The following is a 144,179-nucleotide window of genomic DNA, read 5'->3' as shown; positions in this document are numbered from 1 at the left end:
TATTTGATGCAGCTGTGAGACAAATTCTGTATATTGTATATTGTTCTGGATATTGTAGCTCAGAAAATTTGTAACCACTACAATAACTGATGATAGAAATGCTACAAAAAGCTTTCTCCAGGTAAAAAGCTATATAGACTGAGGAGATATTATATGTATATATATATATATTTTTTTTTTTGTACAGTCCCATGCAAACATCCTTAAATTCTAATATTTCACCTCTATTCAGCGGTTTTGGCCAGACAATGAGCACTAAGAGATTGTTTTCGGTCAGTCAGCATTTACTGGGGACAGTTCGTCTGATGATGACATTGACAAGCCTGTGTGCAGCTTTACAGCTTAGGCTCTGTCAAGAAGACACATTGGTGTCACGTTACTCTGCATCAGCAGCAGCCAACTGCTTGCAGGTATTGTTTATGACTGAACTGAACGTTCTTCAGCAGAGTGTCTTACAAAAAAGAAAAAAAAAAAGTTCGAAATGATTTAAACCAGTTTTTTTATATGGAAATGCTGCCAACTGGGGCAAGATTATGCTTGCCCCCAGTTGGCATAATTTCCACCGTACTTTTTTTTTAAGTGTACTTGATTATCAAGGAGACAATCATGTCATTTTGCATAATTTCCAATAAAGCTGTGATTTTGTCAAATAATTTAAAACGTGAAAACATTTAATTGTGTGTATTTAGGATACATAAAATGTTCTACACACATAATTACATAACAATTAGGCTTGTTATAAATTGGAAAAAAAAAAAAAAAAAAAAAACTTACAGATTTCCATATTAACACATATTGTATTACTAACTCCAGCTTGCAACTAAAATAAATGAATTCAGCTTTATCCACATACATACACTACTCTAACATAAAGTTGTTATGAAAAATTAGCTATATAGCCCAAAACCACAATTTGTACCAGGCTGTAAACATGTTTTTTTCTGCTGTAAAGTTGGACATTTTAACATGAGACTCGATGAGATTCTGCTCTCTTTTGGAGCCTGTCCCTAGTGGCCAGTCGATGTTGCTGCTTGGTCATTTCCAACGTAGATGTGGTGGAAATGACATTGTGAAGGATATTTTTTTTTAAAAATTCCACCACTAAATAAAAAATAAAAAGGTAAAAAGGTATTGCGACTTTTTAACTCACAATTGTGAGATATAAACTCAAGATTCTGAGAAAAAGTAAAAAAAAGGAAAAACTTTTTTCCTCAGAAATGGACATTATAACTTGCAATTGCGAGTTTATATCTCACAATTCTGAGAAAAGAAGTCAGAAATGCAAGAACAAGCAATTGACCATTCGCGAAGACCCGCCCCCTTTAGTTACTGTTGCTACGTCAGACAAGCCATGCCGCTCTCACGCCACACATCATGTTCTCACGCAGTGAAAAATACATTGCGGAGCAAAGAGGACACTGACGACGAGCAGGTTACTTTTGATATGAAACAAAGTCTCAAATTACAAATTTTGTAATTTTTAAAGAAATGTAAACAATAATACCGTTTTGTGGCTCTTTAATGTGTCGTGACAGATCACCGTAGCACCTCAGTTCAATCAGCTCGTGCACAGATCACCTCTTCCGACTATCAAATAAACATGAATGAACATCAGAAGAAATGTTGTTTTAACCATGGAAAGGCGTAAGTACACACCATTTTTCAAGTTCATGTCCATGACGATAATCAACTAACTCCTCTGACTGCTTTGTCAGACATTACGGCAGATTCTGCGTTATGATTGGTTAGATCGCCTGTCAGTCAAACTCCCGACGAAGGGTCAGTTGCAAGTTTAAATATCAGAATTGCAATATGTAAACTCGTAATTGTGAGGGGGGAAAAGTCAGAATTGAACAGACAAAAAGCTGCAATTATCTTTTCATTTTTTTTTTTTTATTCCGTGGCGGAAACAAGCTTCCATACTATACAGCAGTTGAAGAAAATGTTATGACTGAAAATGTTTATTAAACCAGAAACCTATTTTTTATTATTAAAATTTGAATTTTTCTTAGATTAGTAGATATGCTTAGATGTTTAACTGGATTTGATCCCCCTCAACTCATGGATGGAACTGTCCTGTTTGTAGAAAGGAAAAATCAGTTACAAAGACATCTAATCTATTTGTTTACAAATGGATAAAGAACCGAGACACACTTAAGGTCTCTTCCAACACAGTGTTCATTACAGACTGTTTATGTGCCGTGTTAAGACAAGCACCATGAAGTCTTGCGTGATGGTTTAGTAAGCAAACGTCTCGAATCTTGTCTTGTATAGCCTAGCACTCCTAAAGCTCTTTAATCGGCATCTAACTTTAACCTTGTTTGTCAGTCACCATTAAATTTTGATACTTTTCCATGTTTCGCCACAGCACTGCCTCATTTAGGTCTGTGCTGTGCTTTCTTCAGATAAGCTAAATAGAGCCTTTCCAGAACAGGCCTCAAACACTTTCCTATTGCCCGTCAGCCATGCGTAAATAAGTCAATGCGTAAACAACAATGGAACCGCAAGTTCTTGAGGTGGAAACAGTCCTTTATGGGCTTATTTCAGACCACAAGTGTAATTTTAAAAAGACCCATTTAGTTGTAATCACATTTTGTGTAAATTTTGTTTATACTGCTTACCTCAATGTAAATTGTGTGTTTATGTAGCCCTGGTGCCGTTATTGGAACAAAGCTTGAAAATCAAAGATATGGCAAAATGATTAATACTGTGGTCATCTCAGAGCCGTAATTAAGTCAATTGTCTGTGATGAAAGCGATGGACTCTTATGTAATTGGGAGGGGCCCTCTTGTTTGGAGTCTATCAGTAATGTGGATCCGGAGACGCAACCACAGAGGGACAGGCAGTGCCCACGAGTTTTCAGGAAAAGGAAAGTCTTTTAGACTGCAACATGGTAGTAAAGAGACCTGAGTTCAAAGATACATGTGTAAATCTCACAAAAACATGTCAAGGTCATAGTTTAGAAAAAATACATGCATAAAAAAAAAAATGATGCTTGTTTTTAGGTCCATGCTGAAAGTTACGCACATGGCTGACATTATTTGACGTTTATCTCTCAAGGACCATCTAATAAGATATAATAAGTGTAGATTTTCTTCTCAGAATGAGAATTCAAGCAATCATTCCTAATTATATCTCATTATATCTATCAACACTGTGACAGCAATGTGTACACCTAGATCAAATATCAAATGGAAGGACTCCAAGATGTCAATCTCATCTGTGTCGTAAAAGAAGGGATCTGCCAAACCCACTGCCAGCGGAGCAGTCTCATTCACCATTCGCCATCCAAACGTCTCTCATTAGAATCGCTCATTATTCCCGAAGTCATAACTGCTCTTCTCAATTTCAAACGGACCAGTTTTGTCCTTTTGTGTGGCTGTCACCTAACCTCATTGCCCGTCTCCATTAGGGATCTCTTTTACGGCAATGGAGGGACTTTAAATTCAAGACTGCTATTATTTTCATTGTATTTCGCTCCAGCCTGAGGAAACACCTGATCGTGTAAATAGTTCTCAAGCACATCATCGTAGGGTCAGCTATATGGTGTGCTGACAGGCCTACTTATGAGCCTTCAATCCTTTGAAAGGGGAGGGCCTTTTAAATCCTTTGAAAATAGATTTTTTTGACCTTCAATGACTTGCCTTAATCTGTGCTCTTCATATCCTGGCAGATGCCCCATATCGTTTGAAATGTACATTGTACGATCACAAATGAGCTTAAGATAGAGTATGTTGAGTTTAAATACCCGTATACAAATAAATGGGCTTTTAAAAGCTGTTGGTTAATCCTACAGAATTTGTATGGTTGGGATTTCATCCCAGCTTCTATAGAGAAAATGGTTGCGTGTGTACTCAAAGTTTGAAAATAGCTCCCTCTAGTGCGGGAACATAGCACCATTCAACAAAGAACAGAACAGCTTTAGGGAGTTTATCTTCAGAAGAATTCTCCTGTTATTATGGGTGTTTGCTAAGGCAATCATCACTGTTAATATTACTCATACTTCAATTTCTCGTCCCACATCGCTTGTGATTCATGCTATCATTGTCTTCAGACTTGATGCCTGACAGATGATAAAACAGAAGAGACCCGAGGCATATCTATGAGTGGATGTTGCCCCCGGGGAGACGCAATAGTGTCCCAGTACTCCAGTACAATAAACATGACAGACGTCACTACATGCTAGGGTTGGGTATCATTTGAATTTTAGTGATTGCGATTCCAATTCTGATTCTGCTTATCGATTCCGATTCTTATCGTTTCCTAGTTTCAATTCCAATATGGTAAAAAAATAAATAAAACATTTAGATATCAAACATATTTATCCTGTGTCTTTTTGCAAAACATTCTGTTGCAGCTGAAAACCATGAACAAAAATCAGCAGCTTAAAGAGCAACTAACTAATAAACTAGACTAATATAAATTTTAAACATTATTAAAGATAAGTATACAGTCAGTAATACAATAAGAACAAATTAGCAAATTAGCAATAACACAAATAAATACTCAAAGAACTGAAACAAAGTTCAGAAATTGAAATCGAATGTAAAATAACAATGCATAGTTTTCTTTTTCATAAATAAAATATAGATTAATCCTTATTAAAGTTATAAAAGTTTTTCAGTTTTTCAAGACCAGTGAGTGATTTTCTTTTTCTTTTGTTCTTTGACACAGACGTCAGCAGGTTTATTAGGCTGCTGTCACTTTGAGACCTAATGCATGGATCCAATATACTGTTTCCGTTTTCTTTCTCAACTGTTTACGTTCACATATCAAGACATAACCAACTGTGCAATTTTGTATGTATTTGTCCATTCAAGTGCAAGAAGATGCGACAGGGAACTCAAATCAGTATTCGTGCACTATAGAGGATATGCACGTGACGTCACCGCCGGCCGTTATGACTTGCGGTTATGCCCATTGAGTGGCAAAAAGGCTGAGTGGCAGCATTGGTTTTCAGTGTGAAAAACACACAAAACACATCCGAAACGGGAAAGAGCTTTGCGATTGACTGTACAAATAGCTTTGACACAAAATCTGAGGTATATTTTTACAGACTGCCGAAAGCTACAAAAAAAAAAAAGCAAATGTATTGCTGCAATTCACAGAAACAACTGGACTCCAGGCAGATAAACATGGATTTGCAGTTATCATTTTGTGTCAAAACGTTGGATTTTGGGGTAAAATCATACCCTACATATTGAATTGTTATATATTGTGTTGACAACTCGTCAATTAAATATTTACTATCTTATATTCTGCATAATGGGGTGTTTTTAAATAAACACTGACAAAAACTATACAAGTTTTAGGGCTGGATGATATGACGATATAACATTTATACAAGTGATCACTCCGATTTAGACCCACCTATATTTTAGTTATATATAAAGTGTTCACAGGCAGATTTGCTTTATGTATTTCCCTGGCGTCGAAATCAGGTACATATAAAATGTCAGGAAACACAATTCCTGGCTGCATGTCAATATCCATGGATTAGGTTTCTTTGACATGTTATAAGGAATACTTTCGAGGCCAACTTTTAGTGTAATCTTTTGATTTACTTGCATTTTCGCAGTTTCCCCTATTAAATCCAGTCATGCAACAGGTTATTTTGCCACTCAGTCCAGCTGAGGGAGCGTGTTCCAGCGGGAAAGTGATGTCAAAGCATACCCTCTATATGAGAGGCGTTTTTTTTTTTTTTTTTTTGTGAATTGTGAAACAAATTTGAGTTCTCTTTCAAGGCTTGAATGAATATGCACACTCTGGAGTTTTGAGTGTGTGGAGGCGAAAAAGTTCCCCACACAGATTTAGCTCATGTTTAAAAAAAAAAAAAAAAAAAAAAGGTTGTGTTCAAGTTGGTCACGCATATTTACAGCATTGGTAGCTGTGTGCTTCATACATCGCTACCACTGTTTCCAACTACATTTGATGAAAATTATCTAAAGCATATCCGTGATGTAATTGTGTCATATTAGCATTCTGTCTACTGTCAGAACTTTACTGTACATTTGTTTTCTTTCTCCTACAGACTATGCTAATACAGCTGAATGAACTGTTCACATTTATATATTTTTGTGTTTCTGTTGTCAGTAAACAGAATGAATATGAAAAATGTATCAATAAATCTTCATATCTATATATTTTTGTTTCTGTTGTCAGTAAACTTAACAAATATGAAATAGTAAACTGAAACATGGCCCACTGAATTAACCAGCTGTCACTACCTAGCTGCTGTGCTGTAATAAAATCCTTTCAATCGAGGGCTCGTTTACACGACACCGTTTTCAGCAAAAAATTGGAAACTTTTTTTAAGCGTTTTGGCCGTTCACTGTTCTGGGGTCCTGGAAACGCAAACTTTTGAAAATGGGTTTCAGAGTGCAAGGTTTTGAAAACAATACAGTTATCTCCGTGTAAACTACAATAACGTGGATTTGTGAAAACGGTGACGTGATGCGCATGCTTTACAAAGGGACATCGCTAACTACTGGCATGGCAGCATAATACAGCGTTTCTAATTATTTTCTCAGTTCCGTAGTGAACAGGGATCGTTTTGACAATGTTGTCATCTATACATGAAAGCGAATCTATCAACAAAGATTCTAAGTTGGAAAGACTGATCACTTTTGACAATGAATCTTTTTTTTCTTCTAATGTCAGGCTACTATCACACACTGTAAAATATTTTCATGATTTGTTATCACAACATTTTTTTTTTTTTTTGTCAAATCAACTTAGATAATTAATGTGGTTCAGATAACATAACATTTTGAGTTTCTCTTGATTAAATCAATCGCCTTCATTGTATTAACTCAAATTTTTTATTTCAATGAACTCAATTTTAAGGCAACCAGGTAACTTACTTTTTTAAGTTAAACCAACAATTCTTTTTTCACAGTGCAAAGAGCAAATATCCTGAAATTGCAATACACATTTACCCTTAAAACAGGAGAATACTGAATAAAAAAAAAGAATTTCAAATACTTTTTTCTCTTAATACAAATGTTATGTTCTTATTTTCTTTTCTTTCTTTTTTTTTATTAAAATTATCTAAAGTACCTTAAAATCAAAATTCATTTACTAAAAAAACAAAACTGCCTAAAATATTAATACTTTTTATTAGAGAATATATTTTGAATTTCATTTTAAAGAAGGATATCATTGGTTGCAATTTATCTTCAACCTCTAACTTTGTATGATTCAATCAATTGCAAGGACGAAATCAAATTTTCTTTTCTCATTCCAAAAGCCATTAAACTCCGATATAAATCACAATACGGAAGAAAAGACTATCGCAACTTCCGTTTCATGCTGACTTTAACTGAGATATTTTACAATGACCGATTTAAAATGATTGATCACCAAAAAATTCCTTTGTTAATGCAGAACACAAAAGAATATATTTTAAAGAACATTAAGGTTAAAAAAAAATTAGACATCACTGACTTCAATAGCATGGTGGAAGAACACTTCCGAAAGATTTTTTTTTTTTTTTTGGATTATCCCTTTAACATATGACGTTTATTCATTATATGAACCCTTACACAAAGCATAGGACTGTGTTTCTGTTCATTCTTAGTTTGTCATTCATTGCAGTTCCCATCATATCCAGCAGATGTTGCTCTCCTTTTGCTTTTCATTTGGTCTTTGTCATAACATCCTATCTTTTATTCACATCAGATGACACTGCATTCAGAAGCAGAACAATACCATGAAGGCAGCCAGTAAGGTATCAGTGCACCTATGTATGTCATAGCAAATATGTTTACTGCTAAATTCTCTAACCCTAAACAAAATGAACCAGGTTTTTTGTCACATTTCCAAACCATTTTCTATTACTGAATAAGCAATATACCATATGACAAACTCTCTCCAAATGGATGAATTTCTATGTTAAAACAACCAAACAAACACACATTCATGCAGAAAACATCTCTGTAAAGTCCAGTCATTAATCTTTGCTTCAATCTTGCCGGTGTCCCCTTCACCCCACAAGCTATCCAGCCATGTACACACAGCTATCATACGCAATAAACCGCTTTTAAAACACATTGTTTAAGAACCAAGATCCACATTAGTATTCAAAGGCTATTGATCTCGACATCCTCAGGCTTTCATGGTTGTTGTGGAACCTATTAAGTACTTTTCAGCAAAGGCAACTTATAATTGTACCCAACACCTCGCCCCACAATACAATGAAACGGTTGTGTATATAAGGGGTTAAATTACAGATTTCATATTAATATTTATCTTGGTACTCTTGCATGAAATGATATCAACTATATTGTTCCATCCGTTTGAATAGCGCAATGTTTTTTCCAACACAAACACATTATGCCTAAGCCTTCTTCCTGATCAGCCAGACCATGCAGAAACAAAGACCCATTTGCATTTTAATTGAATAAATCCTTTTATTATGATACAGTTCTGATTAAATTTTGGCTAGGATTAATGGGATTCTTTGCTGTGGAAAATAATGTTAGTTGCTAGACAATATGGGACACACTGGTCAGGTAGCATTTTGTCCGACCGAAACAAAGCAGATACCTAATCAATTAACAGTTGTTGATTAATCAATACTTTCAACCATTAATATGCAGGTACAAAAATATACAAACAACACTGTGAACCACAGTAGCTGCTAAATGTAGCTCTGGCTACAAAGATGCATGTAGTTTTGTTAATTAACCATTAGAGTTCCAAAAGTTACATAGTGTAACTTTAAGACAAACCATGTGCAAATTCATTGGGCCCAATTAGCCATTTTCTCTCCCTGGTGTCATGTGACTCATTAGTGTTACAAGGTCTCGGGCGTGAATGGGGAGCAGGTGTGTTAAATTTGGTGTTATCGCTCTCACTTTCTCATGCTGGTCACTGGAAGTTCAACATGGCACCTCATGGCAAAGAACTCTCTGAGGATCTGAAAAAAAGAATTGTTGCTCTACATAAAGATGGCGTAGGCTATAAGAAGATTGCCAAGAACCTGAAACTGAGCTGCAGCACGGTGGCCAAGACCATACAGCGGTTTAACAGGACAGGTTCCACTCAGAACAGGCCTCGCCATAGGTCGACCAAAGAAGTTGAGTGCACGTGCTCAGCGTCATATCCAGAGGTTGTGTTTGGGAAATAGACGTATGAGTGCTGCCAGCATTGCTGCAGAGATTGAAGGGGTGGGGGGTCAGGGCAGTATTCCAACATAACGACCCCAAACACACCTCCAAGATGACCACTGCCTTGCTAAAGAATGTCTCCAGACCTAAACCCTATTAAGCATCTGTGGGGCATCCTCAAACGGAAGGTGGAGGAGCGCAAGGTCTCTAACATCCACCAGCTCCATGATGTCGTGGAAGAGGACTCCAGTGGCAACCTGTGAACCTCTGGTGAACTCCATGCCCAAGAGGGTTAAGGCAGTGCTGCAAAATAATGGTGGCCACACAAAATATTGACACTTTGGGCCCAATTTTATACTTAGGGGTGTACTCACTTTTGTGGCCAGCGGTTTAGACATCAATGGCTGTGTGTTGAGCAAATTTACACTGTTATTTACACTGTTATTTACTTTTTACAATGTAGATTGTGTCAAAGCAGCTTTACATTGAAAGCACATGAGTCATGAACGCACACAGCAGAGTCTGCAAAGCGACGGCATTAAATTACCTCATGTCTCAAAGCACATAACATTACAGTAATAATGAATGTAAACAACTTACAGAGGTCTTACTTGTACCACCTGACTGCTGCAGATTCATTTCAGCATTTATAGTGTTGACATAAAAACGCATAAATCCAAGTCTGAGAACGTGAACAGCTCCGGGTAGAAAGTCAGAGGTTGCCATCTCGTAATTATGGATACAACATGGCATGAACGCAGCATAAGCTCATTGTTTTGATTCAGGAGGAAGTGTAAAAGATGGCTGCTGTTTGTTTGTGGCACTCGGTGACTGACGTCTGTCTACAACTCTGCATAGCCTTATAGGTCCCATAGGTGCACGGAGGTATATGGAAATACATATGTTGACATTGTATCATTGTATTCAGACCGAATGCAATGACTGGATGAACATTTTTTGGTCATGACACTTCCACAGAAGATGTACACTATATTGCCAAAAGTATTGGGACACCGCTCCAAATGATTGAATTCAGGTGTTCCAATCACTTCCATGGCCACAGGCATATAAAATCAAGCACCTAGGCATGCAGGTGCACAAATGTGCATCTTCTACAAACATTTGTGAAAGAATGGGTCGCTCTCAGGAGCTCAGTGAATTCAAGCATGGTACCGTGATAGGTTGCCACCTGTGCAATTCATCCATTTGTGAAATTTCCTCACTACTAAATATTCCACGGTCAACTGTTAGTGGTATCATAACAAAGTGGAAGCAATTGGGAACAACAGCAACTCAGCCACAAAGTGGTAAGCCACGTAAAATTACAGAGTGGGGTCAGCGCATGCTGAGGCGCACAGTGCACAGAAGTCGCCAACTTTCTGCAGAGTCAATAGCTACAGACCTCCAAACTTCCTGTGGCCTTTATTAGCTCAAGAACAGTGCGTACAGAGCTTCATGGAATGGGTTTCCATGGCCGAGCAGCTGCATCCAAGCCTTACATCACCAAGTGCAATGCAAAGCGTGGGATGGAGTGATGTAAGCATGCCGCCACTGGGCTCTAGATCAGTGGAGACGTGTTCTCTGGAGTGATTAATCACGCTTCTCTGTCTGGCAATCCGATGGACAAGTCTGGGTTTGGCGGTTGCAAGGAGAATAGTACTTGCCTGACTGCATTGTGCCAAGTGTAATGTTTGGTGAAGGGGGAATTATGGTGTGGGGTTGTTTTTCAGGGGTTGGGCTTGGCCCCTTAGTTCCAGTGAAAGGAACTCTTAATGCTTCAGCATACCAAGACATTTTGGACAATTTCATGCTCCCAACTTTGTGGGAACAGTTTGGGGATGGCCCCTTCCTGTTCCAACATAACTGCGCACCAGTGCACAAAGCAAGGTCCATAAAGACATGGATGAGCAAGTTTGGTGTGGAGCAACTTGACTGGCCTGCACAGAGTCCTGACCTCAACCCAACAGAACACCTTTGGGATGAATTAGAGCGTAAAGGCGGGCGTCCCAAAACTTTTGGCAATATGGTGTATGTGCGTTTTAATATTTAGATCACTTCTATTATTGATTGCTATCAGGATGTGAAGAGAATTTCAACCAGTATAACAAATAGTGTTTATAAAAATAAAAAATAAAAATCCTACCCTACATGTAAGGCATGAAGACGCTATTTTCACAAGGGGGGGTGTTTAAATATGTCATTTTGATTATCAAAGATGAGTTTTAAGGGATACAATTATGGACTGCTGGGGGACTTTAATGCTACACCTTTAAAATTTTAGGGCATAATAATGTAATCTTAGCTGATCTTCTGTGAAGTATAATGTGCTAACTTAAAGCATTCTTAAAGGAATAACGTATTTCAGACATAGCACAAAATGTCTAAATACTTTAATTAGCAGTGTAACATATATTTAGGGTTAGGGATTTGAAAACAACCATTCAAAATGTTCTAGCAAGTACCCAGAACCTCATAGAAACATACTAAATACACTCATCAACACCTTAGAAACCCCATAGTGCCACCCTGGCAACCACCCACATCGTCTTAGCATTGTGGCGGCTGGTTTGTAGTTTATCAAAATACATGTACTAGGAAATAGTCTAGTAAATTAAATCCAGATAGACATGAACTGAGGGGCCTTCCATGGCTGTGGTAAACATTAACATCAGACCTAAATTATTAATCACAGCAAAGCTCTTTCAAGAAGACAAGCAAATTGTTTCTGTCAGACTCTGCCACTCAAGAGTCCTCAGTCTGCTGTTTCCAGCCCCATCTTCTCATCTCGCTTTCATGTTGAGAACCTGACTGCTGCTCTCCTAGAGGGTCCATTACAAGTTCCATCAAACACTGACCTGAATTACAAGAATTCATTATACACTACCTTCATTAAATGTATATGAAGTCAGGTGAGCATGCATTTTCATTTTCAAATATTTGATTTTTATGTTCTTTTTTTTTTTTTGCTGAAATATTAAGAGGTTGGTTCACCAAAGGCAGATGATTCATCATTTAGATAGTTGGGAGAGACAGAATTTTTATGAGTAAGCTCACTCAATCATAAAAAAATGATTAGGTTTTCTCAGTAAACAGGTCTCTATGGAACAGTTTGGGAGCGGTTTTCTGGGAAGCACCATTATTAGTTTTGTGAGAAAGAGAGATGTCTTCAGATATAAATCTGCTATAAATTATCCTCCACCCTGTTTCTGTGACAAAGAGTTTCTTTTTGCAGCATCAGGGCATTGTGGGAACAAATAAATATGCATTACCTGACATTTTAAAATGATTATTGACATGGCATTATAAACTCGTAACATCATAAAATCAATGTAACCATTTTTGCAATTTCTGATGATTTTTTCAATGGGGTCTAATTCATTCAAAATTGAGGTTCTCGTGAACGGCTGCACAAGCTCTGATGACGACACAGCTGTTTCACAATTAACCGGATTCACAGATGTTGAAGGTGTTTATCCTCACAACTAAAGCTCCGCTAATGCTCACAAAATCTGTTTTTATAACAGTAAAAACTTTTTTCATGTAATCTTAATATTATATTGTGACATGTTTATCAAAATAAAACTGGCCAATGGGAGACGGGGGAGTGTTTGGGAAACCTGTTTAATAACAGGTTCCCATAGTGATGGAAGTGGTGCAGAAATTACATGCTTCACACTTAAAGGCCCACTGAATTGTCTTGGAACTCGCAGCATTATTCATTGTGTTGACATAATAATAACCTGGTCTCATAGATGTACCAGTGGGAATGTTTTCACGAGTCGCAAAAATACATACCAATACGTATATATCACTGCAGTTTCCAACAGAAATGAACACTAGGGGCGCTTTTAATCGTTTTCATACACAGTTACGATTACAGGGTCAGATTATGGATTAATAAAGACTTGTTTTCACATCTCCTTGCACAATATTATGTTATGACTTCAAAGCGCTTTTTAACGCTTTTGTAAACGAATATATATTGGACTTTGCATTGGTTAACCAGCTTCATATGTTTCGCTTTTCTGACATAACAAGCTTGCTCGGTAGCTCAGCTGATACGGAGTTGTACTTAGGACAAGGATATGAATCCTTGGGTACGAATCCGGGGAAAAATGGGCCACGGTAAAATAGCTCAAAGATGAGAGATCAAAACAAGCTAAAATGGCACGATTATGGATGCTTTTCATGTCACATTTGCTTTTGTTAACACTATCGGGTAGGTTTAGGTGTAGTGTTGGTGGTACGTTATTTTAAAACGTAATGGAGCATTACACTTTTAGCGCCATTCTCTGGACAAATTTCAAATCAGAACTGTGATGATTCGTATAAAACTGTCATAAAAACGTACCATATTCACGTTTCTCTGTTCCGACAAAAAATAAATAAATAAATAAATGAACACGCTTTTAGCGCCACTCAGTGGACATTTCACATTGAAACTGCAGTGATATGTACGTATTGGTACGTATTTTTGCGACTCGCGAAAATGTTCCCACAGGTGCGTTTTTCTAATAAGACCAGGTTGCTATATAGTGCACTATGTGCCATTCACTATGTAGAAACTAGTAAATGTGTGAACAAATGACCGATTTCAGCCACAGCTTCAGTGTCTGTTTGTAGTGTAGGAGGGGGCGGGACTTCAGACTCTAGAAAGCATTTAATTGGACAGAAGATGATCCATGATCCATTTTAGCGGAAGTGATTTCAGGGGGACATTAATGATAGCAGACAGAGATATTTAGATTATGCAGTAGCATACAAATAAAAACCTTACAGTTATAACATGCCATATAGCATTGGTTCTCAACTGGTTTGGCCATGGGACATACATTTCTCCATGGTCATTAAGCCGTGACCCACATTTTTTGGAATTTAAATCAAGCAAATTTATTTCTCAAAAACGGTCAACACACACAAATACGACCCCACTTTTCTTAATATACACATAAGTTGTAAGAATATCACTAACATGGATGAATAAAACATAAGGTAAGGCTATTATAGCAGTCCCGAACTTGTCTTTGTTATTACAATAAAGTTAGTTGGTATGAGCCACCACAGTCATCAGTATATAGAAATGCGCACAATCATATAACATCTGGAAGGACAGGAATGTTCATTTTCTGAGGTGTGAGACTTAACGTTCGAACACTGACATATAGCCTGACAATGTCACCTCATCTGACATCAGGACAATGCGTACTTCACAGGTACTTTTAAACTGCGACTGACAGAAGAGTCAACAGCGTTCACTCACATCTTTTAAAATAAAAGTCTCACATCAGAAAAACATTTAAAATTAAGTTTTTTGTTGTTGTTGTTTCTTTGACTACACACTCCAATCCGGTCCTGCGACTCACCGGTTGAGAAACACTGCCATATAGTATCTAAAAGCATTAATGTTTTTCCTATTCTTGTGTAGATGGATCCATTCTGTGATAAAAGCGCTTACTGAAAACATGTCAATCCAGTCTGCAGAGATTATCAAGAATTTGTTTTCTTTGCCCGGCGTCCATGAGAGGAATCTTGTCAGCCTTTATAACAATAGACGAGAGGGCTGACCTTAATCTAAGCTTTGCTCAGGGCCTTAAATATCTATCCACCTATTCAGATGAGAGTAGACTGACATCTTTCTCAAGATCAGCAGCATAGATTCCTCTTTTTACACTGTCTCTCACTACACGTGAGTGTGCGCATGTGTTGCATGCAGGAGAAGATAAGGACAGCAGCTTTCCATTATTCAATGTAGAGAGTCTTGCTGGATGGTACAGGTACACCAAAAATTCATAGCCATTATGTCCTTTTGAATAATAATTGTAGTCGACGGGGGAAAATTAATATATGACTAAAGATTTATCCATTAAAATAAGTGCTCATTTGTATGAACAGCATGCTAGAAAAACATTTAATCAGTTTACAATCTGCAAAAATGTTCACAATATATTAAACAGAGTTCGTATGCTGGATCTTACATTTTCTTGATTTGTAGCTGGTTTTGACTCAGAGCTGAGCAATAACAGGTTAGAGGTCACCATGGCAACCTGTGCCAAATGGGCGAGATGTTGGGGTGAGAACTCTGACTCCAGCACAAAACAAACTTGTTATCAAGGGAAGCAGTGAAACCCATGTGAGTGGAATAAAGAAGAACTGATACATCCATTAGGCAAAAGATGCTAAACAGCTAATGGATAGATTTGCAAAATTAATATAAACAAGATTGTTATTTATCCGTGAGAGATTAGAGAGTCCACAATTATGGATAAAAAGAACTGCACTGGCACCATGGTTCACTGATCAGATGGTAATAACATGATATTTTGATATATAGTACTGTTTGTTTACCATATTCATATGGAACATTAGATATTGATAAGTAACGACCCAACACAGTACTAAGCTTGTTTACCATACAAAAGTAAACATTAATATTTATTGAAATTACCATAATGTGCATACAGTAGGTCCAACAATATGCAAAATTATTCACACGACATAGGATGAATATGAAAACTGATGCCGTAGAAGTGTAATTTACCCATCAAACACATGGAACAAACCCTAGGCTAAATATTGTATTAGTATTAGCAATATTATCAAGAATTGGCTCCATTACCAATACCATAGAGGTTGAGCATTTTTTTCCTCTCTTTTAAAGGGGGCATATCATAAAAATCTGTAAGTTTAAGTACTATAATTGGGTCCCCGGTGCATCTACCAACCCAGAAAATGTTGTTTTGGCAAGCCTGTGAAAAAAAATTAGCCACTCAGATTTTGCTCCCCTTGTGACGTAGGAAGGGGATCTTATTATAATATTACTGCCCCTTAATCTGCATGTTTCCACCCACGGCACCGCCATTTTGTTTTCACAAGCAAAAACGGGCAAAAGTTCAGGCAAAGCATGCTAACTGTTCTGTCATTGGCTGCACAGATGAACACAGAACACTATTTAGAGTCTTGTTAGCTTGGATAGCCTGCAAGTTGACCCTGGCAAGCTCATTTTCTAAAAAAGGAGCATTTCTGTCCGAGCGATATTTTGGAAAAAAATATTAGACCATCCACAGCATTTGATAGCAATCATAGACGTTAGTCTGGTGTGCCATTCTGTTTGGCAAGCAGGTGCGCTATGTATAGTGGGCGTCCATACGGGTTTTGCACAAAAGATTAACATGACGGCACATGCTAGTCGATGAGTTGAATCAACTCCACAGCAACTACATAAATTTATGCACTAACCATTCAGAAACGTTCTAAAAGTTGTAACTTCTTCCTGAGTCTCTCCATCAGTGTTTGACTCCGGTTTGAACAATGTAAGGCTGAACACCGTTACTGACAATCCTCATTTTGGCTGCGTGAGATTCTCCAGCTTTGTTGTTGTTGAGCAACTGAAGCGCAAGCTGTTAAAGCTCCGCCCTCTTCTGGAAAGGGGGTGGGAGCAGCAGCTCATTTGCATTTAAATGGACACACACAAAAACAGCATGTTTTTCCTCACACCCAAATAGGGGCAAATTTGACAAGCTTTAATATATTATCTGCGGGGTATTTTGAGCTGAAACTTCACAGACAAATTCTGGGGACACCAGAGGCTTATATTACATCTTGTGAAAAGGGGCATAATAGGTCCCCTTTAAATGTCAATAAGCCTATTTATTTTTCTTTGAATGAGTATATGGCTAGATGCATTTTATTATTTGCATTGGCACTCCCCACCCTCCTGCTTTCCACAACCCCATCAGAACAGATCTGTGTTGTTGTTGTTGTTGTTGTTATTTATGGTAATACAAATATTTGTAAGGGTGCTCCACTTACAAAACATAATATTATTGATAATTTTTTAAGAGCAAAATTTTATTATAGTAAAATAAATATATAATGTTGTAGTTGGCAGGGCAAATTGAGGCATGGATCCAGATACCAGCAGTCATTTTATTTACAACCAAACAAACCAAAAACACTAGAGAACTGTGGAGGGTAAATTACACTTCTATGACATCAGTTTTCCTATTCATCCTATGTCGTGTAACTTTTACCTTCTGGAAGGCGTTACAGTCTGGTTACTTGATTTTACATGCAGTTTACGTCTGTTCTTCTCTCTTGTGTATTATCGTAACTAAGTGTACAATTATGATGTAATAGTCATGGTCTTTGGTGTTGTAATGTTGTTGTTGTGTAAAGCATTGTATTTGGTACTTACAATTATTATAATACATTGCATATAAGTGTGGGACGCCTTATACCGGTGAAAATTCCTTGTATGCTAAGCATACTTGGCCAATAAAAATAAAAATAAAATAAATAAATAAAACACTACAACCAAAACAGCTAAAATACACAATGCATAGACAATCACCAACAAACTAGAATGAAACCGAGAGAAATATATACACGGGATAACAAGGAACTAAACAAGAAACAGGTGAACATAATCATGATTCAGGAACTATGGAAACATAATTAGTAACTACGGAAACAAATAAAAATGTTGAAAATGAATGAAGAAAAAAACAAGCAATGGAGCAGAACTATATTTAAAAATGAGGGTCTTTCGACAAACAGAATGTGATATATATGTGTATATATATATATATATATATATGTGTATATATATATATATATATATATATATATATATATATATATATATATAATATAAATAAAGATTCCAAATGCAAAAATAATCAAACCAGTTTTGTGAACACTCCCCCATTTGCCAACGGTCAGTCAAACAGATATCCCAATGCTAAAAATAACAACAACAACAACAAACATTCGATTAGTTGAGTCAGTTTTGCTGTGTAGCACTGCTTGGGTTGCTCAAATAAACAGAGCAATGTTTTGTTTCTTCTGTGGAACAGTATTTGAAGGGATAGTTTACCCATTACCCTCTTGCCATTTCAATTTCTTTCGTGGAACATAAGGAAGATATTTTGAGAAATTTCTCTTTTTATTTCCCATACAATGGAAGTAAATGGTCTACATTGTTATTTGGTTGCCAACTTTCTTCAAAATATCTTATTTTGTGTCCCACAGAAAGAAATGCATACAGCTTTGAAACCACATGAGGTTGAGTAAATGACAGAATTTTCATTTTTGGGTGGATTAAAACTTTTCTGTTCAATCAAGCTACCAAAAAATAGTTGTCTATGAATATCAACACAGACAAAAATGACACACTACCCCCTGCAGTGTGTAAATTTTAGTGACATCTAGTGGTGAAGTTGCAAACTGCAACCAACGGAGCTCAACCCTCCCTTTCGCGTGATTTGAGAAGCTACGGTGTCCGTCTGTCAAAGTCAAAGATGTTGTCGTCTGAGACAGCAGAGAGTACTTTAGCCAGTCAAGCAATGAGGTTTCTTCTTACTTCTAACAAAGAACGGTCTCTGCTTCTAATAAACCAGGGCCCGTATGTATAAAACTTCTCAGAAATGCTCTTAAGAATAGTCTTAAGTTTTGACTTAAGTGTCAAAAAAATCTTAGTAAAGAGTAGGACTTTTCTAAGAGTAGGAGACTTTTATAAAGAAGCTAAAAACAACTTTTAGTAAAGTATAAGACTGATTCTTAAGTGCTGACTGAAGTCGCACTTAAGTGTTGTGAAGTAAAGACTACAATGATGTCAACTCAAAATGGCCGCCCTCAACCTCTGAATCAGCCAATAGCGAGTCTGCAAGGGTGAAGTCACAGCAGCACAACACCGATGATTTAATGTTATTATAAAAAAAAATCATTGAAATGTACTTTGATATTTTTTTACAGTCTATGTTGTCAACATGTCAAGAAGATGCTGTTGCTTTGCATGCACTTCCAAAGGATGAGGACTCAGGCTCGAACTGATACAGTAAAACCGACGCCATTATTACTTTTTGTATGTGAATCAAGTGCTAAGAAAGATCCAGAGCTGAAATTCAGATATGGTAATGGACGTTTTGTTTTTGACACTCGCTGTAAGTAGTAGATTAATCACAACAGACTGGGCCATCTGACCAATCAGAGCAGAGCAGCCTCTCAGAAAGGAGGAGTTTAGAGAGACCGAACCCTTGAATGAACCTTTTCAGACACTGTGAGAAAAGAGGTGATGCTGCAATGTATATTATGAGAAAATTAAAGTGTTTTCCACCTTGAATGCATGTAAACATATTGTAGGGAACCACCAAAACAAAATTAGGAACCTTTACTATTATGATATTCAGTGATTTTAGAAATCAGAATGACAAAGTGACTGTGGGAATCTGATTTTTATCAGATGCTCTTGCATGTTTATGTTCCTCTTCAATATGTCAGATATATTTTGGGGAGTGAACAGATTCTTTGAGGAGAACTTGACAAGCGCATCTATACTGTCATGCTAGCTGTCAAGTGTTTGTTAAAAAAACAGGGTGTACCTGTTCACAAGCCAGGAGCCGAAAGATGTGTGCACATATCTGTATTTGTGTGTGTGTGCGAACAACATCTCAAATCTTACTTACCCGTGTTTACCTCCTAGGGAGAAGGTGTCACAAGATGCAAAACCGCATATGAAATGAACTAGTGCTGCAGCAAGGGAAAAGATGACACAGCATTAGTTAAATGTCAGATATCATAAGTCACCTATCTGCACACCCGCCGCAAATTACTTTGGGGAATACATGGAACTTGATTCTCTTAAGCATGACAAGTGTAAATTAGGGGAATTGTAGTTGGTTGGCCTCCACTCTCAGTTGCCTAGCAGCGTACTCTGATGCAAATTCAAAGTCACTTTGTTTCCTATTGTTGAGAGGCTCAGGGAAAAAATCCCTTCTGCATCAAAGCTTCACATGAATACAAACAGAGGAGAGCAATACTCTGTCCTCCTACACAAATTGGGCTTTTAGATTTACATTTACATTGTATTGTAATCACAGTCGTGTAGCTGAAATGGAGCGTACTGTAAGTGCCGTGTTTGTAAGTCGGTGCGCACACACATGTGAAAGAGTGGGTGGATTAACATCACCATAGTGATCACATCATGCCTGGCTTTTGCAGACCACACATCTTCAAAACAGGTGCTCACTGCTTTAAGAGTATCATAAAAGTGTTTGCTTCTGCTATTTTGTATCTGTTGGACCGCATAGCTTTATCATTTGTGCATCATAACGCATCACTGAATAATATGACAGATTCTTACCATAATGTCGGCAAAGTTAAGTCTATTCAAGAGCCAGAGTTCAAATTCAGAGCATGTGTTTAACATACATTTGTTCACTGGGTCCTTTTTCACTTAGCAAGTTCTTATTATTTATATATATTATATATTATTTATAGAACAATTTTCTGGTTCTTTTTTTAAGTTTAAAGTGGTAGTTCACTAAAATATGAACATTTTGTCATTTATTCACCCTCATGTAGTTCAAAAATGACTTTCTTTGTTCTGTGGAACACAAAAGATATTTTGAAGAATGTTGGTAACTAAACAGTTTTAGTGACCATTGACTTCCATTGTATTGACGACAAAAAAAGACATTTCTCAAAATATTTTTATGTTCTACAGAAAAAAGGAAGTCATACTGGTTTAGAACAACATGAGGGTGAGTAAATGAAGGCCATTTCCAATTTTGGGTGATTTGTCCTTTCAACAGCTGAAAAATCAATGTCATGAACATGCTTAAAACATCTTCTTTGGGTTTAGAAGAACATGGTAAGTAAATGATGATAGCATTTTCAAATTTGAGTGAATTGTCCTTTTTTGCATCATTTTGTATTTGCAGGAATTACCTCTCTGTGTCATCAAATATACAGTACGCTGGAATATAACAAAAAGAAGTATGCTACTCAAGGCATTCATTTTCCAAAAGCCATAAGGGAAGCCTGCCTTTTGCAATGATGTTGTTCGGCAATCTCCGGCTAAAGCTCAACGGCATTTCTGTCTCTACGTTCCCACAGCTCCATCTGTCCCAGCAGGGGGCTCGGATCTGTCAAAGTGACGGGAATCAATGACAGCACTTATTCATCATGGATTATGCCATGCTAATAATGATAGTCTCTGTTCTTTCTCAATTCAGATCTGGTAGCATTATACATAACTGTCTTGAAGAAAGTCCTCATGATTGGCAGGCTAATTACTAGTATAAGACAGAGAGGGGTCAGCACACAGAGGCATTAAATTAATGTGGATTATGAGTTTGCCATGCAGATGAAGTGAAAGTTTTTTTTACTCTGACAACTAAGGGCATTATTTTTGAAGAGACAGGACACTTAATATCACACATTGCTATTATCTTCTCTCTTCACTTTCTTCTCTGCTAAGATGCAAAAGCCTTGGTCCATTAATGTGGTATTGAATGGGTTTTTCGAGATTCTTCTCGCTTTGTGTGTGTAGTTACACTTTTCTGCTTGGGACGATTGGGTGATTCTGAAATTAGACCATGAAATGTGGCATATGTACAGAGTAGACACGTGTATCACATGTTACACAGCCAATAGAAAACAAAAAGAGTAATTGCAAGTTAAGGGTTAGGATATTAGATTAGCATACTGTTAGCCGTTTAGCTAGCTAATCTAACATACCGCTAACTGATTAGCCTATTATATTACATACTCAAGTTACTACACTTCAATGTTTTGCGTAAATATGTCAGCATTAAACATGGTAATAACTTTTTATTTCCTTTTTTTAGTAATAACAAAAAAATTGAGTCAATTACACATTCATTATTATGCTTACACTCTAAAAAATCAATTTTTCTCTAAGTTCCGTCAAATTGGTGCAAGTCTTCGGTAAAATACAGGTTTGTGTACGTTTTATTTGATCTAAAAATTCGTTATTGTTCTGTATATTGTTTCATTTTATGCAAAGCAGACTCACGATGTGAGTCATCTAAACGAGTCGGTCTTTTCTCGTGATGGAAACGCCTGATGCCTTGCATAAAATTTTATGATTTTATTCAAAAACACACATATAAATACTTAGGATGTTAAAATATGTTGTCAGAATTGTATACTGATTATTTATGGACCGGTTATGGAGTCAGTCTCAGCATTTTTCGGCTACGAGTGAAACACAGGCGGCAGTCTGAAATTATCAGTTTTCCCGCCAAACGCGAGCCATCTCCGGCACAAGATCCAGCGCCATTACGGTGGAAACAGGACAACAGAGCCTGCAGTTACACTTGAATTACTTGTAAACTTGTAAAACGATGTAAAATATGCTATACTATAAAATATGATCGAAAATAAAGGAATTATCATGCAAACCAGTGGTTGTGTGGAGTATTTTAAAAAAGTTTAGAGGATTTAATGTCCCTAAACATTAATTCATGTATGAAGTAAAAGAAAAAATAAGCTAGTAGTAAAAAATTAATCACCCCATTATGCTGGGTTAAATAAACAACCCAATTTGCTAGGTAAAATTTACCCAAGATGTGTTGGGTTGTTTTTAACAACCCAAAGTGTTTTTTAAACTAGTGTTTTTTTAGAGTGTAGCTAGAACAAGATATTTTCAGCAATGCAATACATTTTGAACAGACATTATAAACAGCTACCCCTTTGGTCCCAAGTAATATACGTTGTATAAGTGCCTGTGTAAATACATTTATTCCACCTCGGCATTACAAAAAACTGAATGCATCACTAAATATATTGTAACATCCTCATCTGAGACGCTCCCTCCTAATCACCAGATGGCACCCTTTCCAGAATATTGAACTTCTGCCTCTGTTTCTATCACATGTCCCTGTTTAGGCCACTCCATTCCTTCTGTACATTTCAAAGTATTATTCGTCCTGGCTACAATTTCTGAGTGTTTTCCCTTTGCTTGTTTTTGCCTTGCATTCTTGATTACTCTCATGGATTTGTGTTTTGGATTTGGTTGCCTGTTTGGACAGCCCATCTGGTATTTGATTGGCTCAAATCTGATTGGCTGAGAGGCCTTCCAGGAGTGCTGATATTTCCAACTATAGGTCTTGGGAAAAGGTATTTCCCAGTTACTGGGTGTTTTTTTACGGGGATAGGTGATTTTCAACCTTCTGATTTGCTAAAAGTGAGTGGGCAGTTCTCAATAGCCTATCTTTCCCCCCATTAACCTCAAGATCTGATGGAAAGTGGGGAAACTAGAGAGCGTTTGATTTTAATATTGCATTAGTAAATGTTGAAATGAACATTAACTAAGAAATGGTTTTTAAATAAATGTATTTTAAATTGTTTTACTGTTTATATAAAGGTTAACTATATAGTATAGTGCGGTGCTCATTCAGTGAGACTGAAACTGTTGGGTGGGTGGTCATTTTACAAATCACTGATGGAGGTATGACAGACGGGGGTGAAGAGGCTGGCAGATTTGTAATGAGTCTGGAAGACAGACTGACATCTGGAAAATAGAGGTCAATTTGTCTATGTGGCAAAAGCTGAAAGTCTTCTTATATCTCACAGACGTTTAAACTGTTAAAGATGAATGTAATATCCTTTCAGAGAGATCAGAGAGATTTTATTTGACTCAGTATAAGGGAAGCAGTGGGTGTCTCCAGGAGTAGCATAAAATAACTCATTCACTAAGTGTGCATATAATTTGATGTGGGCCTGCTAAACTGTAATAAGTGATGATCCGTCATGAGGGGGAAAAATGTTTTAATGTTAGTTTGATAGAACTGCTGGACTGGCAGGTGAAAAATGCTGAAAGACTTGCATTTCACTTTTGTTAAAAGAGTATTTCACCCAAAAATGAAAATTCTGTCATTACTCACTCACTCTCATCTCATTGCTAACCTGTAAGCTGTTATTTTCCGTCATTATGAACGGTCATTGTGTGGAAAGATGCATAAAGGTTCATCAAAGTGTCTCCATTTGTGTTCCATGAAAAAAAAAAAAAAAAAAAAACTACATATTTGGAAAGATACAAGGGTGAATAAATAATGACATTTTTTTTTTTTTTTTTTTTTTTAATTTTCAGCTATTCCTTTACAGACAAGGACAATTGTTGTACCTGAGATATAATTTTGATGTGTTGTTATCTCCAAACCAGGGTTCTGACTTCTGAAACTTCTTTCTTTCTTTCTTTCTTTCTTTCTTGGCTGAAATGTGATGCTATGGCTTTCTGGATTTCAAAAAAACCTGTTAAGAAATATCAATGAAGAATGATGGCCTGCTCTATGCTGTTCAATCTCTTGCGATTTCATGGTTGTGGCCTTCTGGTTCTTAAGAGCTGAGAGGTTGACAAACGATACTTTCACAAATCTTTGTCTCAGAGGCTTATAATGACTTATAAAGTCAAAACTGAGATCAGCTGAAAGATTCGTGCTTCAAATTTTGAGTATACATGCTTCAAAATTTGGGTACCTTGAGTTTGAATTTAAAGGTCTATTCCGGGTCCAACACAAATTAATTTGAATTAACAGAATCTGTGGCATAATGTTGAATACCACAGGGAAGAAGAAGAAGAAGAAGATTTGTCTCTCAGTTTGTTTGGTTTTCAAGTAATTGTTTACTGATCTTGTCTGTTAAAAATTATATACAAAACTTAAATGTCTTCTATAAATTCCCAACTAATGAGGAGTAGCTATGTCAATCAAGTAGGGTAATTCTACAAGACATCTTGAGTCCTTTCCCAGAAAACTCTAAGGCTGCTGTCATTTTTGCAACACCCAAATGATTTAATTGGACTAAATGTGCCTTTAAATCAGGTTTCAAGCACAGGTTGGGGGGTTGAATAAGCATGCGACTGGCTCAGCACCTCTCAATGTTTATAGACATTGCTGATTGGATCACAGAGTGAAGGAGAACAATCTCAACCATAGACTCTGATGCCCAACAACTTCAAACGCTCACACTCCACAGTTCACAGTCATTATACAAAATAATGCATGGACACTGATACTTCAGCTGCTGATTTCAGGCCAAAACTACAACCCGAATTCTGGAAATGTTGGGACATTTTTTACATTTGAATAAAATGAAAACTAAAAGACTTTCAAATCACATGAGCCAATATTTTATTCACAATAGAACATAGATAACATAAATGTTTAAACTGAGAAATTTTACAATTTTTTGCACAAAATGAGCAAACCTGCTACAGGTCTCAAAATAGTTGGGATGGGGGCATGTTTACCATGGTGTAGCATCTCCTCTTCTTTTCAAAACAGTTTGAAGATGTCTGGGCATTGAAGTTATGAGTTTCTGGAGTTTTGGTGTTGGAATTTGGTCCCATTCTTGCCTGATATAGATTTCCTGCTGCTGAAGAGTTTTTGGTCGTCTTTGACGTATTTTTAGTTTAATGATGCGCCAAATGTTCTCTATAGGTGAAAGATCTGGAGTGCAGGCAGGCCAATTCAGCGCCCCCATACCATCAGAGATGCTGGCTTTTGAACTGAACACTGATAACACGCTGGAAGGTCTCCCTCCTCTTTAGCCCGGAGGACACGGCGTCCGTGATTTCCAACAAGAATGTCAAATTTGGACTCGTCTGACCATAGAACACTTTTCCACTTTGAAACAGTCCATTTTAAATGAGCCTTGGCCCACAGGACATGACACTTTTCGACCATGTTCACATATGGCTTTGCATGATAGAGCTTTAGTTGGCATCTGCAGATGGCACGGCAAATTGTGTTTTCCGACAGTGGTTTCTGGAAGTATTCCTGGGCCCATTTAGTAATGTCATTGACACAATCATGCCGATGAGTGATGCAGTGTCGTCTGAGGGCCCGAAGACCACGGGCATCCAATAAAGGTCTTCGGCCTTGTCCCTTACGCACAGAGATTTTTCCGGTTTCTCTGAATCTTTTGATGATGTTATGCACTGTAGATGATGAGATTTGCAAAGCCTTTGCAATATGACATTGAGGAACATTGTTTTTAAAGTATTCCACAATCTTTTTACGCACTCTTTCACAGATTGCCCATCTTTACTTCTGAGAGACTTTGCCTCTCTAAGACATCCCTTTTATAGCTAATCATGTTACAGACCTGATATCAATTAACTTAATTAGTTGCTTAATGTTCTCCCAGCTGAATCTTTTCAAAATTTCTTGCTTTTTCAGCCATGTGTTGCCCCCGTGCCGACTTTTTTGAGACCTGTAGCAGGCATCAAATTTGAAATGAGCTCATTTAGTGGATAAAGGTGTAAAATTTCTCCCTTTAGACATTTGTTATGTTATCTATGTTCTATTGTGAATAAAATATTGTCTTATGTGATTTGAAAGTCTTTTAGTTTTCATTTTATTCAAATTTTAAAAAACGTTCCAACATTTCCGGATTGTTTCCGGTTGTAAGTCGGTACCTGTCATCACTGTGAGAAATAGAAAGAGTACACTTTTATGTCCCAGAGGTTGATTTCTATTAAAACAACCAAACAATTTTTTTTTTCTTTGTTGTAATATAAAGGTCACAGTGACTTGGAAACTTTTACAATGCCCTCATCATTTATTGTTGCTACAGAACTTTTCAAATAACTGTTATGTTATATGTTTGTCATGTCTGATCTGGGTTTGAGTTTTTGCTGTGTTCTTGTTTGATTTGCACGTTTCCTGTTCAGTTTTTTGTGTTAGTTCATGTTTCCTTTGTCCCTGTTCATTAGTTGCCATTGTTTTTGGTTTGCCCTCACGTGTTACACCTGTGTCTTGTTCATTTTCTTGTTTAGTTCTTAGTGTTTCTTTGTGTGTTTATGTAGCTCTCATTTTCAGTTGTTCTTTTATCTGTTATTGTCAATGTATTATGGTTGTTCTGTTCATGATTTCTGAGGCTGAAAAGCCTGAGTATATTTGTTATTTTGATTTTGCTGTTAAAGAAATACTGCTGCGCCAAGATCCAGCTCCCTGTTTTTCATCTTTGCCTCAACCACGCTCTGACAATGTTATAGGTCATAGGTTGCTTATATAATAACTAAATAAAGAGAAATAAAGCATTTCAAACTTTGTGTCAATTATTTTACTTTAACCACAGTGAATAACTTTGCCTAGAATAAAATTTAATCAAAAGTTAGTGAGCCTTTTTTGTTTACCAAGGAGACAACCGTCTTGTATGCTTGAAATAAAATAAGACATGTGACTCAGAAATAGAAAAAGACAGTGTAGAAAATGATGTAATTCTAATTACACTAAAGCATAATTATTCTGTGTATATGTCTAATGTCTTAAATTAAAATAAACATCCCCAAATCAGAATATTTTTGTGATATTTTTATAATTAGCTATAATTATTGAAGACACATCGGGGCAGGTTGTCACATTTTTATTGGGGCTAGTTATTACAAAATCGGTTGGCCAAAGCAATGGTTAATTAATACTTAAGGACAACAATACTGCATTTTTCCCCCAATGATTTGTGGGTTATATTCCTTGCATTAATAAATAGTTTTTAACCGTGGCTGCTGATAAATTCCTTTGGGCCATTTTAGTGTACAGGAGTTTAATCATTTTACCATTCAAATCATGATAGATGACAGGCTATTTACCTCGCTTCAAAGACACAACAGCTTGTAAATGAAGCAATAGCAGTTTTGAGACTCGTCATTCCCTGCAGTTACAATCTCTGTGTAAATCTAATCACCAAGCAGAACCTTGTCAATGCTCATTCATCAAAAAGCATGGAAAAAACAACCCTTTGGAGAAGAGCAAAAGTCACAGCTGGAGAGGAAAGAAAAATCGAGACAAACGTATTTTTTTATTATTATTATTTTTTATGACTGGAAGAGAAAATCTCATCACTGACAGATCAGCACACATACAGTACTCTTTGACTTCCACACATAAAGAATGCCTTTGTGATGGGGAAGAAAAACATGGGGAAGAATATGTGACAAACTGTTTAATCACCATTTGAATTATAGTGATTCATGTTATGAATTTGCACATTAGCACTGATAAAAAAAAAAGGAGGAAATGGCTGTTTCATTGATTGATTGATTGATTGATTTCAACTAAAATGTGATGCAATGGTGTTTATTATCAAATACACCATAAATAAACTTGATCTAAACCTATGGTGTCCCAACTGTCATTGTAATATATTTGCGATATGCAGCACCTGCAGAAGTCGCGCTGATTTGGCTGGAAAGTCTATTTCTTCCTCTTTTTAAAATGTCTTCACTCTGCCAAAATGGTTCACATTAGCCCTTCCAGGGGAAAATGGGGGTTTTAATAACAAACTCCAGAGCTTCACAGATTAAACATTTTCAATGTGCTTAATTGGAAAAGGGATCAAATGGCCTGGGCCAGATCTTTGGCTCACAAAACTGCTGCTAAATGAACACCAAATTGGACTTAAAAATGTATTTCTGCTCTGGAAACATGGAGAGAGGATTACAGCTGAATTAGAGCAAACTAATGAAGTGTAACAATTAAATCTTTTGAAACAAGTATGTGTATTCTTCATTCTGGTGACGTTTCTTCTATAGATCAGTCAAATACACTCATTTCATAGTCATGGAAGTTTCATACCACCAGTGGAGGTCCACATGGAATCTCTACCCACAGAAGTGCCAAGACTTCAGCAGAAATTCAATATACATGCATGCATATTAAACATTTTGACTTAATTGGTTATGGTTACCGCAACCAATATAAGTGTAGTGTGCTATACGTTCAGCTCACACTTAACACATTACCATGTTTAAATTCATTCTGAATAAGTTTGTGGTTTTCCCTCAAAAATCAGTGTGGAAAGTTCAAACTCTGTCTTGGCCTGCTAAGTGAATCAATACAGGTCAATGGAGAAATATTAATATCCAAATTATACTGTGACAGGTCGGTGTACTCCAGAGGTAATCGATAAAACAGTCAACATGCTGCATTGACAATAAGATAACTGTCACTCTTTCTTTTCAATAAATGTGCCTTGAAAAGAGTTTGTTTGTTTGTTTTTTCTGTCTGCTGAGTGAAGGTTTAGAAGGACGAAGACAGAAAATCTATGTGTGACAGTTTTCTGTGTGAGTGTCTTATATTGCCTTGGTCTACAAAGATTTTTTTTCTTATTTTTTTTCATGAAAGGAGTACCTTTCCCATTATAAACAAACTTTTTAACAAATTAAACCATTATAAACAAATTTTTAATCATCATAGCTGATGTTAACTCCATTATGAGCTTAGAAATCAGCAGATTTTTCCAAATATGATCATTAAAATTGAGGGGAAAAAAATGTATTACCGTAATACTTTGCTGTAATTAAGAAATTCTATATCAATTAATAGAAAGTGTAATAAGCAAAAATATAATATTCAGTCAATTACATTTTAGACTCAATATTTCCAATTACTTTGTCTATTTTTGCTCTGCCAAGGAAAATGCACTGGGAAGAAGTGGTGTAGTATTTACTTTTTAAACATTTTTCTCTCAGAAATAATCTGACATCTTTATCAAGGTCATGTTTTGTTTCTCAATCTTGTTCTAGTCATTCATTAGTTGTCATGGTTTCTCATTAGTTCTCACCTGTTCCCTGTTGTATTAATTGCCTTCCACCAGTGTATTTAAGCCTTCAGTTCTCCACTGTTTATGGTTTTGTGTTAACGTTATGTGGATTGTAGTGCCTGAGTTATTTTCGTGTTTATCAAAAGTCTTTGTTATTTGTTCATCCTGCATCACACATCTTCCTTTGGATTTATAATACAAGCAACCCCCTGACAATATTATATAATTTCAGACTGAAGTGGTATTTTCTTGTAAAACATACTCAAGTAATCTTTGCTTTATTTATAACTTCAAATCAGATGAGGAAATGATTCAATGACTCACTCATAAAGACATTCACTTGTTGCCACCTACTGGTGTTTCTATGTAACCTGCATAAAGAGTCACCACCACTGGACAGACTGGTAGTCTGTTTGGAATGCACTAACATTCCTGGAACGCTACTCAGCCAATCAAATTTGAGGGCTAGAACTAACTGTATGTATATAACTAACTTATAAATTACATTATGACGGATGAGTGATCCTGTCAAGCCAAGAAAAGAGCACTACATGCTCATGGGACATTTGTAGTTCAACAGATGGTCCATGCAAGCAACTCCCTTCACTTATAACTGAAACCCATTGTTATAAACTATATCAGCCTGGTCTCATTGTTAATACGTAGGTATTAATACGTAACTTTCAAAGACACAAAACGTACATTTTTGTACGTTTAGAAAGGTGCTAAAACGTACACTATTGACGTAATTATGGCACTAAAACGTAAAAATACTTACGTTTTTTACAGCGAAAAAACATAAAATATTTACGAATCTTATCATGTCTTAAAGATACATGTATAATTTCCCTTTTATCGTTTTGTAGATAAATGTAAGATCCCTAAACCCCATCCCGAACCTAAACCTACCCATTTTATACAGAATGTTAAAAGAATAAAACATAATGGGCAGAAATGTGTAGGAAAATGACAATTTTAGTAAAAATATAACATTAAAACGATATTTTGAGCCACTAATCCTACACCTACCCCTAAACCTACCCATAACCATTTCTTTAAACTACCTACTAATATAAATAAAAGAATGACAGACAAACAAGCGTAATCACAATAATTTATTTTTTTTTTGCGAAAATGTCAAAAGTGGTACCAAAAGTAGTTCAAATGATGATGAGTTCCAGTCACAGTCCTCTCTGGCGGTAATAGTTTTTATAGGGTACAGAGCAGAATTTAATTTATTAATCCATGAAAATATGATAAATCCGGCTTCTCTCCGTGATGGCGCGCACTCATTTCAAATGTCAATCCACTGAAATACTGCATGTCGTAATCTGTGACGAAGGTGAGAACCAATGAGCGTTTGATATCAGTGCCGTAAACCATGTCGTAACGCTTCTCGAGGGTGGCGCTACTTTCAAATTTGAATCATAACGAGCGCGAGCTTTGACTGTGACGGTCGCTGTTGCTGAGAATCAAAATGAAGATCGATGGATAAAGGGTTGAATTTGGATCTGTTCCTTACAAACATATGGATTCTAAAGATTGGGAGTACAGCGAACAAATAAAATTGATGTAATTTGTGAATTTATGTTGTGTTTTGGTGTATCTTATGGTTGTATTGTCAGTCGCTGAATAAAAACGCCTTCTGTGTCTCACAGCAAACAAACTAAATATTACAAAATGGTTAAACAATTACAGAAAATTTATTCATAAGGTTTTAAATTGTAGTCTTGTTTAACATTATGCAATCCTCCGAAACGAGCAGCACAAGTCACGAACAGAATTAAAGGTTATTTCATATTAAGTAGATGAGTAAACTGCTTTCAATAAATTCGACTAAAAACAACATTAAATCATTAAAGCCACGATTTTAATATTAATACATGGGAATTCATATACATTCACACTTTACGTTACATGATTTACGTTTTTATTGCTGTTAATACGTAAGTATTTTTACGTTTTAGTCCTCTAAATACGTCAATGTTGTACGTTTTTGTGTGTATGAAAACGTAAGTAAATGTACGTGTGGTAGAACCACAATTTACGTAAAAATACACACGTATTCTCATGAGATCACGTTGCTATATTCACCAAAAGGTTACATTCACAAATTTACAGGGGTTGAGAACATGAGTAAAAAAGGAGAGCTGTTCTTTTGTTCCACAGAGAGGCTTAATGCAAGCTTTATGAGTCAAACCCATTACGAGAGACTCACTGAGGCTCTGAGGTAATTATGGCCACCTCTCCTTCTTATTTTCACTTTGTCTTTCTTTTTGTCGGTAAATGGCGCTGCTAGCATGTTTGCCGCTGTGTATGTCATTTACAGCTTTGAAAGCAGCTTCCTGCTGAAATCTCTTGCTGACCAATCTTTGGAGACAAATACTTACAGAGCTTGCATTCATTGCAAAGCATAGTAATTCGCATGCATTTTCTGCTAAACAATAGACACAATTCCCATTCAATATATCCCATATCCAAAACCTGAGGCACCCATCCTGCCAGCATTTCAATCTTTTCTCTATTATCAAAGAGCTGCCATTCATCCCACATCAGTAGTTATAGAGGCTATAACATACTGACAGCAGAAGGGACGGCATGAGTCCTACTCCAGATATGCTGGGCTGCTCCTGATGGGAACTCATTATAAATAATGTGGAACTTTTTGTAGAAGGTCATGTTCCTTGTGATGGAGATGATGCAGTCATCTATATACTGATTCATACCCTTTTTTGTAGGGCCCCCCTCAATAATAATAACATTTTACATTTTGGGTGAACTATTACTTTAATATTGCTCTTTGCAAACAGTTATTTTTGGATATCTTAAAAGCCATTTGCTATATATTTGCATTTGGTGTGTTAAAAATGAGAAATACTGTATTGTAAATGTAGATTTTAATCCAATATTGGAGAATTTGTTTAAAATGCATATATAATTCAGCTTGAATTAGAGAAATGCATTCAGTGAAAATCTAGTTGTGACAAATGGTACTTCAAATATTTGCAAATGACAATTCCTGCTTGCAAACTAAGAGATGTCAAGTTGAATGGCATTCAAGATACAGGCTGAAACTTGATTGCACACTTAAAATGACATTGTCTCCATATAAAACAAGTATTATTCAAATGGGCCTTAAAGGGCCAGTTCACCAAAAAATAAATAAATAAATAAATAATCACCCCCATGTCATTTCAAACCCAGTTTCCAACTCAGGCTCATCAGGAAAAAAAAAAAAATGCATGTGGCAACATTTGTGCAAAATGATATTACGTTGTTTCTTGCACTTTTCATATTACTTTCAAAGTGAAATATCCAGTGAGAGACGCTAAAAATGCGTTTAGTTTTATTCAAAAAAAGAGAAACATGAATATGGCATTGTTTTATTATGTTGGTTGTTGTACTTATCACAGCAGATTGGAAATGAAATGTCCAGTGAGAGGTGCTAAAAGGGTAATTCTCTATTGCACTGTAAAATAATATACTACTTACATCAGTGGTTCTCAACATTTTTTCCACTGGGGCGCACTATGGTCCAAGTGCAAGTCTCACAGGCCGCATATCATTTACATATGTCATCACCAATGCAAACCAACCAGATTTAATGTTCTGGTATTAGAAGATAATATTATAAATGTTATTATACCCAGCCAATTACATTTATTATCATTATTAGAGAGTATAATTCTACTTACCATTGATGGGACACCGTATATTGCTCATGATGAAATTCGACTAGAAAGGAGTGACAGCACAATGAAGTTGCAGCTGTAAGTTGCAGTCTGTAAGACATGCACGGAAGCATGACTTGATGTGTGACATTGCAGAAATTGTGCGTTTGCAAATGTATGTTGATCCAAATATGGAAAGCACTTTCGAACTTAAAGGGTTAGTTCACCCAAAAATGAAATTTCTGTCATTAATTACGCACCCTCATGTCGTTCCAAACCCGTAAGACCTTCGTTCATCTTCAGAACACAAATTAAAACATTTTTGATGAAATCTCAGAGGTTTCTGAACCACACATAGGCAGCAATGTCATTGCACCTTTGAAGGCCCAGAAAGGTAGTAAAGACATCATTAAAATAGTTCATGTGACTACAGTGGTTCAACCTTAAAGTTATGGAGCATCAAGAATACTTTTTGTCCGCAAAAACAAAACAAAAATAACAACTTTATTCAACAACTTCTTCTCTTCCCTGTCAGTCTTCTACGCTATTGATGTAGTAAACACATTGCAGCGCTTCCAGGTTCTACGTCAGAACGCCAACTCAGTTTTGGGCAATGCTGTACACGTGAGCAGCACGATGCATGGATGTGATGCTGATGCAGGAGCCGGCCAATAATGAGTCGGCATTCTGACGTAGGTATCCATTAGCTAACTTGCTGCATAGTGCTTGCTGGTGCACAATACAGTGAAATGCCAACAAGTCAGGGGAGATTTTTCACATTTCAGCAACAAGACCCTTGTGTTTTCCCGTCAACTGAGCATGCCGGTATATTCATGTCTTTGCAAGCTTCAGTAGGTGCTCTATAAATGTCCTAGCCTCTTGTTCGTTCATGTAGTGATTTCAACATTCAATATAATTTAAATAAATTTAAATTGTAAAAATTGAATTTATTTTTTAAATGTGGTCTAAATATCTTGGGCCGTATTTGTATTCATGACTGGCCGCAGGTTGAGAACCACTGACTTACACTAATACCTACCTTAAACTTAAACGATAGTGTTAGCAAAAGCAAGCATGAGATAAAGGCTTATTTACTGAAGCAACCATGACATTTTAGCCTGCTTCTATACTGTAAGTCTTTGAGCTGTTTTATCAAGACTCGTGTTTCACGGGACTCGTACCCGAGCACTCTACATCATAAATGAAATGCTGTATCAGGTGAGCTTCCGAGCAAGTTTACTATGGCAGAAAAGCAATTTATGTAGGATGGTAAAAGTGTTTTGAGGTCATTACATAGTGTCGTGCAAGGAACTGCATGAAAATAAGTGTTTATTAATTGATAATCTACCCCTGTAATTATAATTTGTGTAAAAAGGAATAACAGTTGGTGTTGTTGTTTTATTTCCACTAGTGTTCGTTTTAGCTGGAGTGAATTGTTCACTTTCTTTTTTCTGTAGAATACAAAAGAAAATATTTTAAAAGTCAGTCTGTTCCAAACAACACTGGACACCATTGACTTCCACTGAATGGACAAAACACTAAGACATTTTTAAAATATCTTTGTGTATCACAGAAGAAAGAAAGTCAGGTTTGGAATGACATGAGGGTGAGTAAATAATGAAAGAATGTTTGGGCGAACTATTCTTCAACCTACGTACTGTATTTTCCTGTAGATGCAGCAGTGCTCAAACCACATAGAGAAGTCCATTCACGAAAGATGCCCACTTAGTGCCTGCAACACTAATGAGGCCCCAACCATAAACAACAGCCAAACCTCTAGACCAGCTGAAATATTAACATTTAACCACTACAAAACGAAGTATACCTGGCTATCCTTCACACCATAAAGCATAAATCAATTAGTTAGCCCAGTTGCCTTTGAAGGCAAGAGGCAAGAAGAGCCATCAGACCCCTGCTTCACATCTGTGGTTACATTTCAGTCAGAAAACAGCATGAATGGTCAGTGGGGGGACAAACCTGCCATGTCAATTCCGCTGTGCTAAGTATTGTATTTGTCATAGCTGTCAAAGATGGAAGGCCTGTCTCAACTGTGTGTGTGAACCCCCAATGCCACACTGCAATCGTACACACACACACAGGTTGGGTTTCCATGTTTTATGGTGGCCTTCCATAGACATAATGAATTTTATATTGTACAAACTGTATATTGCATCCCCTAACCCTAAACCTAACCATCACAGAAAACTTTCTGCACTTTTATATTTTCAAAAAAAAAAAAAAAAAAGGTTTTCCTTATGGGGGCATTTTGTTTGTTTTCTTGGACCACACACACATAGGCTTTTCACAAAGGAAATAATCTATAGAGCTCAGTGAAAGCATTTAAGTTGGTTATTTAAAGGTTTGGTTCACCATATCTTCATATTAAAGAGGTCATGAATTGAGAAATCAATTTTCCCTGATCTTTTGACATATATGAGGTCAATGTACTATAGAAATATCCTGGATTTCAGAACTCAAAACTTCCGCGTTAGTCCAAAAACAGCTTTTATTGAAACCTAGCTCTAAAAATTACTAATTTTTTGTGTCTCAGTATGACGTAATAGTGCGACGAAAGACCACCTCTGCAGATCAACATCTACTTCTACATCATTGCCTCTTTAGCCTTCCTCACCAATTTGCACATGTCCAGTAGTAGTAAAGAGAGTCACAAACAGGATTACTAGAGTAACAAAAATGATAGAGATGCCTCTGAGGATTACAAGACTTTTGCAGTGCCAATTTGTGGAAAAACACACGTTGTGTCCAAAATCATACTTTCCTGCTATATAGTATTCGAACAGTAGGCGAAAAGTCCCCAGATGACCTACTACTTCTGCCAAGATTCTGAAATGCGCATTCGATGGACACTTTATTATTCCATGAGGCGATGGGAGAGGATTTGTGAATGGCAGTGAAGCAACGCAACTGATGCTGGTATGTCACGTCTCTATCAACATGGCAGATGTAGTACTGTATATTCAAATTTTATCATATTATAGTAGTCAACATTTGAAGTGGATCAAAAAAGTTCAAAGTTGTCCTAAGAACTAAGTTGTCCTAAGAAGGTTTTAGCACATCTTTGTGAAATGTTTTGATCCACTTCAAATGTTGACTACTGTATATAGAACATACTTTTTTAATGTTTGTGAAGGAAGTTCAATTTCGAATGTAGTACCTACTCAGACAGCATGCGATATCAGATGCAGTGACAGTCTTTGCATTGCCTTCCTTCTGATCCTAAGCGTGGATGAACTTTATTTTTAACGAAGTTCCAAATCATATTGTCACAAACATGCCAGATCCCTCAGCTCCTCCCCTCCAATCACATACCCCGAATTCTAACTCCTTGCACCTGTTGACAGTAATCAAGGACACTTTGTATTCCCCTGACTTCTTCAGTCAGTTGTCTGGTATCTTCGCTACGACACGAGTTAAGACTCTCCCGCTTTCTTACCTGAACTCTCGTTACTGTAATCTTCCACGTGTTCATCATCTTCAGTACTATACATTTGAGAAAGATACAAATACTGATATATTTAGGTTAAGTGAGATGCTGCTTTTGTTTATCGCCTGCTGAATAAAGCTTTGAAACTCACTCATCCTCTGTGTCTGCCCTCTATATCGTGACAGAATGCCAGTCCCATGGTCCACCCAGCAACATTCTCCGGCACGGCGGAGGATTGCAGTGGCTTCCAGCTTCAGTGATCTCTAATCTTTGAGATGCAGCCGAAGTGATTCGCCATAGACAAAGCAAAAATAGCCTACGTCATTTCTCTGCTGTCCGGAGATTCTCTCCAATGGGCTAAGAATATGTGGGATGCTGCCAGTCCAGTCACTCATTTGCTTGATGCCTTTACAACCCATTTCAAGGAGGTTTCTGGGCAGTCTGTCACTGAAGCATCTGTTCATGAACTGTACAAGCTTCAACAGGGATACATCCACCCTTCTACGTCCCCTGCCAATTCCAGCTTCTTTTTTTGTGGCAAAGAAGGACGGAGGCTTGCGGCCTTGTATAAATTATTGTGCACTCAACCAACACAACGTTAAGCACCGTTATCTACTTTCCCTGGCCCCTGCCGCTCTGGAAATGCTACGGGTGCTACCATCTTCACCAAGCTGGACCTACATAGCACGTTCAACCTCATCTGGATACAGAGGGGAGACGAGTGGAAGACCGCCTTCATCACAAAAACTACGAGAGAATAACATCCTCAAACTAGAGAAATGTGAGTTCCACCAGACTTCCATTCAGTTTCTGGGATATGTTATTGATAAAGATGGTGTGAATATGGACCGGGGAAAGTGCATGCGGTTGCCAAGTGGCCCATTCCATCTACCATCAAAGAACTACAAAGATTCCTAGGCTTTGCAAACTTTTATCATTGGTTCATCGTCAACTTCAGTCAGATCAACTCTCCACTCACCTCTCTGCTCCGCAACAAGCCCAAGTCTTTGTTCTGGACACCACCTGCCACTACTGCATTCTGACAGCTAAAGAAGGCCTTCACCACTGCCCACACTATCATCCATCCTAACCCAGAGCAATCCTTTATAGTAGAAGTAGATGCATCCACCACCAGAGTGGGAGCAGTGTTATCCCAGAGGCAGGGGAATCCATCTAAACTCTATCCATGTGCTTTCTTCTCAAGGAAACTATCCCCGGTGGAGCAGAATTATTAAATTGGTAACCGAGAACTGCTAGCTATCAAGTTAGTCCTAGAGGAGTGGCATCACTGGTCGGAGGGTGCCAAACATCCTTTTGAAGTATTTACAGATCACCACAATTTAGAATATCTATGGGACTCTAAACATCTGAATTCCCACCAGGCTCGTTAGGTGCTGTTTTTAATCCCCTTTAAAATCACTGTCTCCTATAGACCTGGTACTAAGAACATCAAAGCAGATGCACTGTCTCAAGTGTATTTTCCTGATATTCCAACCCTCATCGTCAGCCCAATCCAATGAGAACTGGATGATCAGATCACTAAAGTAGTATCTCAGTCCGAACCTGCTCTGCCAGGAGGTTCTGAGGGAAAGATTTATGTGCCTACTTCTCTTTGCCTTTCCCTCATGGACTTAGTTCATTCTTCCTTGGGCTCGGGGCATCCTGGCTGGCACCAAAGCCTCCCGCTCCTCCGGAATCGCTACTGGTGGCCCAGTATGACTCAGGAAGTTCACCGTAACGTCCAAAGATGTCCCATCTGTGCCATCACAACATCTCCTCAACATCTACCTGAGGGTAAGCTTCTTCCATTGCCCATTCCTCATTGCCCCTGTTCACACCTAGGAGTAGATTTCATTACCAACTTACCTGAATGTGATTCTCACACTTGCATCCTTGTAGCAGTGGATAGATTCTCAAAGGCACATTGAATACCCATGTAATACCATGCCTAATACACATGAAGGGGTCACTAATAGCGATTCAAGCCCAGTGATACATTTTTGTGTTGGTTTTGATGTTTGTTTTGGATCATTGTCCTGATGGAAGATCCAACCACGGCCCATTATTGGATTTCTAGCAGAAGCGGTCAGGTTTTGATTTTTTATCTGTTGGTATTTGATAGAATCCATGATACCATGTATCTGAACAAGATGTCCAGGACCTCCAGCAGAAAAATAGGCCCACAACATTAAAGGTCCAGCAGTATATTTAATCGTGGGCATGGGGTACTTTTTATCCATGTGTGCACCAAACCCATCTGGTGGGTTTGCTGCCAAAAAGCTCTTTTTTTAGTTTCATCTGACAATAGAAGCCGGTCCCATTTGAAGTCCCATTCTTTTCTGACAACTGAATATGCTGGAGATTGTTTCTGGATGTGAGCAGAGGGTTTTTCTTGAAACCCTCCCAAACAACTTGTGGGGATGTAGGTGCAGTTTGATTTTTTTTTTTTTTTAGGCTTTCTGAGACTCAAGACTCAACTAATTCAATTCAATAACTGCAATTATCCAGCTGTGATCCTTGGAGAGTCTTTGGCCACTCAAACTTTCCTCCTCACTGCACATTAGGACGATTTAGACACACGTCCTCTTCCAGGCAGATTTGTAACATCTTTAGTTGATTGGAACTTCTTAATTATTGCCCTGATAGTGGAAATGGGGATTATTAATGCTTTAGCTATTTTCTTACAGCCACTTTCTATTTTGTGAAGCTCAACAATCTTTTGCTGCACATCAGAACTATATTCTTTGGTTTTACTCATTGTAATGAATGATTAAGGGACTTTGGCCTTTGTGTTTCCTCATGTTTATACTCCTATGGAACAGGAAGTCATGGCTGGACAATTTCGTGTTCATGATCACCCCGGTGTGCTAAAAAATGTAAATATGAATGGGAATATACTTTAGAGATATTTTAATCATAAAAAAATTATATGGGTGCCAATAATTGTGGCCAGCGTGTTTTGGAGAAAACGTTTATTTCATAATGTGATTTTCCCCCCCAATTTCAATTCTTTTCCTTCAATGAAAGGTTAGATTTTTGCTCAATTTATGAATTACAGATCAAAAAGAATAAACAATGGAGATATATTTTTATAGTCATCTTTGATCATATTTACCAAGGGTGCCAATAATTCTGACCACAACTGTAGTCTCAGACCAGGGACCCCAATTTTTATCCAGGGTGTGGAGGTCGTTTTTCCAACACCTTGGTGTGTCAGTGAACTTGACATCTGGCTACCACTCTCAGTCGAATGGGCAAACTGAATGAAAGATTCAGGAGATTGGGTGCTTCCTGAGATCATACTGCCACAACCGTCATCACAGCTAAAGCCGATTCTTTCTCTGGGTCGAGTAGGCACAAAACTCCCTCAGACAGTCCACCACAGGACTCATTTCCTTTCAGTGCATGCTCGGCTTTCAGCTGTTGATCACTGGCTTAAGGAGAGTGAGAGGGTCTGGGACTCAGCTCACGTCCATCTCCAATGGGCAGCTCAGAGGCATCAGAGCCAAGCCGACAGTAAAAGAGCTAAAGCACCCATATACCAACCTGGGGGAAGGTTTGGCTCTTTACCAGGGACATCCGCCTTCGGCTGCCCTGCTGCAAGTTGAGTCTCAGATTCATTGGTCCTTTCACCATTCAGAAACAAATTAATGATGTCACTTACTGACTAAACTTATCACCACAGTATCATATTGCACCCACCTTCCATGTAACTCTGCTCAAACCTCACCAACCTTCTCCTTTTCCTCTTCCCGCAGGATCTGGCATAGCTGATGGTTCTCCTCCTCCCTCAGTGCAAACCAGAGATAACGTCTCTAGAGATAACGTCTTAGATCCATCCGTGCTGACAGATTTTCATGCCAACCACCCAGATCAACCTGTGCCCAGGGGAAGACGTTGTCGCCTTTGGGAGCTGCCCGTGCATGGGAGGAGTCACAAACACACCAGATCTCATGCTTAACTAATGCACAGATAATGTATGACTCATGAAGAACTACAACCCGAATTACGGAAATGTTGGGACATTTTTTTAAATTGAATAAAATGAAAACTAAAAGAATTTCAAATCACATGGATAACATAACAAATGTTTAAACGGAAAAAATTTACAATTTTATGCACAAAATGAGCTCATTTCAAATTTGATGCCTGCTACAGGTCTCAAAATAGTTGGGACGAGGGCATGTTTACCATGGTGTAGCATCTCCTCTTCTTTTCAAAACAGTTTGAAGACGTCTGGGCATCGAGGTAATGAGTTTCTGGAGTTTTGGTGTTGGAATTTGGTCCCATTCTTGCCTGATATAGGTTTCCAGCTGCTGAAGAGTTCGTAGTCATCTTTGACGTATTTTTACTTTAATGATGCGCCAAATGTTCTCTATAGGTGAAAGATCTGGACTGCAGGCAGGCCAATTCAACACCCGGACTCTTCTACGATGAAGCCATGCTGTTGTAATAGCTGCAGTATGTGACTCTTCTACAATGAAGCCATGCTGTTGTAATAGCTGCAGTATGTGGTTTTGCATTGTCCTGCTGAAATACACAAGGCCTTCCCTGAAATAGACGTCATCTGAAAACCTTTATATACCTTTCAGCATTCATAATGCCTTCCAAAACATGTAAGCTGCCCATACTTTATGCACTTATGCACCCCCATACCATCAGAGATGCTGGCTTTTGAACTGAACGCTGATAACACGCTGGAAGGTCTCCTTCCTCTTTAGCCCGGAGGACACGGCGTCCGTGATTTCCAACAAGAATGTCAAATTTGGACTCGTCTGACCATAGAACACTTTTCCACTTTGAAACAGTCCATTTTAAAAGAGCCTTGGCCCACAGGACACGACGGCGCTTCTGGACCGTGTTCACATATGGCTTCCTTTTTGCATGATAGAGCTTTAGTTGGCATCTGCAGATGGCACAGCGGATTGTGTTTACCAACAGTGGTTTCCGGAAGTATTCCTGGGCCCATTTAGTAATGTCATTGACACAATCATGCCGATGAGTGATGCAGTGTCGTCTGAGGGCCCGAAGACCACAGCATCCAATAAAGTTCTTCTGCCTTGTCCCTTACGCACAGAGATTTCTCCAGTCTCTCTGAATCTTTTGATGATGTTATGCACTGTAGATAATAAGATTTGCAAAGTCTTTGCAATTTGACGTTGAGGAACATTGTTTTCCACAATCTTTTTACGCACTCTTTCACAGATTGGAGAGCCTATGCCCATCTCTGCCTCTCTAAGACATACCTTTTACAGCTAATCATGTTACAGACCTGATATCAATTAGCTTAATTAGTTGCTAGATGTTCTCCCAGCTGAATCTTTTCAAAATTTCTTGCTTTTTCAGCCATTTGTTGCACCCGTGCCAACTTTTTTGAGACTTAGCAGGCATCAAATTTGAAATGAGCTCATTTAGTGGATAAAAGTGTAACATTTCTCCATTTAAACATTTGTTATGTTATCTATGTTCTATTGTGAATAAAATATTGGCTCATGTGATTTGAAAGTCTTTTAGTTTTCATTTTAATCAAATTTTAAAAAAACGTCCCAACTTTTACAGAATTCGGGTTGTACATTTACATTTAATCATTTCGCAGACGCTTTTGTCCAAAGTGACTTACAAATGAAGAGAATAATACAAGCAGTTGAATCAACATAAGAACAACATGTAAGTGCTGTGACAAGTCCCAGTTAGTCTAGCACAGTACACGTAGCAAGGTTTTTTATTATTATTATTATTATTATATAGAAAACATAGATAGAATAGAAATAGTAGAGAGTGTTAGAATTAATGGGTCAAGCATTGACGAAAAAGATGTGTCATTAGCCATTCCTTGAAAATGGAACCGCTTGGGTTGAGTTGAGGCAGGTCATTCCACCAGCAGGCAACAGTCAAGGTAAAGGTCCATGAAAGTGATTTTGTGCCTTTTTGGGATGGCACCACAAGGTGCCGTTCACTTGCAGAATGCAAGCTTCTGGGGGGCACATAAGTCTGAAGTAGTAAGTTTAAGTATAGGGCTGCAGATCCAGTGATCGTTCTGTAGGCAAACATCAGTGCCTTGAACTAAGAACTAAACCATTCATTAATGATTACTGCATCAGCAACTAATAGTCTCTGATTAATAGATCAATATATGAATTGTTATTAATTAAATGTGTCATCATGTATTAATTCCTTATCAACAACTAATAGTGTAAAAAATAATGTGATATTTACCACAATGGGTAGAAGCCATGTTTTTCAACCTCCAGTTGTCTGCTTTAATTAATCATTAGCTAACGATTTGCAAAGATATCATTATGTTTTGACTTTACTTGTAGAGGCACACGACTAACTCATTAAGTAATAGTCAGTCACAGAAATATTTCTCCTACCCTTACAAAAAAGAAGTTTATTCAAGTGTGCTATTAGTATATTTCTTTTAATCTAAAAAATAAGTACTTTCAGTCTACTTTTTATGTACTTATCCGAAATACTTAAAATTACACATTTAAGTATACTTGACTTATACTGACAGAAAAGTCTAAGTACATTTGGCCTGTACTTTTTGATCGACATATACTTAAAATTATAATTAAGTATTCTATGTATACATGGCTTGTAGTTGTGTTTACTCTTTTGATTAAGTAGCCTATTAAATGCATTTTTCCCCATTTAATTTTACATACTGTCTTATAAACCTATATCTTTTAGCTTCCAACACAATAGATTTGTTTGAAAATATTGATTTATAAAGAAAACAGGGTCACACTTTAGATTAGGGTCCAATTCTCACTTCTAACTAACTATTAACTATGACTTTTGCCTCAATAAACTCCTAATTACTGCTTGCTAATAGTTAGTAAGGTAGTTGTTAAGTTTAGGTATTGGGTAGGATTAAGGGATGTAGAATATGGTCAAGCAGAATAAGGCATTATTATGTGTTTTATAAGTACTAATAAACAGCCAATGTCCTACTAATATGCATGCTAATAAGCAACTAATAGTGAGAAATGGACCTAAATTAAAGTGTTACTGAAAACAGATATGTTCCTAATTCTGAGTATGTGAATTTTTGTGTAGTCCACTGGTAGTGTGTGGATTAGGAATTTACTTAAGATCTACTTAAAGTACAGTTAAGGTATATTTCAACAATAAAAATTAATTCCTAAATAGGAAAATAGTAGTATATTTAAATATAATATAAAAATTGGCTTCTGGGTCGGAATGGACCCTGGAGCAGGCTTGTGGGCTGGAGCAGGCTTGTGGATTGGAGCGGGCTCTGGTGCGGACCCAGGGGCTGGAGCGGGCTCTGGAGCAGACCCAGGGGCTCGAGCTGGCTCAGGGACTCAAGCGGGCTCAGGGACTCGAGCAGAGTCTTGACTCAGGTCACAGGCTGAAGCCATCCTTGGACTCTGGTCATGGCCTGAAGCCGTCACTGGACTTGGGACGAGGCAGGGAGTCGTCTCTGGACTCAGGACGAGGCAGGGAGCCGCCTCTGGACTCGGGACGAGGCAGGGAGTCGCCTCTGGACTCGGGACGAGGCAGGGAGTCGCCTCTGGACTCGGGACGAGGCAGGGAGTCGCCTCTGGACTCGGGACGAGGCAGGGAGTCGCCTCTGGACTCTGGACGAGTCAGGGAGTCGCCGCTGGACTTGGGACAAGGCAGGGAGTCGCCGCTGGACTCTGGTAAGGGATAGGATCCATCACTGGACTGAGGTCAGGGACTGGATCCTGGGTGAGGAAGAGATACAGAGCCGTGGTGGCGGCCATCTTGACCGAGGGCTCAGGTGTGGCGTCGGTCATCTTGACCGAGGGCTCAGGCGTGGCAGCGGCCATTTTGACCGAGGGCTCATGCATGGCGGCGGCCATCTTGACCGAGGGCTCTGGAGCGGCGGCCATCTTGCGACGAGGCTCTGGGATGGCGGCCATCTTGCGACGAGGCTCTGGGATGGCAGCCATCAGGATCCCGGAACTGAGGACTTGGGGAAGTGCCGGAGGGCAGAAATGGACCGATTCGAAACGGAAACATACAGAACAGAACCCTGACAGAAAAAAAACAGGATATTATTTAATATAACTCTGATTGTGTACACCCAGGATGGTTTGAGGGTTAATTATGGGATCATTTTCATTTTTGGGTGAATTATTCCTTTAATCCCTTTTTAGAGTTTTTGGAATATGTGCTGCATATACAATGCTTTGCACTGAAGTGTCTACTTTTATTTCTCCTAAGGAATTTTAGGAGAAACATCTGAAACACTGTTAATGCTAAAATAAGAGATATATGAGAATCACAACTAAGTCTCCTGAGTTTAGGAAAAGCAACTACTGAGCAATACATTTTTCCTTTGGGTTAATGCTGGAAACTTGTCGTGTCCTGCCTGGTTAGGAAACATTGTGATACTGTCACTGTACAATATGATACTGCCACATTACTTTTTCATAAGGCTTTGTCTCAAAATGTGCCACAGATAACTACGCAACGAGTGAGAGCATGTCTTCGAATTCAAAGTCGACTTCAGACTAGTACACAAAATTGCACAAATAACATTTACTGAGCTGAACAGGCTTGTGTTTATATCAAATATATCAAACACATTGAGCTGTTCTGCTGATATGGCATGAAAAGTGCTAGTGCTCCAACTGCATCAACAATAGCCTTAATCCCTCGCCATTTGCCATTTCTGAAGGATTTGTTGAGCCTGACCTCAATATTACAGTGTAATACAGGGTGCAACATAACATTCATTCTGTCCTCCGGGATTTATATTTGTATTGTCATGCAGTTAAATCAGGTCAAATTTTGTGCTACTCATTGCTACTATTTACACTACTTTAATCGCCTTTAGACCCACAAATGTGTTCAATTATAAGAAAACTGCTTGTATGAGAAGCATCCATAATCCAAGCCTGGTTCTTGACATTTCTTTCTAGACATTCTGAGGCCCTGGTTTCACCATTAACACATTTAAATTGTCAATCACTCCTCTTATGTTCCTCTGAAATCATACAGCTATCATTTATAACATCCATTCATTCTCTAGTAGACAGGTGAACAAATGAGAAAGATCTTTCATGAACTCATCGCTTGTTCAGGCCAAGGATCTTTTGGCCTGCGCTACTTACACAAGGCTGACATTTTGCCAAGGTCTAACTGCTGACCTTTTCATGAGACGAGAGCTCTCACCATTTAATGTCCTCTAATTGAGCACTCTTGCATTGCCAAGAAAACATTGCCCTGGGATTTGCTTCCCTGAGGAGGATGCTATGTACTTCTCATCCATCAAAATCTACCTGCAATAAATAGAGGTCAGAGCAACACCTTATCTTATTTAATATATATATTTAAATTTAAAGGAATATAGGTTCAACAACTTAGGCCAGACACTTTATGCAATGCATGTTGCTAATGCGTAGCACCATTATATATAAAGTATTTGTGTTGCTCTGGATTTTAGATAACTCATGTTATGACCATGCCATATCTGGTTAATTGGGTCATCTTCACATGATGTGTACACAAACATGCAGAGAAACTTGACGTCAAATAAATATGTAGTTCTGTCGTAACTGTAATAAAGTCCTCTGAATGTGAGTAGTCTGAACCCAAGTGCAGTTTTATTTATATTCATGAACCAATACAAAATAAACAAAGACTTAGACAATCAATAATTGTCTAATGACTGGGACTGTCCCAGCCTGTTTTAAATCAGCCACAGTGACTCCTATCCTTAAAAATCCCTCTCTGGACCCTTCAGTATATCCAAATTACAGACCTATCTCCAACCTGCCATTACTTTCTAAAATCCTCGAAAAAGTGGTTTCTATTCAGTTGCAGAATTACATGCACACTAATTCTATTTCTGACATTTTTCAATCTGGCTTCAAAACTTTCCACAGCACCGAGTCTGCTCTTTTAAAAGTATTTAATGATATTTTAATAACCACAGATGCTGGCGACACTATGGCTTTAGTGCTCCTAGACTTGAGCTTAGCCTTTGATTTTGTGGACCACAGGATCCTTATATCTCGACTGGAACGTTCTAATGGTATCACAAGTACGGTACTCCAGTGTTTCCAATCTTTCCTGTCAGATAGAAGTTTTTCTGTTAGCTTAGGTGTTCATTCATCCTCGGTGGCTCCCATTACTTGTGGTGTACCCCAGGGATCAATTTTAGCACCACTACTGTTCACACTGTACATGCTATCCTTGGGCTCTATTATGAGTAAATTTGGAATGTCTTATCACTGTTATGCGGACGACACTCATCTCTATATACCCATAAAACGTAAAAATTTATTTGGCATATAAGAGGTTGGAAGCCTGTCTCCACAAACTCAAATTGTGGCTTACGAGCAACTTCATGCTTCTTAACGATGATAAAACCCAAATCATCCAATTTGGGCCAAAAGATCACTCGGACGGCAATGTTATTGATTTTGGCACCCTTACGCCTTATTTTACCTCAGACGTTAAAGACCTAGGATTTTACCTTGACAATAGTCTTAAATTAAATAAACAAATGAATGCTGTAGTTAGTGCTAGTTTTTATCATCTATGCCGGTTAGCTTAAATTAAACCGTTTTTAAGCAGGCAAAGCTTTGAAACTGTCATTCATGCTTTTATCTCTACATGATTAGATTATTGTAATTCGTTGTACATTGGATTACCTCTTTCCTCCATTTCTCACCTCCAAATGGTCCAGAACGCAGTGGCCCGTCTACTCACAGGAACCTGTAAATTTGACCATATCACACCTCAGTTGAATCTGCATCCCTAGAATTTGGATTAAGGACGGGGCCTACGCCAAGGAACTTTTCTATACAACTAGACTTGAATCATTGTAGCTCACTACCATCTGTCAATATTTTATGGAATAAATACCATGTAAATGTTTACTTGTCCTCTGAGTCTTTCTGGTAGACTTTGCACTTACTCCCGATTTCTCTCAACATGGGGACAGGAGGTCTGTCAGTCAATAAATGGGAAAACAAAGTAACTTGCATTACATATTTGAAAAAGTAACTGTAATGCAGTACTTTACTAGTTACTTGAAGGAAGTTATCTGATTACGTAACTCATGTTTCTTGTAATGCCTTACCCCCAACACTGGTCATGAAACTCTAGATGGCGCAGACTGATAGGTCCTTTTTGATTGCAAAATTCCCTTCTTGCAGAACTTCCTGGTTTCTCTCTCTAGAACTTCAGAGAGGTCTTGTTAGTGAGAGAGTTAGGCCTTAGCAGCTTTATTTGTCTCAAAGAGAACCTTTTAATCGTTTCTGAGAAAGATGTATTTGCAAATTATAGCCTTTACGACCCAGCTTTGTGATTGGCTTGTGTTATCAGAGGTGGCCACAGTATGGCCCCCTCTGGTGTCAGAGTAATTTGCATATTTGCAAGGGTAATTTGGGGTTAGACGCCTTGCTCAGGGGGTATTGAGGGTGGAAGAGAGCACTGTTCATTCACTCCCCTTACCTACATTTTCCTGTTAGTATTGAGTCCGACAAGTCAGACTCTCTAACCATTAGGCCACAACTGGCCACTCTGTGTTGATAAACTTTCCTCCTGATAGATCTGATAGCTACAGATCTAGTTCCAGATCCAGTTCCCTCCTAAGTCCCCACCCTCCCGAGTCCCCAACCTTGAACCAACTCTTCTCCCACTGGTCCCATCTAGCTGTCTGGATGATCTGGTCCCATCTGGGGACCTTCCTCCTCTGATGATCCCACCCGACTTCCTGGTCACTTCTCCTTTGCTGGTTCCATCCAGTCCCCTGGATCTGCCGGCTCCACTGGTGTCGTCCAGCTCCTAGGCTCATCTCCTGCTGCTAGCTCTGTGCGGCTCTTCAGCTCCACCTCTGGCTTCCCCTCCACCAGCTCGGCGTGAGGCTGAGTGCCTGTCTACACTTCTGGCCTCCAGGCCCATATCTCCCCCTTGGCCTGTCAGCCCCTCGGCTCCTCCACAGCTTTGCGTTTCCTTGTCTCCACTGTGGCCCGTCTGCCCTGGGACTCCTCCAGGCTCCCTCGTCACTCCGGATCAGTCTCAGTCGGTTGTCGCTCAGCTTCCGCCACAAACTTCTGGGTCTCCAGCTGTGCCTCTACCCTACACCCCTTCGGCTCCACCAGGCTCCTCTACCGTACACCCCTTCAGGCTCCACCAGAGTTCTTGTTAGTTTCTACAAATTAGTTTATCATTTGGTTCAGCTGTTCCTGTTTAGTTCCTTCTGTTAACCTGTGTATATATACTTCCTGTTTTGTTTGCTCGTTGTTCCATGTTGATGTTTAATAGTTCTGTTTCCCGTGGATTAAAGACCAAAGGCCATGTGCTTATGTACAGGAAGTCCTGACACATATATTACAAGAAGATTAAAGTGACCTCTGATGCATATAAATTTATTTTAGGAGACCTCCAAAACAAAATTAGGAAACTTTAAAATAGCATATTAGGGGCACATTAAGCTGTTAAAACTATTCCAAGGGTTGTCATAATTGAACTTTATGTATACAATTGTTTTCCAATTTAAACATTAACACGTAAATGTGGGTTTAGTCAAGTAAGCCCATTAAAAATGAAAGACAAAACAAATGGATAAAAAATAAATCTCAAAATCATTTTACTGAACTCAGAGAATTCAGAGGACATCTTTTCCAGAGTTGTCTGACTCTTATTCACCAGCGGCTGTGGGATATAAAAAGACTGCAGTGTGAGTGTGTGAAGTAGACATGGAGGTGAGATGCACTGCTGAGGAGTGTTAGGTGACGAGCAGAAGGTGACAACTTGTGATCAGGTTTTTCCATGAATAGCTGCAGATTTCACAGAATGCAAAATATTACATTTACATGTAGTTTTATTGTATTATGCTTATCTAGCAGGTACACATCTGGGCTATGTAAACAGGCTTAAAAAAAGACTTGCAAAAACCAATTAGATACTATACACAGTGGTTCGTCTTCATAAATCGTTCATATAATGAGCTTTCTTTGAATTAATATTATACTGTGCAAATGATATGAAAATAGGTGTGTTAGACTTTGGCTGGATTTAATAGATTGGCAAGATATGCCGCTTGCAGTTGGGGGAGGAGTTGAAAACAAAGACGTGAAGTCAGACACTTTCTGCTTCCTGTAGTGAAGCTCATGCCGTGTTTGTGTACTTTATCACAGAAGTAGATTAGATGAAATATTTGTCAAATACACAGACGTTTTGTAGCAACAGAAACACTTTACATTCAGTACTTTATATTGCTTAATATTGTGCCTGTATGTACAAGAATAGTTCAACATAAGCCTATACTATTTAAATACCAACAAGTCAGACAAAATTTCTAACCAGTATGCACTCAGTCAGACATGATGTTGAACTTATCGATTTGTGATTGGATCTAGGTGTGTACATCGCATTGTGATCCCACTGCAAACCATTGTTTTTGCAAGTTAATCGTGGAGGAACATTCTTTTGGTAAATACGTTTGGTTGGGCTTCTGCTCAGTTCAGCAGAGATGAATTATAGTGTATTGAGGCATACCAGTGTATGCATGGTTACAAGCGATAATTTTATCATCGCAAATGTCATAAGCAACATAAAAAGGAACCAATGTTATTTAGTATTTCCACAGCCTTTATCATATTAATTTTAACCTTTAAATTACTCTTGAATGACTCCCTGTTTTACACTTGCTCTGCCAGCAATGTCTGCCCTCTCCTTTAAATAAAAAGTGACAGACATAACAGATGTTCACGTTGTGCGTTGGAGACAAACAGGGTGTTAAATGAGAATCCGTGCATGAGTGAATGTTTGAGCATTTGATGTGTGTCACAGTGGACTAAAGAAACAGGAAGAAATAGAGACATAAAAGTGGTTTCTTTGTCTAGTATTTTAATCTACTCATGCTGGAGGAAAAACACTAACAGACGGACAAGGGAGAGTGTTAGTTCACAAGCTCACTAACCGTGCTGGATCAGTGACACATATTAACCCGGCAGATAGACAGTTATGACCTACCGCTGACCTACCCTTGTAAAAAAGAAGTGCATAAAATTGTTTTGAGTGTGCACTTGTAGTGTACTTCAAATATTACAAGTACACTGTAAAAAAAGAATTGTGGGTTTAACTTTAAAAGTAAGTTACCTGGTTGCCTCAAAGTTCAATGGAATTAAAAAATTGAGTTAATACAATGAAGGCGATTGGTTTAACTCAAAATATTATGTTATCTGAACCACATTAATTATCTAAGCTGATTTGACAAAAGAAAAAATATTTAAATAACAAATCATGAAAAACAGTGTATATATATTTTTTGTACTTTCTGAAAATAATATTAATATAAATAAAATGGAATGAAATAAAAGGCCACTTAAGTGTACTTAAACAGAGTAAACATGACTATATAAAAAAAAAAAAAAAAAAAAATCACTTTGGAATAATCTAAAATCAATCTTTTGTTTTTTTGTCTTTTTGTGACTGCCAAAGTCACGTGATTTCAGTAAACGAGGCTTCGTTATTTCATAAGTGTTTCAAAATATCAGTGGTTCACCACTGGGTGGCGTGACTTTGGCAGTTTGATACACGCTCCGAACCACTGATTCGAAAAACAAAAGATTTGTAAAGCTTTGAAGCTTCATGAAGCAGTGTTTTGAAATCGGCCATCACTAAATATTGTTGAATAAAGTCATTATTTTGTTTTTTTTGGCGCACAAAAAGTATTCTCGTCGCTTCATAACATTAAGGTTGAACCACTGTACTCACAGGAACTGTTTTAAAGATGTCTTTAGTAGCTTTCTGGGCATTGAAAGTGTTAATTGTCTTGCTGGCAATGCAGGCCGGATTTTATGAAAAATATCTTAATTTGTGTTCTGAAGTTGAACGAAGGTCTTACAGGTGTGGAATGACATGAGGGTGAGTAATTAATGACAGAATTTTCATTTTTGGGTGAACTAACCACTTAAATTAGCATGTTAAATAGGAAAATGGGGGAAAAAAGTATCCTTCATTCACATTAAGATTTCATATTTAAAAGAGTGTACTATACAACACAGGCTCATACAGGCAATAATCTTGCCCATTTCCATTATAAATTCGGCTCTTTGATCACATCTCATTGAAAGTGTTTTATAGCTCACTCTCCACCATCTCTATTGAATTTGGCAGGAGTGTTATACTGCTCTCCCAACTCTTGATGTGCCCAGAGGTGAGAGAAAAGGAGAAGGTATCATTAACAGTTGTTTTAATTGCTAATTAACTAAGGTAATTAATGAGAATGGAGCAGGACTATGAAGAGCTGACACAAAGGCAACTGCTGCAGTTCAGACACTGAGATGAACCGTGCCTCAGAATAGATTCAGTGTAAAGAGCTGTACTGGTGATTGTTCTCCCACTAGATTTGGTTTAATAGCCCTCCTAGGCTCTGATAAGGCAATAGAGGTTGGAAAAGTACAAAGCCTACTGGGCTGCACTGCTGTCTGCTGTCTACAAGAGCCAATTTCACACATTAAACCTACTCAATTGCAATAAAATGCACTTTTCTGGTATATGTATTAAATATGCTATTCACACATGCAGTGGGTTTCTGTTTTTGAACAATAAATGCGCAAAATTTCTCACAACTTGTGTGTTTTTTTTTTTTTTTCTGGGCGAGTCGGAGTGAACTGATAGAGTCTCATGAACGTGCAATCGTGCACAGAAGATCAACGGCCAAGGTCAGGATTTTTGTTACATAATAAAAATTTTGGTTTGTTTTTCACCAAACCCTACTGTATACCCCCAGAACAATTGGAATATATGGCATGTGTTGCATGTTATCATTCTGTGTTCATTCTGTTGCATCTTTTTTTTTTTTAAGCTTCATGCTTGTCGCCATTCACTGGCATTATATGGACAAGTGCGAGCAGGACATTTTTAAACAATTCTTCTTTTGAGGTCTGAAAAAGAAATTAGCGCATTAGAACAACACCAGGGTGAGTAAATGATGACTTAATTTTCATTTTTTTAAGGCTGGAATACACTACACAACTTTTAAAATCTGAAAAAGAGATTGTAAAACATTATTAAAATATATATAAAACCTGTGCAAAATCCAATTTTGTGCTGATAATTCTGATGAAGCAGACCTTGCAAATGACATTGCAAAGGAGAAACATTTAAACATATTCATCATATTCATGTTCACACATGTACATGTGTGCTTGCAAAGATAAAGGCCTCGGACCTGTGTATGTGAGGATACATGTCCTACCGCACACACGCTCATGTACGCAAACAGACTACTTTGAGTATTGCAGGCTTTCTTTTTCACTGAGATGAACTTTATCCCCAGATCAATGAGGTTCAGATCAATGAGGCCTATGATCAATCAGTCCCAAAAAGAAACACAAAACCTGTCCTAATTGAAAGAAAACAAGTTGACAAAAAAGACTTTCCAATATTTTGTGATTAATATAGCACAACAAGTGATTTACAAGCCATTTTTACAGGGTTTTCAACACAGCGTAAGGGTTAAGTTTTATGTGGGTACTACAAGTTTACTACATGGGCTGTAAGTGGGTTTGTCCACGGGTTCTATGTTGGACCCATGCCAATTACCCATGTGGAACGGGCCTTTAGAATGCTTAGAAACTCATGGTAAATAGCGCAAGTACTTAAGCCTTATGAAACAACCAAACCTGAAAAAATTTTAAATTTGTGCACTGCCCCTTTTCAAAAGAACTAAATTCAGACTTCAGGCCGTTAAAACAACCCATTCTCAAAAAAGAAGCATAATGAATATAAAATGAACCATCCTCTGATTTTGAATAATGCATGCATTATAACTTAATGGTAGTCCCAAATGCTACCGGTGAACACAATGCCTATGGGGAAGAAGGCAGACAGACGAGCAATTAAACATCCCTGGAAAAGTAGGGCATGCCGAAATTACACACAAGCCATGAGTGTGCCCAGCTGGGATCCCTAAAGACAAAACAGGGAACCAAGAATTACTCAAAAGGTGGTAGGAACCTGGCACATTCGAAAATGCTGTCAAGGACAAGTACTGTGAGATCAATCTTAGCTAGTGTGTTTTAATATTAACCAAACATTTGTACAATATAGAAAGCTTCATTAGTGTATATAATTAGAAGACATTAATTCGTAATTGACCCCATTTAATAAACATTTCTGGCCTTAGGTCCAAAACACACTATTCACCAGCACGTGACCGTAAACGATACAAGCTCAACATTTTTATTGCGTTTGAACTGTGACAGGTGCATTTCATAATGTGTTGTAGTATGCATCCTCATAATTGCCACAAGGGGCGCTATAGTGGACATTAGCAAACAGGTTTTCTCTTTTCTGTCTTCTTTTACAGCTTACTCTTTCAGGCCAAAGCTGTGATGTCAGAGCATGAAAAGAACCTTGCTGAGTTAAGTCCAGTTAAGTCTATGTTGTATGCCATATTGCTTTATAATCTTTCATGAAAATATGGGGGAGGGGTTGCGACCGACTAGACCACCACAATTCATTTCAAACTCTGGTATGAAATGGCCACTTTTCATGATTCAATTAATTACTGAATCCTTGAGAAAAGCTACACTTTAGCATACTTTTAAAAATAGTATTTATTATGGAAAAAATAATATACTTTAAAATAATATACTTCTTATTGTTGTATCATTGTTACATCTTTGTGGTTTCTAGCTATTTTTCCCCTTTTTTTAACATTGTCATTATCATATATATATAAGGAAAAGAAAAAATACAATCTCTGTACAAACAATAACATTTGTTTTTGGAATAAAAATAAAGAGGAAAAAAATAATATACTTCAGAACTGAATGTAATGATTTCGGAAACTTAATTGCATATTATTTACAATTACATGAAATTGTATTATTTATATTAAATGCAATTAGTTAAAGAATGTTTTTACCTACATATTAGGACTTAAAGGGTTAGTTCACCCAAAAATGAAAATTCTGTTGCTCATGTCGTTCCACACCCGTAATCTTCAGAACACAAATTAGGATATTTTTGATGAAATCCGATAGCTCAGTGCATTGCCAACAAGATAATTTACACTTTCAGATGCCCAGAAAGCTACTAAAGACATATTTAAAACAGTTCATGTGACTACAGTGGTTCAACCTTAGTGTTATGAAGCGACGAGAATACTTTTTGTGCACCAAAAAAAACCCAACAAAATAATGACTTTATTCAAAACTGCTTCATGAAGCTTCGAAGTTTTACAAATCAGTGTTTTGGAGCGTGTATCAAACTGCCAAAGTCACGTGATTTCAGTAAACGAGGCTTCGTTATGTCATAAGCATTTCGAAATTTAAATGGTTCACCACTGGGGGGCGTGACTTTGGCAGCTCTCCTGTCCTCATGTTGATAGAAATCAGGAGTAAGTGCTGAGGCGTTGTGTGTGCCATGTAAACATGATGCTTACTGTAGTTCTAGACTAAATGTGAGCAGGCATTTGCTCATCTTGTCATGGGTTTGCTGTGTATTGGTAATCCAAAGATGATGCATGATGCAAAATTAACGAAAAATATAGATCTTTAATGAACATGAAGAGAACTCAGGTAATGACAATGATTAACGAGAGACAAAGAACTGAGGAAGAGTGAAAGCTTAAACATCACATTTGTGTTTCTCTTTTTGTTTGTTTTTATTGCAAAAGTAAGTGTTGAAATTCCTTCTCCTGTATTTGTTTGAAAGGTTTGTTTGAGCTGCGCCCTCTACTGTATGGGCATGAATTTGCATTTGCTTCAGCCTGCAATTGCGAGTTATGAAGCTAGAATTGTGAGAAATAAACTTGCAATTCTGACAAAAAAAAGTGTCTTTTTTTCCTCAGAACTGGACTTTATAACTCGCAATAGCGAGTTTATAACTCATAATTCTGAGATAAGAAGTCAGAATTGCCAGAAAAAAGTCACAATTGTGAGTTTATATCTCGTCAGAAGTGAAATAAAAAGTCGCAATTATCTCTTTTTTTATTCAGTGGCAGAAACAAGCTTCCATAGTTTGTAATGATGTTGCAGTTTAGTACATTTAAAATGCATTAACTTTAAAGTATTAAATAACACACTACACTTAAAATTATAATCAAGTACTTTACATATGCTTTAGCATATTAACACCAAAAGAAGTGTACTTCTTTAAAGCAGGAGAAAAGATTATAAATATGATTTTATTTATATTATGATTTTATAATAACTTTTAATTTGACATCATTACAAAGCAGGGCTTAAAAAAAAATAAATAAAAAAAAAATAAAAATAATCCAATCGTTTCACTCCGAGCAGAATCGGTATTTTAACGTTTCTGTTCCAGCGTTCCTTCTGTATTATTAACGTTTTGTTTGCATGTAGCCTACTTAATGATAATAATAATAATAATAATACGTTCAGAATTGTATTTATTAAAAAACAAAGAGAGTATTTGCCGTACAGCCAATAGGCCTCTTGTTATCTTTTATAACAAGATTATGTTCAAATGTAAACCTATTAAACGAAAGGAAAAACTATCAACGGTTTATAAAGTATTTTTTCAAGATGTTTTAAAATGTTTGCTGCATGGTTAAAAATACCGACGCTATTCCTGAGAGGAAAAAAGATATGTCGCGTATACGTCGCATTTTATTATTACATTCAGAAATAATGTAATTCATCGGTAAATAAAATAAAATGTCTACAAATAGCCTAGCCTATATAGTCTATAATATATATTATAATTATAATGTTTGTAAGCAGTGTAACGGTTTATATGTTTGGTTGATTGTATTTTATTTAAATTATTTAACAGGCTGCGATATCAAGTAAGCAATGCAAGAATTTGTGTGTGTGCGCGCGTGAGGCGCCGGCGCGACCACTGGAATTTTTTTCCTTCTAAGGAAAGTAAACTGTACTCCGTAATTTATGGTCATACAGGTAAAAGCAAGACATAATTCATACATTTACAAAAGACACTTAAATAACGAAAACAAGCAGAATGTCTGTTTTCTTTCCTAGATCTTTCGAGTGCGCCACAATGAACCACTTTCGATTTGTTAATCTGTAGACCTAATTATATAGTGAAATATCGCGTAGCCTATAGGCCTAAATATTCCCTTTTATTGTAGCCTATATGTGTTATGTAGGCCTATAGTTTTATTCTGTTTTCTCCGCCCGGACACGCAAAGGATTGACAGATTGATAGCTCTTTCTCGATTCTGTCTATGTGACAAGAGCACAGCAGGACACACACAAACACACACACATTTGCAGTAACCTCTTGAGAGTGCCAATCTGTTTCTTAAGCCATAGGCTCTGCCGTCATAGTAGCCTATGTCAAATTCATCTTCTTACACAGATGAAAATGACGTTTATCATGACATACATGTTTGTAAGGCTCAATCTGACTGGAAGATTGAATAAGTCCAACTGGATTTGTCACATGTCTGACGTTGTGTAAACTTCTACATGTTCTACATATCCTGCAATTTTCGCTGGTTTCAAAACGCACAACAAGCTGCATATTACTTGACATTCATTTTCACTTAAATGTAGGCCTAATGCTTGACGGTTGGTGACATATATCACCGGAAAAACCAGTGCCAGGGCATTGCCATTGTGACTTACCTAACCTATGATGACTTGACAGCTGAGCCTGATCGTCAGCGCGGGCATTTCTCTCACTAGAGCCTGAGCGCGGGCACTTCACACACTTTGGATGCGTCAGCGTCATATTTGCATAGGCTGTACTATTTGAATTCGTGATTGGTTGACTGCCAAATCAAAATATTAATTAAATAGAACGAAAAAATAACGTTATTAACCGGTTAATGGCCATTTCAAATTAGCGTTTCTGTTCAGAACGATTACATTTGATTTAGTTTCCGTTTCTGGTTACGTTCCGGTCAAAATTCCGTTCGTTTCCGGTTTTCGTTTTCGTTCCTTGTACTGGTTCAGAGCCCTGTTACAAAGTGCAATTTTTAAGAAACAATCATGAAAGTGTACTCTCTTTAAGTACAATTAAATGGCCTTTTATTTAATTATTACATTTTTATGTGGAGTTTTTAAAAATATATGCTTTTAAGATATTAAGCACACTGCAAGTGCACTCAATACAATTAAGCACAATTCTTTTACACAAGAGAAGTCTTGCATATTTTTTTTCTCATTGAATATCCTGTTTAATGCCGAAATACAGTATATTACAGAAGTTTTAGGTTGTGAATGCCATCTCATGTAGACTTTAATATCTGCGTGTCATCTCATGTTGACTTTAATGCCTGTAGCATTTGTCAAGTTCTGGCTATGTAAAATGAAACATCTCGTGCTACATCTAAACAGCAAACTACACTCTCGCCTAAAATGAGGTGACAGATGTCACAATCACAAATCTGTTGGGACCCTGTTGGAAGGGGTCTGCATCAGCACAGTGGGAGAGCTTCCTGTTGAGATGAGTCATCTGTGTAAAAACAAAACAGGGTGTTTTGGAGCTTCGGTTTCTGTAAGTTTGTGGTGCTCTGTGTTTTAACCTTTTGTTTTAACCTTGCTTACTTTAGTTAGTCGTGACGGGTGACCTGCTATTTTCCACCTTGTGGCCAAGCAACAGCTTTTGGGTGACAAGAGCACAGCAGGACACATACACACACACACACAAATTTGCAGTAACCTCTTGAGAGTGTCAATCCGTTTCTTAAGCCATAGGCTCTGCCGTCATAGTATGTCGAATTCATCTTCTTACACAGATGAAAATGACGTTTATCATGACATACATGTTTGTAAGGCTCAATCTGACTGGAAGATTGAATAAGTCCAACTGGATTTGTCACAGTACTCAAGTATGCATGAAAACGAGGGAGACAGCATTACTCCTATATCTTGACACTACAAATTACAAGCACCACTGTGAAATTATATTTACAATTATTATTAATACTATTCAAGAAGACGCCAGAGAATCTATCAGTGATAAAGAGTCAATCCTACACTGCTTTTAATGCCATTAGACTGATTTACACTGAGGTACTTTGATTGCATTTTTGTTTGTCACTTAGTTTAAACAAATTATACTTACAAATACTGACGTGTTGTTTTGCACTGTGCTTTTCAGCACATGCGTCACAAGTGCATTGCCACAGGTTGTGGTGAGACACGAAAGCTTGATGCTTCAGCTGCCACCATAGCAACAGTGAAACATCACAATTTGCTAAACCTTAATTTAACAGGACCTGCTTCTTGCAGGGCAGGCTCTTGTGTTTTTCCTGAAAGTGATTATTGTGTTCTTTTTTTTTTGAAGGGTTTTGAATGGCTGTTGTGTGCATATATTTTTTTTACACTTCATATTTCTCCAACACAAAACATGTATTTTGTACATTTTGAAAATGTACACAAAAAAAGTGTGCACATATTTTATGTTTTATTGTTGTATAAAGTTTATTTCTACTGTTGAGGTACAGGTTCTAATATGACAAATGAAGACCCATATGTTAGTAATTTTTATTTTTTTATTTTTTTTTATTTCAAGAATATGATGCTCACACTGAAAGCCAGCTTCAACCAGCCTGGCTAAGCTAGTCTGTTATGATGTTTTTTTAGAGGGGTTTGGTCACTTGTCGGTTTAGCTAAGCTTGGAAGGCAGCTAAACTAGCAAACCACCTCAGGCTGTTTTTAAACAGGAATCCCTTAATCACACTGCTATTTGTGGGGGGTTTTGTCTTTGACTGAATTTTTCCACTAGCCCAGATATGGCTTGATCTACCTTATACTTTGAGATAATCCTCTTAAATCTAAAATCTCATAAGGATTTGCAAATACCCTTAAGTGTCGTTGTAATGGTTGAGCTGTATAGATGATCCAACAGATGATGCGTGACGCAGAATAAACGATCAGGAATAACTTTGATAAACACAGAAGAGAACACAGCAACCATAACTTTTAACAAGAGACAATGAACAGAAGGAACAGAGGGCTTGACCTTTATGTTGTCGGAGAGGATTTTCTTTTTCCCGAAAATGTTAATGTTATCACATTGGACTAATACTTGTTGACTTAGCTCACACAGGTTATAACTACTTTCCAAAATATTTTGGATAATTTTTGTACTTTTTTTGGGATGCTTTTCCCCACCTTGTTACACTTCTGGTGTTCCTGGTCAAAAATGGCTGGCCTACAAAAAATAGCTTTTAAATCTCTTGTTATGCTATATTATCATCAAATATTGGATTCAATTTTTTGTCAACTTGTTTTCTTTCAATTAGGACAGGTTTTGTATTTATTTTTGAAACTGACTGATCATAGGCCTCATTGATATAAGCTTATGCACCTCAGTTTTTGAGTGAAAAAAAACATTTGTGGATAATTTTGTCAACACTTCAATATCACACTAGTGTGCTTTAATGTTTAACTAGGAAGTTTGTTTTGAAATGCTTTTATCTTGTACAAAATGGCACAAAGTCACGTTTGTAGTGTTCTCGGTCAAAAATGACCGGCCTACAAAAAAATAGCTTATAAATCTCTCGTTATGCTATATTATCACCAAATATTGGATTTAATCTTTTTTGTCAACTTGTTTTCTTTCAATTAGTACAGGTTTTGTATTCATTTTTTAAATTGATTGATTGTATTTCCAAAACAAAATACAAAATCTGTTCTAATTGAAAGAAAACATGTTGACAAAAAGATTGAATCCAATATTTGGTGTCACAGGGTTTTCAAGATAGTGTAAGGGTTAAATATGCAGAGGAAAATCATTAACGGAACAGGGAACAGGTTAGAACTAATTAGAAACAATGATGACTAATAATGAACTAGAACTCAGACAAATGGTGAAAATGAAAACTATGATGAGAAACTAAACAAGACAATGAAACTAAACATGACTGTGATATTAGCCAGAGTGGAGATGGGAGGAGCCAGAGGATGACCCAGAGCCGAGACAGGATAAAGCCCACAATGAAAATTATAGAGGGAGAAGCCAGGCTGGAGTCAGGTGCCTGACCAAGTGAGGTGAAGATGTGACCAGAGGGGACCCAGGCAAGCAGAGGAGACGTAGAACCAGGGTTACGCTGAAGGCCTGGATGGCCAAGGTGGAGCAGCAAGTGCACGTGATCGAGTTGGAGATGTGGGCTGGGCAGAACAGGGTGGAGACGGTGGGAGTGAGGACAAAGGAGGAACAGGAGGCAAGGAGCCGGAGGGGCGGAGGGTTGAGGCTCAGCTGATGTCTCAAAACCAAGGTGGAGCCTGAGGGATGACAGACTATGGTGGAGCCAAGGGAGTGTTAAGACAAGGTGGAGCCGATGGATGGGTGGCTTTGGCAGAGGAGGTAGAGACAGGCTGGGTGGGGTCATTTGCAACGAAGGAGCCTTGGAGCTGGGCAGAGCCAATGGTGATGAAGGCGACTTGGAGCTGGGCTTATCTAGCGGTGACGAAGACAACTTGAAACTGAGCTTAACCAGCGATGATGAAGATGATTTGGAACTGGGCTTAACTAATGTTGACAAAGATAACTTGGAACTGGGCTCATCGAACAGAGATGAAGATGACTTGGAACCGAGTGGGACTAATGGAGACAGTAGACCAGGAAATATATCATAATCCAGCTCATCATATAATAATTCAGCAGGGACCCAGCTTATAGTATGAACCTCAGTGAAGGGAGTGTGGGCGAAAGTAGCCTCTGGCAATCACTCTAACTCATCTTTCGTGGCAGGCTCAGGCTCTGAGTTTGCAGTGGGCTCTGACTGTTCTGCTGCGGGCATGGCTAAAGGCTGACTGGGCTCTGGGACCGGAGTGGGGCTGGATGGTAAATTGTGAGTTGCACTGCACCAGCACCCACTCAACATACTCAGTGAAGCTCCCTCGAGGGCCTTCCATGGGCAGGCATGCCCTCGACCGGTCAGTGAGGCCAGTGTTGTAGAAGACGCATAGCGAGCGGACGGGATAATGGGTTGGGCACACCAGATCTAGAAAGTACCTTGTGTAATCCTTGAGGGAGTGATCCCCCTGTTCTAACAAGAGACAAACAGCTGGAATGTCCATTTTTCCTTTTGCTTGTACTAGTGTTGAGGGTCTCACTTTCTGTAATGGTTGAAATGTATAGATAATCCAACAAATGATACATTATGCAGAATGAATGATCAAGAGAACACAGCTACCATAACTTTAACAATGAACAGATAGAACAGAGGGCTTAAATACAAAGAGGAAGATAATTAACGGAACAGGGAACAGGTGAGAGCTAATTAGAAACCATGATAACTAATAATAACTAATAATGAACAGGAACTCTGGCAAATGGTAATAACAAAAATTATGACTAGAAACTAAACAAGACAATGAAACTTGACCGTGACAGTGTATCCAATCGATGATAAAACAAGTTCAAAAGATCTTTTGAACACCATTCTCACAGATCGTGTTCTTCTCAACTACAGTACAGTCTAGTTTACTAAAGACTTTTGAATTAATACTCTGTAAGTGTCAGTTATGTTAAGCTTCATTGTGTTTTCATGTATTTTCTTGTATATCCTTACAGTGTAGCATTCTCCTTACCCTTGTTAGTTTCCTAGGTTACTCATGAGTTAAAGATTATGTTCACCTGTCTCCTATTTAGTTCCCTTGTTAACCCTGTGTATATATGTTCCCTGTTCTGTTCAGTCCTTTGTCACTTCTCGTCCTTACCTTATGTGGGAATGATTCTCTGTATATTCTCCAAGTGTTTATTAAAGTATATTTGTTTATTCCACATCATGCATCCCTTTCAGGCCACAATATACATGACAATAATGATAATTCCAAAAATGTCATTGCTTATATATTGCTCTTTTTATAGTTCAGGAGACTTAATCAAGTTCTCCATCCTTTTTTTAATTATCAACTTCGTCTCAAATGTTTCTTTTAAATCTCCTTAGGGGATTAGAAGTAAACATTCATTTAAAATGTATCTAAAATTCAAAATTCCCTTTTTTTAAATACATATTCTCTACAGTTCATCAGTGCATGTCTTGTCGTAATATTTCATTAAAATGTAATAACTTGCGAATTTGGCTCTAAAATGACTTTTACTCTTTGACATATACATGATAACCAATTGCCAACTTTTTATGATCTCATCAATTCCAATTTTGTATTGATTAATAACACAGAACTACATCTCGCTAAAGGTTTTTTTTTTTTTTTTTTTTCTTTCTCAAATGCTGTTTCATGTTGACTTTAGGGGGAAGTATTAATTTTCTCCATTTAATATCATTGTCTAGGAGAAACTGTTGATGGAAGTTTAAAGTATTAAAATAAACATTTTCTGTTTCTTAATAATAATATTTATTTTTTTATTCAAATGCTCGGTATTTAGTTAAAATATATATTTTTAGAGTCTTCTCTTTTTTATACTCATTTAGTATCTATAGCCAATGGATTGAATCACTATATCCATGGCAGTTGTTTTTCGATCTGTATCTTGACATTCAAGATGTGGCTCAGTCTTCTCAGCATGAGAGAATGTGAGGTGGAGGAGAGCTATGAACAGACAAGATGAACAGGGCTGCTAATTAGCCAAGCAGAAATAAACCAGCTGTCAGTATAATGTGCGACTGCTGTGCTTCACTCATATGAGACTCCCACCCACCCAGGAGAGAGAAATTGTGAGCATCTTGAGTCATGAGTCATGAGTTTTTACAGATTCATTGAATCATTGGACATGATTTTAAGCAGTTAAGTATTGTATTTTTGAAATGTAGTTTACGAGGCTATTGGTGTGTTGCTATTACAATAAATGAATTACACAGGTATCAATTATGACAGAGGAAAATTGTATTGCTCTTTTAAAGCTCAGAAGACAGCCACCCAACTTTCTGCAATCTCATTTGAATTTTTAATGATTTTTCTATCTGTGGAACACAAAAGGAGATACTTAGCTAAATATCCATGTTATTTCTTTCCATATGATGAAAGTGAAAAGAAACGTGACTATCTGACTTCAATATGGACTAAAGGTATCATAAAACTACCATAATAATTGTGCAAGTAAGTACTATTTTCCAAGCCTTCTGAAGTCAGATGATGTGTAAGACTGAACAGACCAAACTTAAGTCAGTGATGATGAAATAGTACATAATATCATCCTTTTATGTATTTATTTGGTAACACTTTAGTTTAGAGTCCAGTTCTTACTATTAACTAGTTGCTTATTAGCATATTACTAGGATATTGGCTGTTTTATAAAGCATTAATTAATCTCTTATTCGACATGACCATATTCTACATCCCTTAATCTTACCCAATACCTAAGCCTAACAGATAAGCACACTTATTTTTCACAAGGGTGGGTCTTTTTCTAAGGAAACTGAGAATTTAAAATGTAATTTTACCTTCTATATTTAATCTCATTGGTGTCAAAGGGAAACAATTGAGATATTGAAGAGATGTCATTTCTGATTTTCCTTTCCGCGTTCTTAAGATTTCCTCAGCCGCACTATTGTATGAAAACCATGCTGGGTTTTTATGTTTTCTGGAAACTTTCCATTGACATTATGATTTTTATACTGTACAAACTGTATATTCCATCCCAGAAAACTTTTTACTTTTCTGCATTTTTACATTTTCAAAAAAAAAAAAAAAAAAAAAAAAAAAAACATCACTTAGTATGATTTACAAGCTGTTTTCCCATTCTGAATATTGCCATCTTTGTTGGGACATTTTGTCCCCATAACATAGGGTTTACCTGAACCACACACACACATTGTGCCTGTGCAAATCCATTACCCAACAAGAACCAAAAGACCCAAAGAAAAGAAAAAAGACAACAATTGAACACCTTGTATATCTTTATTATTTTCAACCTAAAGGATACACAATCAAAAATACTCAAGGCTTTGCTACATCTCAACTAACAACAGCACAAGATTTCAAAAATCCATTTTTTTTTTTCTGACAACGAATATAAAAATGGATAAAAAGCAGACCTGTGACCAAACATAGCAGAAAATCAAGCTTTGGCAGGAATTCAGATGAGACATTTCACCAAATCATCTCAGAGTCCAAGGTTGCGCCCCAGGTTAAATGCAAGCATAGACACCAGCTAAAGCAAGTCGCAAAGCTCTGAACACCTCCATCCATTGAGAAACAGTGAGAATATTACAATGTGTCTGATGGAGATACACACCATGGGTAATTGCTCTCATGAGTTATTTACACTGAGGTTCAAAGTAGGAACCATTCTGTACATTTACAATATGTTTTTTTGTTTTGTTTTGTTTTGTTTTGTTTTTTTGCCATTTTATTTTTGGCCTATCAATGTTTCATTAATGGGTCGTACATAAAATGAGTCTAACAAATAGGGTTTCTGTTTTCATATTCTAATGTGAGAGCATGTATGTATATTTTCTGCCGTTTCAGAAATAAAAGCACAAAACTCCCCATTTTATCATGCCTTTCAAGAAGTTGTTATCTACACTACATAAGGGGCTTATGGGTATTCTGCTTCCATAATGGGTCATTGACACTCACAGACATTGTGGGGAAACCGCTTGACAAGATTGCAGAGTCATGCCTTTGTACAAACAATAGCTGAATGTTAAATACAAAAAAATAAAAAATACAACAAAAATAAATATTAATAAATAATAATAAAAAAACAAGCATATGATTAAAACTATGCAGCTAAAAATAAATAAATAAACAATGGACATAAAAAACAAATGGGCCTGTAGAAATATTAGGGAATTAGGGAATTGGGTGATGTAGGTGGACGTGATGAAAACCCTTTAAAAAGCAGTGTGGGGAATCTCATTGGCTGTCTGTGTTGGGAGGCTTGACATCATGTTGGGCACTTCCAGCAGGGAGCCATGGAGAAACTGAGCGGGAGGTGGTCTGCTTGGCCATGCTGTAGTGGCTGATGACGGTGTAGAAGCGGCCGCGGCTGTTGGCGTCCTGGGCGGTGTAGTAGGCCTCCAGTGAGGCAGGGATGCACCGCTTGTGCTGTTGAGAAAGGTGTGAATGTGTAACATTAGAACTGTGAATTTGGACTCCAAATTTTGTTGTCAGCAAATGAACAAAGCGGTATTATCATTGCCAATGCCTCAACGTGACAAATGTGCAACACACACATCACTAATATTCTGTCTTTGTCATAGATTAATGTACTCATTATTAAAGAGAACCTACTATGCCCTTTTTTAAAGTCTTAATTTTGTTTTTGGGGTCTACTCATGCACTTGAATGATCAAAAAACATCCTTTCCCCCCATATTTTACATTGTTACAGGAACTCTCTAACAGGTCTGTCTGTAACACTCTGTTTAGTTGCGGTCTCTATGAAGCACCTCCTTCCGACAAGCACAATGTGCTCTGATTGGTCAGCTGGACCAGTGTGTTGTGATTGGTCATCCGCTTCGAGTGGGTTTGGGAAACGTCACGCCCCTTACCATAACTGCAAGTTTTAACACCCTACCAATGAAAGTCAACCAGGCCCCGCCCCCTTTTTTTTTTGCGTATGCCTTGGGCGGGAATTATTTAAATGAGTAATAGATTGCAGTGCAACAGTGAAGGTTCTGGAAGTAAAAACTCCATTCATTTTCTTCATAGGGAAATTGATTTTTAACTTATTAACCTTCAAAGACAGCTTTATGAGCTACAGTATGCTTAACAAATTTATTAGTCCACCTGTCATAATAAAGAGAAAACACAAATATTTTAGGAATCTGTCAAAAACTAGTTTAAACTAAAAATGTTATTGTCATTTATTAGGCAAATAACAAAATGAAACAACGAAATAGTCTTTATTCACACATAATAACCAATTTTATTTTTATTTTGTATGGCCTGCTTTGGCCTTGATAACAGATTGCATTCTTGCTGGCATTGTGTTTATGTACTTCTCCACAGTCTCTTTTGTTATTGACTTCCAAATAGTTTCTAGTTGTTCCCAAAGACTTGCTTTTGATGAGACGTTTGTGTGATTTATCTTTGAATCCATTAAATCACAACAATAATTATAATTTGGCATTAGAAACACTACATACACAGCATACACATACTGGTGTGGATTAACCATTACAGAAACGAGCAGCAATTATCGGGGTTCAAGCGCTTTAAAGCCTTTAAGCACATGCGTAAAAAGATGTTATGTTTTAATTAGCAAGCCTGTAACCATCTCGATCATAGACGGAAAAGACCATTTACAGCCAATACAGGCAATTTACCATAGGAAATACATCGTTTTTAAGACGGCCCTGGTGGCCGATTTCTTTCGAAATTCTCCCAGGCCTCTAGGGCCGTGAGTCAAACAGGCCCAGTGAATTTCATTCCGATCGGCCTCTGTTAACCTTTTCTGATAGCTTCTCAAATTCATTGGCCGATGGCGGATATGTTTTTGGAGATACATCTATGTCCTCATAGGCAATCATGGCACCTCGAACAAAGACACTGCATGCCAATTTTCAAGTCAATCAGACTAACGGTGAAGTAGTATAATAGTTATATGTTTTTTTCCTGTTATAGCACCACCAAGTGGCCAGTCGCCACATCCTTTTTTTCATGTGATCACAGTGAAATATCTCATTCCGTTCACGAGTTATAGCCATTTTAGTAGCCATTTTGCGGACCGTGAATCAAAATTTCAACTTTTAATTTCTTTTTCAAATTTTAACAATTACAATATCAATTCAAAGTTTAACAATAGGGTTTCAGCACTATGCGCTTGAACCCCTAATTTTGGTAATCACCAATACTGTTAGTTTATGGCAGCTGTGGCACAAACCTTACATTGGGTGGTGGTCTAATAAATTTGTTAAGCACTACATTCCGTGACACAACAACAGTAGTATTTGTAAAATTATGGTGTTTGCTCGTCCACCATGACACTAATACAAACAATGAAACTGTTCCCGTGGTGATACTGGTAAAATATCCAGTAGCCCCTCACTGCAGAACACACGAGATCCAAGGGGCGGAGATGGGTAGGTTAAGGGATATGTAAAGTGGGAGAAGTTGGATCCAGATCCAGGGGGTGGGGATGGGTAGGTTTAGAGCCAGGGGGCGGAGACAGGTAGGTTTAGGGATATGTAAAGTGGGAGGAGCTGGATCTAGATCTCGTGTTCTGCAGTACGGACCATCTCAAAATATCGCATGGCTGGAAAAGGCTCTCAGCCAATCAGAATCGAGAACCAGATCGAACTGTTGTATATATATTCGCAGTGCTTCATGGGATTGTAGTTCTTTCCCTCACTAAAGCTGTTAAGTACACAGTCTTGTACCTTGTATTTCTGTCTGATTTTCAAATACTTTTTGCTTCGATCAAAGTTTGCAATGTTATAGTTCACCTTGTAGCTGGTTGTCATGGTTCATGGCATAACACACTTGGTATAACGCTTTAACAAAAACTTTTTTAAAATCCCTATGGGAGAAATGAATGGAAAAAAATATATATTTCCAGAACTAACGCCGTTGAAAAAGTGGGCGGGTGCTGTTGCAGTGTATATTGTGACATAATAGGATCCCTTAAAAGAAATATATATTGTGGAATTTTGTTCAAAAACAGTGGGCATGAGTATTATTTTGCAACTATATGAATTTTGCAGCAACATATGTGCGACATTCGAAATTAATGTTCATCACTAAGTAACTGGATTTATTCGTAACATTTGACAGTTATAAATTGATTAAGCAGCCTTATTTTCAGACATTAGTCAAATGAAATAACCATTACAGATGGTATTTAATGTAATTTATTGTTGAAATAATGAGTGAAATAATGAGTATAATTGACTAATGACTGTAAAAAAATAAAAAATGTTTTCCAAAGGTTTTGAGATATTTGTTGCACAGATGAAGTGTTTTATTTAGCTCTAGCGTGTTGTGTTTGATGAAAGAAGAACATGGATTGTGTGTTTATCCACTTACCTTATACACAAAGCCATCAGGGCAGGTGTGGTCATAGGTGAAGGCTTTATACACCACCAGGAACACTATGCAGGCCAGAAAAGCCAAGGCCAGTACGATAAGGATGGTCACCTGGTGAAAAAATGGTCATAACCTTTATATACTGCAAAGATAGGTGTGTGTTTAAAAGTGATGTGAAACATCTTTCTTTCTATTGTTTCAAGTTGCATGATAAATATTTGTGAAAGATATACATTTATGTTGTTCTCACATAATTATAATAAATGGATTCAAATGTGCACCACAGTGCATGAATGGCAATAATCAAACAAATGCAAAACAACCTCTAATTTCAAGCTCTGTGTTTTCTCTAAACCTCTGCAAAGACAGAACTGGGGCTACACGGTCCGATGGAGACAACTGTGCGATCACATCTCTGTTGTTTTTTTTTTCCCAGCAGCGCTAATTTTTTCACATCACTGTCATCTTCCAAGTACATTCACCTCACAAGATGCAGTTCAATCTGTCACACTACATTTGTCTCAACAAAGCAGCTCAAACAATAAATCTATGTGGCCCAAACTAAAAATCCAAGGCTTAAAGAAGGCAATTCTCAACCAGACCAGATTAATTTGTCAGGGGCGATTAGCTCTGTAAAAAGGGAGGCCGCTTTCAGAGTTTTAGTCCCAGACACAGCAAATGGATGTTTTTGAGGACCGACTAATTAGAATTATGCAAATGAAAATGAAAGATAAATGAGGGAAAGGCAGTTGACATCTGAATATTTCAGAGCTCTTCCAGATATTAGCTGTGTTTCCATCCACCTGTTTTTATGGGTATTTTGGGACATTGCATAAAAAAACGCTGGATGGAAACGCCAAGATGCGCATAAATTCTAAAAATGCACATTAAAAACTTATGCGCTCAAATGACTAGGATACATTTTTCATGCGATACGAAACATGTGCATAAACTACGATGGAAACACTTTTTCTGAATACATTCCTTGATGCGCATCAAAAAAGACATGTGACTTTGCGATGGCACGGCATAACTGGACCAACCAGCGGACCGATCTCATTGCACAGCATCTAAAATCCAAATTCTGTAATGCCTGAGCAAAGTCTGTCGTTAAAGTGGTTCAATATAATTCCCTCCCAGAAGTGTCTCACACAATTGCGTTCATAAACACCAGGCATCTGAATGCAAGATAACATGACAGCGTTTATTGCGTTTCGTCTGCGTGCTGTGAGGTGCAAGTAATTTATTATATACAAAAATTATTATATACAGTGGCTTCTACTGCAGCAACTTAGTGCCAGTTTATCAGGAATATCTAGTTATATTTAGTTATATTTAGCAACCCTTCCGCTGAGGAGAACTAAAAACTTTTTATGCATTTTGGCTGCTCATTTACATGAAAACGGAATTTTGGGGGCCTGAAAATGCAAACTTTTGAAAACGGGTTTCAAAGTACAAGTTAAAAACAAAAAAAATACGTCTCTGTGTAAACTACAAAAATGAATTTGTGAAAAAGGTTTGCTGTCATGTGCATGCGTATTACGTATTTAGTCTATAGGCATGTAGTCCTAGTGTTTCTTTACAAGTGACATTGCCAACTACTGGCCTGGCAGTAGAATACAGTGTTTTTAACCATTTTCATGGATCTGTGTGAATGTGGATAATTTTGACTTTGTGAAACTTTGTTGTCTGTACGCGAAAAAACCAAAGGAAAAATGTTTCTGATTTTAGTACATCATTGTCATGTAAATGTACCTTAAATCAATCAAAAACTGATCTCAAAATTACCACTAGAGTAACTGATTTTGAGAAAACAGAGGGTGTATAACTGAAATGGAAATTAAAAATTAATATACACATATAAACTGATACATTCACCTGAACAGCAAAACTGCTTGAAAAAAAGCAAAACTACCAAGAGTATTTGTCTTCTGACACTGGCAAATTTGCTTTTCATACAAGCAAAAAAAAAAATCTACCATTGCCATAAGACAAAATACATATTAGTGAATTTGGGAACTGGGATCCAAGTCAAAAATAACATGATAGCCTAGGAGGGTGATGAGTGCAGGAAAACCCGGAAAAGACTTGGCATTTTAGCACTTCCGGTTCCATTTTCCTGAAGTCATTGTTTTTTTGTTTTTGTTTTAATTTGTTTTTAGTTAAATACCTGAAACAAGGTCTCTGATAAAACCTCAAGATATTTTATTGTATGACATAAAATATATCAGTAATAATTCCCCCTTGTGATTGTTTTAAAAGGTTTACTTATCTTGGAAAATGTGACTAAATAGGACTCATCACTGCAGCACTCTATTTTGTTTTGTCTTATAATTAGATTATCATGTTGTTAGCTTAGCAACATGCTAATGTCAAACCCTGCAAATCAACTGTGTGTGCACGTCATGCAAGCACTATTTGTCTGACCTATTTAGAGCATATCAGATCTGTCACTTAGGGTCCATTCTTTTCTTTTTTTTTTCTTTTTTTTGATATGTCAGTACACAGATAAGCAGATCACTGGGGTTTGGAACAGGGCCATTATGTTCTGGTCTTCCTTGTGGTTGGATAGCTTTGTAGTAAAGAAAGACATTACTAGAGATGCCTGATGGAAACTATTAGTGATGAAGCGGTAAAATGCAAAACACAATATGAACTGGATTAATCGTAGAATCATATGACCATTATCAGTTTTTCTCTCTCTCCATTTATTTGTTCTCTCAGCAGATTAAACATGTGTACAGTTTGATGTCCTTGACCAAAATTGGCCCCATTTGTACCATGTTGCTAAGCGGTGGGACTAGTGCCAAAATGGCTGGGTGCCTTTCACGGTCTGTGTAGCATCTAGATTTGAACCAATTTATTGTTTTAAACCACCCCCTGATGGGACATTTTCAAAAAAGTTACGTTTTTTGGGGGAATCCTGCATGAAATTTGGCTATGGTTTGCAGGAGAAAGTCTATTAATGCTTATTACATTATTAGACTTATTATTACTTAACTGTCTTCATAGACATTCAAATATATTTATTTTCATTACCATCCCCAACAAAACAAATAGAGTCACAAAAGCTTAATTCTGGCAAATCAAATCCAGACTGAGGAAAGAATCGGCATAAAATTAGGTCACTCCGACTCAAATGTCAATGTGTTTGTGGCACACAAGACATGCCACCATCTGCTTTCCTGTCTGTTTTTTCATCACCCCCACAAAGTTTATTAATCATTATTGTGCCCTACTGGCGAGCCTCAAGGTTGTAGAGCGTTTTGTTGTTGTTTTTCTTGGTCTCCAGTGTTTATTTTGGGTGTGGGGTGGGGGGATTAATCTATGTTCAGAAAACCATAATACCCAGGGTGGATTTATTCAATAGATCATCTTCTCTGGAGTGCTAGGAGTATTAATGCTGATTCTGCATGTACTATAGAGTCTACAGACCTATATAAATAAACATCAAAGCATGTGAAGATGTACAAGACAAAAAGCTAATTATATATATATTTACATTTTTATATACTTTCCCCTATTCCAATGAACGTCCTATGCATACTGCATGCAAAACTTTCTGTCTGGCAAGCCCTAATCTGATTGGTTGACTACAATTTATGGGAGTAAGTATACACTAGGCTTTTAAATGAGTTTGCCTGAAAGCAAGGTTGTGTTCAGGGTTGGGAGGGTTCCTTAAAAATGTATTACACTACAGAATACATGCTGTAACATATTTCATTATATTACTCAAGGTGAGTCATTTTGTGAGTAAATTTATATTACTCAAGGTGAGTCATTTTGAAATAGTTCTCAAAAACTGGCAATTGTTTTTGTTTAACAAAAATAAAAAAAATTAGAAAAAAGGCCAGTGTTGCTTCTCAAGTAAGTTTACAAAATAACTAACCATTTATTGTACAAAACTATCAAAGTCCTCTTAAGAACGACTCATACTGAGATCACCACAAAACGGCTTATGCACATTGTGGCAAAGAATCATACGCTTCAATAATCTGAGCACTCAGACTCATTTATCAGTTAGAATGGGAATGATGGCTACATTTGTATATGTTTAACAACAGCTACTCTGATGACATTAATGACAGAAATTACACAATAGCTTTAAAAATACCATGTTGATAACCTATAGTATACATTGTACTCCAATGAACTTCAGTGAATGATGTGATAGCACCATATTACATACTCAAAAAACTTGATATCATGCATGTCCAAAAAACATCTTAGGTTATGACTGTAACCATGGTTCCCTGAGAAGGGGAACGAGACACCGCGTCTTGGATTGATGCTGTGGGAGCACTATCAGTGTAACCGGTGTCTGAAGCAAGTGAACAAACACCAATTTTTCATTGGCTGACGACAGTCCATGACATCATTAGCGACGCATAAGAGGGTGCCCGTGATACATGTCATCAATTTTGTCTGAAGGAGACGTGCAGGCAGGCCTGAGGCATGGCAACAAGGCGCAGTATCTCGTTCCCCTTCTCAGGAAACCATGGTTACAGTTGTAACCTGAGACGTTCCCTTTCGAAGTGGAACTCAACACTGCGTCTTGGATTGATGCTATGGGGAACAAATACTCCTGTACAGATTACAGGAATTTCTGCCTCACTAGGTGAAAATATCCGGATACTTTAACCGGAGTCAGAGCATCAACCCAGGGCACATCCATTCAAAGACTCACATAGACAGTCTAGTGGTAGCACTCACTAAGCCACCATCTCTCAATAATAGGAGATGTTCTTTCTCAGACCTCTAAGGAATAAATGGCTTAGCTATGATAGCCTTTTTTGCTTGACACAGCCCTCGCCAAAGGGAGAATATTTTAAACTACAAACTTGAATAATACCACTACTTCCAAGGTGGAGATATTGTCACTTCTCCTCAGAAATCTGGTCTTCCTTACCGAAACAATTTCTATTGATCACCTTCCTAAGGTCTTGTCTCTTCCTCCTAGCATCGTGCCTCCACGTGCACTCTACTCCTCGAGGGAGGATGAGCATGAGAGGCCACACTTTCCCTGTGGCCCTGCCTCCAGTCATCAGACTGTGACGGGCCAGGACCCCCAGAGGCTTAATGCAGAGACCAGGATCAGTGTGGGATGTACTTCTTAAATGCCGCCCTTGCCTCTCTAAACCTTCTGACTCACCCTGTGAGAAAAAGCTCTGAAGTATCTCTTCAACAAGTGGCATCCTTACATATCTCTGCTCGCTCCATCCTTACACATTCGCATAACCTGAATCGTGGAAAGGATGGATGTAAGCTTAGTATGGTTTCTTCCACGAATTGTCCACATCCAAGTGAAGATCGGGAAGAAACGGAAGGCTCATAGGTGAAGGATGATTATGGCCCAAAAGAAAACGCTCATCAAGTCTACCTTGAGCTATTTCCCATCTCCCACACTCCATGCTAGATCCGGCCTTGTTGTGGTGCGGGCCATAACATCCAACAGTTCCCCATATGCAGGGCTGGCAGGCTAAGAGGGCTCAGTACAATTGATATCTTCACCCTCTTCAACCACATCCGGCTCCTCTTGGATGGATGGTGTCAGCAACATGCTATCTGCTGGATAAGATGACGCTAGAGACAGCACATCTTGATCCAACAGATTACTCGAGCCCGCAACTGAGGAATTTGAAAGACACATTCCTTTCTCTAATTCTTCGGCGAGCTCAACCTGCAAACCTATGATTTCAGCCTCCGCTGTGCCTTGGCTACAGCGGGGCATGAGCCACAAGGCACACATGCTTATTCTCCATCCTTCGAGAATAAGGCCAAACATGAGAGGATCTTCCTCATTGTGAATTTCTCACACTGGGTGCATTCGATCACTCACCCAAGTACAAAACACACAGGTTGTTGCCAGGTGTCAAAAACCTGGGACATGGAGGCACACACTTCCTGAATCACTTGCTCGGTTTCTCCATAATTTCACCTTTACCACACGCTATTTACACAAACGGCTCCTGAAGAAAAAAAAGTTGATGACGTGTATCACAGGTACCCTTTTATACTTCCAGGCTTTCCGCTAATGATGTCACGGACTGTTGTCAGCCAAAAAATAAACAAATAAATAAATAAATAAAAAATAGTCATGTGTTCACACATGCTTCAGACACCAGTTACACTGATGGAGTCCCCATAGCATCAATCCAAGACGCAGTGTTGAATTCCACTTCGAAAGGGAACAGATTTTCCTCTTTCTTCTCTCTCGACATCAAGGACACTACGAAGTGCTGCTATCCAATTCTATTATTTTTGAGTCTGTCTTCTTTCATACTCTTGTTTCTCTCCTCTATTGTCTTCCCATCATGCTTGCTCTATAATACTCGCTGCCTCTCCACTGCCTTTTAATAAATGCTGCAGTCTTCTCCCACCTGAATGTTCTGCAGTTCAGGTCACCATTTGCCAACCTCTATAACTGCATGTTTTAGCCCTATTCGGATGGTAATTGTTTCTCATGGGGATGTAAGGTATTTTCAACATTTATAGGGACTAGTCAGTGATTTTATTGCCATTCGAATCCAGAATGTCAGTGTTTTTCTCCTACCACCCATGTAAAAATCCCCTGCTGGATTACCTATTTTTTTTTGACAAACACCAAGGTCGTGTGGTAATTTAATTGCCATCCAAATCCACATCTCTGAGTTTACAAGAGGAGATCAATTCAAAATTCACTGTTTGAATCCTTTTTGACCACTGCCAAGCACTGTACGTTAACTATTGCACTTCGCAGTAATTTGCATGCATTTTAAAGATGTCCACTTTTATTACTGAAATGCTGGAAAGTTTTTACAAGAACAATATTTCATCACTGCTCCACTTCAGCGAGTGGGAGCTGTTAACAACAAAAAGGAGAAGGAGAAGAAAAGAAGGTATGCAATAAAATTTTAAAATATGTATTATATACAAAGATGTAACTTAAAAAAAAAATAACTCAAGCAGCTTTATGTTTACCTCTTGTAAAGGTGAGGCTGCATTAACTAATTTCTGCTAATTTCCACATTTTTTAAAATTGCATCCATAATTTCGAGAGATAAAATGCAAGACAGAAAACCATTCCAACTATAGTGCATCTATTTTTATATTTTTAAACAGGATATTTAAATAATCAAATGAGAAATTATTATTAAATCAAATATGAATGTATTCTTATTATTCCAAGCATATGAGATTTTATTTACAGCAGACAATCATGCGAATGACCACGCAAGCAGCGCATTCCCAGGTTCGTAGGATCACAAAATTCGCTCCTCCACCATGAATAAATCGCCATACGAATGCATGAGTTTTCTCACTGAGGTGCCATGCAAATTTATTTTTAAAGACATCCACATGAGAAACAATTACAGTCCAAATAGGGCTTTTGAAAGAGGTTTTTTTTTTTTTTTTTGCTTTTTTGCTTACTTTGCTAATGGTTTTCCAAGATGCATTTGTATAATTACCATAATCATGGCACGATTTAATGTAGGCACTGTACAACAAAGTGTTTAAATAAATAACTTAAATCTAAATAACTTAATTAGATGGACATATGTTTCTTAAGTAGCTGAAAATGAGTTTAGATTAACTTAAATGAATACCTAAGTTATACTTTTTACATAGTTATACTTTTCTATTAATTAATGAAACACACTGTTTACCAGCAAATTACATTTCTCAGTGCTCTCAGTGCTGCTGCTGCTGCTCAACTTTCTTATTTAAAGTGACTTTGAAAACAAAACTTGAAAATTCAAGACAACAGCTTTAAAAAGTGATTTTTCATTTTTTTTTTAAATAAAAGATTTTTGTTATAAGAGATCACTCCTTTCCTGGTAAAAGATTAGCTTGATTTTCAAAAGTTAACGAATTTGCGACAGCTGAATGTAAGATTTTTGACAAACCTAACATGTCAGTCTCCATAAAAATAAATACTCATCCCATAAAATAAGTATATATTCCATAAAATAAGAACTATGCAAAAAGCATTTAGAACATCTCCAGCACGTTTTATAATGACCCAAAAATCAAACATAGTTCACCCCTCAAGCACATTATCACTCACTTACTACCAGGTACTTCTGTTCATCAAGATCCACCATCTCTCTACACAAGTTGCTTGTTTGTCTAGGTTCATAAATATGCTAAATAATGGAACCAACTCCCAATCATTTCCAGAATGACTGGATAATGGCTGACACCTCCTCTGATGCTGAATAAATTTATGTTTTGGATATCTTGAGCCGAACACTGCAATTATTTCTCATTTACTAGAATACAAACAAATGGCTCTCACCACACATCATGGGTGCGACATTAGAGGGAACAGTGGATATAACAAAGCTCAGACATAAAAATATATGCATCTTACTTGACAGCTATACATCTACTTACACACGTTGTACATACACAATCAAACACATAAATGAACAACATGTAAAAGATATAATACAGAATTTAGTTTAAAACAATCACTGCCAATGCAACAAATTATCTTTTATATGTTACTTTTAGCCAAGGGTATATGCAGTCTGTGTCCTGAAAGGAGGGAATGTTTAATGTTTAATTGTAGATGACTATTGTCGAACCACTGAACAAGGTTTCCAACATACTCAAAATAACTGTCCATTTGGCAGAAAATTAGAGCCAAGTCATCAGCATGTCCCTATTTACATTGAAGCTCATTAATACAGAAAAAATCAAAGGTGATCATACACAGTTTAATACTACATAATCAGACAAAATTCTGTCTACACAAACCCGTTGGGGCCTATCTTTTAAAAATTCCTCAATTCATAAAATCAACCAACTGCTTACACCTAAGTCATGCAATCTTTCCTTTAATATGTGTTGTTGAACAGTATTGAACGCTGATGAAAAATTCATAAACAAATTCTGACTTGAGCATTTGTTTTTTTCTATGTGGTGTTAGGCCTTGTGTATTAAGGTCAGAGAGGCATCCATAGTGCTCCGAGTGGGAAAATAAGCAAACTGTACTGGATCTACAGAGCCTTTCATTTGTGCTGATGATGCTTTACATACTATACACCCCATGCACTTGCACAGAACGGATGTTAGGGACAACGGACGTCTCTCTAGCTCTCTAGCATGAGATGTTTTAGGCACTGGAATAACAGTAGGATTTTTCCATGCCACCAGTACAAAGCCATTATCTAAACTTTCATTCAATGGATTATATATTGCCTCGAAAGCATGATCAATCAACAAGTAAACTACAAGCTGACTATAAAAAAGAGACCAGACAGGAAGTAACTTACAAGTCCACGCACAGGAAAGGTAACATAACAATACCCCAGTTGTTCTGAACACTCTTTTAAAGCACCATCAGACTCAGACCATCTGGACAGGTTAAACCTCCCTTTCCTGTATTTTCATGGGTTCAGATTGTATCAAGGTCAGTGTTTCATTATTCAAATCACCTGCAATATTATCAAACTGTGAATAAAAAGCAAAACTATGTGGGTCATCATCATACATTTGAACATGTCTGTCCGATGTTACTCATCTCAGTTCATCGTGATCTCACAAAGTTCCGTTATAAGTTGTCCACACACAATGAATCTCTTACTTACGTCGTGTCTACAATTTGCTTGTTAATGTGAGAATTCGCGAGCGTGCAGAATTTAGCACTGAACAAAAACGTAATTGTTTTGAGCGGTGAGTGATTGTAGCTAAATCATCAAACACCTCTGATTGGCCACTGCGTTCCAGAGATAAACAAACATGTTTGTGATTGGCTACATTCCTCACCGTGGCAAAAACACATTGTAAATAGAAACATTTGACGTTCTTCAGACCGCAAACACCAAATACGCACTGGAGCATTCGCCAAATCTGTTTGGCGCCCCCCCGGTTGAAGACCCTTGTTTTAGATCTTTGTTAATCCAGGGTTTGTTGATTGGAAAATTCCAACCTTTTTTGTTCGAACCACCGCCTTCACACAAAAATTTATATAACAGGTAACCGTGTCATTCAATAATTCATGGTTACTTCAACAATTAAAATAATTAAAAAAAAAAGATCCCAGTCAGTACTCTCAAAACAGTCTCTTATAGGTATTCAACAGAGTCTTTGGTCCATACCAGAAGCTGCTGAACGACAGGTTGAGTCCTTTTTATCGTCTGTTTATATTCTGGAAGAAGATGGATGAACAAGACTCCCTTGTTCCTGGCATTGTCCTGCTGTCTCTGCAATTGCAACAATCACCTGCAAACGCAGCCAGACCACTTTCCACTCCATATGTGTGAGCAGCTCATCCGTCACAATTTCCTCAGGGGTTTTGAGAGTCTCAGTTTCATCTACTCTTGCCGCATAACAGCAGTTCCCACAAAGCAGTGATGCCAGTCAATAAATAAATCAATGCATCCCTGAGCTTGAGATGTCAGAGGACTTATTTTCCCAGAGTAACTCTGTTATGAGATGTGAGCCAAGGCTAACCACCGAGCATTAAAAAAAGATATCCAGCATTTAGTTTTATTAGATAAATAATACCTTAGACATCTGCTTTCAAAATTACCTCAGCTCCAGCCTAGTACAGAGGAAAAGAGCAGAGACATTTTGAGAAAGACAGTTGTGGGATTAGTAATCTTAAGCTTCATCTGTTCCTAAGCGTTTGCTACAGACACACTGCGGTGAAACAGGGTGAGGAGAGACTGGGGAAAATCACAGTGACGCATTAGACGTCGAGGGAACAGAAAGTGTTTATTCGATATCGGTGAAGAGTCAATGCCATACTGTGACCTCAGAAGTAAACACGGCCTTGCTCGGTTCACTGCCTGAGGCAGAAGCTTAAGGAATCATACACTCTAAAAAAATGCTGGGTTAAAAACAACCCAAGTTGGGTTAAATATTGGCAAATCCAGTGATTGGGTTGTTTTAACCCAGCGGTTGGGTTAAATGTTTGCCCAACCTGCTGGGCAGTTTTATTTAACCCAACTATTGTTTAAAAATGACTATATTGTTGGCTTAAAAACTAAAAATCAGACACATAATTACTAGAGGCAACAATAATAATCAAAAGATGAACATTTATTAATAAGAAATTTAATAAATGTTTATTGTTTTATTATTATTCATTAAACTTATTAATAAATGTTCATTTATTAAACATATTCCAACATACTTTGGGTAAATTTTAATCAAGCAATACAGTAATTTTTAATCAATAGTTGGGTTAAATAAAACTACCCAGTACATTGGGCAAACATTTAACCCAACCGCTGGGTTAAAACAACCCAGTCGCTGAGTTTGTCCATTTTTAACCCAACTTGGGTTGTTTTTAACCCAACATTTTTTAGAGTGTAGGCACGTAAAAATGTTGATGCGTGATGCAAATGTTGTCCCATAAGTTAGACAGCATAAGATAGTTTGTTTTAGAAATTTAAAGACAGATTCGCATGTCCTTTCCCAAGAAGGCAATCCCAGAATGCAGTGCAAAAATTAACTAAATTAACTAAATTTATTTCTGAGAACTATCTGTGTAATTAAATACTGATTATTGTAAGCAATATTTTTGTGTGAAATATATATATTTTTTGTTTTATTACAGTATTGCACTGTTAGCTTAGCAACATGCTAACAGTAATCTCTATTGGTATCGAGTTAAGGTTTCTGTTTATGTATGTTCCGAATCAGTAATTTATGAGATGACGATGCTGCCGTACAGATTCACATTCACACAGAACAGTTTTTTTCATGCCACATGCTACTTTTTAAACATTTTTTCTATGTAAATATACGTTGTGGAGGGAAACATGTTTTTGACCGTCGCAAAGCATCTCATATGAACGCCATGTTTTTAAGACGCCATGTGAAGTTAAAAAAGTTTTGATGCAGCGCAACTCGTCAGTTTCAAAACAGTGGACCAATCAGAAAATAATTACTGAATAATCACTGATTATTTTAATTTATTTTAATGATTTTAATAATTGCAAAACATTCTTATGATTAATTCATTATTATATATTGATAATTTTCTAATAAAGTTCACCACTATTTGACATTAATAGGAAAGTTTTCATTCATTTTATGCGATTAATCGATTATCGGCCATATTTTCCCATTTTAGTAAACAGCATCTGCAAAATCCACTATTTGTCATCCCATAGTCCTCTACTGCAGAAACTGTGTGTTTCAGCTTTTTAATTAGGAAGTCCTGCGCATACTAAAACAGGCTTTGGGCCTCTAATTTTTCATTCTGATTATGGCCAACATTACATATTCATAACAAATGTTTTGAGTAAGCCAAAACCATCTTGGCAACTATTAACACAGAAACGCTGTTCAGTAGTGTGGCTCTCTACACGAATAGAAATACCTTTCCATTTCATAAAAAGTGAGAAGGAGAAGTGACACAAATGAAAGAATTCTCCTCAGGGATAGGAGAGAAATGTCAAGTTCAGCTCCAATTACTGTGTCTTAATATGAGCCAATTAGGCTGGGTCTCTTTGGAGATACCCGAATTGAAGGGGACAAAAGAACAATCTAAAAGACAAAACTATTTATTGAAGAATCCTTCAAAGTCTTTAAGTCCCCCCCCAAAAAAATTTCAAAAGAAAAGAAAAGAGAGCTGCTGAAAAAATGTAACCCAGAGCCTTTTGAACTAGTCTTTTATCACAGAATTCTAAAGATATTTCGTGTTTTAACTGTGACAGAGGAAACAGCTCTAAGAAACATGAAAATGCATTGTATGGGACAAGCTGAGACTTCCAAACATCTTATAGTATTTGTTCTTTCACAGTATCAACATTTGGCAACCTGATCTATCAGTAAAAAAAGCTGATATGCAAATGTGGTGAATCTAAGGGCTATATTTACTAACAGTTTGCACCAGCGCAGACCATCTTTTGGCATTAAAAAACTACTGTCAGGATTTACTAAAGACACGCAGTGAAAAAAATAGCACTGAAAAGGTGTGGACACGGTTATTTTTGCGGCTGACCTTACTGCATAAGCATTTGTAGGAGATTCCCATTTAGATGCAATTAAAAATTTAGGTTTGCGCTCGTCAATTTACTCGTGTTTGCGCCATTATTTACTACACCCAAAAAAGACACGTCTTAAACAAGGCGCTAACTGGTAGATTGCGTTGGTTATTATGGAAATGATCCAGCTGCGTTTGTGTTCTTTAATTTGTGCGTCGTCAGTAGATCACACTCAGAACTTTCCACTCCCATCTGCGCTTTTTTGGAATTGCGCTCTCACGCTAATTTGTAAATTAGTAAATCTGGCCTTATATAGCTAAAGTAATAATTCTGTAAGTTAAAAAAAAGTTTATCTGATAAAATCTCTAGGAGGAGTTCGTTACAGTACAACGTCTGGAAATGGCAAAAACTGCAAAAATTTTGCAGAGAAAATTCAAAATATCTCACTTCCTGTTCGGTTTTCAGATTTTGCACCCAGGGACTTTTTTGTAGGTACTGGGCTGTTACATGTGTCTACCAAATTTCATACCTGTACGTGAAACACAGCGCGAAGGGTGCTTAATTGAAATTTTGTAGGTGGCACTATCGAGCCATTTTGCCACACCTAATTCTGAAACCCATATCAGACATAAATTTTCACCACTTCTAAAGCGTGTGCAAAGTTTTATGAGTTTTCGAGCATGTTTAGGCCCTCAAAAATGCGATTCATTTCGGAGAAGAAGAAGAATTGACTGAGCAATTACAATAGGGTCCTCACACCATCGGTGCTTGGGCCCTAACTAGACGCTAACTGGTAGATTGCGTTGGTCATTATGGAAATAATCCGACTGCATCTGTGTTCTTTAATTTGTGTGTCGTCAGTAGATCACACGCAGAATTTTCCACTCCCATCGGCGCTTTTTTTAAATTGCGCTCTCACGCTAATTTGCCCTGTATGGTAAATCTGGCCCTATATAGCTAAAATAATAATTTTATAAGTTAAAAGTTTCCAATTTCAAAACACTATTTCAAAACATTTTCCAAACATTCCATTTTGGTTGTGGTAATGTTAAAATATCTACATAAAAAAAAAATGGTATTGACCCCAAAATTTTGCACAACAGTGAAAAAAAATTTAATAAACATTTTAAACAACTGAACACGCATTCTCTGATTTGGCCAGCTACTCTAAAAGCAGCTCTGGCTATAAAATGGTTCCAGCAAGATACTTTGACTGAAAATACTGAACGAAACCCTTAGTCCTTGACTGACTTTACTCCAACAATATGTCAAGAAAATAATGAAAGTCTAGACCAGTCTAAATTCCAAGATTGTTTTTATTTTAAGTGCTGGTGTATAAATAACAAAAGATGGTTAAACTTTAAATTGTTGCAGGTAGACCACTTTGACCAATGTAGTCATGCTAAAACCACCATTAAAGAGGCAAAAACATAACTTAAATGAGACTGTTTCAACTGGTCATTTATGCTTAAAGCTACAATATGTAAATTTTTCGCCGCTAGAAGTCGCCTATCCAAAACACAGGCGTAGCTTGATGACACCGAGTTTGAGCGCGGAATCTTGGGAGATGTCGTCTTCACCTCACAGCCAGTGGGAAAGAATCGGGATGGGACTCGAGCAGAAATCATGTTCATGGATGAGATTATTAACGTTACTATAGTATGAAGCAGAGCAGGACCGAGTGAAGTTGGAGCTGAACGAGGGCGCTGGAGCGATTGCTAATGAGAGACGAACGAGACACGCCTCGCAAGCAGCGGAACTTTTAGCTTAGAGTTTAGCTGTATATGTTAAAAAAAAAAAAAATTGTATCGTATTGGCGTTTCGTCCAGACGGATCCAGCGTTTTGGGAGCCGGAAACCACTATTTTTTTTAAAACCGGGTCCCAGAGTGGATAAATCTGAAAACGACACCCTTGCGTTTTTGTGTGTACAGCCAATCCATATAATTTGTGAAACAATAATGTCATCCCCTCACATCTCAACCCTAGTCAGACATCGCTACGTCATGTAACAGCAACAACAACAACAATAGCGGACTACATGCTTGTGTTCATGCCGCAGAAGCTACTGAGCCTATTAGCTTTACTGAAGTAAAGCTTTATTTCTAAGCGTTACTAAAGTTTGTATACAGCGCACAAGGTTTATGCGCATGCTCCAAGTCTTATTCTCCATTTTTAGTGTATTTCTGTGGAAGAATTACAGTGCCACATACTGGTCTGTCATGTATACTACATTGTTTTCAGTCGGTTTCAGTGGTTTTGTGTGTACACAGATATTTCTGGAGACGAGGAAAAAAAAAAAGGTCCGATAGGGAAAGCTCTGGTTTTGTGTGGATATGGCCTTAAGATATTAATTTCTTACTGGTTGGAAATCATGAGATTAAATGTGATTATTTTATTGACAGCCTTATTTTTTTAACAGGAAGAGAAAAAAAAAAGGTACACGAAAATGATGGTTTGGTGCGCACCGTGGTTTTGAAGTCAAAGTTCGGTATGTTTTTGATAGAGGGGAAAACAGAACATAAAATAGTTTCTTTTTTTTTCTTTTAATAACAATAAAAAGCTAATTAATAAGTAAAATATTTTGCCTTAATAATATTACAATTAATATGTTTCTCACAAATTTATAAATGGATCTTCACACATTAAATAAATCTGACTGCCTTCATAATTTAGGAAAAAGGACCCTCACAAAACAATCATAATATTTTGGGCACCCTGGGTGTACAAAAAAGTTTAAAAGTCTAGACTTTTTTTAAGGGAAGTTGTATCTGTCAGTAATAATGCAGTGTTAATCTAACTTCCTTTCAAGTGCAGTCTACTTGCGATGTGCTAACTGCTTCTCAGATCCACTGTAGAGCTAGAAGGCTTCTGTGGGGGGTAATCAACAATATGGCAGAATAACAAGACTGCCTCTCCAGGGCTGTGTCTCTCACACCAGTGAGCCTGTGGGCATTTTGGCCATTAGCCCTGCTAACACTGTGCGCTAAAAGACAGACAAAAAGAGAGAGAGGAACAGTGCAGTAGGGAGAACTGCTCCATACTACTAATTGCTCCCCAAGCACCCCATAGGTGCATAGGTAAGAGGCTTTTGCTCAAGAGAGGCAACAGTGTCATAGAATAATGTGAACTCATTCTGCTGTGTAGTCAGATACTGTGAAATGTGTGTTTTGCCACCTTGCAGGCAATTTTTTTTACCAGCATTGGCAAATTTTTCTGACAGGTCCTGTAAAGTTGTATCATAACGAAAAGAAATGAAGGCTCTCAAAATGTATGATGTCATATGGCTTAAAAGAAAATGGCATACTAAAAACGTGGAACCTTCCAGAAAATTAGTTTACATGAGTAGTGTTTTAACATTATTATTTCTATATTTCACATCAAAATCAAATTAAAAAATACTTTTGCAAAAAAACAAAAAACAAAAAAAGGCTATTTTTGGACCTTAAGTTTTTCTCTTTTTTTTCTTTTTTTTTTTTTCCTTTTTTTTGCACCATTCTGATTATTTTCAATGTATTACTGTAGTAAAATGATTTTATTTACATCAGTATAAAGACTGGCTAAACATGATGTATAAATACTTTACAACTACTTTAAATAAGCGTGATGTTTTTTCCCAAACGGTTCAGCGGAAATCCCCGCCCTGCAACCAATTTCATTGGCTGAGGTCAGGGGCGTAAACCGCCCCCATCTGAGTGCTGTCCCCCCCCAAAAAAATATAATTAAAAACCAAGCTAAGTATTGAAAATAAATGATATATACTTAAAATAATTGTCTAAGTAGTAAAACAATACAAACGCAAATGGGCGTTTTAAGTTTAGAAACATTTTGATTCACCCCTCCCTTGCCTCACAGTGGTTTGGTCCACCGCGCACATCACCTACACACACAAATCGGGTGGCGGGAGAGAACAATTCTTCAGGCAGTAGTTGAGGAACTCCAGTAAGTAGGCTGTCAAGGCTATTTTATTCAAAAACATCGGATGAAGTGATTATTTTCTTTTTAATACAGATGATGCTGAGTAATTAGTCATAACAAAAACAAAAAAAAAATGATGATAACTGATGTATTTTTTCCGTGAGTCCACTATGTTAGCGATTTCAAATGTGTTCACTCTAGGGCTCTACACTGTGTTAATCCAGGGCGGGATTTCCGCTGAACTGGTTTGGGGGGGAAAATCACGCCTTTAAATAATATATCAATACCATTTTTTACATGAATGTTTTAAAAATATGTCACAAAAGAAAATCATTTTATTATATGTTTTTAATCAAAACTTTCTTTTGATTTGAAAGTCAAATATGACATGTTCTTGACTGTTTCCGAGAGATTCACCCTCTCATCTATTATCAGTGCAGGTTTATAAGTAATAATGTCTGCTATGAAGATGCATCTTTTATCTTGGTATAGCCTGAATTCCATTAGGACACCACATACAGGAAGTGTGTGACTCAAGAGAAAGTGATCTGCATTGTGTATTAGATCACACTATAGTGTGGACACAAACTAGATTAATTTCTCTTGGGCAAGGAACCTTGCCACCCTTAACCTCACCCCTGACATGGGGCCGGATTCATGAAAATCTTTATTTAAAGGTGCAGTTCACGAGTTCGCCTGCCCATTCAGTCTGAATGGTTAATGGTAAAACAAACTTGGCTTGCTGTGCTCGAAGGAGGCTCGAACCCGAGGCTCGGCTTGAGCTCCGAGTTAACCCCCCCCTATAACAGTACTGCGTAGAGGGGGAATAATAGAAATAGAGGTGGAGATGGAGATGGGGAGGAGCAGGGATGCTGGAATAATTTCTGCTTATATACGCTCGTAATGATGATTGACAGGACTGACAGGACTGAATTGCTCCTCCCGAACCTACGTTTGGAACTACATTAAGCAATTTCTGAGAAATGCTGTTGATATTTGACATTATTGATATTATGTGTTGATATTATATCTCCAAAACAAACACGCCCCTATCCTATTCCGCCCCCAAAATGTAGCCAAACAAAATTTTCCAAATGTATCGCGATTCTCTCTCTGGAATTGATTCTGAGCTTAGTTTTTAACAGCAGATGGCACTGCGTGCTTTAGAAACAGCCGTACTCTGCTTGCTTCCAAGTCCTTACACACACCACTTGAGCCTTTTATAAAATAATCATTCATAAAGTTCGAAAAGGTTGAAGCGAATTACAAGGGTGTTTGCAGTGGGCTGTTTACATTAATCTCGCAGGTGCAAGTACATTCTCAGACTCAGCCAAACGCACGAGCGCTTTTCTTCGTGAGCATTTGAGTGTGCGGTTAAAAACTAGCCTAGAGCGCCATCTGCTGTTAAAAACTAAGCTCAGAATTGATTTGGGAGACAATCGTGATGCATTCGGAAAATATCAGAATCGATCCACGAATCACGATGCGTCGATATATTGTCCCAGCCCTACAACCCAATAATTTCATTAAACATCTTACTTTTGGGGATTTAAGACAGGTTGGAGGTTATCCTAACTTTAAAAAGTTATTTACGATGATTTTTAAGAACATTCTTTTCAGGAATATGAATACTTCTTAAATTATGTCTTAAGAACAATCTTAAGAAAAAATTATCTGTTTTTTCTCCAGTTTTGTTGTCAAAATAGACATGCTCTCAAGGAAAAATCCATCAGCATGCCAATATGTTTACATGCCGAATCTAGGTGTATCAAATATTTTTTGGTGTAGACATGACCTTATAGCCTGATAAAAGAAAAGCGTTCAAATATGTGATCTTACACGCTGTTGAGATATTAGGCCGACATGCTAGCTGTCTACATCAATAAGTGGGTGATATTTCTATCTACAAAGCTAGACAAAGGAGATGAATGTGATTCTCCAACAGTGGTGGAAGGTGAGATTAATCAGGGTTCAAACAAAGGAAAAGCCATCTGGTGTCATAAATCATCTGTGTTGCAGTGAACAGAGAACAGGACGTCCCGTAGCAGTTCAAATACACTGTCGCATTTAACGTGACAAACGACTCCAGTAAATTGCCTAAGCTTTTCATTCAACTCTAATGACGTCTCTGACTTCACAGAATACAACAATTGCACAACTGAGATACAAAAGTGTGATGTAATACTGAACTATTTTATGACGCATATAGGTTGATGCAGTGAATTCTGGACAAAGTGAAAAAGTACAGTACACAGAAAAAATGATTTTTCAAAGTTGTAAATAAGGATTATTGGAGTATGTTTTACAAAAAAATACTATTTCAGCTTTTCTTCTTCAAAATTTCACTTTTAATTTAATGTGTCACTTGACGTTTCTTTCTTTGTAATTGTTTGTGAAATTTACTAGCAATATTTGAATGAAAATTGTCTCTATACCATTTTTTTTCAGTGTAGTGTTTATATATATTTTAAAAGGCTGGACCCACCATAGACATGATATATTTGAACTAGCGGTCTATCAATATAGATTTTTCAATGATAAAAGTCTTAAATGGAGAGTTCACCTATAGAAATGACAATTCTGTCATCACTTATTCACTGTCATGTTGTTACCATCTTGTATGAATGTCTTTCATCTGCATAACACAAAATAAAATATTTGAAGAATCTTCCAGTTCGTTTAAGCCACTTTTATGTCCTTGTTGGAGCTTTTCGACCCCACTGACTATTACTGTATGGACAAAAACAGCTGAAAGATTTTTTAAATATCTTCTTTAGTGTTCCACAGAAGAAAGAAAATTTGAACATCATGACGGTGAGTAAATGATGAAAGAATTTTCATTTTTGAAAATCTCAAATATAGTAACATTCTACATATTTTTGGATGGTAGTAGAGAGAGAACATGTAAAAACTGGGGCTGTGTGTTTCCAGCTTGCCTTTGGAGACTATAATCACCATCACTCAACACGATCAATCACTCTGACAGCGACTGCCCCCTATGTTACCCGGGGTCACTGCTTGACAACATATGGTTTTGCCCAAGCAAACGATTTGTCAAATCCAATGAATGGCCATCATCTGTAGGGGGATGCTACAAGCAATTCAGCATGACGGCAGCATAGCATGGTCTCCTGACTTTAGGGTGGGTGACAATCGTCTCTGTTTCCTGGCACTCCCACATGATTGGGTACTTTATTTTGTCATCGAGCAAACGCCCAGTGACAATTTACTGCATGACTAGGGAGAATGGATTGGCAGCATTATACAAAAATGGATTGTGTGCCCTCAAATGCATCTCTCTGCATGACAGTCTCCTTTCTTTCAATGACAGTATGAGTTACTTTGCACCAACAAAGTCATTTCAGCTAGAAGAATACATTTGCTCTGTGCTCTTCAAGGAAACCATTGATTTCAATAAATATTCCAATAAATATCACCTTTTACACATACTTTTTTCACATGTGTGGTACATAAGTATGGTAATCAATAGGCCTCACACTAACCAAATGGTAATAAAAATACCATGGTATTACCATTGACCTCTGGACATGTACCATGGTAATAGCATGGAATTATTTGAAGTATCTTAGAGAAACATGTAAATATCATAGATGAATATGGCAATCAATTGGCCTAATATGACAAGCCAATTCACACTAAAAAAAAGGAGAAGAAATAAAACATGCCATGGTTTTATCAGGTTTTTTTCTTTTTCTTTTTTTTTTTTGTTTGTTTGTTGTTGCTGTTTTTTAGGGACATTTCACCATGCATTAACATTTTTGGTAATGTACCATTGTATACTTTAAAGTACCTAAGAATACAATGTAAATAAACTGGTACATAAATATGTTAATCAACTGACCTAATGGGTCAAACGGTAACAAAAAATACCATGGTATTACCATTGTCTTTTGGACATATATGGAAGCTTGTTTCTGCCATGAAATTAAAAATAAAGGTAATTGTGACTTTTTATCTCACAATTCTGACTTTTTTTCTCAGAATTGTGAGATATAAACATAACTGTGAATTATAAAGTCAGAATTGTGAGTTATGAAGTCAGAATTGCGAGTTATGAAGTCAGAATTCCGAGATATAAAGTCAGAATTGCGAGTTAAAAAGTCAGAATTGCAAGATATAAAGTCAGAATTGCGAGTTATGAAGTCAGAATTGCGAGATATAAAGTCAGAATTGCGAGTTATGAAGTCAGAATTGCGAGATATAAAGTCAGAATTGCGAGTTATGAAGTCAGAATTGCGAGTTATGAAGTCAGAATTGCGAGATATAAAGTCAGAATTGCGAGATATAAAGTCAGAATTGCGAGTTATAAAGTCAGAATTGCGAGATATAAAGTCAGAATTGCGAGTTATGAAGTCAGAATTGCGAGTTATGAAGTCAGAATTGCGAGATATAAAGTCAGAATTGCGAGTTATGAAGTCAGAATTGCGAGATATAAAGTCAGAATTGCAAGATATAAAGTCAGAATTGCGAGTTATAAAGTCAGAATTGCGAGATATAAAGTCAGAATTGCGAGTTATGAAGTCAGAATTGCGAGTTATGAAGTCAGAATTGCGAGATATAAAGTCAGAATTGCGAGTTATGAAGTCAGAATTGCGAGATATAAAGTCAGAATTGCGAGATATAAAGTCAGAATTGCGAGTTATAAAGTCAGAATTGCGAGATATAAAGTCAGAATTGCGAGTTATAAAGTCAGAATTGCGAGTTATGAAGTCAGAATTGCGAGTTATGAAGTCAGAATTGCGAGATATAAAGTCAGAATTGCGAGTTATGAAGTCAGAATTGCGAGATATAAAGTCAGAATTGCGAGTTATGAAGTCAGAATTGCGAGATATAAAGTCAGAATTGCGAGATATAAAGTCAGAATTGCGAGATATAAAGTCAGAATTGCGAGTTATGAAGTCAGAATTGCGAGTTATGAAGTCAGAATTGCGAGATATAAAGTCAGAATTGCGAGATATAAAGTCAGAATTGCGTGATATAAAGTCAGAATTGCGTGATATAAAGTCAGAATTGCGAATTATGAAGTCAGAATTGTCAGTTATAAAGTCAGAATTGTGGGATATAAACTTATTAAACTTATAAACTTCTAATTGTGTGTTATAATGTCCAATTGTGAAAGAGAAAAGAGTGGCGTCTTTTTCTCAGAATTGCGAGTTTATATCACGCAATTCTGAATTTATATCTCACAACTCTGACTATATATTATGCAATTCTGATTTTATAACTCACAATTGCAAGTTTAAATCTCGCAATTCTGAGAAAAGACGTCAGAATTGTGAGATAAAAAGTCGCAATTACCTTTTTTAATTTTTTATTTTGCTTCGGAAAAAGGCTGCCATAGACATATATCACAGTAACTTTATTTTATTTGAAGTATCTTGGAATATCATGCAAATATCATGGATATGAATATGGCAATCAACTGGCCTTACACTAACAAAAAGAAAACATAACATGCTATTGTATTAAATGTATTTTGGTTATGTGCCAATCAACTAGCCTCACACAAGAACATAGCTGTTGTTAAAACTGCAAAAAGATGACATGCAGCTTCATTTAATATGTGTACAGCACAGTGAAAACTGCACAATTTTAAATATGCCCACTCTATTTCTGGTCTCATAAAAGCTTAACTGTGCATTTAAGGTGTTTTTTTTCTCTCTCTCTCTCTCTGACTTGCTGCCTCCGGTGTAGCAGTCCTTTTCTCCCTCTTTTTTATTTCTTGTTCTCATTTTCTCCCCAGAGATGTTAAAATGGTAGACTAAACAAGAGCCGAAGGGCCAAGGCAGTGCAGTGTGGGTGTGCCAGGATGTGAGTGGTCCTTCAAGCGAGCACGTCTGCCACTCACCCAACCCCTCTCCTTCATTCTTATTCTGCTGCTCTCCCAGAGATGCCGAGACTGACGGGGCAGCATTTCAGCTCAATGTCCTCTATTTCTCTCTCTCTCCTGCCGTCCCTCATGTCTACTGTCGGCTTGACATCCACTCAACTATGGGATGTGTGTCTGAACCGAGGATTGTGCAGCTACGTCTGAGGATTAGCTGGGTATCTATTTTGCACTGCGCATTAGAATGTGTGCGTCTTTGTGTGTGCAGACTCTCTCCATTAGGAAGCTTTATTATTTTTCAGGCAGGTTATTAATTGGTTTGCAGCACTGCCTGAAGGATCTGCAGTAACGGTACACAAAACTGATGGTTCGGTACATACCTCGGTTTTAAAGTCATGGTTCGGTACAGCAGGCTAAACATAAAATTGTTTCTTTTTTTATTAAACAGTGGTTTACTGAACAAATTGCATCTTTAAATAAATTCAATTAAATGAATTCAGTTTCTTAAGGATGAAAAAAAAAAAACTCTGCTAATGCTGTAAACTACATAGGGAGCCCTTACATGCAAATTACTATAATATTAAAGTTTCAGAGCCCAAACTATTGGCCTAAATTCAGTTGCTATTTATTTTTTAGATATAATAATCAACACTCAAATAACATTGTATGAAAACATGTAAACTGTACATAAGGCAGTTTTTGCATTAACTTCTAAATATAATTATAAAATTATGTTTTTACTCTAATTCGTTGTTGAAATATAGTCATTTACACAGTGGCTGTCATTTTCATGACAGATTTATATAGATTTATATATATTTATCATACATTAAATAATCAAGACATATCTAACGGGTTAAGCAAAATATAATGAATAAATAGGCTAATATAGTATATATATTTAGAGAAAGAGTTAATTTCGCTGATGAACTAACAAGCTGTGGACACTGAATGACTTGCTTGAGGTAAATGTAATGCTAAGTGACATTGCTTACAAGCTGTTTTATTGATGTCTTTCCGCTGTTGAAACACTGATTGAGCGATTACACAAGATGATATGATACATTTCAGTAAGTTGTACTGTATCTTTCAACATACCTTCGTAGATGCTCATTCATGTTTATTCTGTAAAAGTATTAAAAAGAAAGAAATGATCGCGTTCAATCGCGCTCCGCACTGCTGCTTCAACTGAGGCGCCTGTACTGTGATCTGTCACGCCACATTAAAGAGAATCAAAATGGCATTTTTTGTTAGAATTTCATGATAAAATGGACAGAATTTGAAAGATGACACTTTGTTTCTTATCGAAAGTAACAAAACGCTGAGCTTATTGCGATTATTGGTGGTTGATGGTGGTTAGGCTACAATGCTGTATTTATTGTGTACGGATAACAGTGCATGTCCACTGGTGCAGAGCGAGAAGACCAGAATGAGCATTTCAATTAATTCTTATGGAAGTTGAGCTTGACGCTCGTGAGCGAGGAATGAATTGACAATGCTTGCTACAGCAGCAAAATTCCGCTCAGTGCTGCTGACAATGCTATAACGCCTCCGTTTTGGGATGTGTCTCTATGCTTTTTGGACACATGGACAATATAATCATCAGAGATGCGCACAATTACATTTGGAAATAGGCAAGCTTTGTTTCCAAATGCCCCAAGTAAAGATGTGCTGTCAATGCACAATGAAAGCATCCAAACTGCAATATTTAACATGTATATAACAACTGCAAAGTGTCTAATGTGTAAACAATATGATTTACGCACTAAATCCAGCATAAACTCCGGCACAACCTTCATATTTTTAAATGCTCTAGACTGACCTGAACCTCACAGCGATTGGCTGCTGACTGCATTTTTCACTTGATATTTGCATAAAGTCGAGAACTGCCCAACCCTTTGATGCTCTCGGCTTTTCTAAATGCTTTCTCCGATCGGCTGTCAATCCCACAATGCACTGTGCGAGCGTGAAGCTCAATTTCCATAGGAATTAACTGAAAACGCTCGCTCTGCTCTGCTCACTCCGCGCCAGTGGACAAGCACTGTAAGACACGCACCGAATAAGTGTACCGTTACACCCCTAATTACTATTTAATCAAATGTCAAAGGAGAAAAATTAATTTTTTGACACAAGGTAAAGTGGGCCATGGCTGGGTTGGGGTAGCAGGAGGCAGGGGGGCGTTCGGTACGCCATGAGAGTAACGCGGTATGTACCATGGGTGGTGTATCGTGGTTTTTAGGTTTGGTTTGAATATTGTTACACCCCTAATCTGCAGGGGTGTGTTCCTGGATCTCTTAATGTGTCTGTTACATCAGTTCTTTAAAAGCTTACTGAGCACAATTCATCAGCGAACATTATTCTAAAGAACGAATAGCATAATTTTTTAACCTGATCTGAATGCAAAATCATTTGGTCTCTGAAACCACAATTCTGATTTTGCAATCTATGCATAGGGGGTTTCTAGTGGGTTGCATATTGCCCCAAGTCAAAAGAGCCCAAAAAATCTTTAAAAAAAGTTTTATCATCTACCACGTTAAAATCAGTAAGTGTTAAATTAAATACCTAGGACTAGGGATTACACTTAGCACTAGTAACAACTATCACAGTCTATTTCCCAAGATTCAATCAAATCCTAATGGATAAAATAAAGTCCATCCTACATTATTTCCCACTGAATACTCTTTTTTGCTATGTAACACTGATATAATGTAAAACTAACAGTGCAACAAATCCAACATAAGTAATGACATTATCTTTTGAACAACAATAAAAATACATAGTCATGTGTTTAGTGAATATGTGTAACACTTAGTATAGTTGAGAAATCAAAGCCAAACTCCTTTTCGCCACACTTTGTCTGCCAAACCTCCCACCCAAATACACTAAGAACAAACAAATCACAAGACCTACTCCCTGCTTAATTAAGTTGTCTTAATACCACATTTATTTTAACATGATATGTTAATATGTTCCACTTGGCTGCATACGACACCAAGAGACCACAACTCTCTTTTGTTTTGAACATTTAATGAGGGGGAACATTCCTTCTTTACTTGCAGGTGGAGCGACAGCAGGGAATATGATAAAAATCCAACTGGGAGGCTACGCAGCCGAGATCACCCTGCAGTTTTCTTTCTGCACTCTGAATGACTCGTTCTAGACAACAACCTCAGGAAGAGTTTCCTACTACAAGCTCATACAAGAAAGCTCCGGGATGTTTCCTTCAGTACCTCAAAAAAATAACGAGCGCCGTTAAAGGAGGATCTCAGACAAGAACGTCTTGATTGTGTCTGTGGAAACATTCTGTATATGTCAATGTTATATTTTTCATAGTGCATTGCGATTCCAAGACTGCTGACAGCTTCATTTAGTGTTATTTAAGAAGGAAGTCAGTCTTTATACCAATGTTTGCTGTTTTCTTTATCTGCCTCTCCAACGACCTTCACTTCTAAGATAAAACGTCCTTTCAGACTCTCCAGCTCTGCATTAAGTTCACACTGCCAACAACTCTCTATCACCCGACAGCCTCTTGAACTACTTCCAGGATTCATTCCAAACAGTTGAAGCAAAGAGTTTTGAAACAAAGACTGCCTTTTTTTTACAGCATTAATGACACTTGAAAGAATAGACCTTTAGAACATAAACCATGTTCTGGTAGTACTGAGAGAATATTCTGAATATGCTAACCCTGGATACAGCCCTGCTAGAAAAAATTACTTAGTTCAGCGTGAATTTCCATGCTGTTCTGGGTGGGTTTTGTGCTAGTTTCACAGGTTCATCAGTGTGGTCTTAGGCCGTGTGTCCAGCAAAGAGTTTTTTCCAAGGCTAGCATATTTTTCCAATTGTTTTCAATGGGAGCGTCGCGTTTTTAAAATGCCAGGAGCGTAACGAGGGCGCTGAGCGCTTGCTGTTTTTTACCAATCGCGTTGAGTTGAAGAATGTTCAACTTTGGGTAAAACGCAGCGCTCATCACTGTCACTTTGTACCCAGCCGTCCAATCACATGGGAGGAGGGGCGGGACAAATACAACACTGACCAACCGCCACATTCTGCTTGTACAACGCCAACAGATGACAACAAGCAGCATAATAACAGAACAAAATCATTTAAAACAAGAGCCAGAGCAAATATTTTACATTGTACTTTGAACACTTTATTTTAGGGTCTTTTAACTAGTTGCTTATTTGCATGCATATTACTAGAATATTGGCTATTTATTAGTACTTATTAAGGCATATATTAATGCCTTATTCTGTATGACCTTATTCTACATTCTTAATCCTACCCAATACTTAAACTTAACAACTACCTTACTAAGTATTAATAAGCAGTAAACTAGGAGTTTATTGAGGGAAAAGTCATAGTTAATAGTTTCTATGTGTTCCATATACTAAAGTGTTACTGACATTTTTATATAGAACCAGTGCAGAAACAAACTATCTGTGAAATGAGATACTACTAACACTTCCGCGGATATTCCGTATCATAGCAAGCAAAGCATCTCAACTGAAAAAAACACTGTGCTGCCGAAGCGCTCGCAACTGCTCACAGCTAGGCGTTTTCAGCAGAGCACCTAGCATTTTCAGCTGGCTAAAAACGCTTTAGTGGGCATGCAGCCTTATTGGTGAATCTGGTTTTCAAATAAATTCAATGCTGGAGACCAGCACCCATAACATTTGCTGACCAGCCATGGTGTTTTTTTAATAAAAAGTGGAAGAAAAAAGAACAAAGCCAATTTTAAAAAAGAACTGACACAGCATATAATTCATGACAAAGGAAGTTCAGCTATACCTTCAGCCTTTCAGAAACACCATCAGTCACACTGATGGTGAACTCCTCCACCTTCGGAACCTTCAGCTTGGCCTTGTTCTTCTGTTCCGTCTGATACTCAGTTCGTGTCTTCACCACCACCTGCAAAGAGAAGTACAGTTAATTCCATTAAGATCAAAGTTTGATAACAGTACCATAAAGCCAGTACCTTCCAATCAATAATGTCCATAATCATGTTAGGCCTTTCTCATGATAAAACTCCATGCTGGTTCTTAAATTGGTCAAACTCACTGATCTCACAGACACTCTGAGATAACAAGGACTTCCAGTAACGCTGTCGCAATTGGCCTTTCCAAAATCAAAGCCTATTGCCACAAAAGCACTCAATCATGACAAATCAGACTGGGTAGATCACATTGCATCCCAGATGATGAAAAACCCTGCTAAAAAACCATTCAGACCATTCAAACTGAAACACTTTAATAAAAATCCTATTTTATTCAGATTTCAAAACCAAATATGGATGCGGTTAGGATTGGGTCTAATCTATAGCGAAACAATCGGTCATTTTCTAAAAAAAATAAAAATTATAAACTTTTTAACCACAAATGTTCGTCTTGCACTGCTCTGTGATGCGCCATGCATTACTTAATCACGTTGGAAAGGTCACGCATGACGTAGACGGAAGTACTGCGATAGGGCAAAAAATAAATTTTCTCCTCCAACTTCGAAATCGGCCGACATCGTTGTTTTACCTTTTTTTTGTAAAGGCCGTTTGACTTAGTCTTTGCACGTTCACTTTGTAGACACTGGATTGGTACTTCCGCCTATTTCACGCGTGACCTTTCCAATGTGATTACGTAATGAGTGAAGTCGTGGACGCGCATCGCAGAGCTAGTGCACGATGAGCATTTGTGGTTAAAAAGTATATACTTTTTTATTTTTTTAGAAAATGGCCGATCGTTTCGCTAGATAAGACCCTTATTCCTCATCTGGGATTGTGTAGAGCTCTTTGAAGCTGCATTGAAACTGCAATTTGGACCTTCAACCCGTTGAACCCCAGTGAAGTCCACCATATGGAGAAAAATCCTGGAATGGTTCCCTCAAAAACCTTAATTTCTTTTCAACTGAAGAAAGAAAGACATAAACATCTTGGATGACATGGGGGTGAGTAAATTATCAGGAAATTTTAATTCTGAAGTGAACTAATCCTTTAATTGTGGTTCAGTAAATTCCTCCTCCTGTCATATTCCAACTAATGAACTGGGAAGGAGCAAATTTTCCCCAACCATGGCTGATGTGTGGTGACAGATGGAGGAATAACACATCTCAGTGTTGACCTCCGTTCCTGCCACCTTACTTTCTAGAAACCCTGAAGTTGATTAAGTCTAATGTCCTGTAGACCACTGGATGAAGCTTAACCACTTGTCATGAACTCTGCAATTACTGCTTATCTGTCTCCTTCCCAAACCCTCTGACATTTCATTTTCCCCCTGAATAACCATCTTGTCTGCTTCCATTTCTCTCTCCTTCTCCTGATCTATGTGAGGCATTCTGTTATCGCTAGGATTGTTATTCGGTTTTTGCACTCCCCCAGAATGCAACCTCTGCCTCCAGGCAAGGTTGCGCATTGTCTTTTTTGCTGCTGATTCAAGCATCGATAGTGTCAACACCAAGGACTACTGCAGATCGTAATGGATTGATCCTCTCCAATATGAGTGCTGTACTGGTATGCTGATATGACAACCTACCTGATTGAAAAATGCTTTGAATAATGATGAGATGCTGATGAAATGCATCTTGTGGTTTTTGCATGCAATTAGCAGATGATGAATTTGGTAGTCTGATGATAATGGAATCAATGAAAACAAGACATCCTGACCGAATGTTTCCATATGCAAGTCCCCTTAGGAAACCATTTTAAAAGCTGAAAAAATGAAACAAGCATCTGCAGTGGTCCCACAACTAAATGCATGGTTTACCTTGTCCTTGCAATATCCTAACTTAAATATTGGAAAATTAAATCCATATTTTTTGTTTTTCAGTTATGGTGTCCAATAACTGACAAAAACTCTCTGTTATATCCATTTAATGAATATACACACCTCATTACAGTAAATAAATGTAATTCTTCAAAGAGTGTGCTCTTAACTTGGCTCATATAAAATAAATAATGCTAAGACAGCTTTCAAACAATTTGCAGTCATTACTGCTTGATTGCTATCTGCAGACCTCTAGAGTAAGATAATGATTTCCCGCAGGGCTGATCCTTGTCCTGCTTAAAGACTGTAATGTCAGCATGCAAAATTAATAGTTTTTACATTGAACAAGTTTACATGACAGAAATTCAAGTGCATGCATTACAGCAACTTCAGATGCTAAATTCTTTACTTACAATGATTATAATTTGCTTTTAACCATCTGAACAAATTATTCCATGCTTTTTAAACTTTTTTTTTAGCAATTGAGCGATCTTACAATCTCTGAGGTATTATATTAGTCATTTAAGTACTGTATCAACTCCAGCATTATTAATTTAAATAACACACACACACACACACACACACATATATATATATATATATATATATGAACTCTTGAACTACTGACATTATACAAGAAAATTATGGTTAGTGGTCTTCTTTTCGAAGTATAATTGGATGTATTTGACAAAACACTTTGAAATAATTTGTATAAGAAAAATTCTGTCATCTTTCCGACTGAGGCTAAGGGCCATTATTCTGTTATATTACCCTTCTCATTCCTCTTATTTATTGGAAAGTTACATAATTGCAATCTCAGTTTTGTTAATTACATATGAACTATATTGAAATATGATGTCATGTAAGCAGGGGATCAGTGTCCTGCAAGGAGCGCACGTCTTTAGATTTGAACATTAAAGGATTAGTTCACTTTAAAATGAAAATTACCCTAAGCTTTACTCACCCTCAAGCCATCCTAGGTGGCTTATTTAACAAGTTATGAAGTCAAATATCTAGCTTCCGCCAGACCGCCTTCCGTATTCAACTTACGAAGAAAGTGTAACGCCTCTCGCAGTTCAAAACGCTTATACTACATCCTATGTCTTCTGTATTCAACTTACGCTTTTTTCGTAAGCTAAATACGGAAGGCGGTCTGGCGGAAGCTAGATATTTTACTTTATAACTTGTTAAAGGAACACTCCACTTTTTTTGAAAATAGGCTCATTTTCCAACTCCCCTAGAGTTAAACAGTTGAGTTTTACCATTTTCGAATCCATTCAGCCGATCTCCGGGTCTGGCGGTACCACTTTTAGCATAGCTTAGCATAGTTCATTGAATCCGATTAGACCGTTAACATCTCGCTCAAAAATGACCAAAGAGTTTCGATATTTTTCCTATTTAAAACTTGACTTTTCTGTAGTTACATTGTGTACTGAGACCGACGGAAAATGAAATGTTGCGGTTTTCTAGGCCGATATGGCTAGGAACTATACTCTCATTCCGGCGTAATAATCAAGGAATTTGCTGCCGTACCATGGGTGCAGCAGGCGCAATGATATTGCGCAGCGTCTCTCACAAATGTCTCTAACTTTCCATTTTCCGTCGGTCTTAGTACATGATATAACTACAGAAGAGTCAAGTTTTAAATAGGAAAAATATCGAAACTCTTTGGTCATTTTTGAGCGAGATGCTAACGGTCTAATCGGATTCAATGAACTATGCTAAGCTATGCTAAAAGTGGTTCCGCCAGACCCGGAGAACGGCTGAATGGATTCGAAAAAGGTAAAACTCAACTGTTTAACTCTAGAGGAGTTGGAAAATGAGCCTATTTTCAAAAAAAGTGGAGTGTTCCTTTAAATATGGATTGGAGTATGTTTATGATGGATGGATGCCCGTTCTTGAGCTTCATACTCACAGGTCCCGTTCACTGCAATTATAAAGCTTGGATGCAACAGGATATTTATTAATATAACTCCGATTGTGTTCATCAGAAAGAAGAAAGTCATATACACCAAAGATGGCTTGAGGGTGGGTAAATCATGGGGAAATCTTCATTTTAAAGTGAACTAATCCTTTAACTGACCTGAAAAAAATCTTTTTAGCAACCTTTAGAAATATGGTGGTCTAGAGAAAAATTATTAAAATCAATATTTTTTTGTTTTTATCCTCTTCATATATTAATTCATTTCAGTGACCACCACACACGACTGTATCTTAAAATGAAGCTGTAAAATAATATAAATACTATATTTACAAAATGATTTCATTTTGCATGACATTTTTATCCACAATAATGATGCACAAATTGTTGCCTGCTTACTAATGCATAGTCTTTCTGAGAGCCACTAGCTTCCACAAGGAGAAGAAGAAAGGCTCACCAGGTGGCGTTAATAAACATGTTAATAATCCAACACATCCTCTTCACCTCTAAGCCAGCATTAAACAGAGGATGCAGCATCCATATGACGGCTGAGATAAAAGAAAAAATGGCTTTTGCTCTTTGTCATGCAGGCCAATGGCAGTCCTAAAGGATGGGGGCGGGGTTGCTGTGCAATCCTTAAAATAAGACAGTCTGTGCTTTTGTGACTGGCTTGTGCACAGGTTTGGCCAGAGTGACAGGCCACTTCATTTAGTAGGTGCAAAGAATGATTGCACCATCCTCAGCAGAATCCCAAATGAGGGCCGAAGCACCAAAAACAGAAAGTGTCACAGCTCGTGCCCTAATGCACACCGGATGGCAACCCAACCATAAAAGCAGAGGGTTGTACCACCATGTTTAGAGAAAACAGTGAAATCTTTTAATATTGTGTAAAAATCAAGCACTCAGACAGGATTTTAAATGATAAAATTATAGTATTTACAATACACTCTTAAAAATAAAGGTTCTTTATAGGCATTGATGGTTCAGTGAAGAACCTTTAACATCCATGGAACCTTTGAATTGCGCAAAAGGTTCTTTATAGTGGAAAAAGGCTTTTTTATAAAATTGTCTTCACACTAAGGCCATGTTTACACTAGTGCATTCTAGTTTAAACACAGAGTTTTAAAATGAAAATGCACTAGTGTAAACAGGGCCTAAGAAAAAAAATTGTTCTTTTAAAGGATTAAAATTTCCTGATAATTTACTCACCTCCATGTCATCCAAGATGTTTGTCTTTCTTTCTTCAGTTGAAAAGAAATTAAGGTTTTTGAGGAAAACATTCCAGGATTTTTCTCCATATAGTGGACTCCAATGGCTACCAACGGGTTGAAAATCCAAATTGCAGTTTCAGTGCAGCTTCAAAGCGCTCTACACAATCCCAGACGAGGAATAAGGGTCTTATCTAGCAAAACGATCAGTCATTTTCTAAAAAAAATAAAAATGTATATACTTTTTAACCACAAATGCTGTTCTTGCACTGCTCTGCGATGCGCCACGCATGACGTAATAACGTTGGAAAGGTCACACGTGACATAGGCAGAAGTACCTCGGTAGGGGTGAAAAACTCCATCTCATTTTCTCCTCCAACTTCAAAATTGTCCAACATTGTTGTTTTACCTTTTTTGTAAAGGGTGTTTGACTTAGTCTTTGCACGTTCGCTTTGTAGACACTGTCTCTGTACTTCCGTCTACGTCACGCGTGACCTTTCCAACGTGATTACGTAATGCGTGACGCATCGCAGAGCAGTGCAAGCAAGATGAGCATTTGTGGTTAAAAAGTATATAATTTTTATTTATTTTTTTAGAAAATGACCAATTGTTTTGCTAGATAAGACCCTTATTCCTCGGCTGGGATCGTGTAGAGCTCTTTGAAGCTGCACTGAAACTGCAATTTGGACCTTCGACCCGTTGAACCCCAGTAAAGTCCACTTTATGGAGAAAAATCCTGGAATGTTTTCCTCAAAAACCTTAATTTCTTTTCGACTGAAGAAAGACATAAACATCTTGGATGACATGGGGGTGAGTAAATTATCAGGAAATTTTAATTCTGAAGTGAACTAATCCTTTAAGGACTGTTCACTTAATGGTTCTTTGGAGAACCGAAAATGGTTCTTCAATGGTATCGCTCTGAAATCCTTTTAGAACCTTTTTTTTATAAGTGTGTACTCAAAACATCGTATTAATAATAATAAAAAAAGCATGACTATTTAACTTAACACATAGGATTAATTATCATTATTTGTTCTAGGTACTACAACCGGTTTGGAAGTCATTTTTCATTAGATGAAGGATATGTTTTTATGACCTGATGAAAGGTCGAATGACCTATTATATAATACCTAAAGAACAATTTTCCTTACCTTGTCAGGAGCTTGGTACTGAAGATTAGTAACATCCAAGGGCGTGATGAGGGGGACGTTTTGAAAGCCATCCTCAACACTAACAGCTTTCGCTCCTTTGTCTTGTAGATTACTCCCCAGTTTAACCATCTTTAAAGGATTATTGCACTTTTCACCAGCCTATAAATGCAGAGGATTTTGAAAACACTTGTAAAATACCAATTTAAAATCTCCCAGCCTTGGCTCTAAATCACATATCGACCACCTTTAATAATAAAACAAAAAATCTATACACCTCTGGCACATCAATAAACCATGCAGAGCTACAGCACACCTTATATATCAAAGCGTTTGGTAAACACCTCACGCATGTCTGTCTGATGTCAGCCCGCACGCGAATGCTTTAAAATACACAAACGTTGCGCTTGTAAATAAAAGTAAAGGATTGTACATTGATCTTTGAGATAAAAGGGGTAAAAACACAGCACAGTTGAACTATATTGTCTAAAATCCAGGTGTCGAAACATCAGCCACAGCGCAAATAAAGCATCCGCGCCCCTTTTATGGCTGGTTTACCAGTCACAACAATTTATCTCCCACCCAAACACAACACGCGCCAGATGAAAAGATGTTTTTTAAACGCGTACTCACCGAAAGCGGTCAACTTTCACGCTTTTTATGGGCTCAAAGACAGTTTAAATTCGGGTTGCTGATGAGGGCAGGTGGAGCGTCGAGATGGAGATGCTGTATGTGTGTGTGTATGTGTGAGTGTGTATGTGTGTGTGGCGCTGATGCGAGAGATGCAGATACTGACGGCCTCGCGCAGCATCCAAACCCTCACTTACACTCAAGCCACTAGGGGGGATCTAAAAGAAACCCTACATTTGTTTTGCCCGACCCTTGGAAACCCTGAAGCTCAATACTTACCCACATTAGCTGACTTGTTTGCCATCTAGTGAAAAACTGAGAGAAGTGCAGAAGCATTTTCATTTAGGGTTGAAGGCTATTATGTAATATAATGCATTATGTATTATAATGTAAAAACTTTATTATGAACTATTATTTGGCAGACTTGTTCATTAATTGTAAACTAAATAACATATTATTATTTTATTTAATGTTTTTATATTTATTATAAGTGTTCAGTGCTCATTAATAATAATAACATGCATTACCAATAATATTTATCATAATAAATACAAATATAGTTAATTTGCCTACTGTAAATGTAGGATGTTGTAAGAAAAATTGGCACATTAATACAGAATTTAACTGATTTGCAGGCACAGGTTAGATTATGCTAGCGGATATCTTTCTGCTTTTTAAATTTACATAGTAAAATATCGCTTTCCATTGAAACAGTAATATACTGTAAAAACAATGCATTCTGGGTAATATTATTAGTCATTTTGACCCTGGACCACAAAACCAGTCATAAGGGTACAACTATTTGAAAATCTCAAATCTGAGGGTGCAAAAAAATCAAAATATTGAGAAAATCGCCTTTAAAGTTGTTCAAATAAAGTCCTTAGCAATGCATATCCACTCACAAAAATATTTTTTTTTACATATTTACGGTAGGAAATTTACAAAATATCTTCATGGAACATGATATTTACTTAATATCCTAATGATTTTTGGCATAAAAGAAAAATCAATAATTTTGACCCATACAATGTATTGTTGGCTATTGCTACAAACATACCCGTGTGACTTATGACTGGTTTTGTGGTCCAGGGTCAAAAATATTACCCAGAATACATTGTTTTTACAGTATATTACTTCTGTATATTACAATGCATTCTGGGTAATATTATTTGTCATTTTGGAGAAAGCAGCCTATAGGCCTCTTCTTAAAATGACAAATATTACCCAGAATGCATTGTTTTATGGTATAATACTGTTTCAGTGGAAAACAGTATTTTACTGTGTAAATGTTTAGTTTTTTACAGTCATTTTTAGAGTGAGTGCTGTTTCCAAACTACATGACAAAAATTGTAGTTAGTAACGTAATCCATTACATCACAAATTTTAGGTAATATAATCGGACTACTTTTAGATTACTTTTGGATTACTTTTGACCTAACTCGTTTATCACATTGATTTGAATAGTATAATCTTGTACCATAAAAATACAAAGAGAAAAAATATATATATTTCATTCTTTATCAACAACATGAAGTGCATCAGGGTTTCCAAGACTGCAGGGGTTTTGTGAATTTAATGAAAAGCTAATTAATTAAATCATATTAAATTAAAATAAATCATTTAAAAAAAAAAAAAAAAAATCAAGATTATGAAATATTTTATTTGTTTAACTGCATGTCATGTGACCAATAACCGACTCCAGAGACCCATGAACATGCAAATGTATTGTTAGATGACTGGCTTAATTATTAACTTATTACTGTGAAATCTCAGAGGGCATAATTCAAGTAAATATACCAGTATTAGGTCAAAAAGTTTAGGGCTGACAAAAAATTTTGCATTACACGAAAACAAAAAAATGATGAGAATTTGTGCATTTTAAATACAAAAACCTTCCAAATAAATAGTTCCATATACGTGGTTAAATGACCCACTGACTGATAATTGGTTTATTGACATGATTTGTGTAAATCCAGTGATCAAATGCCATGTGGGTCTCAGTTTTCAGTAATAGTCACATGACTAGTGGCTGGTCTGTGTGTGCAATTCCACAAACCTGGAGGACCTTCTGAACCTATAAGCAGTAGGCTTTTTTTTTTTTTTTTTTAGAAAGGAAACTTTAAATGTAAAAGTGAATAATAAATGTGTGAATAATATGTAATCATGTAATCAATCAAAAAGTAACTGGTCTGATTACGAGTATTTTAAAAATGTAATAACATCTAATTACAAGTACTTCATTTTTGGAATCTGATTATGTAATCCAGATTACATGTAATAGTTACTACCCAGCACTGTCTGCAGATGTATTTGTAGCCTACTTAATTTGGCTATATACCATATCAATTTCATATCCAGCCACGAGGGGGCGGAAAACTATTATATATTTATTATACCAGCCTTTGAACTATAATGATACATTCGGTCATGCATGGCACTGAAAGCACCCAAATGTAAAAATACTTGAAGGTGGATGGGGTGCAACACACCAACATTCATTTCACATGTTTATTTGTTATATATCACATCTGCATGAACCACAAACACACAATATACTTGTAAGTATGTCTATTTATAATAAAATATGAAATAAAAGGCCACTCATGTGTACTTAGAGTACACTTTCATGACTTTTCATGTTTCTTAAAACAGGCAAAAAAATAATAATAATAATAATGCACTTTGTAATAATGTCAAATGAAAAGTTGTAATTTAAAGTACATTTTAAATCATTACGTTTAAATATTATTTTGCTGTGTTGACTAACATAGTACAGCACATGTAAAGTAGTCTATATCTGATTATAAGTTTTCTGAAATTACATTTAAAGTTAATATATTTCGCATGTACTAAATTGCAACCTAATGTGTAATTATAAATATCTAATTTAAATACTACACATGCAAGTTTCAATAGAAATGACATTAAAGTATAATTTAGTTTAAATGTTTGTCAGTACACTCAACAGTACACTTTAATATTTCAGACAAATAGAAATGATTATGAAATTACAAATATAAACTTACTTAAGTGGGTTGAACTCTTAAGTTCAACTAATTGCATTTAATATAAATGTAAACTATAATACGTTTTCATTTAGCAAGTGTCAAGTGTCCAAAAACATTACATAAAGTTAGCACTTAAGTATATTCTTTCTGTAAAAAGCACTCTTTTTAAAGTATACTAAAGTGTACTTCTTTTTCACAAGGGACACCAAAGAAAAAAACAACTTTATTCATAATGATATTCTTACAAAAGGGTGTGGCATTGGTCACATTTCATGCACAGCTTCAACTGATAATCAATCTGTTTATCATCCAAATGATTCCAAATGAGTTCTGTGATTGAAACCTCTCACCATGAACCGCTGTGTTCTACATTTCCTGTCCCCCAGTCTCATGGGGAACAAATAATTAGACTGTGACCTGACTACACACAGTACTTAACCTTTGTTCCCGAGTCAGAGATGAGGGTGATCTCATCTCACTCTTTCTATTATTCAACAGATCCTGTAGCTGGATAGATATAAGGGAACAAGTGAGGCATGTTCACTGTGTTATTAGAGCGATCAGCATATTCATTACCTCAGCAAGATGGCAGAACCTGTGTGAAATCTAGACAAAGAAACTTCACTGAAACAGTGCCACACTGATCTATTTCAGCTGATGAAAACATCACTGGTAAAATGATAAAGCATGGAGATAGTGGAGTATCGAGGTGAAAAAAGCTGAGAATTAAAACTGTGGTTGATAATAAAATCAGATTGTAAACTGAAAATTGTTGTGCTATCAATAATTAGTATATTTTTCTAACCCGTTTGACATTTGCTTTTGACCATGTCGAATCATTTATTTTTGCTCATCTAGAACGACACTATGTTTTGAGAATATTGTAGAATTGACATAAATGAAGACATTTTAAGTGACAAAACAAAAATGGCAAATCTACACGAGTGTCAAATGTTTTATGTAAATATGAAAATGGACTTGCAACAAAATGACTAAAAACAGACCAATAACAAATAAAATGCTTACAAGATCAAGTGACAAAGAAATATATATTTCTAATAGCACCATTCAGAGACAGCAGATGGTGCCACTGAGAATGCATAAATTGCATAAAACCTAATAATAGAAAACAAAAGAAATAGCTTACTGATAGACTTAGAACTACACCCAGCTTTCTAAAGATATATACATTTATAAAATGTTTTTAAAGGGGTCATGACATGGATTTTTGTTTTATTATTTTAATATGTATCTTGCGGTTCACTTATAATGTTAATAAAGTTTATTATTATATTATATTTCATATATATATATATATATAGAGAGAGAGAGAGAGAGAGAGAGAGAGAGAGAGAGAGAGATACATACAGAAAATTGATTATTTTCACCTCATTCTGACCCTCTGTCTGAAATGATCCATTTTTAAGGGGTGGTTCCTTTAAGGCTTGTCAGTAAATGGCCATTGTTCTGATTGGCTAACGTCAATGCATAGGAAACATTATCAACAGCCACTCGCTATTGCACTTGAACAAGTGTTTTGAAAACATTATCCATATAAAACCGTCATTTTCAGACAAAGCATTGTGAAATTATTTACTTTCGGCTTGTGATGCAGCTGCTGTCTATGGAAGCTTGTTTCCGCCATGAAATAAAAAATAAAGGTAATTGCGACTTTTTTTCTCAGAATTGCGAGTTATAAAGTCAGAATTACGTGATATAAACTCGCAATTGCGAGAAAAAGTCAGAATTGTGAGTTTATATCTTGCAATTCTGATTTTTGTCATTTTTTCCCTCGCAATTGTGAGATATAAACTCGCGAGTGTGTTATAATGTCCAATTGAGAGTGAAAAAAGACTGTTTTTCTCAGAATTGCGAGTTTATATCACAATTCTGACTTTATATCTTGCCTTTCTCACAATTACAAGTTTTTATCATGCAATTCTGACTTTATAACTCGTAATTCTGACTTTTTTTCTCAGAATTGAGATATAAACAATTGCGACTTATAGTCAGAATTACGTGATATAAACTCACAATTGCAAGAAAAAGTCAATTTTGAGTTTATATCTTGCAATTATGACTTTAAAAAACGCAATTGCGAGTTTATATCATGCAATTCTGACTTTATAAGTCGCAATTGTTTATATCTCAATTCTGAGAAAAAAAGTCAGAATTACGAGTTATAAAGTCAGAAACGCATGATAAAAACTTCAATTGCGAGAAAGGCAATTCTGACTTTATAACTCACAATTGCGAGTTTAAATCTCGCATTTCTGAGAAAAAAAAAGTCAGAATTGTGTGATGCAAATTCACGATTGCGAGAAAAAGTCAGAATTGTGAGATAAGTCGCAATTACCTTTTTTATTTTTTATTTACTGGCAGAAACAAGGTTCCATTGCTGTCCAATCCAACACAGCTGACTGCTTTATATGACAACAAAAGTTTCTTTGCCAACTTTCCATTACACTGTCTCGTTTACAAAACAAAATGCTCTGAACAAACATAATCCTCAGACGTAATGCGGGCCACCATTAAAATAAAACATCCACTTGTTTCTGATGCTGGGATCCTTCTGAAGTCTGAAAAGAGATGCAAACGAGCCGTTTAAACTAACGCTTAAACTTCCATTTGTCGACAGATTCAAGCGCGTGAAGCATGTATAAGCATCTGTATACTGCATTGAGTGTAGCGTCAGTGATTATAATAGGTTCTGTTTGCTTTTGACGTGACGCTCACATCCAGTGTAGGCAAGTGTCAGCCGTTAAGCAACTGAATGCCAGTGGGCGGGGCCTATGGTGCGATGATGTGTAACTATTCGTCAGCATCTTGCTATGGAGGCAGTCATGCAAATGTATTGGCCCGTGTGTGACCCACTAGCAGAACGAGTTGTTTTTGGAGCTTGATTAAATAAATAAGGAGGATGTTTTAAGCTATGAAACTTGCAGGATGTTTTCATGGTCAAAAGATCAAGGCAAATTTGATTTCTCATGTCATGACCCCTTTAAGAATCAAAATACATTTGAGTCTTTCTTCGGTTTCTGCAGTGTGGTTATAGCTAAATTCAATGTAAAATTGTGGCAGACATCTGGCAGAAAATCCAGCGGCTGGAATCCACGGCCGAATTCCTACCGGTCATTATGATTCATTCGAGAAGTGAGCCACAGAAAGATTCAAATTAATTCAGAGTAGCATCTGCCAGAATCCACAGTCGACGAACACCTAGAGAGCGAGACTTCAGTAGTTCAGGCAAGAAATGCAAAAAAGTCAATGTCTTGTCACAGTTAAGTTTTATTCATTCAACATTTCACATTACAAATATTTAAAAATTATGCATATTGTTATAAATAGTTGGCTGCAAACAATTAAATAACATTAGATTTTTCTTTTTGTTTCACTAGCACTTACAGACCAACTCCTAGAATATGGACAATTTGTATAACATAACTTAATTAGAAAGAAAAATACAAAAATAGGAACTTATAAAGTGAAATGACAATAAAAATTAAGGTGATATCTTAAGTAAAAAAATGCTATTAATAAATACAACAACCTTCCCATACACAGTTAAAAACTATTGAAATTTTGCCATTAAGTAACATCGTTAACAGACAGATATTTAAATATTTATTTTCCTTCAGAAAATGTGAACCATATATTGTGGAGCACAATATAGCAATTAGTAAAAACTAGACACTTTAACATATTAAAAGCTTCACCTCAAAAATATAACAAAAATCTGATCAAAATTATAAAAATTAATTATACATTCCAATTAAAAATATACCAATAAACAGCTAAATACATTGTTGACCTAATAATTACAATGCAATCAATCACAGTAGCTTGAAATAAACAAAATAAGCAAATGAGCACAAAACCTTTAATGTTTTAAAAATAACTTCAATTATTTATATTAGTACAAATAGTTGGATTTCTTTTCTTTTTTACAAACACCAGCATGAAAAGGATTACAATAACAGTAGAAAATGACTGTGAAAAACATATTAACATCTTCTTTAAATGTCGGCAATTAAAAATGGCATTAAAGAATTACATTGCAAAGAGTCTTTATCTGGAAAAAGTTCAAAAAAAGTATTGCACATAACAACTCCAAGTTAACTTGCAACATTTACCACATTCAAGTCTTAAGTTCCCCTTCCTCCAAACGGGTTTCGATTAACTTCCGACAGACAGTGGGGATGAAGTTCTCAAGTCTTTTCGACAGCGTACTATAGAAGATGCTTTCGTCCTGCACTGCAAATTCATCTAATGACGTTTAGAGTTCTGTGTGTGTGTGTGTGTGTCCTATCGATACTGGATAATGTGGAATAACATGGGAAGGGTGCAGGGTGTGGGGTGGCCTTAAATCAAAGCTTTAGAAACATCTGGTGCACAACCACAACAATTAATTTCAATAGCTAATTCATGTACGTGTTTTTTTTTATTATTATTATTCTCGTCATGCATGCTAAGGATTACAATAGGAACTAGTTGGCAGTTCAAGGATATATATTTTCAAATGTTAAAATACCTAGACATCAAACATCCATTCTCGGGATACGAGGATCAGCCTAAACATGAACCAGATTTAGCATTCTCCTTATATTATAGTTTATATATCTTTTAGCCATTTTGCGCAATATTAACATGAACGACAACGTGTTCTTACCATGCTGCTGTCAGATCATTTCCAAATCTAGGTTTGCCATTAAAATCTAGTGTACAAGAGCAAGACACTTTGATCTCTCCTCCGCAGATTTGTCGCGTCAACACAAGTGCGTGCTTTAGTTGTAAAGATTCCTCAGCACTGAAATGTATAAAAAGCATAATTGAAAATAATATATATTAAATTCACTCGACCTCTTTTTTTCTTGTTTCTCTTAAAATGAAAATTTCCATATATGCAGATCTCTCAGTAACAAAAGTACAAAAGCTACCTTTCACAATGTGAAAAATTGAGGTATTGCAAAAAGGAGTTTTTTTTTCCATTTGTGAAAAATGTGCCTAAAATGACTGTTGAAAAAAAAGTATTTAGAAAAGTAGTGCATAATAAATGTTTATATGTGCATGACAAAATAATTTAGCTAGAAAACACTGTACCAAAAATCAGCAGGCCATGTATAAAATAATCATCTTTTTTTTTTTTGCCATCTCGTCAACAGCAAATTCTTCAAAAAGTGTTTAACTTCGAAAATGTTCAACCACCACACCCAGCAGCTCGAGTGACGGTGCTGAACGGGTCTACGAGGACGCCGTCGTCAAGTTTCTCACTAGTGTATCAATTGATCACTAACTCCCTGACTTTTGCGCTTTACGGTTTCGATAAATTGGAATTTCCTGATGCCTGGCGTACTCCTCGCATGCGTCTCCTTCGGCCAGTTTTCACTAGTGTTACTAGGACTTTAACTGCATGCTGATCGATTCAAGGCCAATCTTTGGTTTGCTGGAGCCCATCTGGTCTTTATACTGAATGGGATGAGGACTGGGTTGGGTTTGGGGGGCAAAAAAACAATCAACCAAAATGAAATCTGCAGGGCAAAAGAAAGGAAACATCCATGGTTTTTGCTAGCTACTACACAGCCATCTTTGGTTCCCTAATGTCGGAAAGTAAAACCTCTTATGGTGAGCGTTGGATGAGTGGACTACCTTCAGTTATGCTTTACACTCAGGCTGAGCGGGCACGGGTGCTGTACCTTGTTCGATCTGTCTTCTCTCCCTTCCTGACTGCTGTTCTGCTTGTACGTACACCTCTTTTCAGGGCTTCTGGGGGCTGGGGAAAGGCTTACGAGACACATATTGCGAGTTAAAAATGAAAACGAAGGCTTGCCGCGAAAAGCCTGAGAGAACGACGGCAACGAAATCAAGTTCCTTGCGTTCGAACCAGCTTGCAGGCAGACTACTGCAACTTTAACAACATACATTCCCCACTAGGATGCTGAATCTCCAATTCAAATCAGGAAGTGACAGAGCAGATTTTCTCAATGTGCTATTTGCTGATGTCATTTCCTTTTCTGTGGTCCTGGGGGGAAAGGATGAGACCAGCTTGATTTTTTTTTCTCTCTCTCTCTATATATATATTCGACTTAAACTAGCAGCTAAGCTTGAGGTATTAGTTTTCTTGCATGTCACAATGGAGATCAAATCCAGACAGCTGTTGTGGAATCGGTTGTTTTCATCAGGAAACATTAAAGATTAGCATGGTCTTAAAGTATACAAAAAAAAAAAAAAGAAAAAAAAAAAAGAGCGTTGAGAGAATTCGCTTCTTCTGTTTCTCAAATCCCAAGCTTTGGTTAACAACTCAGATCTTAGACCACACATCTGCACTCTGGCTAGCAAAGAAATAAGTGCACTCTTCCCGCACCTTTTCTTTTCGCGTTTGCTCCTTTGCCTTTTCGATTAAATTAAAAATAGGACGTAATACTTCCAATCGCAATGTTAACAAAAAGCCAATTCTAAAGTCATGCAGATACTTACTGACAAATTATACTAATACTCAATATATTCACATCTCTGTGCACTTGAAAATGAAATATAATGGAGTTATAAAAAAATAGAGAGATGGATTAGACATTTTCTTTTTCTTCCTGAATCTTTTTTTTTGGATACACATCCACTTTTTTTAATATATTAAATGACAAATTAAAATCATATATATATTTTTTTGTTTGTTTGTCTTTTTTTTTAAATTAAACTAAAAAGGAACCAGCAACAGAAAAGTGCATTTATTTAGATGATGATTTTGCGACTCCTCCTAGCCTACTCTTAGCCTTCTCTCTCTCTTCTCCTGGCCTACCAGCTTTAGTTCCAGCGGAAGGAGATGTGGCGAGGTCTGTCGCCGCCTTCCTTAACCAGGGGCTTGTGGAACTCCCGGCCGGCGCGCGAGTGGATAGCCGCCCAGCAGTATTCACAGTAATACTGGAGACAGGTCACGTTAGCGCAGAAGAAAGGGGCGAACTTGCCTCCGCAGCGAGTCCCCTGACATTCATCGCACAGCTGGTCATCCAAGACGTATGGCTTCACTTCCACCTGGATCGAGAGAGATCAGCAGACTGTTACATACATGTGTGCCCTTCCTATGAAACGCTTGCAGCGTGTGTATTATTTTATTCAAATATTTGCTTATTTTTGCAGACTTGTGTGTGTTTTTTCATTGTGACATTATTTCCATGATAATTATGGACATTTTCCAATCAAGTTGTTTGTAATCACCATTATTCTCAATATAAACTGTCACTACAGCAGAGAGTAAATATTGTTATATTGTTTAAAATTAAAGCTTAGAGCTAAGTCCAAAACCGTGTTTAAATTGTTTGTGAGGCTCGTTGGATCAATGCCATGTCACGGTAGGGGAGTGTGCATGTGTATTTTTTGTGGAAGTCAGTACTGACCCGTTTATCAATTTCTCCATGCTGCAGTTGTACAAAACGAGCACTGATAGCAGCAATGTAGCTCTGCTGATTAGAGAAGGCGACCCGCCCTGCTCCCTTGGGGTACTTTAGTTCTGGGTCTGTGTCGATGCCTGCATAGCACACGCCACCATACAGCCTGTCCATGATCATCGCCAGTTCCACTGTCAGAAAGACAACATGATACTTAATGGTTAATGTTCAAAAATAAACCAAACAGGCTATATAATTAGTATACTTCCTTAATACTGAAATAAAACGAAAACTCCCCATAATTTTTAGTAGTTTTGGGTAAGCTACTATAAAAGTGTAGCCTGCCAAGCTACAAACTATTAGCAAGTGGTTAAGAGACAGTTTAGGTACACTACAAGATATTAATAGGAAATTATTTAAAGAGCAGTATTTAAATATGCTACACAATTTATCAAGAGTGTGGTCAGTAATGACAGTGATGACTTTTACTATATATATATATATATATATATATATATATATATATATATATATATATATATACACACACACACACACACACACACACAGTCAAACCAAAATTTATTCAGACACCTTGAACATTTCATTCATTAATTCAGTTTATTCACTATAGTTAAAAAAAAAAAAAAAAAGGTAATAAAATATGACAAGATCTCAGAGTTAAACTGTGTCTGAAAAAATAATCTTAGTTATGTCAGATAACACTTAAGCAAAACATGGTCAGGTCAAAGTGTCTGAATAATTTTTGGCTCCAAATTTTTATCAAATGTACTGGTAGTCCACTGTATGAAGAAATTTGGGTATAATTTGTCACAGTTTACTTTATTTTGCTATTCTCACTTACATAAATTAACTATAGTGTCCTGCACCCACTAGTAAAAATATATCAAAATTAATTATTGGTTTGACTGTGTATGTATGTATGTATGTATGTATGTGTATATATATATATATATATATATATATATATATATATATATATATATATATATATATATATATATATATATATATATATATATATATATATATATATGAAATAGATACTGTTCTTTTGAACATTCTATTCATCAAAGAATCCTAAAAAAATATTATGGTTTCCAAAAAATATTAAGCAGAACAACTGTTTTCAACATTGATAAAAATAATAAATGTTTCTTGAGCATCAAATCATCATATTAGAATGATTTCTGAAGGATCATGTGACTCTGAAGACTGGAGTAATGCTTTGATCACAGGAATAAGTTAATATTATATTAATTTAATGTATATAATATAATGTAAAATATTGAAATATATTAAACGTTAAATTTATAAACAGTTATTTTAAATTTGAATATTACACAATACTTTTTATAATAGTATTTTTTATTTCAATAATCATTTCTCCTGTATTTTTGATCAAACAAATGCAGCCTTGCTGAGCACTAGAGACTTATTTCAAAAAACACCAAACTTTCAATCCAATAAAGCTAAAAACATCCAAACTTGAACAGCAGTATTTAACTAAATGATTTCACTAAACATTACAACACAACAAAGATCAGTAAAATGTCATGAGGCGACCTTTGGGAACATTTTGTAGTCAGTGAATTCTGCTGGTAAGGATCAGGTTTGGTTACGCTGTGTCATTGGCTTACTGTGTAGATTGGTAAGCATTACTACAGCAGAGGTGAGTTTCCTAATAATTTACATAAAAGACATTTTGCTAAAGAGGAAGATGCCATCATTTGTGATTCTCTCCGCTTGCAGCCACAAGTGCATGTGTGCCATAATTACCAATTTTTGGGGGCAATATTTACAGGTATAGCTATAAAAAAGGTAGAGGGAGCCACTAAAATAGTCACTGAATTCAATTCTAGGGGAGCTGGATTGATTTATTTTGGCACAAATGAAATCCTGGCTACTCAAAAACAGCATGTTAGTGATTATGCATTTAATGTCATACAGAAATTACACTATTTATGAAAAACAAACAAACAAACAAAAAAATGTCCATACCTGCACGAAGTGGGCGTGGCACTCCACCCACAAATATGGTCTTCCTGGGGTCTAGGGGCTGTGATCCATCCATCACAAAGTCACTATCATTAAGATTCCACGGGCGAATCTGGACCTGTTACAAAACCACATCAACAAAAAAAATTTGAAAAAATAATCAACAGAGAAAATCCACTGAGAAAAAATATCAGCTTTTATAAGGACAATATAACACCTGTTTTGAAAATGTAGCTGTTTAAGACCAAAAAAAATAAAAAGTGAGGTGCAGTAGTGCAATTCATCCTTACAGGTTTGTCTTTAATGGTGGGGCTGGAAACGCATAAGTAGAGCTTTCCGTCCTCCTCGATGCAGGCATCGATAAGGGCTTGAACAGAGCTCTCATCTTGAAACAAGAGGAAAGCATAACCTTTGGGAAAAATGCATTTTAGAGTTAGTAAGCTGCAGGAAAGGCAGAAGTACTAAATTTGACAAAATAAAAAATAAAAAAAGAGGACACCAAAACCACTCCAGTATTTTAACATTATCGATAGCACAAACTTAAAGGGATTGGTCACCCAAAAATCTAAATTGTGACATCAATTACTCACCCTCATGTCGTTCCCAACCCATAAGACATTTATTAGTCTTTGAAACACAAATAAAGACTATTTTAATGCGAGATTTCTGTCCTTCCATTGAAAGTCAATTCCACCAAAACATTCAAACATTATAAAGTTATTACAGATATTGTAAAAAATAATCCATATAAATCAAGCTGTTTAATCCAAGTCTTCTGAAGAGACATGATTGTTTTATATGTTGAACAGATTTAAATTAGGCTTTTATTCACATATAATTCATATATTCACTGTTCATGATATAAAGTGATTGTGTCTCTTAAGAAGACTTCTCCGCTCGTATGAAATCTTCATATGGATTTACAAGTGAAACAGACATTTAGTGGAGGGACAGAAACCTGTCAGGTCTCTATAAAAATTAGAGCTGGCTAAAAAAAAATATTGATTTCTCAAATATTAAACGATTCTAATTTTGAAGAACCGATATCGATTCTTAAATCCCAAGGAACGATCTTTTAGTCTGTTGTTTTCAGTTGATAATTGAACAAAGGTTTGTGTCGCGCCTCCCATCCAATAAATCGCAATAAGCTTTGTGCTTTGTTACTTCTGATATGAGACAGCCTCAGCTTTCTGTCAATTTTATTACGAAATACAAACAAATACTGTTTTGGTGCTTTTTAATGTGGCGCGACAGATCGCTGTAGTGCAGCTCAGTTCAAGCGGCACATGAACGGATCATCTCTTCCTCTTTACTACTAGTTACAGCACAAAATAAACATGAATGAGCATCAGAAGGAATGTTGAAAGATACAGTACAACTGACCAAAATCCATATCACGTCTCATGTAATCGCTCAGAGTCTGAAATGCAGAAAGACGTCAATAAAACAGCTTGTAAACATTAGGCCTATGTCACGTAATGTTACATTTACCTCAGAAAAGCCATTCAAAACTTGTTTGTCAGCTAGAAAAATTAACAGAGGAGCATTTTGATAAATATATGAACTATATTGCGTATTCATTGTATTTTTACTTACACTGTTGTTCAATATTAAATGTGTTTGAATAAATTTCTCATGTTTTTTATGACAGCCACCATTTTAATGTTTAATTAAAAACATTAATAGAAACATAATTGTCATTAAAAATTTATCATTAAGTTTGTTATTATATATACACTTCCTTTAAATGCAAGTAGCCTACAAATCAGTTCATTTTAACCTTTAATATTATAGTGATGTAGCAACTACAATTCGTTAACAGATATTTTCTTTCCCTTTGAGGAAATTTGCCATGTACTGTACCTGATAGGAAAAATAACCTGAATCAAACTGAAACAGAATCAAATCGCAAGCTTGTGAATCGAAATCAAATCAAATCGTGAAATTTGTGTCAATGCCCAGCCCTATTAAAGGCACAATATGTAATTTTCGCTGCTTGAGGTTGCTTATTCAAAACAAAGGCGTAGCTTGATGATGCCTTGATTTTGCGGAATCATGGGAGGTGTTGTCTTCACGTCTACAGCCGGCGGAAAAGAATTCCAAATTTTCTTGGAAACATTTGGGATAATATAAGTACACAAGTCAACAAAATATATTACACTGTTCTAGTGGTTTTTGGATATTTTAATAAAAAAATTTACATATTGGGCCTTTAAAATATCTTGTGTTTCGAACCAAAGTGTAATGACATGAGGGTGAGTAATTGATGACAAGAATTTTCATTTTTGGGTGAACTGTCCCTTCAATTAAATACCGAAATGCTGTCATGGTGATCAAGCCAGCAGCAACTAAAACACTGGTATGTGCCTATTAATGACCGTTTCTCTCATATGGTGTCAGTGAGAGCAAAAGCTTTTAACATGGACACATCTCTCCCAGTGCCAAACTCTTAGCTCACCTTTCGGGGGGAAGTATGACTTGCTCTCTGCTTTGTGAGGCCAGTCAACAAACAGGTGGCCAAAGCGGCGAAAACTAGCGGTAATCTCATCTAGAAAAGATAATATTGCAGATAAGAGCAAGCAAAGAGTTCCAACGCTAACAAAGAACCTTGAAACCTGTTTTTGTTTTTATAAGCAGCAGAGTAGAGGTCACCCTAAACGTGTGTAATACCTTCGTCTATGTCAGGGGGGAGGCCACCCACAAAGACTTTGCGAGAATAGCGCTCCACCCTCTCTCCGTTCTGGTGAGGGAAGCAGTGGGGGGAACCGAGGCCAGGCAGGCTCTGATCGGCTCTCTCCTCATCTGGGAAGCCATCTTCCATCGGGAACAGGGATGAGTGTCCTGAAGAGGGGGGGGGGAAGCAGGAATTATTATCTGTGCCTTGCTTGGTGCATCTCAAGTGTTACAATATCCGTGCACCACAGAGTAAAATGAATTCCACTGCCGGATTATTCTGAGCCCGAGAAACACTAAGACAGACAATTGCATCATCTGGGTTGTGCAATTTTGAAAGCGTAGGGATTTCTGAATTATGGCTACTGTGGTCCTGTAATCAAGCAAATTATAGCCCACAGTTTCAGTCCAATGATAAAGCAGGTCATTTTCATATTCTACACAGAGAGCGGTGTAAAAAGGAAGGATGTGTACACTATCGTTCAAACGTTTGGGGTCGGTAAGGTCGGCATGTCCCTTATGCTCACCAAGGATGTGCTTATTTAATCAAAAATACAGTAAAAATTGTGATATTGTAAAACATTATTACAATTTAAAGTCTATTTTTATATAAACATTTTAATGAAAATTATTCCTGTGATCAAAGCTGAATTTTCAGCAGCAATTACTCCAGTCTTCAGTCAGTGTCACATAATTTCGTGCTCAAAAATCATTCGATATTATTCGATGTTGAAAACAGTTGTGCTGCTAAATATTTTTGTGGAAACCATAATCATTTCTTTTAGGGCTGTACGATATATCAAAACATTGCAAATGTACATATCGCGATATGCATATCGGCTTGCGAAATCTGAATGATTGTAACAGGCTACTTCAAAAAGTTGCGAAAAGTCGAAGTTTTAGTTCGACGCATATAGCAGAGAATAGACGGCATTCGGAGTAGGGATGTTGACAATTAATTGATGATCGATTAATTGTCGATAATACATTTAATCAATAAAATGTATCGATCATCGATTAAGCATGTTCATGCGTGTACATGCTGCTCAACCGCGAAGCATGTAAAGCAGACACAAGGAAAAATTAAGCGAGCGCGCCGGAGTTATGTTTGGGACCATTTTACAGCTAGAGTTACACCTTCATCATGACTAAGTTTGCGTGTACTTTTGCAGCCTTTTGTTTTGTGCAAATATAAGTTGTAATATTGTGTTTATTTTGTGTAGGCCCATCTATATCTGATTTATCTCATATAGGATGCATTTGATTAAGAATTAACGCTGTAGTAAAAAGTGTGCTGGTCATCTTCAGCTTCAGCGCATGCAGCTCAAACAGCAATGCACAGCTAATAATGACTATGATTGGGACTGTCATATTACATAACATTATAAAGAGAACAATATTGTAATAAAACATTGTAAATTATTTGGGTTTAACTTATTTGCTGTTTAGTTGTTTCATCGGGTTGCTCCAGGAAGAGTGCGTCCACAACATGACTCACATTGTGACTAGCACGTGTTAGTTCAAGTTCACTTGTACATTTGCGTCATTTTGTGCAGATATAATTTGTAATATTATGTTTATTTTGTATATATCTGATAAATCTCATATATGATGCATTACTTTGAGTTAAATAACGTGCTAACAAAGTGCTCCAGTTTACCGGTGTTCATTCAGCGCTTCAGCACGCGGCTCGCACAGCTCAAACAGCAATGCACGACTAATAATAACTATGATTGGGACTGTCATATTACATAACATTGAGAACACTATTTTAATAAATTTTTGTGAATTCTTTGGGTTTAGTTGCCTTTTTAAGCACGTTGTTCCAGGAAGAGCGCACCCGCTCAGGAGTACATTCTGACAAGCACGCATCTGAGGCGGCGTTGTTGACACGTTGTATTAGTCGTTATATTTGATTATCAAATAAGTAATTTAATAAATGATCAAATCACATCAACTCATTTTACAATCCTACTAGCCCTTTATTTAGATTAAAAACCCTTCTCATTCATTTGGTGAGGAACATGGCGTTTTGAGCAACATACCCTGTCATGCGGTTGACTGTATGCCACTGCAGTAAACGCATATTGCAGTATTAAGGCTAACGATTAATTGATTATTTGATTAACGATTAAACAACGATCGATCATGGGAATTTGTGTAAATTGACATCCCTAATTCGGAATAATAAAACGGACCTTCCCAAAAACTCTTCTCTGGATTCACAAATGCTTCATAAACATCAGATTTGATAGTTAAACGTGACTTGAATAGCTCTATTTGTAAAGAATTAATCATTCTAGAATCATTGGGGTGATTTTGTAGGTGAGTGAATACGGACAGAAAATAATGAACAAATTACATATCGAATATCGCATTAACAAGATATCGCACATCACATTTTTCTTCAATATCGTGCAACCCTAATTTCTTTCAGGATTCTTTGATGAATAGAAAGTAAATAAAAAATAAATAAACAGCATTTATTTGAAATGGCAATCTTTATAGCATTATAAATGACTTTACTGACATTATCTATTTAATGAATCCTTGCTATATACAAGTATTCATTTCTTTAAAAAAACAAAACAAATTTTGAACAGATGTTTGTTTACTTTATAATGCCTTAAGCACACAAAATTAAATCAGATTAACATTTAAGGTTCAATTTACATACTTCACACTATATTAGTTATGAACAAACTAGATTCCTGAACCGAAAACAAATTTATCTTTAAAATATTTGTGCAAACATAGGATGGAATGTTTATTGGCCAAATTTATGCTAAAGAATAAGCTGTGCATTACAGATTTGAATGGAGTTTTAGGTACTCTGCTTTGCATCTTGCTTATAAAACGCATTTCTACAACTAAGAGAATATTTGTCAAAATGTGTTAATGTAAGTGTTAATGGCTAGTGTGTGGTCAAGTAGCTCTGCACTAAAGCTTCAGTATGAACACAGACTGAGGGGTGGAGGATGTAGTATTAGTGCTCTGGCTCAAGCCACTCCAGCAAATTTCCTCCTGACGTGACAGAACACAGGCCTGAGCTGATTTACAAGACTTTATGTAAGGGACTTAGTCACAACTGTGGCCTGGATGGGTGGGTGGGTGGGGGTGTGTGTGTGTGTGTGAGGGTGTGTGTGTGGTTGCACAGACCACAGAAAAGCCCCAATCAAATTTACTCTTCACCAAAAAAATCTCCAGAGTACAGCAGGAAAGAGGAACAATCGATACACACATGGAAATGAAGGCTGCACGTGTACATGCAAACAATTAACAATGCCCCAAAACATTTCATGCAGATGCTGGATTATTCCACCGATAATTATGATCGTTTGAAAGTCTTTCATTTTGCTCATTTGGATTTGTTAAAAGTTTTGTTTACCTCGTCGCCTCCCATAATTCCTTGCTGCATGTAAAATAAGATGATCACACGTGAAGTAACACATCCCCAATGAAAATGTGAAGTCTTTAACTAAACTATAAAAATGAACTATGCTTTTTATATCAAACCTGATGGTATCAATTTCATGTTTTAAACTAATGTATTGAAAAGTATGTGCCATTTTAGATATTGAGTTTGGTTATTAATTTGGATGATTATAATGGAAATCTTGCAAAAATAACAATTTACAGTTTGTTGGCCAAGACTCAAACTAAACCGTGTAACTAAACTGTCTAGATTCTCTTGGCTCAGTGACTCAGAGAAGATTGGACAAATGTATTTTTTAAGGAAGCACTTGTGTGATTCAGCCTATCTGTCCAAAGCATTACTAACAAAAATGATAAAAAAAGATATCATGCTCATTACATCCAAAAAACAGGCTTGACTGAGATTTTTGCACAACAATAAAAGATAATACACGCCTACATGATATATAACTATACATTAAATATACATACTAACATCCTTCAATTGTCTACATTATAAATATTTGCATTACCTCATGTCTCAAATGCATGTCTCAAACGTGCCCTTCAGCTAAAAGGGCACGTCCTAGGAGCAAATCAAATAACCGCATAATGAACCAGTAAGACAAAGTGCTCCGAACTAAACCTATTTCAGTGCTTCCTAGACACAAACATGCTGACTATTTCAACGAACAGCTTGTTGGGTCTGTCCAGCCCACCCTTCTGCTTGAGCCACAAGCACACTAAACCAATAAAATATATGTACATACCATTTATGGGCAAGGGGCTGTCTCCTCCTGGATGGGTGAATCCGAGGCGACCTTTGAGAGAGGAGGGCATAAATCAACTGACTTACAACACATTTGTATCCACACGTGGTTTGTATTAATACCCAGGAGAGTAACAGGTCTCTAGTTTCCAAGATTATGCACCCACTTGAATATACGTTATTTGTTCAGTTTTTCAAGTTACAAATTCACTTGATAAAGCTGGCTGTTCAGAAGCAAAAAACAGTTAAAATGTCACCCAAAGTTTCCCTTACAGTTGATTCAACCACACAATTGGACCTTATGTTATATTATAACTAATACTATGTTTAAATGATTTTAGAACACCATTTTTAATTTATACAACAAAACTGATTTACACGCTGTCATATAAACATCCTGTCAGTAAAAAGACTGATGTAAGTCTGAATCTACAGAGTTGTATACCTGCAAACCCCAGACTGGCAAAAATAAAATAAATAAATAAAGTTTTCTTCTAAAAATCTCTTGGAATCAGTGTCAGAAAATTCTGATATTAGATATATGTTGTTTAGGTAGCAACGCTGTTTTGAAACAACACCAATGTCTATAGTAACACCCTAAACCATAAAAGTGACCAAAAGAAATATGATTTAAACAAGTTTTGACAAAATAGGAAGGCTTATGAAACCACCGCCAACCTCAAATAAAAACCTTGGATTTGCACGAATCAAGTGATTTCAATCTCAGAACGGCAAATCTCGCCAAAAGTCAGTGGGATTGCGGGTATGTACATGGTTCAGCGAGAGAGTCACTTGTGAACTCGGTAACGACTGATTCAAATTGCTATCTTACAAGCAAGTTTGAGGTTGGTGTTACTGCCTCACTGAAATGGTTCATTTGTTCACGAATCGGACATCAAGGATTCACCATGTTGAAGGTGCACATGCCTAAAAATGCCATTCTACTCCTCCAAGGTATGGCTGATGAAACCGACATCAGAAGGTGTGTTTATAGGGTTTCTTGTGTTAAAGGGATAGTTTACCCAAAAATGAAAATTCTGTCATTAATTACTCCCCCTCGTCGTTCCAAATCCGTAAGACTTTCGTTCATCTTTGAAACGCAAATCTATTTGATTGAAATCTGAGAGATTTTGGTCCCTTGTTCTCGCATGTGAAGCAGATTCGGTTGAGCTTCTGTTTATGTTTGTTGATCAATGTTTATATGTGAATAAAAGCCTAAATTAATCTGTTTATCAAATAAAACGATCAAGTCTCTTCAGAATTTTTGGATTAAACCGCTCAATTTATACGGATTAGTTCTACGATCTCTTTATGAAGCATCAAAGTGGTAGTTGCATAGCTGTCTATGGAGGGACAGAAATCTTTCAGATTTCATCAAAAAGATCTTAATTTGTGTTCCAAAGATGAACAAAAGTCTTACAGGTTTGAAACGGCATGAGGGTGAGTAATTAATGACAGAATTTTCATTTTTGAGTGAACTAACGCTTTAAATATCCTCTTCCAAAGTGCCCCTATTTGTATGACCATTCACTACAAGTCAGAACGAGTATCACAATACTCTCCCGGATCTAGATCACTTTCATTCTCATACAGAACTCAGCCTCGTTCTGCCTGTAGTAGAAGAATGAGAGGAAACATCAAGTACAACCAGCACGGATGGTATGGATTGTTTCTCTCTGTAGTGTTAACATGGCTCTGGCAGCCCCCTCCTTCTACTGTTCACTCAGAGAGCAGTCTGGTGGCCAGGGCCAGCACACCATTTTGTTGCTTTAGCAAGAACAGAGAGCTCTTTTACAGGCAAAGGACAATGCTGGAAGCTATTCAAAGCAACTTGTACACTGGACTACTTCTCTTCCCCCGTCTCTTGTTTGGTCATCTCTGCCACACTGGGGCGGTGTCTACAGTGTCGCCCTTCTGGTTCTGAGGGTGCAGTTATGCTCTTCTGGAGAGAAACTGACCCTGGGGCTTGTCCTGATTTGGTTATTAAATTACAGTAATGTATATGGGGGTGAGCAGCTTTGATTCAAGAAACCATACAACAGATTGTGTTCCTTTTGAAAAATCCACAGTAAGTTAACTGCATTTCAGTGTAGCATTAAGCATGGTTAAAAATGTTTGAAAATCCAAAATATGATTTTGTTTAAAGTCAATATGAAACGGCATTTGCAAGACTTTATACATGAAGAATTGATTGAAAAAGTGTGTTTTTAACACTAGAATAGATGCAGGCCTGAATTCAGGTTGATTGTGGAGGACAATACTGAAACAGTGTTTTTAACACCATGAATCTGCAGTGCCACGGCAAACAAAATATGTTTTACCTGAGTTGCGAGCTTACAGTCTGAGCTAAATGTGATGAGACAAAAGAGAATGTCTGACATAGCAAGAAAACAACTGCACCAAGTTGTCCTTGAAGGCTGTAAGCAAAAACAAACATACAGCAAGAACAGTACAATCTGATTCACAAACAAATGGATTTTATGAGCCGTTTTTTTTTTTTTATGGTGAATCATTCAAAAGCGCCCATAAACTCATGAGCTACTGCTTTATATCAGTCTGATGAATTGTTCATTGAATGAATTCACTGAACCCATCAGAGCAGTTACTGAATCGACATCTGACTCACTTACTGAACTTTCAGTGCTGTCCATTTTGAAATTTGAGGTTTCAAGGTTTGCGAAACTTTAATTAGTAAAATTAGTACCGTCTGACTGTTTATATGACAACGTGTAGACCTAAACTGCCCCATTATGCTATTTTAAAGGTTCCTAATTTTGTTTTGGAGATCTCCTACAACAGGTTTACATGCATCAAAGGTCAAAAAACACTTTCATTTTCTCATAATATACATTGCACTCCTCCAATGATTCAGTCTCTCTAAATGCCTCCTTTCCGCGAGCCTGCTCTGCTCTGATTGGCCAGATAGCACGTTCTGTTGTGATTGGTCTACCGCTTATAGTGTCTGTCGACAGAAATGCCCATTACCATAACAGAATTTTTGCTCCGGTCCAGAGGCTTTTGGAGCTCAGCAATTGTACACACTGTAAAGACAGTAACGATGGCATCGATTTTACCATATCTATCAGAGCGCAAGTCCGATAATGAAACATTGGAAGAACTAGTTATTCAACCTGAACCTCTATCTCAAGAACGACTTAAGCAGGACGTTTCTCAGTGATACACTACTCAGTTTGATGTACAGAATGAGATGTTGCAACTGTAATTCCTCACCATCAGCATTAACAAGTGTATGTCCATCAACAAACCGATGTGTATATTTCTAATTTATTGCCGTGCACGTTTCAACTATTATTAACAGTATCAATAACAGTGCATATGCTAGCTGAGCACTAACATGAATGACTGATGTAACAATGTTTGTAATCATATTTTGTTCCATCCTTTATTATTACTCAAAATAGTAAGAACGACAGACAAACTGCATTAATGGACACAGTTTTAGGTAATAGTGGGCCGTAGCTGATTAGCAGAAGTATTTCAGTAAGACAATAATTCGTTTAAATAGTTAAATAGGCACTTTAAAATAGTCTTTGTTTTGTATATTTTAATAATTTAATTTATATTTTAATTTACAGAACAACGTGCACTAATAAATCATTGACAATACGACCAGTAATGTTAATTAAGAAATTAAAGGGTTAGTACACCCAAAAATGAAAATAATGTAATAAACACTGCTTTGGAGTGTTATGAATCTTTTGAGTCGAATCACGTATCAAACCGCCAAACTACTGAAATCACATGACTTTGGCGCTCTGAACCACTGATTTGATTCGTAAACCTCCGAAGCTTCATGAAGCAGTGTTTTGAAATCGGCCATCACTAGATATTGTTAAAAAGTTATTTTGTTTTTTTTGGCACACAAAAAATATTCTTGTCACTTTGTAACTGATTTAAATATGTTTTTAGTACCTTTATGGATCTTGAGAGAGGAAGTACCATTGCTGTCTATGCAGGCCTCGCTGAGCCATCGGATTTAATCAAAAATATCTTAATTTGTGTTCTGAAGATGAATGAAGGTCTTAGGGGTGTAGAATGACATGAGGGTGAGTAATTAATGACATTATTTTCATTTTTGGGTGAACTAACCCTTTAAACAGGGTCAAATTTGATTTCACATTGACTCTAGCAGTGATTACCTTATTGGAAATGTTTTTATTACCATTTATGAAGAAAAAGAAAAAAAAAAAAACTACACAAATTGGAAAAGTTCCCTTCAAAACACAGCCAAAGATTACAAGTTTGAGAGAGCTTACATAATAAAATTCACACTCCATGTCCTAAAACCAGGCCGATGTGTTTATGAAGAATAGCGTAGCTTCAGAGTTACTGCTCTGGCTAAGCTCTGCTGCACAGACACCACTATTTGTAGGTCAACACAGAGCTTTATCTCTCTTCTTGCTCTGTTTGTGTGTACGTGTATGCGTATGTGGGCGTGCAATGATTCAGCGCTAATTGGCAGCTTTTTACAGCTGCTCACTCTCACACCTAAAATTTACCACATCTGATGTTAAAGAATTCTACATAAGTTTGCAAGAAAACACGGTGTAAAATGCCACTGGAGAGCACAAAGTAACAAGTCTCCAAAGACAAAAAAGGAAATGTTTTAATGCCTGTTCACATTTTTTTTTTTTTTCATTATAATTCTGTTCTGCTCAATTGGGAAATAACAGGCTGCTGTAGCCAGCAGCAGTGACCATAAAAAAAAAAAAAAAAAAGATTAGATCTACTGTCTGCTCCAGAACATGCTCTAATAAACGCTTGGAATAACGTCATGGGCTCAATAATTGTTGTTTGAATGCATTTACAACTGATATCAAAGGTGAGGTGTCCAGTACCATGCCTAGCGATCAGTTGTCAGCTGCCATAAAAGAAGAATATAAAAGTGATGCAATAACCAACCAATTTATAAAAAAAATAAAAAATAAAAAGTGGGACACCAGTCACAGAACAAGAGCTCCATCTAAATCAACAAACTTATGATTTCGAACAAAAGGCTGAGAAAACAATGTTTTTGTCAAAGACTTTGTCAGGATCAAATTCAGAATGATGATCAAAACACAGATGGAGTAGATCGAGTCCTTCAACACCCCCAAAGCTTGCACAGTTTCAATATTTTTCTCGGTAACGTTAGGCAGTTTTGATCTATATGCGATCGAATGTTTGGTGATCACGTTAGCTTACTTGTGTGCAGAGCTTGACATTAACCTTTTTTTGCTCACCAGCCACTCAGCATTTTTACTGGCTACAATTTTTAATCAATACCATAGGGTCATATGGATCATATAGATATTTTTAATATCTCATAATTTGGCAGCAGGTATATTAGGCTGTTGTCACTTTAAGACCTGACCCACGGATCCATTATACTGTAACACATCCTGACTGTGTTAACGTCAATACTCGCCAAGACCAGCATTTTGACATTATTTTGTATTTGACTGTTTAAGTGCGATAAACAGCGAAAAATAACTAAATTTAGTACTAAGAGACTGCTTTATGCTCACGCTCTTTGGGTGTGAGCACAAAATCTGCGGGAATGAGTAAAATTATGCGCAATTCAAGTCCTGTAACACTAACAATATTCATCCCGAGCAAATGAAACAAGTGAGTGAGGGGAGGCGGGTTTATGTGTCGACTCGCTGTCGGAGAGATGAGAGAGCGAGACTGCGCAGCTGGTATCGTGTCTAGGCCTATTCTGTGGAAAATGAGTAGACCTATTGGAGGCGTTACTTCGTTACTTACACTTAGATATGTATTGAAAAATCTATATTTTTGACAACACTACATTGCACTTAGTTTATTATTTCAGATGCCTTTTAAAAGACTACAATTGAAAAATGTATATATAAAATTCAACCCGCTGAATTGGTAAGTAGGAGTGACTGCGTTACAACTTCTATCCGCTCCTTCTGGTTTACGCAGATCATCTTCACTTATTTTTAAATGCAAAAGGTTCTGTACTATTTCACAAGATCCGTAAGAGCACCCCCTCCCTTATAACAGTGGATTGCTGGAAAATCTCGTCAATGGTGGGGAAAGAGTTAAAAGCTGAAGTGTGACAACACAGAAGAGTTGGGGGGAAAAAAAATTCCGTTGATGGAAAAAAAAATTATTCGTCAACGAAATTAACACTGGCAGAAACGCAAAAACATGTTCTTTGTGAACGACCCCTCACTGGAGTACAAGCCAGCTTCCATTTGATTACAGAGAGAGCAATGCAACTTAAACCACGTGAGTGGGACAAAGGTTTTTGGACATCAATACGGTATTTTGACACACAATCTCCTTTCGTGGACTCTTATCTTACCTTTCAGAGTGTCTTGCTCAGCCCTCATGATGTCAATCAGAGAATTCTCCAGAGAATGCATGTTGAAGCCATCGAATGAACGGGGACGATCCTGTGAGGGGAGAAAAGGAGGATGAGTATCAAGAAAAAAACAACTACGATGGCATTTCTCATATCCCTCAGCTCTGCGGGAGTATCCCTTTCATCTACAATAGAGTTCAAGCTGTTGTGCTTTTGTTCCTCTCAAAGAACTATATCCTGTTGAAAGGAAGTCACAAATGAAAGGCTCAACAGAGGCTCTAGACCAAAGTATAAATCCAATTTGGTGCTCACTACTCACTTGACCCCTAGATCATGTGGCTAATGTCTGTGTGACAAGTCTAATGATTGACATGATTTATAAACACAAAGGTTGAAAAACTGGCCGAGAAAGCACAGCGGCATGATTAAAAAAAAAAAAAAAAAAAAAAAAAACACTAGCAATGAAGATTTCACTTGACTGACGGTACCTCTGGGTTTATACTGTTGGGTTACAATGACCAACAAACAATGTTAACAACTCAAATCACGCACACGACTGAATGGTTTCCGTCATTTTTAAAAGGGAGAAAGACATCTTTACAAAGCGACAAAGCCTGAATTTCACTATTTACATGACAAATGGTTCATACAGAACCTGAAAACCACAGGTAGATCAAAGTAATTTAACAGCTGCATATATATGCATTTGACAGTATCCAAAATGACTTTAAGTGTGTGTGATCCCTGGAAACTAATGGCATTACTAACGTCACCCTTTACCAGATAAACTACAGGATTTATTATTGGATTAAGTTTAAAGAAAAAAGTCTTACATAAAAATTAGGAGATAACTGTTGGATGAGGCCAATAAATGATAAAGAGAGTTCATACTTTAAATGGATTAGGATATTCCCCTTTACCTGATGATTCAGCACAATCGTGCATTTTAAACTGGATCAAAGGTCATCTGATCTCAAAAAGTGAGGATTGTATTAAACACCTCAGATTCAAGATTCTTCATTCTATTGTCCACCAAAAGCAAACAATAACAGAATCTAGGTCTTCCTGTTTTTTGAAGGTCAGAAAGACATACTTGCATAGCAAGTAAACAAGTAAGCAAGTACTTGCTTAGCAAGTAAACCTCAGCACTTAAAGGGATGACAGTTACATTTAAATCTCTGCACCAATACAGGGATACTTCACTCAAAATGAAGATTTATCATCAATTATTCACACTCCATGTGGTTCAAAATCTGCATGACTTACTTCCTTCTGTTAAAGACAATTTTGTCCTTTCAATGAAAGTCAATAGGGCCCAATGGGCTTAAAAAACAGACTTTCTCAAACCGGTTTCAAATGACATGAGGGTAAGTAGGGCTAAGACTGCAGGTAAAAGTGGCCCAAATCCGATTTTATTTTTGCTCATGATCTGTTTTTGTCATGACATTGTGAACAGCACAAACTACATGGAATCTGATCTTTTCAATACTGATTTGGGCCACATCTATATGTGGTCCTAAATCCGATACAGGTCAGATGTTTTGCAATGTGACCTCAATCTGAACAGTCATATTGGAATTCATGTGCCTTGTGTCTCTAGATCGTCATTCGTCACAATTCTCAGATTACACAATAAATAAACGCATAATCGCTTACTTTAATGTTCTCCGTGTTTACTTTCATGTGACAACGTGCTGCCTGACGTATTTTTATCATTCTTTTGCACATGTGGGTCAGTAAATCTACTTTTAATGTGAGCACCGCATTTTTAGATCACTGTGTCACACACGAGACTTGGACGCAACAGTCAAACACATCCTTCTAGTACATGTTTACATCGAAAAACAATAAAAAAGCAGTGCAGTGGAATGCAAAAACCTTTTCTGTGTGAACTGCCCCTTAAGACTTTAATACACTACACAACTTTTGCCCAGAATGTTGTGTATATTTGACCGTTTAAGCACAATACGCCATGAGAAAAAAAAAAAAAGAAAAAAAAAAAACTCAATTTGGTACTCACAAGCTGTTTCAGATGTGGCTTTGTGTGCACGCCACTTATATAGATCAGTGGCATGTGTGCTTTTTGGTGTGAGCACGAAACCTGCAGTAATGAGTAAAATTATGTGCAATATAAAAGCACTATTCAACCGAAGCAAATAAGACGAGTGACTGACAAGAGGCGGGTGTGTATCAAACTATAAATTCGCCGTTGGTCAGAAAAGAGCAAGAACGCGCAGCTGGTATCGGTGTGTCGATACTGCATAAAAAAAATTATTGGAACCGTTTCAGATACTTCAGTATCGATACATATTGAAATATTGATATTTGATAACACTAATGCCATCTTTTTAAATGTTTGAAACACAAGAAACTTGCTCACTGCTACATATATGATGCAGCCAGGTTCAGCAGGCTATTTATATAAATAGCTAACGTGGTGTACCTGAGCTCCAACATAACACAACCTCCATCTGAACTGGATGGTGCAGAGATTAACGGTACAATCTGCTTGTGCTCAGTAAGATCTGGCAACTGCTGGGATCTTCAGAGCACCACTCATCCCCCTCAGCTTAGAGAGGCCGTGTGCTCACGCAGGGCACTTATGCCACAGCAAAGGGCTGACGCGCTGATTCAGAACATGAGAGCAGGCCAAAGGCCATCTTCAGAATTACCGCACAGTACACTCTGCTGAGAGCCCTTTGATGAAGAACCAACCCCATAAAGATTGAAGGCACCATTGACAAAAACAGGACGAGCTGCACTTTGTACACCACATCTTATTAAAAAGCTGTTAATAAGCATTTCCCGCTCCTTAATGCGAGAGCTATTTTGGGTTTAACTATAATTAGACCGTGCACAGGGCTTGCTGACTCAAAGGCCTTTACCCACCAGGGGCATGTTTTCAGGTCATCATAGTTCAAACGATACAGGAAAAAAGTCTGCTGTGAGCTTTTCAGAAAGGGACCTTGACGGAACACCCTGATGTGAGTGATTAAGTGTGGCATGTTACGGGTGTTTTTAAGAACGACATTAATCTGAAATGTCACGGCTAAACTAATGAAAAGGGGGGACGGGGGAGAATGAGCAGCAATGGCTTGACATTGTGTTTTTTGTTGCAGCACAAGGTATTTCAAAGCCTTCTACATCAAATCACTCTAAAGCCTATTAATCTGGCATTTCCACACGGTTGGGAAGGCAGGGGGTATGGAAACTTTCCACAGGGGAGCGCAACTGACTCTGCTGATAAAGTAATTAAAGTGTAGAAAGAGCTCTCGGTCAGATAGATGGTCAAATAACCATGACCGTCATTGCCATACCTCTATCGCAGACCTTTTCCTATTGGAGCACTTTCAATATGAAAAAAAAAATAGTTGTATTTTGGTTTTCAACTGACAACTGAAAAAAATGTCATTACTACAGTATTATTACAGTAAATTACTACAGCACCATTCCAAAAATGAATAAATAAATACAACTTCAGATCTCAAGAGTTGAAGGTTTATACGAAACATTAAAAGGATAGTTCGTCCAAAAATGAGAATTGTCATCATTTACTGATACTCATGTTGTTCTAAACCCGTAAGACACAAATTAAGATATTTTTAATGAAACATGAGACGTTTCTTTCCCTCCACTTAAAGTCCAGGTAACTAAAACTTAGAATATGAATAGAGCAGTTTAATCCAAGTCTTGTGAAGACATTCGATCACTTTATAGGATTAACAGATTTAACTTAAGCTTTTATTTACATCTAAACAATGATCGACACACATATATAGAGCACATCACATATGGTAAACATGGAAGGCCAAACATGAGTGTGTGATGGTTTGTTCTAGTATGTGACATATACATAAGCTTTCATGTTCACCATATGTTATGTGCTCGATGTATGGGTGTTTACATATTTACATGTATCATATAAAGCGAAGAAAGCCAAGTTTTGTTTACCTGGAATTTCACTTGAGGTACAGAAACCTCTCAGGTTTAATTAAAAATATATTAATTTGTGTTTCGAAAATTAACCAAAGCATTACTGGTTTTGGAACAACATGAGTAAATGATAAATTAAATTTTTAGGTGCCCTTTAAAGCAGTTTAGTCTAAAAACATAAGCCTATTTATTTGTACAGCGTTCTAGACTACTACTAAATGGTCACATTTTGGGACCTTTTTTCACCAAAAGTGAATCGAAACAGCACCTCTCGATTAGAACCGCACCACACAGATCATTTATCAGCTCGGCTCAAAAGACAGCGCAAGCTGGAGTGAATGCGTTCACTTGCAACCGGTCTCGATCATACGACCACTGAACCTCAATGTGAGATCCAGTGAGAAGCTTTAGTTAGGTGCAGAGTTCTCCAAATCAAAATACTAATGTCTTTGTGATTTAAACTAGTTTAAAGCCAGATGAAACAGTGCTGACTTTAACAACACTGACGCTGAAAACAGGAGAAAAATTGTGCCACAATGATCCAGTTAGAAGGCTTTTCAACCCACAAATCACCAACATTTACCATGGATTTACTGTAGTAACACTAACTGTAACCATGGTATTATGGCAGAAATGTGGGATAATCATAACAAATTTTATTATATTACTATTAATGAAGACATGTATTAGAGAAGTAGGCTGTTCTACCAAATATATAAACCATATAGTTACTTTTTGCATGGTAGGACTTGAGGTGTTATGTGTGGTTATACCTGTGGTTATCATGATCTACAAAAGTATGACTTTACGGAAGACCAATTTTAATAAGAGAAGAATTCTAAAAGAATATTTAGATTTTACCATATAAAAATGAAGCTGTTACCATTTTTACAGATGTTAATGTTTTTGTTAATAAAAATAAATTTACATCTGCATCTCAAGCTCAAGCTACTGCTACTGTCAAATGTGCATTTCCAACAAACAAAACATGTAATACTAAAAATTAATATTATTTATAATTATTAATTACTTTTGGTCCTACAAAATCAGGTGCTGGTGCCACCATCTGTAGAACTTGGTGGCACTGCTGCTACTGCTCTCAAATGTACATCTAGAGTCCTGTTGTACTGAGAAGAAGAAAAATGTTAATATGCACCATGTAACCTAATTTAAAATTATTGCTTGATTGATTGATCAAATTAATCGTCAAGTTTACTCTGCCAATATTTTTGCATATCAGTTGCCTATTTTTTGCATATCAGTTAAATGCAAATAATAATAATAAAAAATAACGTCACGCTGCTATTTTTCATACAGCAAAAGCAGTGAAATACAGTGACCATGGAATATAGCATTCCAATCATATGGCATCCATCTTGTGCAAGTTTACATAGAAAAACAATGGAAAATCAATGCAAAAACGCGTTCTGCATGAACGACTTCTAAATGATGACAGAATTTTCATTTTTGGGTGAGCTAAGCATTTAAGGTTCTAACACCAGTGAGTCTAATACCAAAAACTATTTTCTTTGTATTAGCTACACCACAAAGACCACCAAGAATAGAGGCGGTTTCATAAACTGTGGGGTGAATCTCCGTGCTGAGGTAGCCTGAAGCCCACACAATCATAAGAGACTTTAAAAAAAGATTATAGAGAGTTAATATGATGGCTAGAATATACAAAACAAAAAAAGACTTGGCTGACCCACTGCACAGTGCCCTAAAAAACACACCGTTACTCATTACCGTAACAAAACTCTGCATCTAATGTTACAGAATTAAGCTAGAAAGGCATATACATGAGTTTAAAAAAAAAAAAAAAAAGAAAGAAGAAGAATGATTTGCAAAATGTGTAAAATGTAAAGTGTGTCATATTAGGCAACTGCACAGTCAAATCCTTGGCTAACCCTCTGTTCTTTACGATAAAGCCGAGCGACAGATGACTATTTGCTGTGGGCACCTGCGCTCCATGACAATAGCCAATCAAAAGCTGGCCTTGCAAATAAAACAAACAGCTTTAAAATGTCAGCTTGATCGCTAATTGAGCCTTGGGCATACAACAGCCCAACTGGATAAAAAGAAGAGACACTTCCCAACAGCCATATTTGTTTTTCTGTTTTCTTTACAGTGTCTTCAATCATCTAACCTTGTCACATCTTCACCATCATGAATTGTGTGTCCTATTTCTCATTTTCTCTTTGAGCAACTGCTTAATTACACATCTCGACAGCGCCTGTTCATGTGTGAGTCTGTGTGTGTGTGTGTGTGTGCGTGTGTGTGCGCGTGTGTGTGTGTGTCCTGCCCCCCTCCGGAGACAGCCTTTGCTTTCACACCAAACATCAGATATTCTTGGCTGAGAGTACACAGAGCCTGTGGAAACTTCCAGCGACATTATGCAGTGCTGGGAATCACATCACGTATTCAACCAGCTGGAGCAAATAGCTGCGAATAAGAGCTGCCTGTTCTCAGCGGTGGAAGCCACAGGTTCCAAGCGCTATCAAATACCTTTAGTTTGTTGGTTTTACAAAGAACAGAACACATCAAGATCACAAAACTGCAGGCTGACCCCAGTTTCTATACCAGATGATGAGCTCTGTGCGCAAACACCTCAATAAGAGGATCTGGAAGGCACCTGTTCCCTTGAATCAAGCGAAAAGAAAGATACACTGACACAAATGAGGCCTGATGGCCCATAGAATTGACACTGTTATCTTTAAATGTAGTGTTATAGTAAGCAGTTATTAACAATGGATTCTGGAAAGTACCAACAAACATTCTTCTAAAAAACCAAGAGGATGACACTAATGATGTCATTCATTGTGTGTGAAATGAAGATTGTGACAAAAAAAACTTAAGAGGCAATGGTGCATTGAAGTCATGTAGAGAAAGACTGAATTCTCGAGTTGAATGCACACGAATGCCACCACAAAGTAAATTGATTCATAAATTAAATTTTAAAAAGTCTTTATTAATCATTTTGTAGAGCTTGCTGTATTTATTGTAGAAAAGGTATCTTGCTCAGGCCAAAGTGATTAGAACACACTTGATGTCGTAATTTTGACTTCCCCTCACATGAATAAGAACTTCCCAGGATGACCACAAGATACGAGGACTACGTCACATGAAAATTAAACGGACAAGCTCAAATTTAACAATTCTATGGAAGCTTGTTTTCGCCACTGAATTAAAAAAAAAAATTATATATATATATATATATATATATAGATATATATATATATATATATATATAGATATAGATATATATATATATATATATATATATAGATATATATATATATAGATATATATATATATAGATAGATATATATATATAGATAGATATATATATATATAGATAGATATATATATATATATAGATAGATATATATATAGATAGATATATATATATATATAGATAGATATATATATATAGATAGATATTTTAAACATAACTGCTTGAACAAAGTGCCACCAAATGGAAAGTCTCACTTAAGGAATTGTGGGAAAATCGGTTTACCTTTTTTTTTTAACTGTAAATTACAAAATGACTGCTCATTTTTACTGCCAAAGTCTGTACATTTAATGGTATTTTACTGTAAAATTACTCAAAATGTCCTGTTAGATCTATTACAGTTTGTCACCGTATATAGTAAGGGAACTTGCCATTTTAAACCAATTAACAGGTTTTTAAACAGCATTTTCAAAGCATTTTACTGTTAAAATTACAAACTGTGAAGAACCCATAGCAGATTATTTTATTTTTGCATAGCAAATTTGTAATATCTTTTAATGTTTTATTAACTTTGTCTGTTTTAGTCCAATAGTGACAAGAGAGCAGAGAGGGGAACAGGATCGGGACTCAATCCGCAGGGACTATATTTTTTTAGGAGAAGGAAGACACAATTTGGAAAATTGTATCCTTAATTTTATTATGATGTTACCTTTAAAGGCAATGAGGCACTCCACTGTGTGTCACACCTAACAACACCATTTAGCCATGACTATATTCACAATACACAATGGCCCCTGTACTTTATTATAGGGCTGCACGATATTGATGCTTTCTTTTTTTGCGATATGGAAACAATGTCACCAGATGACCACATTTCACCAGATTAATAGCTCTATTTGTAAAGAATGAATCATTCTAGACTGATTGAGCACAGAAATTAAGAAATTGAACAATTAAATGTAAAATAGCACTGCATAGTCTTCACTGTATAAATTAAATATAATTAATTATTGTTAAAGCTACAAAAGTGTTTCTTTTTATTTTGTTGTTTGATTAACATTAATGACAGATGACAGCAGGTTTGTTAAGCTGCTGTCACTTTAAGAAAAAAAAAATTTACATATCCAATATACTGATACATATCCTTTTTCTTTTTCAGTTGTTTATGTTCACATAAGACATAACCGACTGTGTTTACAAGGATACTCGTCGAGACGGGCATTTTGACAATTTTGCATGCATTTTTCTGTTCAAGAACAAATAGAGGCGGAAGAGAACGGAATTCTGTGTCCGCTCTGTGTGTGCACAAAAAAAAGCACGCAAGTTACAAATCGCGTCTTCTTGCGTTTGAACAGTTTAAAATCACTTGAATGTTTAAACTGAGAGGACCTAAAACAAATGATACACTTTTAGTCTATGATGGTTAATCTTTGCAATTAACCTGAGAATCACATGCATTTGGAACCATGGGGCTTGGTCCGTATGGATAACGGATCAACTACGATCCATATCCACCTTATTCCTAAGCCCCATGATGCTTTGCGTGAATTATGGGTGTAACTTCCATTAAGCTGTAAACAGTCAGTGAAAGGCTCGCTCTATGAATGCAATAATACGTTTTTTTTTTTTTTTAAACTGGGTACAATGAGATGACATTATTCTACTCACCCTTCAACCAACGAACATTAAAAGGACATTCAAAAGTGTAAAAGCATCAGGCCATGAAAAAGCACGATTCGTTCCACAGCAATAACGGACAGGTTAAAAATAACTATAGTGATATATATCTGTATTATGTAATATACGTTGCCTTAATAAAAAATTTTAATGAACTTCAGCATTGCGTGATACTATTTCAAAGTGATTTCCATAATTTTTACAGATAATAAATTGTATTTACCTGTGAAAACAAACCTGGAAACAGACGTGAGGCTTTGAGGAGAAAAAAATTCTTGTTATAACATATAAATACCAAGTGTTACGTTATTCTCATGATGTCTGAAAATAAAACATGAAAGAAGAATTGACAGCTCATTCAGTCAAACTGACGGATAAGCTTTATTTGTAGGGCAACCTTATGATTTGAAACGATTTGTTTCAGTCTTTTTAAACAGAAGTTCCCCAAACCGGAAGTTGAACCCATAATTCGAAACGCAGTAGGCTAGTCAGGAATAAGGTGGATAGCCTACTTGACATCGTGACTATTGCACGTCACAATATCGATGCTAAAAGGATAGATCGTGCAGCCCTACTTTATTGGTTAAGTACAAAACATTTTATTTAGAAAAAATAACGCTAAAAGGTATGAGAGCTGCACAATTAATTTAATAATTAATTCAGATTAATTAAACATTTCATATAGACTGCAGCAATTAACATTTTGTCAGAACCTCTAGTAAATAACATGTTATTTTGTTTAGTTGTCTGTTGAGAATTGAGGAAAAATTATGATCTCTGTTTGAAACAAAATGTATTAAATTAAATTTAAAATTGAATTAAAATGTATCCAGAATCATGCAGCTCTACAAAGTATCTAGGATTTTTTCACAATCCTCACTCCACCCTCCACCACATGTACACACACACACACACTCACACTCACACTCTAAACAAACATGACCGGTTCTAGTACAGCTTACAGACACTTATGCCTGTCATACAACTGCTGCTGCAGCCTAAATTAATTGAACTTAATATTTATGTATTGTATATCACCTTAACAGATCTAAAGATGGCAACAATCTATCTAGCTCCATTTAAGTATGACACAAGGCCAAAAATATACTACCAGGAATAAAACACGTTGGCCGACATTTTAAAATCTGTGCTACTATGATTAATGCAACAGCTTATGTAAAGATAATCAAATGGGTGAAAAAGACAATGTCTACATTACAATTGTTCTCTTTGTAAGATTAGCATCAAACCATCCAAGACAGCGTCCTGGTAGGCAACATTTTTGAGCTGTTGTCAGCTACTAAAATCTCACAGAGCTGTTTGGAAAACAAAACAGGCAGAGCAAAGTTAGTCATCCAAGCCTCTGGCACATGTTGCTTTGGGCCCAACTCAAGGAGAATTTGTCACAATGTGCCATGAGAGAGTAGAAACAGGCAAATTAGAGCTGTGCAAATGCGCAAAACGAGCTACGTGTTATGGGGTTCACACTGACAGCAACTGCAGCTTTAAAGCAACCAGGCATCATTCATTTTCAATGTAAACTGCCAATTTCCGGCGACAAGAGAAACAGAGACTGTTGGCAATGTGAGAAAGATGAGATGAGCTTCTATGCAAATGAGCAGTTGAGACACGTTGCAAGGACTAGTGGGGGGTGCTTGATATAAAACAAGTTATATGCATTATATATCTGTAATTAAGTTCTTATAAACAAAGATTTACATTAAAAAAAAATGCTGAGATTTATATTTTCTCAGAATTTGAAAAGAAAAAAACTCTTATTCTCACAATAAAATTAATATTCTTTACCCAAGATTTTAAATATTTTGGCACAGTTAAGGCCAGTTCACACCAAGAATGATAACTATATTAGTGTCCACACCATCAGATGATAACTTGTTTATTTTAAGTGCACGCTGAAATTTTGTGGTCTGCCGCTTTAAATGCTTAAAGGGTTAGTTCACCCAAAAATGAAAATTCTGTCATTTATTACTCACGCTCATGGCGTTCCAGACCCGTAAGACCTTCGTTAATCTTCGGAACGCAAATTGAGATATTTTTGTTTAAATCCGATGGCTCCGTGAGGCCTTCATAGGGAGCAATGACATTTCCTCTCTCAAGATCCATAAAGGTACTAAAAACATATTTAAATCAGTTCATGTGAGTACAGTGGTTCAATATTAATATTATAAAGCGACGAGAATATGTTTGGTGCGCCAAAAAAACAAAATAACGAATTATTTAGTGATGGCCGATTTCAAAACACTGCTTCAGGAAGCTTCGGAGCGTAACGAATCAGCGTGTCCGAAGATCAACGTAGGTCTTACGGGTGTAAAACGGCTTGAGGGTGAGTAATTAATGACAGAATTTTCATTTTTGGGTGAACTAACCCTTTAAGCGTTTAAAGTTGTGTGGATTCTGATTGGCTGTCAATGTTTTTATTGTTCATCAGCTGGAAAAAAAAAATTCTGAAAGTGATTTGAACAATATCGTTCCTCTTTATTGTTATCGTTAGGCCTCTGCTTCGGCATCGTTGAGACGCTTTGTTGCTATGATACGGTATATCCGCGGCACGGTTACTTGTAACTGATTTCACAGATAATTTGTTTCAGACTAAAAATGTCGACACAATGTAGAGTGCGTGCTATGTATGTTTAGAGACCAGCAATATTAATTTCTCATCCATTTTGTTCCGTTCTCTGCTTGTTGATGTCGTTGTACAGCAAGAATGTTGTGACAGTTGGTCGGTGTTGTATTGCCCCGCCCCTCCTCCACTCTGATTGGACGGTGTTTTACTCAAAGTTGAAAATTCTTCAACTCGAGGCAACCAGTAAAAAACGCTGAGCGCTCAGCACTTGAGCGTGAAAAAGATGTTCAGCGCCTCGTTACACTCCTGCCGTTTAAAAAAAATGTAGCGCTCCCATTTAAAACAGTTGGCAAAGTACGCTAGCCGCTGGAAAAAAACGCTTTGGTGGGCACACGGCCTTATAGTTGTGGTGTGGATTTCACTATTCTCATAAAAGTGTGGTCACATTTACCATTGCTTGACAAAATTTCACAGGCAAAATACAGGAATCCGTACGAGAGTGAAGTTTCGTGTGAGGGCAAAAGATTTCCTCACACAGATTTCGCACGTTCAGCAAAATTCACAGCTTTGACCAAGCTATCGACAGCTATTTGGTTTTGGCTATTGGTTGTGAGCAGTGCTTCATACATCTCTATGCTATTGACAATGGACCTATTTCTGCCTGCTGAAGTTTCGCTAATATGACCACACCGTAAAGGTATAGTTCATTCAAAAATGAAAATGTTGTCATTACTTATTCACTCTTAAGTTGTTCCAAACACAAAAGAAGATATTTTAAAGAATGTTGGTAACCAGACATTTGACGGCACCCATTGACTTCCATAGTAGGAAAAACAAAAACTATGGAAGTCAATGCGTGCCGTCAAATGTCTGGTTACAAACATTCTTTGAAATATCTTTTTTTGTGTTCAACAGAAGAAAGAAATTCATACAGGTTTGGAACAACATGAGAATGAGTAAATGATGATAAAATTTCTCATTTTTGGGTGAACTATCCCTTTAAGAATTAGAGCTTTACCGATTTACAATCAGTTTGTATTGTTGCAATGTCAATAATACATGTAAATGAACAATGTGTACTCTTTTTTTCATGTTACCTGAACCAAGAGATCCTAGTTTATTTGTCAGAAAAGGTTGCCTTTTGACATCTCTAGGGCTTTCAGGAAAACTACAAATTGTGATTTTTGTATCCCGGATTGAGGCCAGTTCATTATGGGTGTTAAAGTCCCCCTACCTTTTTGGTAAAAGGCACTTTTTCTCCCTTTTCTCTAGTCATGTAGCACCTTTGTTCTTTTTTTTTTTTTTTTTTTTTTTCTACTGCATTTACAGCACCATTTTATTAAAAGCCCATCTTGTCAGCAATGAATTATCACTTTAAAACATTATCATTCTTAATGTCAACGGGCCTTTATCAGCCTAGCCAATATACCGGTCAATAATTGGTTATTGTTACCTATTTTTGAGACAGATCAACATGTCAATATAGCACACACACCTGAAAAGGGAAGATGTTCTCACTCCTGCTGTCATCCATCCAGGACTTAGGGTTGAAGCCGGGACTGGCGCGGGAGTACTTCTGCTGTGGCATGTGGTTGTTGGGGAAGGTCTTCTTCAGTGGGGAGATGGAGTTGAGAGGCGTCATGCCGCCATTCAGGCCTCTGCGGTACTCGCGGCCCTGGGAGCCGCCCCAACCGCCATAACCCCCACCTGGGCTCCAGGAAGTGGAAGAAGGAGAGGGCGAGGGGCTCTGGTAGCTGCCCCATGGTGAGGGAGGCTTGCTCAGGTTGTTGGAGAGATGCGGCAGCTGGCCGAAGGGGGCGCTGCGGTGGGGGAACGGCGGTGGATGGGGACTAGCCGGAGAACGACGATGCTGCTGGTGCTGGCTGTGAGGGTGCTGGAAGTGGGGGTGAGGTGGGTGGTGCTGGGAGATGGGACCAATCTGAGGAGAGAAGTTGCCCCCGAAGCCCGGGCTGACATGGTGGGAGAAATTCTGGAACAGCAGAGGGCCATTGTTGGCTGAGGCAGCCGGGTTGAAGAAGCTGATGTCCTCGTTGATGATGGTGGAAGGGGTGGCAGGGATAGCAGCTGACCAGTTGTTGAAGCTGGTCAGGGAGGAGGAGGTGCTGGATTGGGCAGCCGTGCCCAGTCCCGAAGGCTCCTGATAGTCAAAGGGCGTCAGCACGGGGGACTCCAAACGCAGCTTCTCCTTGCCGTTGGTCCCCTCGGATGACCCGCTCTCCACTTTACTCTCTTCAGCGCGAGCCTTTTCCAGCTCAGAGATGATGCCGCTCTCCTGGTGTCCGGGTGAGAGCTGCTGCTGCTGCTGCTTCTCTTGGGTCTCCTGCAGCTCCTGCTGCTGGACTTTGGGCTTTTCAGAGCCCAGGATTTCATCTTGCATGTTGCTGTGAGCGCCGGCCGTCGGGAACAGCCAGGTCGAACCGCTGTTGCTGCCATTCCCAGCCGGGGTGCTGTTTATGAAAGCGGCGGGGCTGGCGGTCGCATTTTGGTGGTGGTGTGGGGGTTGCAGGTGAGGGTGGATTCGTACTGGGAAAGCAGACTTGTTGCCAGTGTTGTTCTGCACTAAGACTCCAAACCCGTAATCCCCCATTTATGTTCTCCAGTTCAACCTGGCTCCAACACAGTTGTTCTTGCTTCCTATGCCCTAAAAAAGAACACATATCCATGGTTAAAATACTACATGACACAGTCGCTCAACATAATTCATGACACACTACACACTTAAAAATAAAGGCTCCTAAGGGGGGGTTTTCACAGCAATGCCACAGAAGAACCAATTTTGGATCCCATTTTTTTCTTAGTGTGAATAACAATTAACATTTTCCCAATATAAAGAACCTTTTGTGGAAAGGTAACGTTCCATGGATGTTAAAGCTTCTTTATTTTAAGAGTGTGGAAACACTGAGGACACCCTTTGGTGAGAGACTATGTGGCACTCTGCCACCAGACGTCACAAATACTGACAGGAGAGATATATTTAATGAACGTGTCATATCATTAATTCTCTGACGATGTTAATGATGTATGCCTTATTGGCTATATCACAAGTTATAAAGGTCTCTCGGGCTCTAATTATAGATTCGTGACGTCTCTTCAGCTAACAGCTAACAGGCTACCGGCTTATTCAACAGGAACTGCTAAAAGGCTTCATATCAACCGAAAGGCCGACTCGACCGTGTTTTTTCTGACGCAGAAATAATACAGTCATGTAGCGTACACGATAAAACACCTCTGCTGTTATTATAATCTAAACACCATCTAAGGAAAAAGGTCCTTAGAATTACCTTCCCTTTTTAACGAACGAACGCTCGAGCTGAAAAATGATGACGTCTTCGGCTCTCGAGCTACAATACTCGCAACACTGCACGATTTAACACGTATAAAACAACAATAAACATGTAATATTAGGGATTGATCATAAATACGTTGACAAAAATCAATAAATAAATTCATTTTTCACCTTAGTGGCTGATCCGAGCGATGACTGAGGAGACACTCGTTCCAGATATCACAACGCAAACTAACGCAGAAGCTCGAATAAACTGGTGATCTGATATTATGAACTGGGGATCTTTAATCCGTCAAGAGTGTCTATTTGTTTTCTCTCTTCCTCGTCTTGACGTGTCCTGCCTTCTCAATGACACAGCCCTGTCTCGCTTTAGCCAGCTGCTAACCTTTAAATCACTTGCGTAGACGATTCTACGTCATTGACTTAAATATAAAAAGACTAGTTTAGTTACTGGTGAACTATAATGCGTTCATGCGTCCTTTTCATTGTTAGATTTTCGTTTCTCTGTATTTTTTTTTTTTTTTTTTTCACCAGCGCACTACTGCTCCCTTCACTGCGCTGCCGCTGCTGTCCTTTTCCTCTCCACGGCACAATCTACTGAAGCCAAATGACAAGGAGACCCAGTCCACACACACTTCCGCTTAAAGCCCCGCCCCCACTCGTCAGACCACGCCCACGGGAACCTCACAAGGCGTCTGTTCCGCCCACGCTGGCTGAGGATATGGCATTTAACTGGGCAGAGCGCAAGTTATTCCCGCCCACTTTTTCCTAATTTGGATGCGATTCATAAATATGTGTCTGCCCTTTAAGGTCATAGCCTGTGCCTTAAAATCTCCGCCCTATAAGGTCAACAAGGATTAGGATTATTTTGCATTTTTGTAATAAAAAATTGTAGCCATGTGAAACAGCATAAATAATGTTTTAAGTTTATTTGAATATATAAAATGAGCATTTATTTTACAGCAAGATTATGTGAAAATAAATGGTGTAAGCATGATTCATGGTGAAAGCACCATTTCAATGTAAATATCCTCATGTAATTTTCCTGAGATTTCTCCTGTCCCCCGGTGACAGAATTCTGTGGTA

At 37.2% G+C, this 144,179-nt stretch overlaps 2 protein-coding genes across 5 annotated transcripts; both read right to left on the bottom strand.

The window, feature by feature from the left end:
• Positions 1 to 64,326: 64,326 nt before the first annotated feature.
• Positions 64,327 to 102,968, bottom strand: nsg2 (neuronal vesicle trafficking associated 2). The gene is made up of 5 exons (XM_051877593.1): positions 102,771 to 102,968; positions 102,141 to 102,299; positions 95,900 to 96,019; positions 68,419 to 68,529; positions 64,327 to 65,497 (listed from the first exon to the last, which is right to left on the bottom strand). The coding sequence occupies exons 2-5, from the start codon at positions 102,267 to 102,269 to the stop codon at positions 65,306 to 65,308; spliced, it is 552 nt and encodes a 183-aa protein (XP_051733553.1). The 5' UTR covers positions 102,270 to 102,299; positions 102,771 to 102,968; the 3' UTR covers positions 64,327 to 65,305.
• A 6,077-nt stretch (positions 102,969 to 109,045) lies between these two features.
• On the bottom strand, positions 109,046 to 143,709 carry cpeb4b (cytoplasmic polyadenylation element binding protein 4b). Of its 4 annotated transcripts, XM_051877583.1 has the most exons (12): positions 143,265 to 143,709; positions 141,282 to 142,448; positions 128,361 to 128,451; positions 122,031 to 122,081; positions 121,235 to 121,258; positions 117,844 to 118,014; positions 117,632 to 117,721; positions 115,464 to 115,582; positions 115,177 to 115,291; positions 113,164 to 113,345; positions 112,569 to 112,801; positions 109,046 to 110,582 (listed from the first exon to the last, which is right to left on the bottom strand). In XM_051877583.1, exons 2-11 carry the CDS (start codon positions 142,392 to 142,394, stop codon positions 112,574 to 112,576), a joined length of 2,184 nt encoding a protein of 727 aa, XP_051733543.1. In that variant the 5' UTR covers positions 142,395 to 142,448; positions 143,265 to 143,709; the 3' UTR covers positions 109,046 to 110,582; positions 112,569 to 112,573. The 4 variants fall into 4 exon arrangements, with proteins under 4 accessions (XP_051733543.1, XP_051733542.1, XP_051733544.1 ...); XM_051877582.1 differs by having other exon boundaries at positions 109,046 to 112,801; XM_051877584.1 differs by lacking the exon at positions 121,235 to 121,258 and having other exon boundaries at positions 109,046 to 112,801.
• Between the last annotated feature and the right edge of the window lie 470 nt (positions 143,710 to 144,179).

Source organism: Ctenopharyngodon idella, chromosome 21, assembly GCF_019924925.1.
Source record: "Ctenopharyngodon idella isolate HZGC_01 chromosome 21, HZGC01, whole genome shotgun sequence".
In the NCBI taxonomy this organism is placed as follows: domain Eukaryota; kingdom Metazoa; phylum Chordata; class Actinopteri; order Cypriniformes; family Xenocyprididae; genus Ctenopharyngodon; species Ctenopharyngodon idella.
Note: the sequence above shows the minus strand (reverse complement) of the source record. Positions and strands in the feature narration are given on the sequence as shown.

What these genes read in the sequence shown, in the direction of transcription:
- cpeb4b (XM_051877582.1), bottom strand. Translation starts at nt 142,394, where the DNA reads ATGGGGGATTACGGGTTTGGAGTCTTAGTGCAGAACAACACTGGCAAC. An exon ending in TGAGCAAGACACTCTGAAAG is followed by an intron (nt 122,082 to 128,360) that starts GTAAGATAAGAG and finishes CCTCTCTCAAAG; the next exon opens with GTCGCCTCGGATTCACCCAT. An exon ending in CCACCATTAAAGACAAACCT is followed by an intron (nt 115,292 to 115,463) that starts GTAAGGATGAAT and finishes GTTTTGTAACAG; the next exon opens with GTCCAGATTCGCCCGTGGAA.
- nsg2 (XM_051877593.1), bottom strand. Translation starts at nt 102,269, where the DNA reads ATGGTTAAACTGGGGAGTAATCTACAAGACAAAGGAGCGAAAGCTGTT. An exon ending in AGTACCAAGCTCCTGACAAG is followed by an intron (nt 96,020 to 102,140) that starts GTAAGGAAAATT and finishes TTCTCTTTGCAG; the next exon opens with GTGGTGGTGAAGACACGAAC. An exon ending in GTGTTTCTGAAAGGCTGAAG is followed by an intron (nt 68,530 to 95,899) that starts GTATAGCTGAAC and finishes TTTTTTCACCAG; the next exon opens with GTGACCATCCTTATCGTACT.